We start from the raw sequence: 144179 nt of genomic DNA on the forward strand, positions 1-144179 counted from the left end.
GTCGAGACCGGTGAGACCGGCTGGTGATCTACAAAGCACATGTGTCCCTCTTTATAGACAGCATGATTTTTTTTTGTAACATCGCGGTTCACTTGACTTACAGTTTGACCACCACCACCGACCAAGGTTTACAATTTTTCTAACGTCGTGGTTTACTTTTTAATGCCGCAGTTCATTTTTTCGGCGTTTTGGAAATAATTCTGAAAAGATTCTGACTATTCCTGATGAATCTTAGGTCAGGCCAACATCGTCCCCAGTGCTTACTTTATTTCCAACGTTGTTTCCAATAGTAATGAGAGAGCGCGGCAATCTTCGTGAGACCGGGGGCGAATTGGTCAATATGCAAAGTCTACCGTGTGAATGGTGTATGGATATCCGCTATCCAGTCTTTATATAGAGATCAGTGTATCGAATCAGGGTACAGCACCCGATTTCATCAAACTCTTCGTAACTTACGATGCATCGCAGCGATGCGACGCGTCGTATCTCTACGATGCGTCGCAGCTGCGATGCGTCCTGCGATCCATTTCACAAAACACGTCGTAAGTGCGACGCGTCGTAGGTGTATTTATAGCACAACTCGGTGACTGTTTTATGTATAATTTATAGTCAGCGTACAGTAAATAGTCGTCTGATATTCAACAAAGAGTCGTCGGATCTCAGCTCGAAATTTGTTAAAACGTAAAACAAAATGGCGGCCGTGCGATGCAATTTTGAAGGAAAACAAACTCTCATTGGACTGTATAGCTACTTTGAAATTTCAATTCTAATATTCCGGTCTAATTCATAATTATTCAATGAATTTTCTATTTATCACTTTACACACATTGCCTCGGTATAATAATCTCGTTAATGTAATGTTTATGGCATAAAACTGGCTTAGAAATGACTCTTCTTATTTTGCGACGACCGCTAGACACGTCTTAACTTGCGACGTGTTTTAAGCCGTTGTCAAGGAGCTTACGACGCGTTCAACACGTCGCAACTTTCGTGAAATGGAAGATACGACGCGTCGCGAGTTGCGACGTGTTACACGTCGTAACTCGAGTTGCGACGCGTCGCAGCGCTTCGTGAAATCGGGTGCAGGAAGGAAGTCTCCCAACCTCGTCCCCAGGGTGTCGAACAGTACGCGCCCATCACTACCTGCTCTCTCACCCTGGTATTGGATCATTTGCATGTGCAAGATTTTTGAACACGTATGCAAATGAGCAATAGTCTGGATATGCGTTACATTAGCGTTTGTTTTTGTATGCGGTGTCTGGGGTAAAAACAGAGTCAATTCGTCGCAGTGCGAGCACGGCGTGAGTTACAAAAACACGATTTTTAAAAATTAAACTGTTACGATTTTATCGAGACAACATGCAGTATCATATTTCATATTAATATGACCATATTGGAAAGGAAATTAGTATTTTCGAGAAGGCATGGACAAATGATCGCGAAAACACGTACTGCACGTTGTGAATAATAACACCAAGTACACGATAAAAATCCATTACTATCCAATTGCGGTATCGAATCAGGATACAGGAAGAAAGTTTCCTATCCAGGGTTTACTATTGGAAACCAGGTTGGAAATAAAGTAAGCACTGGGGACGAGGTTGGAAGTCTCCTATCCAGGGCTTACTATTGGAAACGAGGTTGGAAATAAAGTAAGCACTGGGGACGAGGTTGAGGTCAGGTAAAATTTCCGGAAATTTCCGAAGTTTGCCGAATCCTTTTCGTCGACAATCGGATAGCGCCCGAGTATTTCTGAGTCAATATAGGTTTTATTAACTACTAATTTCTTTTTAAAAACTTTAGAAAAATTAGTTGATAATTAATATTCATTGCTTTCATTTAGAAAACTTGAAATTCAACGACGATTTTGTACATCAAATGTACTCGGATCCTATATGAGGGGCGATTTTTTTTGGCTGCGTCATGAACTATTTTGAGTTTTACGACCGTTACCAGGATTATCCAAAACTCGGCGTGGTCTCCATTGACCCATTGATCTCCGTATATGGAGATCAATGGCCTGACCTCAATCTCGTCCCCAGGGTGTCAAGCAGTACGCGCCCACCACTATCTAAGCACTGGGGACGAGGTTGTTAGCGTCGGGAATAATTAACAGGTCTGGGAACCAGACTAAGTAAGGTCTTTAAGAGTCATTTCGTGTAAATACTTCATACTTAATACTTTGTGGGATGAAAGGACTTTGGGAGCAAGTAACCAAAATTTTGGCCATTTTGGGGAAATTTTGAGGCTGCAAAAATTCATTTTTTGCGTTATTTTCAAAGGTCATCCAGCCAAACTGCAAAGTAATGTCACAAAAGTAACTATATCACGACAAAGTATCGTCCTTACCCTTACAAGAAAAAAATAAAAACACTTCTGAAAAATCTCCTTTATATTATTGTTAGGCCCTATAATACAGCATGTTTTTACAACTAGCAAAATTGCATTTTTTACCCATTTTTATCCCTCAAAAATGGCACTTGCCAGGGCACTCAGAATAATTTCCCTTCAGCTATGGTTAGTTCAGACATTGGTCTTTTCATATCTGGTGAGAAAAGTTTGGGTTATTGTATATCCTTTGTGCAGTAGCGCTCCAAAAATGGTAAATTTCACAAAAACCTTAAAAAGCGTATTTTCAGTGTTTTTCTTTGTTTTGGGTAATAAACTTGTATAATTGGTATTGTTCATGAACCTAGCACATTTTCACAAACAGAACCAGACTGTTTATTATTTTTAGACCATTGGATGAATAGTAGGTAGTGTACTTCCCCCACACCTGGCTAGGCCCCGCCCACTCCCTTGTGCCACCGAATTTAGAACGTGTATGTTGCATAACGAAACAAATGTAAACTAATAATATGCAAGTGAACACTTTAGAAATAACAGAGTTCCTTTTCACAGCCTCCCCTTCCCCCACCCCCGGGGCATTGCTTGGGGTTGGGGGTGGGAAGGGTGATCTGGACACACGCATGTACGCTGTACACATTTGTTTATATTGCAAGCCACTTTGGAATTACAGTAAAAGGTGTGGTGAACAAAATGACGTTTATTTTATTATTTTCAAAACGGAAAAGAGCTGTCGATTTAGAGAGCAACTAACTCTTATTTGTTTATATTGAAATACATGTACTTTAAAACAACGATCACTCCAGTGACAGCTAGCTCCGAGAGAACACAGCATCAATTTGATTGCATGAATTTCACTCTGACTTGACTTGGCTATATACATGTAGTTAGGGTCTGAAGTATTTTTTTAGTGGAAGTGTCCTCCAAATTTGTATTTGCCTGATCAACATGAAGTGTTGTGGCACCGAATACACTTCGGTAGTGTGCTTATTATTACCATGGCAACCGTTGTAAAGACATCGGTGCTCATAAACTTATAAAGTCAAAAATGCTTCCATTTTCAAAGCCTATCACGGAAGTATTATCCTATGACTGAAATTCATGGCTATATAATTAACAACAATACATGCTCAGTACGTAACGTGGCCGCCATTGGTGCGAGAAGCGCATGTAATTTTCACCTCTCAATCTGTACCATTTTGTTTGTTTTGATTTATACGTTTCTTATAGTTATTACATGAATCAATTGCAGAGCATTAAATAACATCACCACAATTGTGTATATTTACTTTAGTTTTGCCAATTCGGGTTGAAAACCCACACATTTTTGGAATAAAATCAGTAATTATAAGTCCCTATGGCAGTGACAATGGATGCATTGCTTGACTGGTATGAATGTTTACACATAAATACAGAAATTATGCCCAAAATGTTATCTAGACAAGAGTTTGGAAAAATATATAGAAAACACCTCTAGTGGTAACAGCAAAAGAACCAAGAATGTCATATTATAGAGTAATTAATGGTCAACCAATATTTTCCTGCCAAATCGGTTGTAGGAAAATCGGTCAAAGTATATGCAAATCAACATGGGATCACAGTGTGCTGTACCCCTCCCTTTCAGAACAAACCCAAATACCCGCCAGAAAGGGATAACATATGTAAGCACTTGTGGTTCGGTGGGGAAGTTGGTTTGTTTTTTTAATTAACACATTAACAAAACATTCCCTGCTTGTATGCAAAAAACCCTGTAATTTATAAGCACCAATACATTTAGATTGCTTGCCATGTAACAATGGATGCACCACAGAAGTGTGGCCATGTTGAATGCTGATGACAGTTTGAAAGAGACTCAAAATGTCATGCTGATTACGAAATTACAATTTTGGAGGGCATAGCAGCACCCATAACGGTACTATATTCGACTTTATATGTGCTTGATCTGACCATATTTACACATTCAATTCAATCAATCAATCAATATAGAGGCCATTTTGAGTTTTCACTAGAGTGATAGTTGTTTTAAAGTACATGTATTTCAATATAACAATATGAGTTATTTGCTCTCGTAATCGCCATATCACTTCTCTGTATTGAAAATAATAAAGTAAATGCAATTATGTTAAAAAAAATTCAGCATTATGTACATGTACCATATACATGTACCATGTACATGTATCCATATTACACCCCCCCTGCGCTTTCCAGATATTCCAAACCACTCCCACTGTAGAAGATACCGACGGCGGCGGCTGTGCTACAAATAATTTGGTCACCGACATCACACGACTGGTGATAACTTCGTTTAATCTTAGCCCAGGTTGGACGTCGTCTACATTGCATTGCGACTGTACACAACGGAGGAGTCCACTGGGCTAGTTTAATCTGTAACAATAAACATGCAAAAAACAATACAAACATTACGATAAGTTATATGTAAAACAATACGAACATTACGATAGGCTCCAATAAGCTATAATATACATCATATCTTGGTCATGAACATCCATGCAGCCCGAAAATGAATGAATCAATAAAGAGTATTTTAATTTACTTACGAATTTGTTGGCATTTGTAGCACACTTATAGTTATATGAACGATGTTTATTTTACAAACATGTAAAAATCAATGAAGAAGCTAATATACAAATATTGAGTGGCTCAGCGTGGAATGGGAGGAATATTATCGCAAGGTAAAATCTGGACTTTTCCATTTCACGAGGCGAAGCCGAGTGAAATGGAAAAGTCCAGATTTTACCGAGCGATAATATTCCTCCCATTTCACAATTTAAAGCCACTCAATATTTGTTTTATTTAACTGACATATAGATCCTTGTCATTTGATATATTTGAACTTTTATTTCAATACAAACCTGGAGGAAAGTGTATTTGTCTCTTCCAAACCACCCCTTCACGAAAATGTTTGAACCCAACGCTGTAGCGCTGGCTCTTTGGAACAATACGCGCTACGCGCAACGCTGAACGCGCACACCAGCATGCATTTGCACACAAATACCGCGTCATGATCCTAACTGTTGAATAGTATTTCCCATTCCCCATGGGCGGATAGTACTTTTTGAGCCGTGGCATGAATGGGAGCAATAACGAATGCCACGTGATGTGAGTTCCACCAATCAAATGACTAGGATCTGTATGTCAGTTATATAATATGAAATGGAACAATTATTTTTGTAAGCGCAGCGCACACGCGCAAAGGCGCGCGTGCGACAGGCGCGCGCGCTACAACGCCCGCTGACAAACATTTTTGACATTAACACCCACGTTGACAAAAAAATAGCGAAACCTACATAGTGTATGTAAATATGTGGACTTTCCGCAAGGCAATATGTAACCTTGACAAAAATACATATTCTGTACAATTCTTTGGGAGGGGAGGGGTAGTTGCTCATAATGAGCACTGGAGTAGGAAGAGGGATGGCAGGGGGTGGGCTGTGAGACGGGTACGCCTGTTGGTGAAGATTATGAAAGCTTCACTTGCAAATTGACATCTATTTACAATATTAATTTAGGCAAATACAAGCAGAAATCAAAATCTGAATTTGGTGGCAAGGGAAGGGGGGGGGGGGGCCTAGCTAGGAGGGGGAGGACTGGACATCATTGGAATGATGGTGCAGTTCAATCAGAGAACAATTGATATGGCCATTATTCATTGCGGCTTGCAAACACATGAGTTTTGCCCATGTGACAATGATTGTACTGACAATGCCAAGTTATTGGTGGGTGGTCACACCCCACCCTCAACCCCAAGCAATGCCCCAGGGGTGGGGGAAGGGGATGCTGTGAAAAGGAACTCTATGTTATTTCTAAAGTGTTCACTTGCATATTTAGGTTTCGTTATGCAACATACAAGTTCAAAATTCGGTGGCACAGGGGGAGTGGGCGGGGCATAGCCAGGTGTGGGGGGGGGGGAAGTACACGACCTACTATTCATCCAATGGTCTAGAAATGATACACAGTCTAATTCTGTTTGTAAAAATGTGCTAGATTCATGAACAATACCAATTATACAAGTTATTACTCAAAACAAAGGAAAACACTGAAAATACACATTTTAAGGTTTTTGTGAAATTTACCATTTTTGAAGCGCTACTGCACAAAGGCTATACAATAACCCAAAATTTTCTCACCAGATTTATGAAAAGACCAATGTCTGAACTAACCATAGGCGAAGGGAAATTATTCTGAGTGCCCTGGCAAGTGCCATTTTGGAGGGATAAAAATGGGGTAAAACATGCTGTATTATAGGGTCTAAAAATAGTATAAAGGAGATTTTTCAGAAGTGTTTCTATTTTTTTTCTTGTAAGGGTAAGGATGATACTTTGTCGTGATATAGTTACTTTTGTGACATTACTTTGCAGTTTGGCTGGATGACCTTTGAAAATAACGCGAAAAAGAATTTTTGCAGCCTCAAAATTGCCGAAAAATGGCCAAAACACATAATGGCCCGTAACCATGGCAGTCTATTTTGGTTACTTGCTCCCTAAGTCCTTTCATACCACAAAGTTTAAAAAAATTCGAGATCTTGCTGCGCCATGTTGTTTCCCATCATGCCTTGCGCGAGTGAAGGAACGCGCACGCGCCCATGGAGTCGAGGCTGGGTCTTCAACTAGACTAGCACTATGAGCACTATCCAAGGGAACCACCAGTGAACCAGTCTAAAAAGGTGCGTCGCAAAATGTAGATCCATGGAAATTCAACTCGGAAAATGTATGCGCCATAAAGGATAACGACTAATAAGATTGATTATTTGTAAATTAAAGAATTTACGTAACATTGATATTAGAAGATGTGATTACGTTTTACTTAGGTTCCAGGACTAGGTTTTACTTTTTACTATTAGGGCATTTTTCTTAAAGATGTTTTGTACACATGCGCAGTCTTGTGTACCACGCGTAAACATTATACTGTCCAAAATACAAAGAAAACAAAATTGTTACACCCTTGTATATGTACGTACTCGTATTCTCACTCTGAATCGGGGGAGTTGTGTAGGACTTTATTAATTTATGTATAGTGTCAAACTTGAAGAAAATTTGTTTTCCACTTCCAGTGACACTTTGTGTAGCAGCTAACGTTAGTGGGTACGGAAAGGGGAAGAGCTCAGCCGCAGGAACCAGTGTGAGTATAACATTAGGCCTAGTCCCACTTAGCTCTACTGAGTGGAGCGTTGAATTACCGGTACCCCTCCATACCAACGCTCCACCGATTCGCCATACTTTGGTGGCACCGTCACAGTAGCATAGTCACAAACCCACGCGAGGACATTGAACTGTAAGTTTTCAGACTATTTTGCTGTTTTTTTCCAAAATGTTCCCTGTTTGGGAACAATATAAGGGGTCTCATGGAATGTCAAGAATGTATAGATCAATCCAGGATGTCACTCTCATTTGTAATCTCTTTACCGGTTTTTTGGGGTCTTTTTGTCCTCGCGTGGGTTTGTGACTATGCTACTGTGATGGTGCTACCAAAGTATGGCGAATCGGTGGAGCGTTGGTATGGAGGGTAGCCCCACTAGTGTGGCCGTCGGTATGCTGCGCTGAACCTCTGGCCACACACCGTGGTACCGCGCGCTACTGAGGACGAAGTTTCATAAAATCTGCGGTCCGTTTCTTACATTCTCAGTTTCTGACTTTCTTATGGTTGTATTCTATGATGTTTCACCTATCACTTCTGGGATGCTTAGGTCTAATGATGTTCCATTTTCCGAGATATTCTTCAATCTTTCTGGAGCCCATATGCACTCGTGAAACGTCTGGTGATGGCAGCCATTTTGAATGGGACAAGAGATGACCTCAAACTGTGACGTTGCGTTTATGCAAATTGCTTGTCGAGCGCGCGAGGGCGCGAGTTGCAAATGCGACGGCTGTTTCCTGTACCATGCATTTATCGTCAGGGGGCCACGTGCACCGATCTCTATTCAGGATCTACGGCACAGGAAACAGCCGTCGCATTTGCAACTCGCGCCCTCGCGCGCTCGACAAGCAATTTGCATAAACGCGACGTCACAGCTTGTGGTCATCTCTTGTCCCATTCAAAATGGCTGCCATCACCAGACGTTTCACGAGTGCATATGGGCTCCAGAAAGATTGAAGAATATCTCGGAAAATGGAACATCATTAGACCTAAGCATCCCAGAAGTGATAGGTGAAACATCATAGAATACAACCATAAGAAAGTCAGAAACTGAGAATGTAAGAAACGGACCGCAGATTTTATGAAACTTCGTCCTCAGTAGCGCGCGGTACCACGGTGTGTGGCCAAGAGGTTCAGCCCAGCATACCGACGGCCACACTAGTGGGGCTAGTATGGAGGGGTACCCGTAATGCAACGCTCCACTCAGTAGAGCTAACGTCCAGGGCAAGAATTCTCTACATGAAACCACCCAACATTTTTACCAGAGTTTTGGGAGCAACTATAGAATGCAGGGCCACGCCGAAGCAAGGTTTTTTATTTTGCCTGGAGGCGTGGATGGAATAGGAGTAATGCAAACCTGCAAAAAGTGCTAAGTACAGCGAAGGAATGCACTGCACTTGTCTTCTAAGCTTCTCATGAAGGATCGGAAGGGAGGGCGTGCTTGTAAATGTGTTGGGGGCACTGTCTGGAGTGGCGGAGGCGCGGAGTCTTGGAGTCGCAGAATCGCGGAGACGCGGGGCACTGGAGTGGCCGCAGTGGCGGAGGCACGGAGTCGCGGAGTCGCAGAGACTCGCGCCGATAGAGGGCGCAATTCTCGGCGGAATTTTTTTGAGAACGAAGCATCCATATCCATTTTAAATGGGCGCGCAAATTAGGAAGGGAGGAGGGCGACAGGGCCCACTGTCTGGAGTGGCGGAGGCGCGGAGTCTTGGAGTCGCAGAATCGCTTTAAATGGGCGCGCAAATTAGGGAGGGAGGAGGGCGACGGGGCACTGTCTGGAGTGGCGGAGGCGCGGAGTCTTGGAGTCGCAGAATCGCGGAGACGCGGGGCACTATATACTGGAGTGGCGGAGGCGCGGAGTCGCAAAGTCGCATAGACGCGCACCGATAGAGGGCGCAATTCTCTGCGTGACGCGGGGCACTATACACTGGATCGGAGTGGCGGAGGCGCGGAGTTGCGGAGTCGCAGAGACGCGCACCGATAGAGGGCGCAATTCTCTGCGGCTCCACGACTCCACGATCGATTTTCGGAGGTAGGTCGACTGCGGTTCCACGCCTCCACGCAGCCGTACGGAGGCGCGGATGTAGAGTAAAGTGGCCCTGCATTCTATAGTTGTACCTTATGTTTTACCTCGTTATAGAAGCTTATTTCACGCCTACATACTCTATGTATCCTTATCTATTAGTATTAGGCCGCTGGGTTCAGGAATTCCATTAGCCCTAGCTCTACTGAGTGGAGCGTTGAATTACGGGTGCCCCTCCATACAAACGCTCCACCGATTTGCCTAGCCCCATAAATGTGGCCTATTTACTGGACTGCCTCCGTAAACATAGGCCACACATCCACATGTACAAAAATCGTGTTGACTTTGCCAAATTTTGATTTTCACATTTGGGCTTAGTTTGTAGGTTTTTTTTGCTTTAGAAGCATACTCACCCTCTTTATAGGCTAATCAGAAAGTACTGCCTTTTTCAGATGTATATTTTTCGTGAAATTTCCAGATTCATTTTTACACGTTTGCGTATCAAAATTTCAACATGAAATTTCACAAAAATTAGACATCTGAAAAAGGCAGCACTTTCTGACTAGCCTATAAAGAGGGTGAGTATGCTTCTAAAGCAAAAAAATCCTACAAACTAAGCCTAAATGTGAAAATCAAAATTTGGCAAAGTCGACACGATTTTTGTACATGTGGATGTGTGGCCTATGTTTACGGAGGCAGTCCAGTAAATAGGCCACATTTATGGGGCTACGATTTGCCATACTTTGGTGACACTGTCACAGTAGCATAGTCACAAACCCACGCGAGGACAAAAAGACCCCCAAAAAAACGGTAAAGAGAATACAAATGAGAGAAACAGTTATCCTGGATTGATCTATACATTCTTGACATTCCATGAGACCCCTTATATTGTTCCCAAACAGCAAAAATGTTGACAAAAAACAGCAAAATAGTCTGAAAACTTACAAAAAGAAGAAAAACAAGTCGCGCTTTATCAACGACTGTTTTGTGTATTGATACGTGCTCCGAGGGTGTGTTCAAAGCCCATACTGTTGTACGGCGCGGCGCGGATCGGAGCACGTATCATTACACAAAACAGTCGTTGATAAAGCGCAACTTGTTTTTCTTCGCGATCGAGCAACGACGGTGACGTCACGTCAGACGCCCTCATTCGACAAGTCGATTCAAGAACTGAGCCTCCCTGCAAACACATTGAGCTGTAAGTTTTCAGACTATTTTGCTGTTTTTTGTCAAAATTTTCGCTGTTTGGGAACAATATAAGGGGTCTCATGGAATGTCAAGAATGTATAGATCAATCCAGGATAACTGTCTCTCTCATTTGTATTCTCTTTACCGTTTTTGGGGGGTCTTTTTGTCCTCGCGTGGGTTTGTGACTATGCTACTGTGACGGTGTCACCAAAATATGGCAAATCGGTGGAGCGTTTGTATGTAGGGGCACCCGTAATTCAACGCTCCACTCAGTAGAGCTACATTAGCCCCATAAATGTGGCCTATTTACTGGACTGCCTCCGTAAACATAAGCCACACATCCACAATGTACAAAAACGTGTCGCACTTTGCCAAATTTTGATTTTCACATTTAGGCTTAGTTGGTAGGGGTTTTTTGCTTTAGAAGCATACTCACCCTCTTTATATGCTAATCAGAAAGTGCTGCCTTTTTCAGATGTCTAATTTTATGAAATTTCATGTTGAAATTTTGATACGCAAACGTGTGAAAATGAATCTGGAAATTTCACGAAAAATATACATCTGAAAAAGGCAGCACTTTCTGATTTGCCTATAAAGAGGGTGAGTATGCTTCTAAAGCAAAAAAAACCCTACAAACTAAGCCTAAATGCGAAAATCAAAATTTGGCAAAGTGCGACACGTTTTTGTACATGTGGATGTGTGGCCTATGTTTACGGAGGCAGTCCAGTAAATAGGCCACATTTATGGGGCTAGAATTCCATATGCGATGCTGACTGACGTTAATCAGGAAAATAAACTCCAAAGCAACGTTAAACTTGTCATGTGTGTAGTCTCTTTTCATCAGTTTATTCCCAGAGTCGTATGTCATGTACAATGTACATAATATGTACAACTGTACGTGCGTACGATCCGAAATCGCGCACGCACGCTAGTGCCCTCATTTGTTTAGTTTTGGTTGGAACCATGACGTCACTCCAGCCAACCGATGTCACGAAAATGCTCAACCAATGACCAAAGCCGAAACATTTTTCTGGTAACTGGCGCGAAAACACACTCGGTCATTGGATTATCGACCGCGCCTTCAAGTAAGTGCGCGTGCGTATGAGGGTGGTTACTAAGCAAATCGCGCGTGCGCACTGCATATTCATGCGGCATAGTCTGTCCCCCGGACCAGATGTGATATGAGCGTCGAGAATAATTGTCCGGTCTAGGGAACCAGACTACACGCTGCACAGACGTACATGATGTACGACTAGAATAGACTCGGCGGTGAGAAACTGATGAAAAGAGACTAAAAACACGTACAAGTTTAACGTTGCTTTCGAGTTTATTTTCCTGATTGACGTCAGTCAGCATCGCATATGGAATTCCTGAACCCAGCGGCCCAACAGATAAGGACACATAGAATACTACGACGTAAAAATTAGCTTCTCCAACAAGGTAAAAATATTGAAATTATTGGTCAGAAATGTTTTCGTTCAGTTTTGAGCACTTTTTACCCAGGACTCCCTCCGTTACGTAGGGAGGAAAGGGAGTCCACCTGGGCTAGGATGTTGGTCTGTCGTAGCGTCTCACTACCAGACTACGGAATTAAGTATATTACAATTTCAAAGTTCACCACAAAAATCACGCAAAATACTTGACAAAAATACCTTTGAGCACCTTCTGGCATTTCCACATGTCAAAGACGAAGTAGGAATGGGGCTTCAATGATACTCATAAATATTTTTTTGGTTGAAAATCCGTGAAATTCAACCACTATGGTAGCCCCACTAGTGTGGCTGCGGTATGCTGCGCTGAACCTCTGGCCACACACCGTGGTATCGCGCGCTACTGAGGACGAAGTTTTCAAAAAAATTATGCTCAGTTTCTTACATTCTCAGTTTCTTACTTTCTTATGGTTGTATTCAATGATGTCTCATCTATCACTTCTGGGATGCTAGGTGTAATGATGTTCAATTTTCCGAGATATTCTTGAATTTTTCTGGAGCCCATATGCACTCGTAAAACGTCTGGTGATGGCAGCCATTTTGAATGTGGCAAGAGATGACCTCAAGCTGTGGCGTCGCGTTTATGCAAATTGCTTGTCAAGCGAGTTGCAAATACGACGGCTGTTTCCTGTACCATGCATTTATCGTCTGGGGGCCACGTGCACTGATCTCTATTCAGATCCACGGCAAAGGAAACAGCCGTCGTATTTGCAACTCGCTCGACAAGCAATTTGCATAAACGCGACGTCACAGCTTGAGGTCATCTCTTGACACATTCAAATGGCTGCCATCACCAGACGTTTTACGAGTGCATATGGGCTCCAGAAAAATTCAAGAATATCTCGGAAAATTGAACATCATTACACCTAAGCATCCCAGAAGTGATAGATGAGACATCATTGAATACAACCATAAGAAAGTAAGAAACTGAGAATGTAAGAAACTGAGCGTAATTTTTTTGAAAACTTCGTCCTCAGTAGCGCGCGGTACCACTGTGTGTGGCCAGAGGTTCAGCGCAGCATACCGCGGCCACACTAGTGGGGCTACCACTATGGGTGACTATTGAACAGACATCATACAGCGATCATTCAAAAACAATATGGCTTTTATTAGCCCCAAATGTGGCCAGTTTACTGGACTGCCTCCGTAAACATAGGCCACACATCCGCCATCACTGAACCTACTCGGCGAAGTTTTCAAAGTGATTTCCACATTGCGACTTCAGACCCAGTTCATTTATGCTTTAAAAATAGGCAGTGGATATTTTGCCGGAGACGGCAAACCTTCAGTAAACGTTAGTTTGCCGGATATGCACTGAACATGCGCAGTTACTGTTTTTTTTTTACTTCAACATTTTCCGGTGACAAATTTTAGTCTGGCTCCATGCCAATATTATCGTTATATTTTTGTATTTACAAGATGGGAATCGGACCATTTTATAATTTCAGACTTTATTTCCCTTTAAAAAAAAATCCTCCAGAGCCACAAATCTGAAAAAGAAAAAGTAATACTCTGCAATAAAATGTTTGAGAGATATTAAAATAATAAAAGAAGAATATTCTTATTTATTTGGGGATGGGAAAAAAAACCCCTTAAAAACTGTGGCGGGGATCAGGATTCGAACTCGGGACATCCCACTCACTAGAGCCTTTGCTTAACCACTGCACCGACTGTGCTACACAACTTTGGTGGGAATTCAATACATGTTATAATTCAGCCCTATCTTAAGGAATACAGCGCCCTCTGTTGATATGGATTGCCGCCGGCAAACCTTTAGTAAACGTTAGTTTGCCGGTGTTACCTCTGGCAAAATATCCACTACCTTAAAAATACACTCACCCTCTTAATACCAAAGTTTGAACCTGCTTTCAGTGTCAGTTGCCCAGCTGCTGCGTAATTTACAATATTTTCTGGAGCCTTCTTGGCAACTTTTCAGTCCAACTGAACAATGACCTCGCGCAATACCTGACGGGATACGAACCAATATGCAGGGATCGTTCACCTGTCAATCACGCGTGTACGAGGCACACCGCAGGCCCGGTGGTAGTCTGGTTCCCAGGCCTGACAATTATTCCCGACGCTCATGTAGGCTGCATCCGAATCAACTGTCTAGAGCTAGGTCTAGGTCCACGCCCATTGAAAATACGTGAGAACGCGCTGACAATAGACCTAGCCGTAGCTCTGAAGCCCGTTTCGGACACGGCCTCATCAGGAATAGTCAGAATCTTTTGTTCACGGGTCAAGTGAACCAGCAGAGTTGGCAGGTCCCCAAAAAAATTTGAATATTGGATTTGTGCTCAGCGCGTTTACCAGTTCGTTCTTGCCGGCTGCGCTGGCTGATGGCGCATGACGTCACGCAGAGGTGTAAGGACACAATACTGGCTAATTTTAGGGTGGAACTCAGTGTTGTCACTCCTGATAACTAAACAGTTTGGTAAAGTCTGTTTTGGCGGTTTAACATGTTAGGTACAAGTATGAAGAGATAAATAAAATTTAAAAAAAATCCACAATTTTCATTTTTTAGTGGTAAAATTCTTGATTTTGGTGAAAATTTACCTCAAAATACCACTTAAAAACGGGACATAACAAGTAAGCCTTTTTGAATGAATTAAAAACACGCTTACAATTTATTTCCTCAGATGAATATTGTATTGAAGTTGTTAGTAATGGAATGAATTTTACAAATACAGGTAACCTGTATTCAAAATATTTCTGGTTTGTGCACAGGGATGCCAGATAAACTATTTAACGTAAGTTACGTTTGGTGTCCACCTATTTAGCATATTTACTGGGGTCTTTATCAACCCTCCTTAGTTTATCCTACAGTAATTTCAGATGATAGAGTCTTCAGAAGCATAATATCAGTTCCTTTATACACAATGACATGTTTTTAAACTTGACCTTTCCTTAATTTAGATTTAAGGGTGGGTCACCACTTTGGTGTCCATTTTTATTCAACATAATGAATGCCTAATTCATTATGTGTTAGGAGGGAAGGCCAAATACTCTAACAGTGATGTTGTACTCTACATGTGTACCAATATATCTAATCACAATTAGGACATTTGATCTACATAAAAAAAAATCAGTCATTCTACACTACATGTATGTAACTAACGATAAATGGTGTCAACTAAATGGTGTAACTAACGTAAGTATAAAGCTACAGGGGTAGAAAAGTAAATAAAAGCTAAATGGTTTTGAAGAGCATATTACTTTCTAAGGAGTATCTAGCAGTTTAAAATATTTACTGTGATATCCAGAGCAATAGGAGTACAAATGCCATGCATGTGATTTAACGTTAGTTACAGCTGGACACCAAAGTTGCATTAGTTACAATGTGCACTTTGTACGATAGTTAATATCTCCAAGCAACAACTTTCCAGTGGAATGTTGCTGTTTATTAGTTTAAATGGGTCCCTGTGGTAGTATGGAGAACAACAATTTAATATCAGTTTTGGGCTTAATAATAATATAAAGTTATGTAAATTATGAAGGCCTATGTGGTGTCCACATGTAACTTACGTAACATTTTGATACAGAGATTGTCAAAAGAGGTCCATATAAGATCGTGAAAGGAGCATAATGTTTAATGGATGAATTTCCCTCTGAGGTCCTTACTGTGAGACACTGTGGTCATAAAATTTTCAATTGATCTGCTATTAAAATGGTTTAACAGCTAAATCTCTCATTTAACTAACGTTAGTTACGGTGTCCACTTATTAAATTTGCGACAAAATATTACCGTAATTTTCGGAATATAAGCCGCGGCTTATACGTTGATTTTGCCCATGAAAATGTTTACTGCGGCTTATACACAGGGCGGCTTATTCGCCGAGCCTAACCCACCTCACTCCTCCAAAATCCTCCTGGCGGTTTTGGAGGACTCTAGAGGATTGAGGATGAATGGTGATTGAATCAAATGAGGATTCTGGAGGATTGAGGATGAATGGTGATTGAAGCACATGAGGATTTTGGAGGATTGAGGATGAATGGTGATTGAAGCACAAGAGGATTTTGGAGGATTGAGGATGAATGCATTTTGAGGCAGGACTGTCTGATGATTTTGAAGGATTTGGCGTTGGTTTATCCTTCATTTAAACACGAGTGCAAAGTTTTGGGATGAGGAGGATTTTGGAGGATTGAGGATGAATGCATTTTGAGGCAGGACTGTCTGACAATTTTGAAAAATTTAGGCGGAGTTGAAAATTTTTGGAGGATTTTGGAGGATTGAGGATGGTTGTAAGCAACAAGGGCCTAGGGGGTTAGGGTTAAAGAATAAAAATGAAATTCACATGTGTATTTAATGTACTGGTATAAGAAGAGATATGTTGCTGAAATGAATTATCAATTAAGAAAGTCATTAACGAACCGAAACCACGTGCCACGTAAAGGTGCCAAGCGGTAAAAAGTACGGTGAAAGCTGTCTTCGATCGACGCTTGCAACAAGCCGTACGTGATTCTAGTGCTGCTAGCTAGCTGGCATGCTTTCCCCAGCGGACCACACCATTTGAGGTAATATAGGGGTGTACTATCTTGGAAACAACTTTTCCGCTGTTTAAAAAAAAGAAAAAAAGACGACTAATACTTTTTATGGTGTTCGAAACATTTCTTTATTCGATAATCAGTTGTTCAACGTCACAATATAATTTTTGAACTTGAAATTTATTCAGGAAACGATGTAAGCCTCAAAACAGGGACTACATCACCCCTTACAAAATTAATGGATTCGTCCATGAAAATGGCCGCATCGTTTTGACTATTTTCGAAGAAAGTTACGATCGAAACTTGAATACTGCTCGTTAGTAATCACAAAAATTTGATAAGTTTTGAGATAAAAACGGACCTGTATATTTTTAGGACAAAACAAATCAGCATCTGTTGCCACAAAGCAAGATTTGTACGTAGCGCTCCGGTCAGACAACACACGCAATGGGGGAAATCAAGGTGGGTTGCATACTCTCTCACGTGCTGCAGGAAAATATTGTCCTAGGCCGGCGCGGCGCAGGCTGCCGCGCCGGGCGATGTATTAACTTTTACGGCCGGGGACCGGACGGGGCAGCCGGCAGCAATTCCCGGTGATTATTTCTCATCATCAATTTCCACATTTGTTTGTGAGAGTATCGATTGTAAATGATTTGATACAACTTTTGTGGCCCTTTTTTTTTAGCTTCTGTAGTGTAAATGGAACTGGTTCAAAGCATTTTGGCTAGAATTTGGAGGCCTTACAAAATACGCCGGTGCGGCTTATATGCCGACTTCAAATCTTAATTTGTAGATTTTTGCGTGCTGCGGCTTATACGCCGCGCGGCTTATACTCCGAAAATTACGGTATATAAAAAAAAAATCGTCTAAATTTTTGATTTTCAGCAATGAATAGCTTATATTGCAATAAAGAAACTATAATAATCTCCATTTCTGACAATTTTGGTCTGGTAACAAGCAAGAAGTGGACACCATGTAACTAACGTTAACTTTCTCTTTATCACCAACATAAAGCTGCTAATAAAGGAAAGATGCTTTAAAACTTATCTTCTCATTATTATTTTCTAAAGAGGGAAGGCCGGTCGAGCATTACAAAAGGGAAACAAAATTAATACAACCAATTTTATTTTTGATCCCCATGTCCCTATTTTGTTCTCCAGTATTGTGTTCTTACACAGAAGCGGATTACCCGATGACTGTTTCATGCACGATAACCGGCAAACTTTGGTTGCCGTCCAGTATCGCAGCTATGATGCGAGTGGTAAACCTCAACAGTCGTCGGGTATTCCGCTTCCGCATTAGTGACGTCATGCGCCATCAGCCAGCGCAGCCGGCAAGAATGAACTGGTAAACGCGCTGTGCACAAATCCAATTGCGGGCCTCGCCATGACCGCACGGTTGTCGGTTTATGCCTCGTTTTTTCATTGCAATTGTAGGCTGAATCTTCATCGTGGATCGTTTTTTACTTCAAGGACCTGTGTAATGGTTATCCCAGGCAAGGTTTGGGTCGAATTTTTTTGGGACCTGCCAACTCTGCTGGTTCACGTGAAAAATGTCCTCCAGCCCTAAATGACAACCCAATGATAAAATTTAGGGCTGGGTAACTCCAGCTAGGGCCGGGACACGACCGCGACCAGTGCCGAAAAACAAACTCCGCATGTAGATCGGGGGATGCGCCTACGACTGTTTCATGACAAGGCGCGGTACAAGAATACAGTCGTAGGCGCATTCCCCGATCTACATGCGGAGTTTGTTTTTCGGCACTGGTCGCGGTCGTGTCCCGGCCCCTGCTTCACGGACGTGTTTGTATACATGTGCACATGATGTACGTCCATACTACTATAGACAATGCATTCTAAAGTAGATAAAAGCCATAACATTTTTGAATGATCGCTGTATGATGTCTGTTCAATAGTGGTTGAATTTCACGGATTTTCAACCCAAAAAATATTTGTGAGTATCATTGAAGCCCCATTACTTCGTCTTTGACATGTGGAATGCCAGTAGGTGCTTTCAAAGGTATTATTGTCAAGTATTTTGCGTGATTTTTGTGGTGAACTTTGAAATTGTAACATTGACAATACTTCTGTAGTGGGACGCTAGTACGACAGACCAACATCCCAAATGTCAAAAAAGGAGTTCTAGCGCCCCAGTTAGTGGGACTACATTAGGCCTAACAATAACCCGAACATGTTCGTAGACATACAGGCTGGCTACAGTCACGACAGTCGTTTTTCTTTTGGATTTTTCCTAGTTCCGGATACCGTCAAATAAAAACCTTCCTCTTTTGGATTAGTCTCCAATATTTTTTTTTTCTGACTATATTTTGAAAGAAAAATGTAAGCTCCTTGATACACAAAGATTTTTCCGATAAAATATCTAGAAGAGGAATTTTGGCCAGATTTCAGACTCGCACTTCGACATGTTTGGACGGTTTGTAGAAAATCGCGGAAGCTGCGAATCTACAATAAATTTTCTCTGCGGTGTATCACTTGTAGTTGTACCGTGTGATTTCGAATATTTTGTTCATACACTAGGCCTAGTCCGAGTAACTGGGACCCAACTTATCGCCTTTTTAACATTCAGACATGGTCTGGCGATAGTAGGGTCCAAGCTAATCCTTATATGCCGAGCAACACAATTCTGTCATTGACCCAAAAACCCAACAAAACATCAGATTTCACCCTCAAAACGGCTTCCAAATTACTAGATACATGTACGCCACCTGAGGTACAAGTAGACATCGATAATTAAGATGGTTGCACTGAAGTTTACTTACGATACGGATGAAAAGAGAAATTTCCCGTTCAATTTCGAGAGCTCCCCTCTAGATCGTGAACACGTTCAATTTCAGACCCGTGTTTGAATTGCGATGTGGTCTTCATGCCCAGCATTCATTCGATGGCCCCCATATCCCGAGTGTGATTCCGTTACTGAGCGCGCGCGATGCAACCGAGCATGCGCGATGCATCGATTATGATAATGAGTAGACTAGATGACATTTGTGAACACAAGTGCATTTCGAACGAAAAAAGGGAGTCGGGAACTAGCTTGAACTGGTTTCCGTCCATAAAATCTGCCCTAGTTCCCGACTCCCTATTATCGTTCGAAATGCACTTGTGTTTACAAACGTAATCGGGATACGGGGGCCATCGAATGAATGCTGGGCATGAAGACCACATCGCAATTTAAGTGTTCACGATCGCGAGGGGAGCTCTCGGAATTGAACGGGAAATTTCACTTTTCATCCGGATCGTAAGTAAACTTCAGTACAACCATCTTAATTACCGATGTCTACTTGTACCTCAGGTGGCATATCTAGTCATTTGGAGGCCGTTTTGAGGGTGAAATCTGATGTTTTGTTGGGCAATGTTGGGTTTTTGGGTTAATGACAGAATTGTGTAGCTCGGCATATAAGGATTAGCTTGGACCCTACTATCGCCAGACCATGTCCGTATGTTAAAAAGGCGATAAGTTGGGTTCAAGTTACTCGGACTACACTAGGCCTACAGTCGTATATTAACTCTTCCATCGAATGCTTGTTGAATCAAAATAAGTTGTAAAGTCTCTAATTTTTGAAAATGCGCCAACAAATTACCGTATGCTTTTGCCTAGTTCCGGATAGCGCGTGCACTTACGACCCAACTGCACACTTGTTAATCTATTTTGTGTGAGGTATTCTTTGCTGGGTCAAAGATTTCTAGTCCGTGCGGGAGTTTGAGCCGTTGCGCTGCAGACAAAAGTTTCAAAATCATTCATGTTTTTTCTCTTTTTAAAATTTGCTGGAATTCTCTTGAATGAACTATTTTTGGAAAATGAAATAATACTTTATCAGAAAATAGGCCTACATTGTATGCTTGATTCGGTTGGTTCTGGCTGAAAAAGAAGAAGAATTTTTCCTGTGATTTTTTTTTTTTTCGCGTGAAGCAGTTTTGATCTATTTGGAACTGATTGAATCGACCCGGAACTAGGAAAAGTGACATCGGTACTTTTGACGTCGTAAAATCAAAATAAAAAGAGCTTAAATTTTGAAAATGATTTCATGGTCTCTCCATCACTCAAGGTAAACTTTTTAATCAATGTCACTTGAATTCGTGTAGTAGTTGAGCCGAAAGCAGCCTGAATGATGTTTGCTATCCGGAACTAGGAAAACGACTGTATCGTCTAGCCTAGCCCTACCTCTAGAATTAGAAGGCTTCTCTCCGTCAGTCTTCTAGCATGGTGGTTTTTCAGGAGTCAGCACTTTATGGCTTTTGGAAATGCCCTTTGATAGACGAAATACCTTTGTCTGAAATTCCACCTTCTGAAACACAAATCCACCAGAAAAGTTGAGCTGGTTGATCTATAAAGTTCTCTGAAATGTTTTAGAACGATTGACATTTGGATCATGGGACAATTTTTTGGGTGGAAAAACTGATTTTTTTCCTCACTAACCTCGCATTGCCGATCCGACGAATACAGCGGTCATGTTCATGTGTGTTTACGTATGTTTACTGATGGATCTTTTCATCCTTTAAAATTTAAAAACAGTCCACCAAAACTGACAACTTGTCACGACACAACACAGCGTATTCAGCGCGCCAAAATGATGTACATCATGATGTACATGTACATGTACATGTACTATTTCGCGATGCAAAGCATACAATCTCCCCTATTCCAAATGGTCGAGCCGACCTGCTGAGGTCACGCAAAGATCAGCGCACGCGCAACGTACGTAAACACACATGAACATGACCGCTGTATTCGTCGGATCGGCAACGCGAGGTTTGGTGAATAAAAACTCAGATTTTCAACCCAAAAAATTGTCCCATGGTTCAAATGTCAATCGTTCTAAAACATTTCAGAGTTATAGATCAACCAGCTCAACTTTTTGGTGGATTTGTGTTTCAGGAAGTAGAATTTCAGACAAAGGTATTTCGTCTATCAAAGGGCATTTCCAAAAGCCATAGAGTGCTGACTCCCGAAAAATCGCCATGCTAGAAGGCTGACGGAGAGAGGCCTTCTAATTGTAGAAGTAGCCTAGCCCTAGTCTATGGCCCGCACTGAGTAGACTCTACATCCTGGGCCATACGTGCATTGATTGCCAAAAGTGAGGATTTGAAAACAAAAAAACCCAACAATTTTATTTCAATCATTCCAACTCAAACTCGGAAGGTGGGTTCACTTACCCGTACCTCTCAATATTCCCCCAAAATTACGACTTCCCCGTGCTTCCTTCTGGTGAAATTGGTCTCTTAAAAAAAAATAATTTGTCTACCGAATTGAAAGTTCATGACAAGTACTGCAGCGAGTTTAAGTAGTCTGGTTCTCTGACCAAAATATTTCCCTTTCTTTTACATATACACGTGAAGGGTACCGCGTGTGGTATATCATATCCAAAAAAACATCGCATACGTGATCAGAACAGCCAGCCAATCACAGTGCCGCGCGCCTCGATTTAGCATATTATAATTAAGTTGCGTGCACTGTGATCGGCTGGCTGTTCTGATCCTGCATGCTATGTTTTTTTTTTTCGGATATGATACGGCAATAACCAGGCGCATTCCCCTTCACATGTGTACATTAAAGAAAGGGAAATATTTTGGTCGGAGTGGTACCAGACTACTTATACTTGCAGTGCGCAGCGCGATGCCAACCCGGAAATTGTCCCCATCATTTTCTCTCAGCGCTACATTAAAATGTCATTTTGATACGGAGAACCCAATCGTGAATTGACCAATTAGGTAACAACTTACAAAGGAGACGTCATCTTTCCAGTGAAGTATGCGCGGTTGTCATTTTTTTGATGGGGGGAGATTTTATAACCTACCAAAAATGTCCTTTCCCAAAACAAGCAGAAATTTCACATAATTCTAGAACGCGCGTACGGATTATGCAAAATGGGGATATAAAGTCACTAAATATGGTTTAATCTTGCCAATAACATGAATAAGTGCCAATTTTCCATGTAATAATCGTCTCCAAAGTTGCCCCTCCCGAGGAAGAAAAGGCCACGCGTACCCGTGTCGCAAGTGCAGACAGACCGGGTCAGCCAAAACACGAGGTCGGCCTGTAAAACATGTGGTTGGCCAATTGACCACACGCGGTTTGTTGGCATAGAGTGATTGTGTGTACGTGTACACGTACTGTATGGCACTATGCAGTATGGACGTGCAAACATCGCATAGTGTCGACACTGTTTACATCATTATGGACTTGAGTTGCGTTGCTTCATGTAGTTTTTTGTAAGTTTCGTTTCCTTTCTGGACCAAATTCATGCATTTTCATGGTCAGGGGCAACTAAATGACAAGAATACAGCAGTATAAATGCTCAAATATCATGTTTATTATCGTAGTGAAAGTCAAGCTCCCCGCGCTGCTGTCCATGGATCGTTTAGCACCGCGCCGTGCTGTATGTTTTTTTCAAAATGGTGCAAGACTGTGATGTTTCATCTTTTGGTTTAAAATTCTATAGTGCTGGATAGGGACGGCATGAAACTTCATAGTCGAGCAAAAACAAAATCTTTGAAGTATAAGAATTGGGACAGAGGGGAACTAACATTTCCATCAAAAAATAGAGGAAAATGCTACTTCTGTTTCTCGAAACTTCAAGCCTTGATAAAGATAAATCCAAGTGCAGTAGTAGAAAGCAAAAACTGTTTCTGAAAGCTTGGTTTGTCTACTTTATAAGAAAAAATGACTTGCAGAAAATGTACTTTGAAAATTCATGAGTTGGCAACTCTTATCCCGAATTAACCTAATACCAGGCGAACACTACTTTGCATTACTCCGGAGTGCTTCCCAATTGCACAGGTACGTTTATTGTGCGCGCTGATGTTGGATAGCAGACTACGCATTTCTGTGTGTACACAAGTTGCTTGGGAATGGATAATTGAGGAATACTGTTTGGATGATAAAACATGGAGGGATAGGACGGGGGAGGTTTTTTTAGGGATGGGAATTAAAAGGAAAACACATTTTTGGTCTAAACAACATGTACACACAGAAGGTAAACTATATACACTGGGATTTACTTAAAAGACAGAATGGATGATTGAAAAATAATTTTAAAAACAATTTGAATAGTTTGGTGAACAACTAAAAACAAGTGACTTGTGACTGTGACTCGAGACTAATGATGTGCATCGGGTCAGGTTGACCAGGCCAAACCGACCGGAAACATTACACATACAATGTAAACCGAATCCCAACCGAAACTGATCTTAATTCCCCCAAACCGACCCGACCCGACAAAAAATAAGGTAAAACCCACCCGAACCAATCCGAAAACCCCCCCGAATATCTGGCCAGGATAAAGTGCCACTTTTTTGTGCCTGCCCTTAACCACGTGGCATGAATTCTTTTGCAAAACCATCGTCTCTCTCTCTCTCTGTCATATGGTTGATCAAGAGTTACTCCACTGATTGAACAAACGCATGGTATTACCACGCGGTATCATGAAAACTGTTTCAATCTATCTACATGTATTTCACTGTCAGTCCCGATCCAACTGGAGAAATTAATACCGTGGGATCTTGATAGTACGCACGTTGGCCACACCATGCCACAAGGGCTGCAGTCACAGTGTCTGTCAATAATATTGCATCACCTGAATTTCTGTTTCGGTTTATTTTGTTTTTTCAAAAGATGGCTAAACCATCTTGAATTCATGAACGGTCACAACACAAATCATGAATTCATGAACGGTCACAACTTGAATTCATGAACAGTCACAACACAAATCGCAAAGCACGCATGGTAAACAACAGAAATCTGTTTTTTTTTTCCTATGAAAACTTTACGTTTCAATGCATAAACAAACAACACCATTGGGTAGCCAGTCTATGAAGCTAAAAAAAGGTATCAAACATGAGTCAAAAGAGGGCGGCAAACACAAAATTACAATATTCTGAAAATTTTGATTGCCGATGATCGCTTTTACACAGGGCTTAGTTGAAAGGGTTAAGCAAGTTTGGATTGGCAGTAAAGGGCATGTCATGTTTCAAGACAAAGTACATCGTATCGAAGACATGTTGTGGGACTGTCATGTTCACCATGTTCAGTTCCTGAATGTGTCTGTCCATTGGAACCTCTATATCTCCCCCTCCTTGGTGCGCGACTATTGCTGTCTTTTTTTATCCGCGGCCGTGTATGCCATGTTTTCATTCACGAGCACAAGAACTTTCAACTTATCAAAATCAACTAAATGTACATGTAATAGTATACTGGTGTACTTTGCTTCAACAAAATGGATCTTAAATTAAGGTAAAAAAAAAAATATTAAAAAAGGAAAAACGTTCTGTCAGTGGTTCTGCAAACAATGATACAGAACGCAAGCTTTGAAGACAGCAGGACTTTTCTGTATGTACCAAGATTTTTGACAGAAAAGTACTGCTTGCTCCTCCTCGCACAAAATACCTACATTTTGTACAAGTACCGGAATGATATCATTGGCAAAATGACTTATGAACCTGCCTGCTCTGAGATCTGATGTTTATGTACAAAGTCGGTGTTTGTGTCTGCAGGAGTGGGAAATTTTAACATGATGCATATACTAATTGTATTTAAGCTTAACACTGAACTAATTTCTGGCGATCTTTACTTTTTTTTTAATATACCAGTGCGCACAATGGCAAACACAAAATATGGAATCTATGGAGATTTGGACAAATACAAGGATGTGGATGAAGATGAAATCTTGAAGTCTTTGACTGCGGAGGAACTTGAACAGTTAGCTGATTCATTGGATCCTGATGTAAGCTATGCGTTATTGATTGTCTGAAGTGAACATGTAGTTTATTTGTTTTTTTTTGAAGTTCTGTTGTGCAGGAATTTTCTTAAATAAAAAAAGAAAACTATTTTATGTAAAAGCAAATTACTTCATCATGATAACGAGCCTCTAACATGGACATCGCAAAAGAAAAGAAAAGAGAAACAAGAAAAGAAAAAGAGGCGCAAAGTAATAGTGGTGTAAATTGAATGGGTGGGGAGGGGGGCAAAATGTCCCTGCCCCCCTCTAAAACTGATAAATCGAGATAATGTTGAGAAATACAGGATTATTTTAGGAAAAATATGTTTTGCCCCCCTCTAGAAAAAATCCTGGCGACGCCCATGGCCTCTAATAGCTGAAACTTTCTTTTGAAATTTTATACAAAGAAAATATTGTGTTCGTAAACTAATTGCATATGTCAGACATACAATTTGGTTCAAAATGTCATGTGTTTAAGTACCACTTTTGACTATTGAAGCACAATGTATTTTGGAATAACGGAAGGTCCTTTCTCTTTCATTGTGAAGTTGGGAAAACTGTTCAATACAATTCTTTGTGATTTTCATTTTTTTGACCGAGAGAATAGAATACCTGTAGCCAATTTCACGAAACCGTATGCAATAGCGCAATTCTGCTTGCGCCAAAATTTGTTGCATAAGTTGCACAACATTTCACGCTGCGCAACATTTCACTTATGACATGCTTCACGAAAATTGGATAGTTCATAAGTCCTTGACTTGCGCAATAAATTATGGCGTATCTTGCGCAATCATTTTAGGTGGCGTAAGTTGTGGCGTAGCGACTGAAAATGACATATTTTACCAGCAAAACGGGACTGTCGTGGAACCCGTTATTGCACAACTTATCAAGGTTGATACAAGACACTCACAACTTTATGTTTGAAGTAAATTAATTTCTATTTCACTCGTAACATAATTTTTTGAATTGCCGAATGATTCCGAAGAAAGTCGGACAAAATAATTTTCAAAATGGGGAGCTGAGGTGATCCAACGACTGTTTCGAGAACGAACAAATTCACACACCAAACAGCCGTTGTAAATGCTGTTTTTAGCCTTCTTTAGTTGACGAACTAACTGACTGACTTTCTTGTATGGGGCAATTCCATGGGTAACAGACTGACATTTTGGGAGGGGTTTTCACAGTGTATCCCTTCTGTAAGGTTGTTGTAGTAAGTTAGGACCAAAACTCAAGTACATTTTTGTTCATTGCAAGTGCCCCTATAACCTGCAGTTTTTCTTTCCAAATTTATTCTTTTTTGGGGTCTGGTAAACTTATGTGTTGCCATGGTAACAGACTGACACTTGCGCATTTAGCCTTGACCAAGGCTATCAGCTTGTTCCAATACGAGCTTGTTCCTGCTACCGCACACACAGTGTGCCGCTACACTACTATACCGTTAGCCTCAACGACCCTTGCATGTGCTTTGTGTGCATATTTGTACACCCCACACACACTTCCGCAAACAGTCGTACAGTAAGTCGAGGCGGAGGATAGCCTTGACGCAACCGTGGCGAATTCTTTATGTGATTCTTTATATTTTCGGCCAAACTCGGCCAAGAATTTCTGATTCGCATATATTACACGATATCCAATCAAAGCCCGTAAACTTTGACCCGCGACATACATATTCATGAGCCCGCAAATTACCGTAAACACCACGTATGTTCACTCAAGAAAAATGTCCAGGTATTTCAATCCGATTTTAAACCATTTCTCCAGTTTTATTCCAAACAAATGAAATATGCCGCTATATGAATGAACACCTTTTTTTCAAAATGATACTATTTCCAATGTATTGCGAATTGGACAGTTCAAGACAGTTATATCCGCCGACGTTTATTGTCGGTGCAACAGCGTACATTATCACGCCACTACCCGTACCTACCCGTGACATTCTGACAGCGAATGTAGGAAACAGGTCAACTCGGACCCAGGTCAAATCGTACACATTTTATCGAATGCAGGTTAACTCGTATCTATAAGACATGTCGCAACTGTATGAATTGACTGCCATGAAATGAGCTATTGACTTTGGGATGGAAATATACGAATAAAATCTCTCTCCCTGAGTTCGTACCATGTGCAATATATCTCATACATACATGTACGACACATGTATTTTAATGCGTACGTACAAATTGTATGTCATACCTACGACATACGTACGACATGTCAGTCGTAGGTATAACATATAAATCGTATGACATACAAGTCATGCATACGAGTTACAATACATAAGTCGTACGTACGAGATACAAGTCGTACTCACAAGATATGTCGTATGTACGACATAATCGACAAACAAGTCGAACGTACGACTAGTAAACATTCATACATGTATGTTGTACACACGAGATATTAAGTCGTACTTATGTACGACAAAGTCGTATGCGACATATATCGTACCCTGTCGACCCGAAATATAAGATCGTACGCACGACATATATGTGGTACGTACCGTCACCTGTCGACATTATGTCATATGTTTGATATGTCATACCCTGTCGACATATTATGTCGAACCCTGTCGGTATATTAGTCGTACTCTGTCAACATACATGTCGTACCCTGTCGATATATTAGTCGTACAGTTCTTATTCCTCCATGATCGACATATACATAGCTGCCAACTATAACGATTTTTTCGTAATTATTACGAATTGTTTGTTAAATTACGAAAATACGATTTGCCACTAAAACATTACGAATTTCCCATTTTCTACCTAACGAAAAAAAATAATACTTGTAAAGTATCGTTTTTGACCGAAAACTTCTGGCGAAATGTTGCGATAATGGATGGACTGGTGACAAGTAATAAGCAATGCGGTCAAGCACCTGATAGACATAAATGCAGTGTGCGCAGTGGAGTATTTGAGGACCAGACTAAAAATATTTTTCAATGGTGTGCCATTTGTGTGCATCTCGTGGATATGTGGTTGGGTGTGTGTACTGTATGTGTGAGAACTTTTCAGTGGCGATCGTGAGCACATTTGGTCGCTTATTGCCGGGATGAGACCCATCAGTGCGAGATTTTAATCATGGAATTTAATAAGAGTATGGTTGGAATAATTGGTAATAGAGTTTGAGTTTATCACAACGTCCAGAAAAGATAAATCAGCATGCGTTTGCAAGGTATGTTGGCAGGATATTTCTAACATACGGTGGCCCTAAATCATTGTGTGTAAAAACACGATACGAACTCGAAACTCAACATCGATAGCATGCATCTCAAAAAAAAAAAAATGCGCACATGTTATTATTGTTGTTATTTATTTGACTTCAACAAACAAATACAGACAGTAAAACAAAATGAATTTAAAAAAAATTATTATTATTATTATTGTTATTATTGTTATTATTATTTCTTTTAATTATCTTTTGGCCTACAGTACATTATTATTCACAACAAGAATGGTATGCACATGAAACCATGTACATGTACTCGATGTTGGTAAAGCTGGTACATACACTTCTGATTTTTGATCCTTTTCATTTCATTTTCGACCCAAACTATATATAACTATATAAATATTATTGAACTATTATTTAAGATGTCAAGGGGGTGTTTTACAGTAATTATTGTTACTCCAGGGCCGTCTGGTTTATAAACCTTTGGTCGCATTATGCAATTAATAAATATTCATTATTTTGGCAGCCATTATCCAATCTAGTGTTGCCGTAGGATGGCGAAGGTTGTTTGAATACTTCTATATTGACTCAAACAATATTTGTACCAAATTTAAAAGCATTTGAATGCACAATGTACAAATTTTGCCAAAATACTGTTTTTTGACAAAAAAATGCAAAAACATAAAAAAAGTAAAGCGCCCTCTTGTGGTGGCAGTAGCACAACCAAATGAGTTCAACTTTAAGTATCTACATGTACCAACCACCATTCTTGCCAAATTTCAGGAAAATAGGCCGAAGTACATGGCTGAAGTAGTGGTAAGAATACCTTCACCTGGGCCTTTGATTTAACTATGCACTTTACCCACAATGCCTTGCATCTAGAGCCATAGACTTGTACATTTGTCAGTCTGTTACCGTCAGTCTGTTACCACATGCGTCAGTCTGTTACCATGGTTTATTTCAATAATAACAAAATGGTACATGAATTTTCTTTGTCAATTCTGTTTATAGCTTGATGACTACAGAGAATCCAAAAAAGAAAGTTATTCGAACTAATATACATGTAAAAGACTAAAAAAAAATTTTTTTTATATTTCGGTAACAGACTGACAGTGACACATAGTTTTGGTAAAATTTAAAAGCGGCAGGATTTTGGGTAAAATGCAAAACAAATTCAATTTTGTAATTCTAGGCAATAAAACGTGTTTTTTTGCTTAAATTACAAAATTCAAGAAAAATATACTTAATTAATTGGCAAAATATACCTAAAATTGCAATTTATTAAAATTTTGCTTTTTGACCAATAACTGCTTTTTTTCACCCATTGTCATGTCAATTTTGCATTTGATGTAAAATTGAGTGAATTTTTTGTAATTTGTACCTTATCAGCTTCAAAATGGTAGCCAACATGACCATTTATTATGAAAAACAATTTATGACCCTCAGGATGACATTTTCAATCCCATGAAAGCAATACATATAACAGTATTTTAAAGGCTTAGACAGTTAGAGCTGCTCCTTGATTTTGGATCAAGTAATAACTGAGAGTCATCATGGGGACACTGTTATTGTACAGTTAAGAGACTTAATCCTTTTTTGCCCTATAGATGTGACTCAGAAATGACTTAAGAATATCAAAAACAGGCACTGCGAAAGCTCTGCTGTATCTATGGGGAATCAAACAACACTAATAACTATGGGAATCCAGAAAACCATTCAGCTGATTGTACTGATTACAGGAAAAAATTGAACACTGTTTTCACACTATAGTTGAACGAGCCCTGTGGTTATCCTACTAAATTGTGTCGGTGATGTGTTGGGATTCTGAAACATGTCGAGTACCAGATGAGAGAAATTAACAGTTGTGCAACCAGCTTAAAAACCACACTTTTTCCTGAATGACACAGGCATTCCCAAAGAGGAAAGTGCAATATTTGTGAACTGTTTAAAAAACATGGCACATCCTTGCACACTCATGGATTATGACAAAGTGGTACATGTACATCCATTTAATTTAGAACCTTGTATGACCCCATTCACCCCTTCACATAAACTGGAGATACATGTACTAGTCAAGGATCCCCAGGAAGAGACCATCTTCATCTGTACAATTTGCCAATGAATTTACTCAGTCCTCCTTCTGTACAAACCCCCTGCGAACAATGAAGCGTCATCATCCTGCCATGACTCCAGATGTGCAGGGAAAAGTCCTCACTGGAAGTTGAAAGAAGAAAAATAATGTCAGTTCAAATTTGTAGAATTTGAAAGAAATGTGGATTTGTTATGCACGCACCTTTTACTGGTACAGTCTTCAGGTTTCCTACCGGTACTTCATTTCCCATTTTGACAGTGATTTTTTTGTACATATACATGTACATGTACACATATGTAGTGTAATAATTAATCTCGCCAATTTTGGCACAGTGGAAAGAAAGCTATGTGCTTACTCTGTAAAACTTTAATACGTGCATGGATACAAAATTGTGCCATGTTGAAATGGAGCATGGTTATACATGGAACATGTACCGGTACATGTACATGATGTGCATTAAAATTGTACATTTATCCTAACTGGTACTTGTACACGCACTGTAACAAAGTGTACATGTACAGGTACAATGTACATTGTACATACCTGTACTTGTACATAAAAGTACATGCACATAAATGTCAGTAAGAAATCGTACAAATTGTAACCAATTACCAAAATAGAAAAATGTCTCAATATGTATCTTAATTTGAATAAAAATCACTAACCTGCCATATATCTTCCGATTTCAAAGAAAGCCATCCCACCGCATATGCTGGATCTGCAGTTCTTCAAGATCTGTCAGGCGTATCTGTACGTGAAATTGAGAAACAAAATTTTGTAAACTGATTTTACTTTTTAGAGGGATTTTTTTCCCTCATCATTTGCATGTCCATTACCACCCTATCTGTACACTGATAAAATTTGTCTGCATGGTTGGTCCACGTCCCGACATCCATAATCAGATAACCATCTCATCTTGAATATGTTGTAGATTCCTGAGATAAAATAACTGCAACTGTAAGGAAATGTGCAACGATGCAAACTAACATTTAACATTTTTTGTCAGATGCATTTGTTTACAGGCTACCGGTAGGCGTCAACAAACACAATCAATGTCACTTTTATTAGCTACAAAAGAAATATCATCATGATCAATGAGTTCTCATAGGTTGTATTATATGGGCGGCCAATAGGGCAAAAAAAAAAAATATAAAACAAAACCACAAAATTAAACGAAAATACACAGAAATAAACGAATAACTCAGAAATAAATGAACAACTCAGAAATAAACGAATATAACTCAGAAATAAACGAACAACTCAAAAATAAACGAACAATTAACTCAGAAATAAATGAACAACTCAAAAATAAACGAACAACTCAGAAATAAACAAACAACTCAAAAATAAACGATCAAATCAGAAATAAACGAACAACTCAGAAATAAACAATCAACTCGGAAATAAACAACCAACTCTGACATAAGCGAACAACTCAGAGTTAAACGACCAACTCAGAAATATATACAAACTCAGAAATAAACGAACAACTCGGAAATAAACGAACAACATCCCCAGGGTGTCCAGCAGCAGTACGCGCCACCATGTACCATACAGTACAGTAGCAGTACATACAGACGACATGTTGTTTACCGCGGCATCCAAGATGGCGGACACCTTGCATGGAGGGTAAAAATGTAGTGATTTTCGTCGACGACCCCCGAAGCCAGGAAGAAGTCTATTGAGAAAGGTTAGCCTGGGTTGCAGTTTAATTTTTATGATGAAAAACGTTGACTTTGTAAACGTTTACCATGGCATTCCGTCATGTCTAGTCTGTACGTCACGTGTACGAACGGTATGCCAATGCCGGCCGGGTTTGGCCACTGTACTGGGCTGGGTTTAGCCACTGTACTGGGCTGGGATGGCGCGGCTTGGCACTGCGCCATGAGCACGGTGGTCAGACTGGAAAGAATTCCATATACGTATGCCACTAGTTTTTCCCTTTAATGACTCATTAGCCATCAGAAAGAGGTAAAATGTCCTATAAAGTGAAATTTAGCAGGGGAAATATTGAAGTACATGTATCTAGTGAGAAAACACAAAATTTCCAGACCAGTCTCATACTCATAGTCATACTCCATGTACTCATACTTCATAGGGTTTGTACACAGGGTGTCAAGTGACGTCCATCTATGGAATTCTTTCCCCGGACGGGCATGGTCCATACATGTATGTCTTGTTTATTTTTTAAGCATTTTGCTGCTTTAAAGATCAAACGACTTCCGTGACTCTAAATTTTTTTTCATAATTCTAATAACAGAGACGTTTTACCCATTATTTTTCAGTTCGAGTTGAATTTTTTTTTAGTATTTTTACGCTTCAATGTTTACAAACGGAAAAGGCCCTTAGTACCATAATGTTGAGCACGATTGGTTGATCGTGATGCTATCTGTCGATTGCGCTGCCACCAGTCGAACTGCTTCTCAAATGCTTAAAGCCATTGACATGGTTAGTTATTCTGTTAAACTGTTTCTATACAGTTAGTGTTTGTCACAGGGTGTGTGTGATGCGTCTAGTGCAGTAGTGTAGTTGTAGATAGTATTGCACACCCCACTTTCTACCTTCAGCTGCTGCCGCTGGCTATACCCGTTCGGGGCGAAAAGGGGAGCCGAGTGCGTAAGTCTCCCTCTGCCAGTACATAGCCTCTCCACCATCAAGACTCCTGCCGTGCCTCCTCGTGGCAGCACACGGTAACTGGGCATCTTGCGGCCCCAGGCTGAACTGCAGGGGATCTCGGAGCAGCAGTGGGCCCCCAGAGACATGACGTGCAGGCCCACCGGCTTGTGGACACGCCCTAGCGCCATGTCAGTCACTGCCCCAGCTATGGGTTAAATAGTCCTTCCATCCCAGCTATTGGGTAAATAGTCAGGGCAGTCACCAGCCCTGCGGCGGAGGTTAAGTTCAACTTGACGAACGGCGAAGAGGGCGCAGAGAGGAGACCTTAGGTAGCAGCCAGTGACACCTGCAGCAAGACGTTTCCTGCGGCTGTCACAGCTATGCTGTGCCGTCGATACACAGAGCATCCTGCGAAGGGACACCACATTGCGCCAAGTGGTGTCGACATCTCAGGTGCAGCCTAACATGGATTACAACGAAAGGAATGAAGCTAATGCTATCGCATTGGGGAAACCGATGCTCCACAACGTATGGCAGTGGTGACAAATGTGCGAAGACCATATCAAGCTACCGCGTCCGGGGAAGCCGACAATCAAGATTGTGTCCCTAATAGTACAAGCATTATGTGAAAAAATAAGGGGTAACCTCAAACAAATTGCAACAGAAACCATTTAAAAAGGTTATTACTCAGAAAAATCTCCTCTATAACATATTAATAGTCTTAAGAAATCCGAGTGGTGGAAAGTGGTTTTCTAATGTGTTTCTTAACCACACCCAGTACCACTTTTTTTGCTACTTTATAATGGAATATTTAGTGATGCTGCAACAATATATTTAATACTAAACACAGAGAGTTGATCTTTATTTATTATTGAGATGCCCATTGACTTCAGAAAAGATCTGTAGATGATTTATATTCATTTATTATGCTGTAATACTATTTGCAATGTGATATATATATGAATCTATATATAACATATAGGTTCAGTCTATTCTGCTACCATTGGTTTCACGCACACGCACACTGCGTGGCGATCATCAGGCGAATTTACTCATTATTCTAGACCTTGGTAAGTTTCAATATCCCTATGTTTCCCAAATTTGCGATATGCCGATAATAATTTGCATAAATGCCATTTATTAATTTGCATAGATTAAAGTTAAAATTATGGCTGTCATGTGTGGACATGTCACAATAAAATTTTCCCTCAAAATCCAAGTCCAGTCATGTACATAAATTAATTTCACACCATGGTGCATTGCTATAAGGTTCCTTAAAAAAGGAAAGAAATCCATGGGTGGAAATATGCCTAATTTGCATGAATTCAAAATGGCCACTAATTACATGATTTTTGATTTGGCCATAACTCTTGTCCTGCATTGCTTTTTGGAGTACTTTGAACAACAATTTGTCCTTTGACATTGATTTCATCATCATTCCAGTCCGAGGTACCTTATGAGATCCTATGTATCCTATGGGGTATAATATTTTTTGTTAAGGTTTCTAGCTCTTGTCAAAGTTGGTATAAGTGTTGGAAAATGTGATATCCCTGTGTCGCAGAGCGAACCCTTGCGCCGCTCTACTCGGACCAAAAATCAAGGAATAACTCAAGAGAACAGAGGATTCAACACAGGAGTTACAAATCACAAAAATCAATATTACGGGAAAGAAATAAACCAAAAAACCGCAAACCTCAATTCGAAAATACGTGGGCGAGAGTTTTATACCCCTCCCGCATGGATGCAAGCCCGGAATTGGTATGCAACAAAGGAAAAAGGAATTACGATTTGCATAATTCACCTAGCACCCACCTCCGAAGTTACATAACACTTTACGGCCGTAAAAAATTAGTGATTGATGAATTAACTCAGAAAATAAAAGGAATAATTTTAACAGTCTTGTGACACCCTGTACATAAACACATTTCAGGGACAAAAAAATCCCTACTTTAAATCCACTAGTACACTGCATAGGGATATCACATTATGCAACGCGTATGCCAACTTTGAGATGAGCCAAAAACCGAACAAAAAATATCTTTCCCAATTTTTTGATATTTTGTAGCGAACATCTTGGGGTTTAATTTTCATCCAAGTTTGTCTCAATGTCGGGTGATCCCTAGGTCAAATTCAAGGTCAAATTAAAGGTCAAAATGTCATTATACTTAAAATAACCCCGACATGAAAAAAACAATGGTAAATTTGGATTTCTCATGATGTAACCTTTCAAAAGAAATTAAGATTAACACATTTGGCTCACAGATTATAGAAATATGGTCATTTAAAAATGGCAGCAATGTCCATTTTGACCAAAATTGCCTGGGCGGTAGCGCGAAAACTGTTTGTCCGATGGTGCTAAAACTGAAAATTTCGGCTTTTCAGCCGAAATTACCCCATAAACTAAATATGATCCAATTTGAAGAGGTTGGGGTTTCAAATTTAAAAGTTTTGGGGGGTGATTTGACACTGAATGGCCCCAATGTCAAATGACAAAATGTTGTTTTAAGTACCCCGAAAAGCAACTTAGGACGAGAGTTATTACTAGATAGCATATTATGTCATATTTTTGGCCACTGCATTTTTCTTTGCTAAAGAAGGAATTTTTCTCATAATTATTTGGATAGACTTTACCTTCCTAAGCTGGAAATCCATTGGTAACATTTTTTTTCTATCTACCATGTGGCGGTCATCTTGGAATTCAAAATGGCCGCCATTTCGGGCCTAATTTGTATCTAACTTCTGACCTGATTGTCATATGAAGTTCAGTTTGGTGGCAAACCCCATGTTTTTGATACCAAGGAACCCACGAAAATCATTGTTGATGGGGTATACTCCCAGTGGAGTACCCCATCAACAATGATAAACTTGGGTTCCTTGGTATCAAGAACATATGCAGTTTGCCACCAAAATGGACTTCATACGACATTTAGGTGCCACCTTATTATTTAAATGAAATCAAAGATGGCCGCTATTTTTGAATATCCAATATGGCTGTCATCCATTTGGGATGCCTAAATGTGCTAATTGGATTCCTTGGTATCAAATTTATGGGCTTTGCCACCAATAGTGACTTCATACGACATTCAAGTCCAAAATTAATATGCAAATAGTTCAGAATGGCGGCAATTATGAAATATCAAAGATGGCTGCCATCAACTGTAAGTACCCCGTCCACAGTGATTTACTTGAGTTCATTCAAATACATGGACTTCATAGGACATTCAGGTGCAATGTTATTATAAATAAGATCCAAGATGGCGACTATTTTGAAAAAAAATCCAAGATGGCTGCCATCCATCTGGGATAGATCATCAGCAATGGGTCATTAAGATTACTTGGTATCAAATGTATGGGGTTTGCTACTGAAATTGACTTCGTACGCCATTCGAGCCCAAATTTATCATGCAAATAAGCCGAAAATGGCGGCCATATATTTGAAATATCCAAGATGGCTGCCATCCATTTGGAGTACACCATAAACAATAATGTACTCAGGTTCCTTGGTATCAAAAACATGGGGTTTGCCATCAAAATAAACTTCATGTGACAATCAAGTCCGAAGATATGATACAAATTAGGCTCGAAATGGCGGCCATTTTGAAATCCAAAATGGCCGCCACACGGTAGCTGGGAAAAATGTCTCCAATGCATTTCCGGCTTAGGGAGGTAAACTCTTTCCAAATATGGCAAAAATTACTTCTTAAACAAAAAAAAGCAAAAGTACATAACGGCCTATATACTATTATGGCCGCGCCAAATCATATGAAAATCATGTAATTAGCGGCCTTTTGAATTTATGCAAATTAGGCATATTTCCACCACTTGGATTTTTAACAACTTTTTTAGGGACCTTATAGCAATGCACTGTGGTGTGAAATTTGACTTGGATTATCAGGGAACACTCAATTGGTACATGTCCACACATGGCTTCCATTATTTTAACTTTAATTAGGCAAAAATATACGGCATTTATGCAAATTATACGGCATTTGGAAAATTTCGGAAACATAGGGATCTTGGAATTTACCTAGGACTTGAATAATGAGTAAATCAATGTAAAAGGACTAAATCTGTTGTTTAAAGTACCTCTAAAATCCACCTAGTATGAGAAATATGACCAAATCAAATCCGAAAGTCCTAACATATGCGGCCATTTTGGATTTATGCAAATTAGGCATATTTCCACCACCTCGATTTCTTAAGACTTTTAGTATGTCATTTTAGGGACCTTATAGAAATGCACTGTGGTGAAAAAAATTCTGTTGCAATTTGTTTGAGGTCAAACCTTATATTGCCTGTACTATAAGATCAAAGCCTCCAGAGGACAGCCTCTAACACTGGGAGCTTGGAATGTTCGTACTACCAATGATTCCAGCACCTCAATTAGACCAGAGCTTGCAACAGCAATCATCTGTAGGGAGCTAGAAAAAGCCGGCATTGACATCTGTGCCCTCAGCGAAGTACGACGTCCTGGCGCTGGCAACATTGTTGAGAGGAGCCACACGATCTTCTGGAGTGGTGGAGAAGACAAGACAGCTGGTGTTGGTTTTGCCATAACCAACAAACTAGCTGCCCAAGGTATTAATCCCATACCTATAAATGATTGAGCTTAAGAATGGAAGCTACCTAACACTTATTAGTGTGTATGGGCCAACCATGCAGAGAACACCACAGGAGAAAGAGGCGTTCTACGAGAAGTTAGGCGAATGTATAACCAAAGCAAAGAATGACTCCATCATTGTTCTTGGAGACTTCAACGCTCACGTTGGAAAAGACTGGCAAGCATGGCCATCTGTCATCAGTAAGCATGGTGTTGGCAAAATGAACTCAAATGGCCTCATGCTGCTCTGTACCCGCCTCCAGCTATCCATAATGGGTTCCATGTTTCAAATGAAGAACACCCTTAAGAACACATGGCAGCACCTTAGGTCCAAGCACTGGCATCAACTTGACCATGTTCTTGCTAATCAAGATGCTAGGCAATGGATCACAGTCACTAAAGTCAATCCAACAGCTGTCTGTTTCACTGACCACAGGCTTTTGGTTTGCAAATGTCTGTTCTCGATAAAACCAAAGAAAAGAGGTACTAAGCCACCAAGAAAACCTGACACCAACCTTACAATAGAGAAGAAAGATTTGCTGGACCAATTCATAACAGAGAAGCTGAACGAATGTACAGACGAAAATTGGGAAGAATGTAAAAGTGTGCTCCAGAACGCAGGCAAACAAGTTTTTGGAAAGAAAAAGAAGCAACAGAATGATTGGTTTGACGACCAGGATGAGGAAATACAAAGGCTGCTGAAAGACAAAAAGATGTACAGGAATGCTCTTCGTGAGCGTATAAGAAAACTCAAGAATGATTGGTTCCAGAAAAAGGCGGAAGAGGCAGAACGCTATTCAAAGGATAGGAACTCCAGAGAATGCTACGCCACGCTCAACACCGTCTACGGTCCTAGATCTAAGAGCACACACCCTATTAAAACCAAGGATGGTGAGCTGTTAACATCTCCAGAAAAATGCAAGGACAGATGGGTTGAGCACTTCTCAATCTACCAACTGATGTTGACGTGGATATTGTTAATGATATACATGTAGAAGATCATCCAATCACGGAAAGTCTTGATGACCCTCCCACTGAAGAGGATTTAGATACTGCCCTGAAAAACACCAAACTTGGAAAAAGTCCAGGTCCCGATGGCATTATTCCAGAAATCCTGGTTCATGGTGGACAGCGTCTGAGAGCATTTCGTCTAACCCTGTTTACAATGTTCTGGACTACTTCAGATAACATTCCTGCAGACCTGATAGATTGCAACATCACTATCCTCTTCAAGAAGGGTGACCGCAGTCACTGTGGCAACTATAGAGGCATAGCACTACTTAGTGTAGTTGGCAAAGCATTTGCTGATATTATTCTACAGAGACTGCAGCGCCTAGCAGAGAATGTGTATCCAGAGTCTCAGTCAGGATATCGCAGTGGTAGAAGCACCATCGATGGCATCTTTACCCTTAGACAACTAATGGAGAAGAGCAGAGAGCATCGCACAAATCTCTATATTGCTTTTGTTGATTTTACAAAAGCTTTTGATTCAGTCAACAGAGAACTTCTCTTCAAGATACTTGGCAAACTTGGCTGCCCTGCTAAGTTTGTACAGATCATTGGGAAGTTTTACACTGATGTTCATGCTCGTCTCATCGTTGATGGTGAGCTCACTCAAGCTTTTGAATATAACAGTGGCGTTAAACAAGGATGCAAGCTTGCACCAACCTTATTTGGCATTTATGCTGCTGTTCTTCTCTACCTTGCCTTTAAGAACATTAAGCACTCATGTAGCATCAAAGTGCGCTTTCGTTATGATGGCAACATCTTTGACTTAAAAAGACTAAAGGCCAAGTCCAAAGTTCTCAACAGCTACACACGTGAAGCACAGTATGCCGATGACATTGCCATCTTCAGTGATACCTCAGTTGGTTTGCAGCTTCTTCTAACTGCATATGACACTGTAGCAAAGAAAATGGGTCTCAAAATTAACACAGCTAAAACTGAGTGTATGTGCATTGGAAATCCAGCAGATTTTTATGTTGATGGAGTAAAGTTGATAAATGTCGACGACTTCAAGTACTTAGGCAGTCAGGTCAGCAAAGATTGCTCAATGAAAAAGGAAATCAATGCTCGAATCGAAGCCACATCCTGTTCTTTTGGCAGACTCAGAAAGAGGGTGTTTGATTCTAGAGATCTAACAGTAGAAACCAAGATAATGGTCTACAGCCAATGTCTCATGCCCTTACTTTCATATGGAAGTGAGACTTGGACCCTGTACTACCATCAAGTTGTACGTACTACACAGCAGAGACATCTGAGGCTAATTTTAAAGATTAAATGGGACGACTTTATCACTAATGATGAAGTCCTAGGGTTAGCTGGTGTTGAGGACATTGAGTTGAAACTGGTCAGGAACAGGCTACGCTTGTTCGGCGAAAGACCAGTAAAGAGCATAATGTACTGTAAACTTGCCAATGGCTCAAGATCAGTTGGACGTCCCAAACTCAGGTTTAAAGACACTTGCAAAAGTGCACTCAAATGTGGGAAGGTACTTGACGAGTGGAGTAGTACTGTAGATAATCGTCCAAAATGGAGAAAACTTGTAAATAATACATGTCAAAGTATAAATGACAAATGACTTCAGCAAAACAAGAAGAAAAGAGCCAGAAGGCACATGAAGAAAGAATCTATGTTGAAACCCGTTTCGGGCAGATAGGCGATATATATGTTTCTATACCTTATGTTTAGCCTGAAATACTCAGTGAACCCCAAATAAACTGTGAACTGCTGTGTGCACATTGCATTATTTTGGTGAGTCACAGAAAATATCATGCATTGTGTGTTTCGAAGCAGAGAAAATGAAGGAAAAAAAATGAATTGGATTTACTTAAACAAAATCTGCAGTTCATATCAGTTCTCTTTGGTTCCACTGGTTGTACAGGGTTCAAGGGTAATGGTAGTATTCAGAACAGGATGTCAGCATGATGATTAATTTGTAACTCTCAAATGTTGGTTTCAGGACGATTCTAGTAACATGGAAGGGAAGCCTTTGATGAAACAAGATCCTGCCGAGAAGCAACCATGAAGCGGAAACTACAACTTTAATATGCGTCATTTTCTCATGGGAGCAGGCCAAATGCAGCCCCATCAGCTGGTTGAGTCTGTTGCAGTAGCAAGTGTGACAGTTCAACGGTAAATGGGAAAACAGTGACATTTTCTTGGAAAGAAGATACCCCTAACCTATGGGAAGCGATTAAACCAAATGTTCAAAGTGCGCTGTATGCTATACTACAATATTTAGCCCTCACTAAATGCAGTAGGCCAATTTTTTTTGGGTCTGTGTAGCCCACATGTACTTTAGTCTTCGTTTTCACTCATCTAAATGCATGTCACATTTTCAGTTCTACATGTAAATTGTAACTGTACGACTTCTGCACACAGAAACTAGAAGAGGTGCTACATTTTGTTCTGCAAATATTTGTGAAAATTATTTAATTTTGACTAGATACATGTAATGTAGCGGCCAAACTCAGATTTCGTCTATTTGCCTAGTGAGGGCGCTGTACCAGAAAGACGATAACCAAGCATTCAAAGCAACATGGCTTTAGCGTTTTAGAGTTTGCAACTTGTGTGTTAAATTCTTCGTCCAAAGCAATAATCCTGCTGAGGTTTATTAAATGGTTGGTACAGCAGTTTACTCTTAAACAATTTATATCAATGATTTAGTGATTGGTGTGATATTAAGTACTGTTTTATAAGACTAAAAGTTGTATTTTCAACGCATTTGAAGGTTGCATAGTCACATGTTATTTTGGATCATGTTATTGTTTGAAAGCACATGTATTATACTGCGGGTCGAGATTTATACAGGGTGTACATAAACCCTTCTTGCATGTTGACCTCAGTATTCTTTAAATGTGGAGTAGCTGGTGTAAATGCAATTGTTGGACTGACACTGGATTTAGGTCAAAGTCGATACACTCTCCATGTACATTGTAGGGGCCTACATGTGTATTTACACTGTACATAAACATTGCTTTGGACATGTGCATGTGTGCATGTGTTTAGAACATGAAAGTGATATGTAATGAGCTAATTCTGTTAGAATAAGGTTACACAAACACTGGGTAATTTCTTGTAACACATACATTTTATTTTCTATTTTATTGTAGTCAATCTGTGCCTGTGCCTGTGCCTGACATCATGTACCACTACAAAACTGTAACAGAAGTTGTGCTATACAATAAAGCTTCTGGATCTGCAGCACAGCATTCATGGCATTGTCATATTTAATCTTTGGCAGATTCATGTAAATTTTAAAGAGAGTTGTGTTAGGGGCCAATCACAAGTTTAAACTTCACACTCCCCCCTCATCCCCCACCCAATTCACCAAATGTCCCATCCTCCAGTGCCTCCTTGATGAAAAGCTACATTATTAAGCTACCTTTATTTTATAACTTTGGTTCTCTGGAGTATCCGAGGTAGTCAGGATCACACAAAAAGAATGTCTATTCTGAGTGCCCAGGTCACGAAAATAACACCGCTCTGAAAGCACGTGCGCGGCGGTTTCGTGCCCTGCTCCACACGTACACGGGATTACTATAAGTAAATGCGGAGTAAAGGTGCCTGACTATAATAAACTGGTTGCGTGTCTTTCGAAACAGGGAAGTAAAACGATGTTTCATGTAAACGCATTATAAACAGACTTCGTCAGGGTCTCTTTTTTGGGGGGGGGGGGTGGGGGGGGGGGTCCTAAGTGTTTATACTAAGTGTTTATACTGGCAATGCAATAATTATTTCTTAACCATTGTGGGGATTTATTGGGAGGGATGGGTGAGTACAAATTCGCAAAATAAATCACTATATTTTTGGCTATATTTTTAGCTATATTTTTGGCTTTATCTTAAGTAGGAAAGTGGACATGAACCTGAAAACAAATACAATGTATAAAGAACCAAGTCGTCTCTTTTCTTGACTGAAATTCTGGGAAACACTTTATTCATCAAATCACAATTACATACTTTCAGCTGCATTTAGCAAAACATTAAACATTGAGGTATACTGAAACACTTCAATATTTGAACCACTTTCAGTTTCCAAGAAAAAAACTTTACAAATGAAAGTTTCTCACAACATGGAATGACTTAAAAATATAGAACTGAAAAAAAGTGAACACGAAAATTAAGGCACAGTTTCTTTTTTGTGTGTGAGGTTATTAATGCTCTGGAAAACACTGATGTACAATGTACATGTACATATATAGTAACTATACTCTTGCTACATGTATAGACCATGAGCTTATAAAATTCCACAACTTGTCAGCAATTCGTTTTAAGACAATAACAAGATCATTCAACCGCTCCAGCCCTTGGCAACAACAATAATTATATTTCTTAATAATTACAAGGGTAAGAATGCAGGCATATAAGAACAAATAATAAATATTTAAGATTGCAATGGTTAAAAACTATCAAGCAATCAATTCTGTTCAGGCTAGTTTCCATATCAACGTAAGAAACGCAAAGTGAAACGAAAAAAAAAGGGACCAAAACTGCAGAACAGATAATATGGAAACATTTCATCTGGAAGTGTCGCCGACAACTCAGACAGACGCAAACTGTCTCGCAGACGATCAGCAAAGTTGCCAGTGGTTCATAATGTTACGCAGTCTGCGTATTTTCTGAACGTTGATATGGACTTCGAGTGCAGTGTACAGCCGTTCGCAGAGGTTTGTATTGTATTATCGATTTTCAATATACATGTACAGCATAAAGGCTACTGACAAATTGATTAATTTTTTTAAATAAAACTGGAAGTTGTTATTTAGAGAACTTTGATTGAACTGATTATTTTTTTTTTCACTGTAATGTGTCATCTTGCGTACCAGGCAAATTTACATGCGTTGCAGTCTACATGTACACGTCATCAAACAAAACCTTTTGTGCTTCCAAGTCATCATGCGTTCGTTCCAAAATGTGTCCATTTCAAAATGTGTCCGCATCTAGCAATGCTTGTTCTTTTTGCCATGTGAACAAGATGGCGCATATTACATGTACCATGAAAGTGCTTATTCCTCAGGGTTTTTTTATCATCGAACAATACATGCAATATTCCATGCGACATGGCGTAAGAATCCCCAGCGCCTGATTCGTCAGTTTGTGAGTTGTTGATCACACGTCATTGTATTAAACATGCCAAATCATTATCCGGTCGCACCACAAAAGTGGTATAGTTCAATCCATGGTAAAATACTAGAGTTCCATTGAAATTGGTCATGTTCATCTTCCAGTGCGGATGTTGTGTCCAATTATCTTGACAGGGAAAATGGGTAAATCACTCTGCGTACTTGACCTAGGGTATATTAAAGAATAGAGAAAGGAGAGAAAAAATTATAATCAATCAATATACATGTACATTTACTGGGAGAGAAATATTAGGTTAGTCGTTGACATTGCAAAAATTTGAAAAACTAAAAAGACATGAATCTGGGACTGAGATTAATGTGAGAATCATTTCCAATTTTGTTAGGAAATACTTAAAAAATTAATTTTCTTGACTCTTCATACTCATAGACTTTGAACACAACCGCTGAATTAAGTGGCGTCTGGATACTACATTCTTTCCTAATGCATAGCCTACATGCACATGGGATGTGTATTTGTTTTGTTCGTACTTGATGCGACATGCAAAAGTAACGGGTAGGAACCTATTGTCGACATCAGTCGCGATGCCCCCTGGACGTACATGTACACATGTACATATAGTAGTGGTAATACACATCCATACACTGCATACACGAGTGACGTCATCTGAATCAGACGTTGCCAACCGAAATCATGCAATTTTCGCGTATATTTCACATCAAAATATAAATTGCCCACAAAACCTGCAGAGATGGGAATAGTACGGTTTTAAAGCATACATGTAACTCTTCAAGAGTCCAGGAATTTTATCCCGAGGTGATCCCGAGGTAGTCGGGATCACTGAAAACGTGCAGGTAGTGCTAACAAAAAAGGATTTTCATACCTCATTTTGCAAGCCTAATTTATCACCTTTACAACAATATAATCACTAAAAAATGGTATCATTCGACGCCAAAAAATATTTTTTCACTTACCCCTCCATGTTGGCCCAACACTGCCGCGAAAACGGGTTTCTCGTTGGTCTTCCAGGGGCACTGCCGAACGCTCGCGAAACCTCGTGAATTCTCGAAGGTCCGAGACCATACAACTCCCTGAAAATAAAACTTCGTTGTGTGCCTCATTATCTAGCACGCTGCGCACTGACTGGACGTCAATAATTTTTCCTTGAAATGACCTACCAGTCATCAGAAAGCAATAACATGTTGCACTAAGTCAAATTTAGCAGGGAAAACATTGAAGAATTAAAAACAGAAATGTTCAGACCACTCTCAAAGTTGTATACATGGTCTCAAGTGACGTCCGTATATGGAATTATTTCCAAAATGTGGACTGCCGTATAATTAACAGTTTACATTCAGTCTCTGAAGTTAGTTTTCAAAACCAAACTTGATGAAATACATTCAATCCTTGTACATATACATGTTAAGTTGCTCCTATTCTTAATGTCACATTTAGCTCTGTAGAAAAACAAATTGCTTTGTAGAAAAATGTATTTGAACTGTCCTACATGTAGGTGCATATATTTCACTTAAAATTGCACTAACTATTCATTGCAAAGTATAGATTTTTAAAGATGACTAAAAAGTCTGCAATTGGTTGACAAAAAATGTTAATGTCTAAAATATAATTTTAATTACATGTACATGCACTTTTACTCTTTGAACTATAGAGCAATCACATTTATGGCAAGACCAATTAACTAGTTTTGCCAAATAAAATTTGTGCAAGGTGTCTCGATAAAAATTGCAACCTTAACTTTTTATCCCCAAACCCTGGTTTATATGGTAAAACATTGACCTTTTTGAAATTGGAGGATTTTGTCCTCAATGGTTTTCAAAAATCCTCATTGAATGAAACATGTACCTGTACTATGAGCACATCGCTGCATGTGGGCATAGGTGAAAATTCGAAGGTCACAACAAGAAGGCACACTTACAACTGCCATCTGCCTCTGCACTTGATGAAACTATGCATGATTCTCCTTAAGCATGGGTTTTGATTCCTTCAGTTGCAAAGGAAAGTTGCAGTCCTGTTTGGCTAGAATCACTTCCTTTAGTGTCACCTCTCTCAACATTGACAGACTCTTCACCTCAAAAAGTCCTCAGACAGAATCCTCAATGACAACCTGGACAGGGGTTGCCGAGCAAGTTCCAAACTAATTGAATCATCTGCATAGATGCTCATCAGTGGTTGCGAGTGAACTTTCTCTCATAAATGTATTTGTGGATTTTGGGGGGTCTTGTAATAAAAAAACTCTATAACTTTAAAAGTGCATTTGCCATTTTACAAGGTACATGTATTCAGGGAGCCGCAGCTACTAGCAGTGTTGTAGGTCTCGAGACCGGTCTCGGTCTCGGTCTCGGTCTCGAGACCACTTTTTGCTGGTCTCGGTCTCGGTCTCGGTCTCGGGAGCTGTGGTCTCGGTCTTGGTCTCGGTCTTGGTCCCCTTTGGTCTCGATATTTTGGCCGGTCTCGAGTTGAGACCAGCCAAAAAGTGAGGGGGCGGATTCCGCCTCGGCCCCAGTTTAGGATTAAACAAAGAATCAGTTGAGGGCAAATGTGACTGCAGTGTGATGCTAATAGACATGTCTCTCTTCACTTTGTGAGTGAGGCATAGTCCAACAATCATTGCTCCTTTTCTTATTTCTCGTTTTTATTGTGGGATGGTTTGTTGAAACAAGCACTTTATAGCCATCCTCATTGATTCCAAATACAACTGGGATTAAAATCTTATGAATCAAGATTGAAACATTATTCTTACCGTCAGATTTTTTGTTTTTAATATGGGAAACAATTCAACTCTTATTCCCCAGAAATATTGGTGATTTTTTTTCTATTTTCCTTTTCAATTTTTCCTTTATTCGTGGAGGTGGGAAATATTTTTTTTTCATTATATTTATTAATGGATATTCATCAATTCGTAGACCGTTAAATTGCTAATAGTGGTGGACAGCTGAATTTTGTGAGCTCTTTATTAAAATAGACACGACTTGGGAATAGAGAATGCAAATTACGTGAAATTTTCAGAGTTACTACTCAATAACATGTTCTTTATCCCAATCATATTTTTTTATGAAGTGGAGGGTGCCATTTTTTTTTTTTTTATCATACTCGCTAAATGCTGTTTACGGCCATCACAATAAACAAATGAAATATTGGCAATTTGTTGTACATGTACTTGTAAATTACTAAAATATTTAAGTAAATCGCCCGGCAAAGTAGCCGATGCGGGCGATACGCTGGTACAAAACACAAAATAGGTGTGCGCACGCAGCCATGAATCCTAAAAGTACATGTACATCTCGCCCACCACATTCAGTTTGTGACAGCGCCCTTCTATTGTGTCGGCCATATTCTCCAATAGGCTAATGGCGATGATGACGGCGGGCAGATTAACAGAAGATAGATCAGGCAAATATGGTCCATCGATCTTCTATAGTACATTGTATATGTAATGGTATTGACATTATACACAAATAAAGTGGCATTACATTTCAGCCTAAGCCAGGCCTCTCTGGCTACCACCTCTCATTTTTTGGGTCTACATGAACAAGTCTATATTCCATGACTGAAATTTAAAAAAATAAATCAATATTTTCTTGCTCCAAATTTTTTTCGAATCAGGTTTACAAGGAGGTCCAATGTAAAATTAAAGTTGCATTTAAATATCCGTTAGTGGTCATTGCTGAAACCAAGGGCTGGCTCTGGAGTTTAGGGTCCGAGTTCCTATAACAGATGAAACATCCACCTTTAACTTTTTACTTTTGTCAAGTTTCAACATGTTCAAGTTTTGCAAAAACTAGTACAAATTGTCGTACTCCTAAGTTAGAGTTTCTTCATCAGATTTACACTTTATAGTAGTTAAACAATATTTTTTTAATTGATTGTGACAATAACAAATTCTGTTGCCATGTTGTAATTCATGGCATGAAGCAAACACGAAGAGCACTCGCATGACACAATTAAGTACAAGTGATTCCTAACTTTCAATCACTTCCTTCACATCCCCATGAACATCAACATCTCAAGGACAGACTGTTCAGCTGTAATTAGTGTCTTGTTGTTTATTTAGATTATTATTATTTATTATCCGCGGTCTCGGTCTCGGTCTCGGTCTCGGACCATTTCGGTCTCGGTCTCGGTCCGTCTTGAAGGGGCTGGTCTCGGTCTCGGTCTCGGTCTCGCAGCTTCAGGTCTCGGTCTTGGTCTCGGTCTTGGACTATCCGGTCTCGACTACAACACTGGCTACTAGTAGCCAGCTGCTGTCTACATACTTGTATGTAAGATCTGGTAGTTCAGCTAGAATTTCAGTCCATATTTGGCATGGGCTGTGGAATGCAGCACTTATCAGACAAGACTAAAGTTGCTTTCTTTCAGTTGAGTTTCTGTTGCTTTTCCATCTGGATCATTGATGTAGCCAGCTTGACCACCGTTCATAATATCCTGCACTCTGTTGGGACAAATGACAAAATAAGTGAAACGGTTTAGCATGAAAAGTTGCCAAAATCTCATCACAAACTCTTTAAGTCCAGGCCTACAGAGATGTTAATCAAGTTGTAATCAGGGGCCTGATGGTGGCAATGTAGAGTAAAACACAGTGCAATCATACGTATATCATAAAGCTATCCAGAAATAGTGTGATCCCTGGACATCTCCATGACAGTGACCATATGGTGACCCTGTGCACAAACATGGGCGTCGCTCGTATTTTTTCTAATGGGGGGGCAAAAGATATTTTTCCCAAAAAATTCCTGTATTTCTCAACATATTCTCGATTTATCAGTTTTAGAGGGGGGCAGGGACATTTTAACCCCCCCCACACATTAAATGTACACAAATATGACTTCACTCCTCTTGTCCTTCAATTTCTTTTTTTTCCCTCTTTTTTTGGGCTCCGGGCGGGAGGGGGGGGGGAGACAGCGCCCTGCCCCCCCCCCTTGCGATGTCCATGTGAACAAACCCTATGAAAATGGTCTGAAAAAAATCATAGTGTTTTCTCGGTAATTGCTTCAATATGTTCCCCAGCTGATGGCTGTTAGGTCACTGCAGGGAACAATTAGTGATGGGAAGATTCCCATACCTGGCCATCCCTGTGCACAAACCTTACGAGACTCAGTGGTCTGAACATTTCTATTTTAAGTGTTTCCTAAGTACTTCAATATTTTTCTCCAGCTTAATTTTGCTTTTTAGTACATATATTATCACTTTCTGATGGATGATAGGTCACTGATGAAGGGAAAAAATAGTGATGGCCAGATATGGGAATCTTTCCACATCGGATAATCATGATAATCCACCGTCTGACCATTTATGGTCCGTGGTCTGACCACCGCACCGCCGCGCCAGTACACAGTGGCCAAACCCGGCCGTACAGACATGATGGGATACCATTGTAAACATTTACAAAGTCGACATTTTCCATCATGAAAATCAAACTGCAACCAGGCTAACCTTTCGCATAGACTTCTTCCTGGCTTCGGAGGTCATCGACGTAAAACCACTACATTTTATCCTCCGTTTTTTTCTACATGTTCATCGCGCAAAGCGATGCAAGGTGTCCGCCATCTTGGATGCCGCGGTAAACATTCATCTGCACTTCTGTACTGTATGGTACATGGTGGGCGCGTACTGCTGCTCGACACCCTGGGCACGTTGTTTGTTTGTTTCTGAGTTGTTTGTTTATTTCTGAGTTCGTATATATTTCTGAGTTGATCGTTTATTTCTGAGTTTGTCGTTTATTTCTGAGTTGTTCGGTTATGTCTGAGTTGTTCATTTATTTCTGAGTTGATTGTTTATTTCTGCATTGATGATTTATTTCTGAGTTGTTTGTTTATTTCTGAGTTGATCGTTTATTTCTGAGTTGTTCGTTTATTTCTAAGCTGTTTGTTTATTTCTGAGTTATTCGTTTATTTTTTTGTATTTTCGTTTAATTTTGTGGTTTTGTTTTACACATGTTGTATTTGTTTTGGTCTTTTTTGCCCTATTGGCCACCCATAGTATTATGCAAGAAGTTTGGTGAATTCACATCCACAATCCCACACGAAAAACAAATTTTTCTCGGCAACAACAATCAACATACATTTGACATACGGCGAGTGGGGGCCGCCATTTTTCTTTCTAATCATCCCCATAAAAAATACACGTGAAAATAGCCAAACAAATTCGCAAATATAAAAAATCTTCCCGCTGTACCTTGTGTTTTTTCTACTCCAACAGAGTAGCCAACATCTCTTCTCCAGGTTGCAATCTTGATTTCTTGAGGGAAAACTCATATTTGTCTTTAAACAAGTAATTTTTGGCCTCTCCCACAAGCCACGTTTCACGCGTAACTGTATGCAAACATAGACTCGCTACACGTCGCGTACGCGCTACAGCGTGAATCGCACTATCAATCTTTCACCACAGAGGGCGCACTCTTTTATTTTTGTGAAACAGCCGTGATCTACAACACTTTTGGACACAGCACAAGCTAATCATAACGAAGCCAAAATAACCCTTTTTTAATTGTTTAATAGTGTTTTTAGAAAACTGAAAACATTGTTCAAAGTTTTGTGTGCCTGGCAATTTCCGTCTGTTTCTACTAAAAGTTGCATGCTTGAAGCTTGAAAAAGCCATTGAAAACTCCTTAGCTGGGAGAGCATTTTCCTAAAATATCTGCTTCATGAAGCATTACTTTGTTCGTAGGATATATTGAATAGTCATTCACCATTTAAAATCAACATTTGGGGTAGGTAGGTTGGTAAAAACAGTTTCGAAAAAAGATCGAAATTTTTTAACATTGCATTTCTATTGCAGTGCACTGTAAAACTATAAAATATCTTTTTAAAAATGACCATGTTGTTCTTCATGCTTGTAGAATGAGTCCTTACCTGCTTCTGAAAGGCAAAAAGACCAGACAAGGAAAAGCCCTACAGGCACTTTTGATAGACAACATCTCATTGAGTTCCTAGAGAAGAAAGCTAAAGAAGAAAAAGACTGGGAAGACAAGGTTCCGTATAAAGCTGGAGAAAAAAGAGGTAAGATCCGAGTTGTTCTTCAAGATACATGTACTCCTAAGTTTGTCCTTGTATGGTCATTAAAGGATAACAATTGTTGTAATGTGCATAGTGATCGGAACTGAATACTGGTCCACTGGGTATTGGCAGTGTTGTAGTCTTTTTTCTGAGTACCAAGTACTGCTGAATACTTATGTAACCAAGTACGAGTACTTTTACCTCTGGAGTACAAGTACAGGTCTACAAGTACTTGTATTTCCGAGTACGAGTACTTGTAGTTCCGCGTATGAGTACGAGTACTTGTATTCCGAGTACAAGTACTTCTATGTCCGAAAACGGCCATACGGCAAATGGTTCATTGTGCGTAATTGGCCCAGGCCCAGTCAGACCGATATACAGACCCACTCACGGCTAGCTGTGAAACGTGGTTGTACGGATGTGCAGACGTTAGTATACATTGTAGGCTTGGCCGTGTTTTCTGGAAAGCTGTTTTTGCGAATTTTTTTTTTTTAAAGCAGCAATCCAGCAGTTTATCATATATACCTGCCAACCATTCCAAATTTGGCGGAATCATTACGAAAATACGAGCTGTATTCCAAAACTGTAATGCCGAAAAATTGGTGAAAACGACTTGGAACAGCGTGTTTGTCACACACTCGCTTTTCGGTTTGTATACAGTATGGATATTATAGCAATATTATTAACGGAATTTGCACTTTTCTGAAACGGAAAATCATTGGCCCTAACATTGCCATGTGAGTATGTGTTTTCATCATGTTCGTAGTTTTTACGAAACGTTTTTCGAACTTCTTGTGACATCATCATGACTTCCAAGGCAACGAAAAAGGGACAGTTTATAGTGACAAGTATTGAAAGCAGTTTGAGTTTATCATAACATCCAGAAAATAAAACAACATGCGTTTTGCAAGGTATGTTGGCAGGATATTATTAGTTATCCTGCGAGCGCGAGTGGAACACGGAATACTGTAGTGCGTCTGTGTCCCACATACCACAAGGCCGAATGTGGGACACAGACGCACTACATTTTCAGTGTTCCACGAGTGCGAGCGTGATAACGAATTTATCTTTAAGCAAACTTGACGCGCAGTACAGTTGGAACTAGCAGACTTTACACGGACATTCAGCAGTTTAGCGTATGCAGCTGGAATGTTGCCCGCATCTTGGAACAGCGGAATACGCAGAGTGCGGTATGGACCGTGGCAGTGCGGTATGGTTATATGTAGCACGGCTTGTTGCCATGGATCGACCAATCAGGATCGAAGATTCAAGTTTGCTTGAAGATAATATATATTGTTATTATTAATTTCACCTCAACAAACAAAATACAGACAGTAAAAAAAAATTAATAAAGAAAACCCCTAAGCACGAATGCACAATAAGCTCTGGCCTGGTTCCGAAATGTCTCACTTCATATGCAAAATAGACAAACACGCGCATCTATCGAGACAAAGGGGCGTGTTCCAAAAAGTTTTGCCAAGAGTGTATTTACTGACGACTGCATTGCATTTGGTCAATTTTTGGTCAGTTGGTAGTTATATTTTAATGGGAAACTTAAGCGTATTCTCATAAAGCTCAAACCGCGTTTTGACCAGATCCATCGCGGTTTGACCGATCATTAGTTACGAGCAAAACATCAAGCACTTCTGCCTCCTTTGCAAGTCAATGCAGCTGACTTACAATCTTATTGAAATATGTTCATAACGCGGTGACCGTGGTCGTGTGTGCGGTGAACGCAATTGGCTCCACAGAGGCATAACTGCTGATTGGCCACTGCGTTTACATTCCTTTGATGTCTGGAGACGTCTGCATTTTGACTTTACATACAAGTATGTAATTTATCCACTGGATTGTTGAATATACATGTGTAGAGTGCAACATTTTTTTCCTCGATAGCAATGCTGGTGTTGTCATGGAGGAAGGACTCTTTTCGGGTGAATGTTTGGGATTTTGAAATTACAAGGAAACCAACATTTAAATACTGCAGATTTTTGAGAGAATCATCATATTCTTGTTGAAATAATACTTGTAATATTTTGGATGTACATGTAACCTATGATTAAGTGTCTTCTCTAGGGCACGTTATCTAATGTTATAATATAATTTTTTGTCATATTTATCAGGGATGTATTTTGACTATCACTGACGTGGTTTAGGTGGGAATGGCGCCCTGCCAACATTTTATGCATTTTTATTTAGTGAGGGCTAAATATTGTAGTATAGCATACAGCGCACTTTGAACATTTGGTTTAATCGCTTCCCATAGGTTAGGGGTATCTTCTTTCCAAGAAAATGTCACTGTTTTCCCATTTACCGTTGAACTGTCACACTTGCTACTGCAACAGACTCAACCAGCTGATGGGGCTGCATTTGGCCTGCTCCCATGAGAAAATGACGCATATTAAAGTTGTAGTTTCCGCTTCATGGTTGCTTCTCGGCAGGATCTTGTTTCATCAAAGGCTTCCCTTCCATGTTACTAGAATCGTCCTGAAACCAACATTTGAGAGTTACAAATTAATCATCATGCTGACATCCTGTTCTGAATACTACCATTACCCTTGTACCCTGTACAACCAGTGGAACCAAAGAGAACTGATATGAACTGCAGATTTTGTTTAAGTAAATCCAATTCATTTTTTTTCCTTCATTTTCTCTGCTTCGAAACACACAATGCATGATATTTTCTGTGACTCACCAAAATAATGCAATGTGCACACAGCAGTTCACAGTTTATTTGGGGTTCACTGAGTATTTCAGGCTAAACATAAGGTATAGAAACATATATATCGCCTATCTGCCCGAAACGGGTTTCAACATAGATTCTTTCTTCATGTGCCTTCTGGCTCTTTTCTTCTTGTTTTGCTGAAGTCATTTGTCATTTATACTTTGACATGTATTATTTACAAGTTTTCTCCATTTTGGACGATTATCTACAGTACTACTCCACTCGTCAAGTACCTTCCCACATTTGAGTGCACTTTTGCAAGTGTCTTTAAACCTGAGTTTGGGACGTCCAACTGATCTTGAGCCATTGGCAAGTTCACAGTACATTATGCTCTTTACTGGTCTTTCGCCGAACAAGCGTAGCCTGTTCCTGACCAGTTTCAACTCAATGTCCTCAACACCAGCTAACCCTAGGACTTCATCATTAGTGATAAAGTCGTCCCATTTAAACTTTAAAATTAGCCTCAGATGTCTCTGCTGTGTAGTACGTACAACTTGATGGTAGTACAGGGTCCAAGTCTCACTTCCATATGAAAGTAAGGGCATGAGACATTGGCTGTAGACCATTATCTTGGTTTCTACTGTTAGATCTCTAGAATCAAATACCCTCTTTCTGAGTCTGCCAAAAGAACAGGATGTGGCTTCGATTCGAGCATTGATTTCCTTTTTCATTGAGCAATCTTTGCTGACCTGACTGCCTAAGTACTTGAAGTCGTCGACATTTATCAACTTTACTCCATCAACATAAAAATCTGCTGGATTTCCAATGCACATACACTCAGTTTTAGCTGTGTTAATTTTGAGACCCATTTACTTTGCTACAGTGTCATATGCAGTTAGAAGAAGCTGCAAACCAACTGAGGTATCACTGAAGATGGCAATGTCATCGGCATACTGTGCTTCACGTGTGTAGCTGTTGAGAACTTTGGACTTGGCCTTTAGTCTTTTTTAAGTCAAAGATGTTGCCATCATAACGAAAGCGCACTTTGATGCTACATGAGTGCTTAATGTTCTTAAAGGCAAGGTAGAGAAGAACAGCAGCATAAATGCCAAATAAGGTTGGTGCAAGCTTGCATCCTTGTTTAACACCACTGTTATATTCAAAAGCTTGAGTGAGCTCACTATCAACGATGAGACGAGCATGAACATCAGTGTAAAACTTCCCAATGATCCGTACAAACTTAGCAGGGCAGCCAAGTTTGCCAAGTATCTTGAAGAGAAGTTCTCTGTTGACTGAATCAAAAGCTTTTGTAAAATCAACAAAAGCAATATAGAGATTTGTGCGATGCTCTCTGCTCTTCTCCATTAGTTGTCTAAGGGTAAAGATGCCATCGATGGTGCTTCTACCACTGCGATATCCTGACTGAGACTCTGGATACACATTCTCTGCTAGGCGTTGCAGTCTCTGTAGAATAATATCAGCAAATGCTTTGCCAACTACACTAAGTAGTGCTATGCCTCTATAGTTGCCACAGTGACTGCGGTCACCCTTCTTGAAGAGGATAGTGATGTTGCAATCTATCAGGTCTGCAGGAATGTTATCTGAAGTAGTCCAGAACATTGTAAACAGGGTTTAATAGAAGAAATGCTCTCAGACGCTGTCCACCATGAACCAGGATTTCTGGAATAATGCCATCGGGACCTGGACTTTTTCCAAGTTTGGTGTTTTTCAGGGCAGTATCTAAATCCTCTTCAGTGGGAGGGTCATCAAGACTTTCCGTGATTGGATGATCTTCTACATGTATATCATTAACAATATCCACGTCAACATCAGTTGGTAGATTGAGAAGTGCTCAACCCATCTGTCCTTGCATTTTTCTGGAGATGTTAACAGCTCACCATCCTTGGTTTTAATAGGGTGTGTGCTCTTACATCTAGGACCGTAGACGGTGTTGAGCGTGGCGTAGAATTCTCTGGAGTTCCTATCCTTTGAATAGCGGAATGATGCATTATTACAGAAATTAGGTCAAAGGTCACAGTAACATTAAAGGTCATGGTGACCTACTTTTCACAGAATTCAATTTTTACAAAAGAATTGACATGGTTATGGCAATTCTCATTATTTTAATACCAAATTCGCATATAGGCCTATTTGATGAAAATTGACATGGTAATGGCATATTTTTACCATAAGGGTGGTGTTTTAGGCACATTGATTTGGGGCCAATGTTTCAAAGATTCTGCAATTATATTGGCTCATCGTGTGTCTCTCTTGTGCAGTGGCCGTCTATCCAACTCACACTGGAGGGAGCTGGGCTTCATAATCAACATTGAGAAATCTTCCCTGATCCCCTCTCAGAACTCGATGTTCCTCGGGGCCTCCCTTGACATGACATTGGGCAGAGCCACCCCTTCCATCGAACTTTGTATGGCCTTGGAGGAGTGTGTCCATCTTGTTCTGTCATCAGTGACACTTCCAGCTTGAGGCTGGCTTTGTCTCATGGGCTTCATGGCAAGCATGGTAGACATTGTGCCTTCGTGCAGAATGCACATGCTCCCATTTCAACTTCAAATACTTTAACATTATCATCCACGGAACCAAACCTGCCATCACCAAACCTTTTCCGATAAATCTGATGATTCGGTCCCATCTGAAATGGTGGCTCTCACATCAGAATATTCGTTGGGGTTCGCCATTTCCACGACCCTTCCCATCACTGACTCCGACCACAGATGCATATTATTATTCATGGTTTATTTATGTCATTTAAAAGACACATGGCAGCCCGAAGGCTGAATTATGGTCATTTTACTATAGTTAAAAACATTAAAGTTAAAACAAAATCGACAATGAACAATGATCCTAAAAGCTAAAATCAGACTGGTGTATAGATGCACATAAAAACACTAGAAAATGTACTTAAAAATATGTTAAGGAAGTGTTTGGGGGGAAGAGGTATGGAAAGCTGACCAGGGAATGGGTTTGGCTGGGTGAATGTTATTGTTATTGGAGAATTTTATGCAGATTCTGGATTTCCAACGTTTTCTGTTTCCGTAATATTGCCCAAAAACTTCTGGCGAAGTATAGGCCCTAATTTACAATAATGTTATTGTTATTGGAGAATTTTATGCAGATTCTGGATTTCCAACGTTTTCTGTTTCCGTAATATTGCCCAAAAACTTCTGGTGAAGTATAGGCCCTAATTTACAATAATGGATGGACTGGTGACAAGTTTCATAAGCAATGCAGTCAAGAACCTGATAGACATCAATGCAGTGTGCGCAGTGGAGTACTTGAGGACCAGACTAAAAATAATTTTCAATGGGTTTGCACCTCGTGTTTGTATATATCGCGTGTGGATGTGTGTGTATTGTGCATGTACTGTGCAGTGACGATCGTGAGCTACATGTAGCAATTCGTAAACACATTGGTGTCAAAATTGTTGCGATGAGACCCATCAGCAGTGCGAGATTTTGATCAAGGAATTTAAGAGAATGGTTGGAAGAACTGGTAATAAAGTGTCATTGTGGATGGAAATCAGTTTGAGCTGCAGTAGTGCTTTATAAAAAACAGCCACCACCAACACAAACATGTTTTGGAAGCCTTTGAGTTTATGAGTAAGATTAGTAACTTAACACCGTTAATATTTTTTGTGTGAATCATTTCTTTCTCTTTGCAAACATGCAAAAGTAATAACATCACACACAGAAAAAGACATTATTGAATCAATCACGTATGGATTATATTATTTAATATCCAGTTATGTTTTTCCTCATTTTCCCCCCATTTTTTTTCTTTACTGAAGCGACAAAATTTCCAAACATTACAGAAATTATGGTACATAAAATGTACATGTCATATACGGACATACGTGCATGTACATGTAATACATGTACATATAATACATGTACATGTACATGTATACATGTCAACCGAAGTTCGTGGATTTTTCATTTTTGTCTAATCTCACCCCTGATTTACACAAAAAAGTAATTTCTCTTTCAATCAAATTTTACTTTGCGACAGTAAGTGTATCATCACAATGACATTCTGATGTCATAAACATGTACTCTGCATTTGGAAAAAATTCCCATACATGTATGTATATTTTTATTCTGATCACAAAACGTGAAAAACTATTGTGTTGTACCTGTAGTTTGTTTTTTGTAATTGTTTTGAGATCTGTGTTTTTCTCACTGTGTGAAAACAAATCTTGGGTTTAAAAGTAGAACTGGTTTGAAGGTTTGAGATTGTGTTTTTCCTCAGGTAAAATATATGAAACCAAGAAAGCAGAGCTGATGAAGAAAACAGAAGAAAATGTGAAGCTAGATCCTGAATGGGAACATGCTCTAGAAGAGGCTACAGAAGAAGACTTGGTGAATCTTGCAGGTAATGCAAAATATGAAGGTCAGGTCAAAGATTGTATCCGTATTTACAGCTGCAACAGTTAAGATTTTGTAGTTGACATCTATACTATAATTCCGGGAATCTCTGTGTGTCTGTCTGTCTGTCTGTCTGTATTTTGATTATCTCCCGAACCGGGTGCCGTATGAGTTTGAAAATCAGCGGGTGTATTGCTTGGGACACCAGGATGTGCAGTGCCAAGTTTGAAGTGGTTTGGATGAGCGGTTCTCGAAAATTAAAAAGCTGCAAAAAAGCAGCATTTTTTTAGCCTCAACTTTGCAGATTATAGCCTAAAACACACACAGTCCTTTTCAATTGTTTACGTCATGTTTGAGCTAAAACGCGCGCGCTCAATATGACGCAACAATGGAAAAAGGATGGGCACACGCATTGTAGGGCGATCATTGCCCAGGGTATTGGTGAATAGCATGCACTGCGTACCATGTTTCCGTAACTCACTTACGTGAGTAGCTGCACGGGCACATGCATTTTGCAGGCGACTGAGCAACCATCACTGTTGGCTCATCCTTTCTATAATTCCAGGAATCCTTCTGTGTGTGTGTCTGTCTGTCTGTCTGTCTGTCTGTCTGTAATTCGATTATCTCCAGAACCGGGCACTGTATGAACTATGAAGTTGAAAATCGGTGGGTGTATTGCTTAGGACACCAGAATGTGCAGTGCCAAGTTTGAAGTTGTTTGGACGAGCGGTTCTTGAAAAAGCTGCAAAAAAGTTATATTTTCTGAGGCAAACGTGCCAGCATATAGCCTAGACCACCACGTACTGATGTTCTTTTCAATTGTTTACGTCATGTTTTAGCTAAAGCGCGCGTGCTCAATATGACGCAAACAATGCAAAAAGGAAGGGCACGCGCACGTGCATTGTAGGGCGATACCATTGTCCAGTATGGGTGAATAGCACTGCATACCATGTTTCCGTATGTACACGTACGTGGTGGCTGCACGGGCACATTATTTTTGCAGTCGACTGAGCGACCATTGTTGGCGGTTGACTGAGCAACCTTATGCAGGGCGATACCAATGTCCAGTAGGGGTGAATACCTATCTTTTTGCAGCGTTTTCGAGAACCACTCGCCCAAACAACTTCAAACTTGGCACACACTTTGACTTGAGTGTGCTTCAATCTGTGAAAACAGCACCATTGAATCGCGTGCGTTGTTTGCACAAGCAGTTCTCAAAAAATTTGCAAGCATGCAACCACTACCAGTGGCCAAGCAATTTGTGCTTCCTGAACATGCACATTTAAGACGGGCACTCGCATTTAAAATCTTTGATGGAGATGCTCAAGTTATTCATTTTTTAACTTACGTGTACATTGGGGCAAATTTTATGGGTTCAATAACTATTTCTTGCATTATGAGCAGTTTTTTGGAAGGCCGTTCTCAGCGATTTGTTTTTTAGAACGTGCTCATCCTTACTATAATTCCAGGAATCTCTGTGTGTGTGCGTGTGTGTGTGTCTCTCTGTTTGTCGATTATCTTCAGAACCGGGCACCGTATGAAGTTGAAAATTGGCGGGTTTATGCTCGGGACCTCAGAATGTGCAGTTTCAAGTTTGAAGTTGTTTGGATGAGCGGTTCTCGAAAAAGCGGCACAAAAGCAGCATTTTCTGAAGCCTTAATGTTGTGTGATGTCACAATTAACTACACGTGTGTACGTACGTGTGCAAAGAGCTAGCTGACCTGGGGGCTATTCCATTATCAACAATGGGGAGTTCACTGGGGGGGGGGGGGAAGGGGGGCTATTCCATCACCAACAATAGGATAAACAATAGCACAGTTTTTTCTATGTTTTCTTACTATAATTCCGTCCATATTAAAAAATGTGCGTTCAACCTGTGAGTGTACGTGTGCGTTCAACCTGTGAAAACAACACCATTGAATCGCGTGCGTTGTTTGCGCGAGAAGTTCTCCAAAACGCCGCAAGCAACCAGTGGCCAAGCGATTTGCCCTTCCCGAACATGCACATTTTAGACGGGCACTGCACTAGTCATCAACAAAGAACAAAAACATTGCAAACAGAAATTTAATGGATATTGGCTAACTGATCACAAGGTCGAGTACACTCAAAGATATTTGCTACAAACTAGAAAGATTGGAAGTGGAGGAAGTCATTGACAGTAGGTTTCTGTTCACATTTTAATTTGAATGTGGAAAATTGTAGGTAGAAGGGAAGCGAGATTCAGGTAAGGAGTTCTAAAGAGAAGGTAGTATTAAGGGGAAAAATATATCCCAAATTTGCTAGTTTTATGAATAGTGAATGGACGTGATGATGCAGGAAAGCCAGTAGATTACTTGAAAGAGCAATCGGGGGAATTGATGAAGAAACTTATGGAAGCCACAGATTGTCGGACATGGATAGTTTCCAGGGAAGATGCCAGGTTATGCATGACTACAAGATTGGAGATCATCTCTAAATTTTGTAAAGTGATGTTTACAAATGTATGTGATATTTGTGATTATTTTGTAGTGTGCTTCACATTTTGTACTATGTAGACCTGTACCCACTGTTCATGTATCTTTTTACTTATTATTCCTTTTACATGAATAGCAAAACAAAATTCATTTTTAATTAAAGGGCCACTGGTTAAAATAATTATAAACAAAACAATGGTGATATAAATGAATGTTCCAAGGAAACCTGATGTTATAAGGGTGGTGTTATGTCATGGGAACAGACATGGTTGCAGGGAATTTGTGTAACTTGCATAACTCATTTTGGGTCCCCCTCCTCTTTTAAAAATTTTAATGGGAATTAACATGACGTTTGGGACTTTTTGTGATGAACCCAAACAGGAATTCTCGGTCTTCATGGTATGCTGAATCAAGAACAGTTTGAAGCCTCACAAAGAAATGAGAGACTTGTGGATAACCAGGGCAGATTTCAAGGTAATTCAGTCAACTTTTTTACAGTGTTCAGCTGGTGTCACAACGTTTCCAAAGTTTCCTCTAACGTTTCAGATTGTTTTTCAATTCTATTAGTGAAAATACCTTACGTTCGATACCTACAAAAGAATTTCCAATGGACATGCAGAAACACTTCCACTGACAATAATGGAAGAACATTCCGTCACCACGCATGCACACAGTGTATGCCCAAGAACTACTTGGTAACTCGCACCTTTTTCCCAGCGTGCGCGCTGCTGAGTGTACACGATGCAAATTAGTTGGCTGTCAAGCATTACACAATACAGGCCTATTAGACCTTATTTCTGACAGTTCCGTGTTACTAAAACAAAGAAATGGACATTTAGGGAGACCACAAAAAGGTCTTGTGAAATGTGCAGGATCTCCATCCCCTGTGGAGTTTGACATTCACACAACATACTTCAGATGCCATCTGTGCTCACAGGAAAACTCTTGTGGAATTTGTTTCAACTGGACTTCTGAAGAATTGAAATCATTCACATCAGTGCAGGCCAGTACTATGTCATGCGTATGCTGAACTTTTTCTTACTTCACATGTCAGGCTTGAGTAGACTCGGCCATACATCTACTTGAACTGTCCACTTTACAACAGGGACTCACCACTTTACAACAGGGACTCACCACTTTACAACAGGGACAGTGTGGACCACACTTCAGCTGGGATTTACCACTAGTGCTGCAGCTGTACCGCCGAACCGAAATAAAAATAGCCGAACTTGGCCTTCCGAACCGAGCCCGGACCAAACCGAAACCAAATGTCGGTTTGGAAGAGTTCGGCAAGCATTTGTTTATTGCCCTAGGCATGCTAAAGCTTGCAATGAAAGGGCAAACCTAAAGCGCACGGATGATTGAATTTACCGTGTTGACAAGTCACCGCATTCATCTTCATTGTATACGATGTTCTAGCCAGGCATACAATAGGATATATCGGGCCGATATGCTTTGAAAAAATCGTACGCACCTGCAATTCTCTCCATGAAAAGCGTGCTCTTTGACAGCGCAGCCAATATAATTCCAGTGTGACGTATTCGTTTGGACCAAACCATTTGCAGTGAAGGGTGTGCTTTCCTCGGCACAATTTACCAGCATTTTCAGTTTTGTTCACCGTGTCCAAATAACAAATAATACGTTTTATGGAGTCAGAAGCCTTTCCCTTGTTCAGAATCGTCACAGTATATTTTTTTTGAAAAACGATGTAATCTTCCAAAAGAGGGTGGAGCACCCTTTTACAAAATTAATGGATCTGTCCACAGAAAGAGAATTTGATGAAAGCTGCGAATCAAAATGTTGATTGTTTTTTAGGGTATAGCTACCGGTATTTTTCAACTTGTTGCAAAAATAATAATGATTTCTTAGGTTTAGTACAGTAAAAGGACCCGTTTGTTGTTAGAACAAAACTAATCATCAATAATTGCCATGAAGCAAGTTTTTAGTGCTCAGGGCATGCTCAGACCATGCTCGGATCAAGTCATTACGTGTGGGAAAATTTTGGGCATTGATAAGGTAACATGTAGCAATTTACGATGTTCATTTCTCAACATCATAAACTCAAATTATTACAGTATTTTTGTTACACAACAAAAACGAGATTCCTCCTTCAACTTGTGTTGTATAGCATGTTGAAATTGCGGTGCCTATTTCTGTCAGACGTGCGCGGCACACACGTGTTTGTTCGAACAGGGAAACAGCCTATAACTGAAAGTGTCTCATTATTTGAAATTTGAAGAAGATGCAAACTTGCTTTCAAGGATGTAAGTGTCTGCCTAGGCAGTACTGTACAAAAACATTACAGGTGACGTCATCAAATGTTAAAGTGCCCTCTGGCGGCATTTAAAAAAGTCAAACATGGATTTAAACATGCATTTTGAGTTGATGTGTGTGGCAAAGTTTGCGGTTGTTCCAACAACCTCTAGATTGATTGATTGATTGATTGATTGATTGATTGATTGATTGATTGATTGATTGATTGATTGATTGATTGATTGATTGATTGATTGATTGATTGGATCGATTCGGATCGATTCGGATCGATTCGGATCGATTCGGATCGATTCGGATCGATTCGGATCGATTCGGATCGATTCGGATCGATTCGGATCGATTCGGATCGATTCGGATCGATTCGGATCGATTCGGATCGATTCGGATCGATTCGGATCGATTCGGATCGATTCGGATCGATTCGGATCGATTCGGATCGATTCGGATCGATTCGGATCGATTCGGATCGATTCGGATCGATTCGGATCGATTCGGATCGGATTGGATCGGATTGGATCGGATTGGATCGGATTGGATCGGATTGGATTGGATTGGATTGGATTGGATTTTTTTATTGATTTTTTTATTGATTTTTTTATTGATTTTTTTATTGATTTTTTTATTGATTTTTTTATTGATTTTTTTATTGATTTTTTTATTGATTTTATTATTTTTTTTTTTATTTTTTTTTTATTTTTTTATTTTTATTTTTTACCAAACCAGTATACATGTGCAAATTTAATCACTCACTAGAGTATTAGGGGGCCTATACACTGTTTATACATGCTTTTTTTTAATAAAAAATGTGGCTTCTCCACCCTTATTTTTAATTGAAATGTTGTAATACCACATCCAATTTGGCCTTTGGGCCACGATTTGTGGCTTAATAAACAAAACATTCATTCCTAGTTTTCCCACCATAACACAAACAAAACTTTTCATACATGTATCAACATAAAACTTGGTGTTTCGGTTAGTCTGGGGATCTTCCAGAAACCTGTCATATTTTTTTTAACCCTTAGGCCAAAGGTCAAGTTTATTATGATTAAAACAACAGAAAAAGTTTTCTCAACATACGTACACATGTACATGTATTACTAAATCAATTTGAGACTTACACCGTGGTACCGGTACATGTATGTGCAGCTCCGTGGGTTGTTCTTAGGATTTCGAGTTACTTTCGGACCCCATAGGCCAACTGTTGTCATTATTAAAAACAAAAGAAATGATGTCATGATGATAACTTAAGCTTATTCAAATAACCATATTTTCTTTTGAATATGTAAACATTCTGATTTCCTTGTCATATAGGCCTTATGCTCAAATCATTATGCTCAAAGGATTCGCCTTTGAGAAATGTCTTGCTTTATAAGACTGAAAATATCCAGTCAGTTTGCTTAAATCACTTACGATGACTTCCCAACAGAAAAGTAAAAAAAAAAATATTCTGGGATCATAGGCATCAATACATTACATATAAACCGGTAACCTACAGCGAACAAAAACCATGCCAATGAACGTTCCATGTGACCCAGGTAAGTTGATGTTAATAGAGTGGTGTTATGTCATGGGAACAGTCATGGTTGCGAGGCATTTCTGTGTTTTTTAACACTACTTTGGTATTTTGATGTGGAGTCCTGATGTCTTTTTTACCACATTTGTGTTGTTCTTTTCAGGTATCGCCAAGTTTAGTATTCCTAAACCAGTACATGGAAATGAGAAAAATAACACAGATGTTGAAGAATCCCTTAAACTTCTGAAGAGTAATGACGCCTCTCTGAAGACGCTCAATCTCAACAACATCATTGTAAGTGTTTTATTTTGACGCACATTTTGTTCAACAATGACACAGGCACATTATTTATTAGTATACATAAATTTACATGTGCATTTGTGGGTGAAAGTCTGATTGTTGGATCTCAACCCAGTATCTTGTGAAATAAGTTGTGGTTGCTCCCTTGGAATGAAACCTGATAAGGGCCAAATGAAGCCAAATACTGACCGTGTCCCTACCCGGTTTTAAACCAGATGTACCATTTTTGTAAAAGTTCCAAAAATTAGAAAAAAAACCCCAAAATTCCATCAGTGTTCTGTTGAAAAATTTTACATGAAATGCTCTTCATGTTCAGAAGCTATTTCTGTGAACGGAGCATGTAAATAGGAGCATTACTGTTTACACCTCCTCCCCAATCCCAAAATAACATCCTCAAAGACCAATTTTGAGGATGTTTTAAACATTGAAGTCCTTTTTTTTCCTCTTACATTTATTTTTATTTTAAGGTTGAACAAAGAAAGTGACTGGAGCAGGGTTTGAACCTACAACCTGATTACCATTTCGGTGTTCAACCTTAAAATAATTATAATGCACCTGGTTAGTTTCCCTGTATGGTTTCTTTGTAATAAAAAAGTGTATCCTCTCTGAGTGATCCCCGGTTTATGGCTTCTGATTAGCGTCTCTTGAACAAAGACATTGACTAAATGGGGAGCCAATGGTAGGCTGGATAGCTCAGTTGATAGAGCACCAGAACGGTAATCCGGAGCTTGCAGGTTCAAACCTCGCTCCAGTCAATTTCTTTGTTCGACCTTAAAATGATCATAACCTAGTCAGTTTCCCTGTGTGGTTTCTTTGAAAACATTTATTTTTAGGCATGCTTAGGTGGGCGGGTGGCAATTTTCTGTTCAGTAGCAGACATTGTCAATCCTGACAAATTTATAATCAATCACATCACGCTCTCTCCTTGACATGAGAAGTTATCACACTGTGTGGAAAACACATAGTTACTCGAGGTCTTGTTTTCCATTAAAATTATCCCAAAGATGAACTTGGAGAACAAATATAATTGATAAACTAGATTTATGTTTGTGGACAAACACAGGGCTGTTTCAGTAACTTTTTGTGACATATATATGTTTCAAGTATAAGTCCCATCCAGGAAGGATGTGTGGTTATGTATATATTAAATGGTGGCATAAAAATATGCGATTTCATTCTCATAGGGCTTTGAATTATGACGTCCCATGTCACGTGATGACGTCATGATGACGTCACATCAAAAAAGAAAATAATTTGTTATTGTATTTTTATGTCATGTAAGGTTGATAGGACAACATGTGCGGTAGAGTGATCAGGACCAATACAGTTCTGAAAATATTGGCCTTCAAAATATGCATGTCACGTGTCGTCTTTAAAATGACATCACATGTCACGTCATCGTGTCTTCACTTCAATTTTCATCTATAACAGATCCCAGTCTAGGTACGTACCAAGTTTCAACCCAATCGGACTAGCAGTTCTGGAGATATAGGCCTTCAAAATATGTTAGACGTCATATGTCACGTGATGACGTCATCATGACGTCAAGTAAATTTCTGGTCTAGGTACATACCAACTTTCAACCCAATCGGACAGGTAGTTCTGGAGATAACGCCCAATCTGTCAGATCTAGCCGAATTCTGCTAGAAAATGGTCACAATAGAAAAATCGCATATAATGTGACGCCATTTGACTCGTGATGACGTCATGATGACGTCAATGTTCGGCGCACATCTTCAGATGCTGGTCTAAGTGTGTGCCGAGTATAAAGTCAATCCGAGTGATTTTAATGCCCTAAGTGCCTTCCACTGTAAAAACGTGTACAAATGCTATGGGGAATGGCTGAAAAGGAGGGAGAAAAACAAACAAAAAACCAAAAACGGGCACATAGTTCAGCTCACTATACACTAGGCTATTGTGGCACCTCACAAGAGCTGTTCTTTAAATACTTTAATGCACATGTAACTACTCTGCTCCTCGAAACGGAAAACGGAATTTGAATCTGAAGAAAATAACTTCTGCAATTTTGTTGATAAAAAAACATAATTTCGTTAAATTTATTGAGTGCAAAACGAATTGTTGATGATTTATTGAACAGACGAGCCATATAACAAATGAGCGGTGTATATATCACGATTTTGGCAGGACAAAAATGTTCCAGATCAGAGCAATAAATGTTATGAGATTTTTACGCGTAGTCATGGGAGTGACAGTCCCGATGCATGCCGTAGCTGTCGGTCAGCGCACGGGTGAAAATCATCACACTCACGGCACGCTCTTGCGGGTCTCTTTTGCTCCATCGGCAGGTTTATTTTTCTCCGTTCAATCAATCATCTATTTGTATAACATCTAACTTTGGCTCTTTTGAAATGCATGTTGTGCTTAGGTCCAAAAATCTACCGTAAACTATCCTATTTTGTCGTTAACGTTAGTGCGAAAACAAAATGGCGGACATGAATTTCGCTTCGGCCAGCTGATGTGAAGTGTGACGTCATGGGATTGGCCTGTACGGCTATTGCATGTTTCTTCCAAGTGTGGCAGTGGCGGTGCATTATACGACTTGACTGTGAGGAAGTTAAATACTACGTCTGTACATTGATCGGCCGTTGATAAAAAAAGCAATCTTTTGGGGGCAATTTTCCCGCGTTTCAACCAAACGACTATTTTATTATCGTCTTGGAATTATTTTCTGTGTACATGGTATCTGTTTTAATGCCTTTTAATATTGAATAAATGTGAAACGGAATTTTTCAGCCTGAAATGGAATTTAGGATTTTTGAAAACGGAATTTCCACTTTTCTGAAACAGAAAAACATTGGCCCTAAACTAGTTGACGGTGTGACGTTATTGTTCTTTTCTCATGGATAAACATAACTTTCCCATCAAAACTACTGAATTCCATTACAGAAAACACCTCACCTCTGTTTACCTTCATTTGCATATCAGCGCAAGCGCACAAACCTCGATGAATAAAAAGGCGCCCAAGCCACACCTTCCGCGCCCACTGCATGTGCCTCATAAGGCCCTGTGACACAAAGGCTCAATGTAGCGTCCACATAGTGTGAACTTAACTAAAAAAAAGCCATATCCCGTTGTGCTTACAAGAATGGCGAACGTCGCCAAAATGAAAAAGAAAAGCTCAAGCTCAAGCCGTACGATTCATCGAGTAAATCTTCTTCCAGTACTTCAAGCGTTATATTTCCACCACAGCAAACCGGGTCTATTCCCTCGGGTTTGATGGTTGGAAATGCCTTGGGGAAGAGCCTTAGAGTCAGTGCTACTCCCTAGGAAATCCTGCACATCTTTGATAGTCTATGAGAGCACATACAGGCAGCTGAGTCGGAGGTTGCTTCACTGTCAAATGTGTTTGCTGGCGGCGGGGGCTGGGGGTTTGACACCATGGGTCACTCGGTTATTCGACCAGCCCCGCCTGGTCACAGAGAGGGCTGGGGCACCACACCACCACCACCAAGCTCACCACAGTCATCACGTTTAATCGAGTTTCCTAGGTGAGACACAGAGTTTTCTTCACATATTTTCCGAAACACCCACTTGTTGGGATTTGTTGCTTCCTGCTATGACGTTCACTTTGTAAGTGACGGGCCCGGACGCATACACAAGTGTTTGTTGACTGGAAGTCAAGTCTATGTTTATCGCCCGACCGTCAGTTGTTGTTGTACTCGAGCGGTTGTTAGGCACGTAGAACGTGCGCGTATATTCCAGCCAATTTTGTTACATTGCACGCTACCGCCATGTGTAGGCGACACTTTGTAAAGATTTAGGTGAAATATTGGCTTGTTATTGTCCCTTGAAGTATTAATGGGTAAAAAAAATGTTCCTTTATTTGTTGTACTATGTAACAGAGATATTGCTTGTTTAATCACCTGCATAATCTGGTAAAATGTGTGCTCAATTAACGGTATATTGTGTAACTTTCCGAGACCACATTTGGTATCTTTCAGTCAGCATGGTCAGTGCACATAACATGTGTTTTGCGTTATGTTTAACATGTTTTATGTAAGGTAACTCTAGGTTTGTTCTATTATATGTTTAACTTTAGGCTAGAAGTAGATAGAGTTGCAGTAGCCATGCATGTCAGTGACCAGAGTTGAGTGTAGGACGTTATAAGCTGGTCTAAGGCGTGAACGGTAGGATTTGCATCTGCAGTAATAATTACAAATGTATTCTGTAAAGCCTAATGTCATTTATTTTAGAAATGTACCTGCTTTGTTTTGGATGCTGTACAATACTTTTAGGATTCCAGGAGAATTGTGATAGATTCTGATGATATTTGGAAACGTCTGCCTTAATGTTCATGATTATTGCAGACCCTTATTTTCTGATCGAAGTGACAAGTTTTAGGGATTTTGTGCTCACATTACAGCCAGTTGTACTGAATGATTTTGCATTCATGGCATTTGGTTTCATTGATTCTCTAGGGGATTTCGGCTCTAAAATTGCTCTATGTAATTCCATCTCATTTTGAGGACAGAAACATACATGGCTGTCATTTAAATTGGATTGTAAGTAAGATTTGAGGCTTTGCATGGTGGAGATACTAAATAATGAAAGGTTTGCGGAAACACCATGTGCGAATAATTTCTCAACCAAGAGAATGGTTCTGAAAAGAACCAGAGGTATAAACTTGACGTTCCGGTCAGTATGCTCTGACCGTCTTCAGGAGAGTGTTTTGGATTGTAATTTGTTTTCTGTAAATTTATGTCTCCAGTTTTCACGGTGATTTTGGGTGATTTGGATCAACAATAAACAGCTCAAAACATCAGTCAGAAATCGTCTTGTCATCCATTTAATCAAGTTCTACATAAACCAGCCCCCTCGAGCGCTTAAGTGCGCTATACACTTGTCCTGGACAATTTGTTCCTCCTATCAGTCGACTCCAAGGACCGCCTGCTAGATTTTCCCCTGAGAGGGGGCGATTGGTTTAATGACAGGTTCGGCAAGAGTATGAAGCAGGAAGCCACAATGCCTCGAGACAAGTTGGATCTTCATCAGTGCTCAGCCAAATGCCTTTCTACCTCTGTTCCCAGCCAGGCCATTAAGAAGAAGCAAGGCATGTTTCAACTGACCAGGGCTCTTCTTTTCAGCCCAGGAGTGACGTAGATCGGTCTTCCACAGCCTACCTTTGAAGACGCCCCCCCCCCCCCAGATCTGCATGGCCCTTCCAGTCTTGAAGGTCACAAACTAACAAGGGCTTCTGACTGCAGCAGAGTTTAAATCCCTCTGCCTCATGTCCAGTAGGTGGTCGTCCTGCAGGGTCCAGTCAGGGGTGGTTTCATGTATAAACCTCAGACATCTAGATTTTTTAGACAGTTTCTTTGGAATTCACCAGCAACACCCTGCTATGTTTCTTTCTGACCACAAACTCCTGTTCCAACAGAATTTACAGGCCGGGCTGCTTTAGAGAAGGAAATCTTTTCCCTGGGGGAAGAACTACGTCAATCTACTTCCAACTGGAACTGGCCTCGGCTTTACTTCAGCATTTTTCGTCACTCTGTAAACGTCCGACAAATGGCGGCCCATTATAAAACAACCTGCAACTGCTCAACTATTATAAAAACTGCCTTCAGTTGATTTACCAGGGAATCTTGCACCTGAGTTTCGTTGCCTACCCATTGGGCTTTCCACAGTTCCTCTGGTCTTTTACAAGAATCGCCACTGTTGTGGTAACATTCTCTCATCAAAGACAGATTCATTTGTTCTTGTAACTAGATGATTGACTTTATATAATGGGCCCTACTTTCCAGATTATGTAAATAGCCTTCTTTAAGACCGCCCAACTGACCTTCGATCTTGTTTTCATCTTCAACATTGAAAAATCTTCTGTGATTCCTTCACAAAAATCAACCTACCTTGCAGTAGTTCTCAACTTGGCTACAGGTGGGGCTACTCTGACTGGGGAACAACGTCAGACACTACGTGATTGGGTCAGAGTTTTCAGGTCTTCTTTAATCCTCCCAGCCTAGGCATGGCTTTGGCTTTTGGGCCTCGTGGTGAGTCTGATAGATCTAGTCCCCTGGTGCAGGATGCACACGCACTCCATGCAGCATCTCCTGTGTCATTTCCATCTACACAAAGATCCATCTTCAAATGGATTCTAGTAACCCAGCTTATCCATGATCAGCTGCACTGGTGGCTATTTCAGGACAGCCCACTAAGGGGGTGGTCTTTTCTCAACCTCCTGCATCATCTACCCTCACAATGGATGCCTCGGGCAGGGTTGGAGAGTCCATCTGTATGGCCTATCAGTGCCTGGCACTTGGTCACCTAAGAGAGTCAATTACATATCTGTCACCTGGAGCTTGTGGTAGTGCTCAAAGCCCTGCAGTTACTTGAATCCAGAGTCCTAATTAAGATAGACGGACAACTCCACAGTACAAAATGTAGTGTTGTACATCAACCATCAAGGGAGAACTCACTCTCTGTTTCACTGCCTTGCCACTTGGGAGCTACTCAGTTGATGCAATCCACAACAAATCTCCCTTTCAGTGGCCCATCTGTCGGAAAGAATGTCCGTGCCGGCGCTCTTTCCAGGGGTCGAATCACTGCAGCAGAATGGTGTCTTCACCCATCAGTTCTCAAATATGTCCTCAACATTCTCAGAATGCTTCTGGACCTGTTTGCATCCCATTTGAACAACCAGCTTCCAGCTCTTTGCTCACGTCATACTCCATATCCTATGGTCCTATGGTCTGAAAAGCTTTGCCTGGACGGGAATTCATGAACATACATTGCTAACGATATACTCTCATACAAGTATGTATACGTTGATGATATCGATATCGTTGAACACCAGCGCATCACTACGATCTATAGAAAGGAAGCTATCAACAGACCTCACATCACTTAGCACCTACTTCCATAATTGGAGATTTAAACTCAACACCACCAAAACAGTCTGTAGCCTGTTCCACCTGGCCAATCGTCATGCCAACGCCTAACTTTCGAGGTGCCGAAATGAAAGATTCCCTTTGAGAAGTCTCTAAAGTACCTGGGAGTCATTTTAGACAGAACGCTCTCATGCAAGGAACACCTGAAGCAAGTCTCTGCCAAGGTGCAAGCAAGGAACAACCTGGTCCGTCGCCTTGCTGGAACAAACTGGGGCGCGAGTTTCTCCGTTCTCCGCACCTCATCCCTCGCATTTGCCTACTCTACTGCTGAATGTTGCGCGCCAGTATGGTGCAGGAATAGCCATTGCCAACTATTGGACAAGGCCCTGAACAACACAATGCGCCTTGTATCTGGGTGCATTCGATGTTCACCTGTTGACCATCTGCCTATCACTAGTGGCATAAGCCCACCAGCCATCAGATGAGAACAACGACACCATCAACTTGTGCTAAGAACACTTTCAAATGGGAACCACTTACTCCACGATCTACCCACTGACCAAATCCAGAATCCAAGACTGAAGTCTAGAAAACCACTTGGGAATCACCTGCAAAACCTCCTAATAGCCGCTGACGGTCACACCCCGGAAACCTGGGCGATTTGCAATGGGAGGAACAATGGTCCATGTCCACATCAAGGCTTCATGGCTACATCGACAAACCCAACAACAAGCCGCTTGGATGCCACCTACGCAGAGTAGCTTGGTGCAGATTGAACAGTTGCCGTACTGTTTATGGTCGATTCCGGGCAAACATGTGCCGGATGGGCCTGATTGCTAGTCCAGCTTGTGAGTGCGGAGCTGCCTTCCAAACGGCTGCTCACATCACCAGCAACTGCCTGCTCCACAACTGCTCGGGCGAGGAGACCTTAAAGGAACTAGACAATCTAGCCATACAATGGCTTACTAACACCAATTGTATTATTTAATTGTAGATTTATTTGAGACATACGCATATATATAACGGGTTCTGGCAAAGATTAAGGCAGTCATATCCAAGATAATCTTCATAGCTCCATTTTGGCCACGACAGCCATGGTTCCTTCACTTCTGGGCCTCCTTGTTCGCAATCAATCATGCTTCCCAACCACCCAGACCACATTCTCACATCCTACACCCAGACCCAGCCACTCTTCATCTTTGTGCCTGGATGCCGAGCTGAAACTACAGCCTTGACAGCCAGGAGCATATAGGATTCCACCAGGAGAACGTATGATAGTAGGCTTCTCCACTTCACCAAATGGTGCAAGAAAAGAGCTGTCAGTCTCCATTCTGCATCTGTAGCTTCAATTGGGGATTTTCTTCTGCAATCTTTCAGCACCGGTCTTCAGATCTCCACCATCATGGGTTACAGATCAGCCATTGTAGTTCCCAATCAGGGTTCCCATGGTGAACAATCTCCTCAAAAACATCCCAATCACACCTTCTACTTGGATTTTGATACCATATATCTTGGGATCTGGGTACCATCCTTTTTTTCAGCCAGTAGGTAGCTCTCCTCTCTATCAGCTTACAGGAAAAACCATATTTTTACTGGCCGCTGCAACAGCTCACCGTATGAAGCGAACGTCACGCTCTGTCAATAGAACCAGGTCATATCCATTGGGAACCTGGTCCTGGCGGCATTTATTTTAATTCCGCAGGTATAAGTTTGACATCCTCTTCATCAGTGTCAGAGGATATATGGTGGTGCCCTGTGCGAGCCTCTGTGACCATGATCGCTCAATGAATATCGGAATCCAATAAGTCCTTCCGATAATCGATGATCGAAATCTCAAGCCCAGGAAACACTCATCGTGTCAACGTATTGGGCCCAGCTGCTTGGAGTTTCTCTTTCAGATATCAGGAAATTAAAGTTTCTTTTTCAGAAATCAGGAAAGCGGCCTGCTGGAAGAACCCTTGCACCATCACATCTTGTTACAATATTTGGAAGATGTTGTGCAAACAGGGGGTCACATGGGCCAAAATTCCTCCAGGAAACTGCACGATCAGCAGCCTGCAAAGCTCGCAAAGCTCCTTTGGAATAGATAGGCAGCTCCTGGGTATGTCTAAACAACCCCTCCATGCTATTTAGAGTTGCATGTGGGTGTGTAGTTGCATGTAGTGCCTTGGAGCATGATTTTCTTCATGGACGGGCGCTATATAAATGTTAACTTATTATTATTATTATTATGTAGTTAAGACTTTTCCATTGCCGCTGCATGTCCCGCCCCTCCCTAGAACTTTTTGGTGCTACTCTGCAAATGTAGGTAAACAGAGGCGAGGTGTTTTCTGTAATGGAATTCCTTAAGTCCAAAGGGATTTCCCATTCTAGTAAGAAAACACTCATCACTGTTTACCATCCCTCCCATTTTTTAAGATTATTTATAAAAAAAATTAAACAAATTTAAAAATACTACTTGTAGTACGAGCCTTTGTGTTATAGGGCCTTATGAGGGACATGCAGTGGTCGAGGGTGTGGCTGGGGCGCCTTTTTATTCAGTGAGGTTTGTGTGCTTGCGCGTGCTTATATGCAAATGTAGGTAAACAGAGGTGAGTGTTTTCTTACAAGCATGGAAAATCCGTTTGGATTTGAGGAATACTAAATCACGATTCCATTGACAATGTGCGCTGCAGAAAAAGGAAAACAAATGCAAGCGAGCATGAGCTGACAAAAATTTACAGCAACTTTACTCTTTTTTAATGCAGCCATGTATTCTCCACTAAGACAAATTTAAGTAAAACACGATGTAAAATTATTTGCTTTATGAAGTTAAAAAAAAATTGCGCTTCAAAACTACAAACTTGTGAAGAATATATTTTCGAATGTAACAATTTTGTTTGTACTGGTTAAGGGGCCACGTTTGTTGCAGGAATTCATTAGTTAAAATCAGCCGTAATTTTATTTTCAATGCATGTACAGTGCACTGCACATGTACATTAACAGAACGTACATGTAGGTGTTTGTCTGATTTGTCTCTTTGAAGAAAATCCTACTGTAGTTCTGAGACTTTTCTTGTTTTGGTGTAGTCTGAGAATCACCCGTTGTCCGACGGAGCCCTTCTCCGGACCAACGTCTGATATATCTAACCATGCAAATTTATACGACCCAGTATAAATTTTTGTTATACGACCCAATATAAATTTCGGTACTAAGCAGAGCTTTCTCCGTGGTTTGCCATACCCACCCATCAATCAGCTACCGTAACACTGATTCAACAGTCTACAGCTAAAGACTTAATATATTTTCACAGTGTTGCAGTAGCTTTCAAACGAAATATCGATCAAACGATTCCAACAAAACGAGTGTTGTCATCACGTACGTATGTATTATTATCACATACATTGTACGTACGTATGATTGTCATGGACGTAATAACAAAAGCTAGTCTTGTTCCCTGACCTGACAATTCCCTGACGCCCTGACGTCTATATTGTAGGTCAGGTAGTAGTAAGCCCTCCGTAAACACAAGCCAGCAAAGCCTAACATCTCCAGTCAAGACTGGTCAGCCATCGCATCACTTTGCCAAGACAAGTCCGTCCACATCCTTTGAGCGGACAAGGGGAACGCCACTGTCCTCATGGACAAGGCTGAGTATGACCGCAAGGTTGAGGCCATACTCTACTCACCTTGCTACCGTGAACTGCAGAAGTACCCCACGCCATCCATCGAGAGGAGACTGCCTCTGTACAGACAGCTACGACCATCTAGTTCCAAGTGCCCCAGGTTCTTCGGACAGCCCAAGATCCACAAGAAGGATATTCCCCTGCGTCCCATTGTAGCTTACAGAAGGGGGACCTACATACAACACAGCCAGGCATCTTGCAAAGATCCTCCACCCCGTGGTAGGAAACACCGAACACCACATCAAGAACTCCGACTAGTTTGCAGCATTCATCCAAGACCTCACCCTCCAGCCGGACGACAACATGGTCAGCTTTGATGTCGTCTCCCTCTTCACCAGCATTCCCACCTCAGACGCCTGCACCATCGCCAAGGACAGACTTCAAGCAGACACCACTCTCCAAGACCGCACCGACCTCACCCCTGACCAGCTTCAAGATCTGCTCCTCACATGTGTCAACTCATCTAGCTTCAGATGGCAGGACAAATTCGTACAAGAGCGTACAACGTCTGCGAACGATGAACACCTACCTGAAGAACTCCATCACATCACCACAGCACTGCAACGCAACGGATACCAGCCCAGCCAAGTCAAGACACAAGACCCAAGAACCATTCCCGGCCGTAGGGTCTCCTATACCCAAAGCCAACTAGTTAGGGCCCCTAGTTCCATCACCCTCCCCTACTTAGCCACCACTTCTCATCTCATTCATTGCATCCTCCAAAAGCATGGAATTCGAGTCTTCCACACAGCCTCTCTGAAGATGCAGAACCTGCTGACTTTACGCAAGGATTGGTGTGACCCAGAATGCAGACCAGAGGTGACAAGATTCCATGTCAATGTGGGAAAATGTATATCGGCGAGACTGGCAGGGACCTCCCCACCAGACTCAATGAGCACAAAGCCCGTGGCAGGAAGGGAGACTTTTGAGAAATCTTCCATCGTCAAACACTCCCACACCGAGGACCACCAGATCAAATGGAGCCAAGCAGAACTACTCACTAGCATCGACCGCTGGTACCCACGACGCATCAGAGAAGCCATCGAGATCATCTAGCACAACACTGTTCCCCAAGACATCGGTTTCTACATCAGCAACATCTGGCGCCCCATCCTCAAGTCCAAGTCGGATGGGTCTCCTACACCCTAGGACAACTTAGCTTCAGTTCTCGCCTATAGGTCACCTATACCCTGAGCTCCTTCCCCTTTGCCCCCTCACTGTGTACTGACACGCTCCAGTGATCATCCAGCATCCCTCAGTCAACTTGCATCCTTCTCTGCTTCACCGGTTTCGAGCTTCAACAGTTTGCATCCTTCTCACGCCTCACCGCACCATCCTTATAACATCGCATCATCGTTTGAATCCCTCATTCTCCTGACGACGGGCAGAGCATACTGTTTGAAACTTTGAGTCCCTCCGGTTCTTTTCAGAACCACACATACTCCCAAAAGAGATTTATTCACATGGTGCTACCGCAAACTTATCTCGTCTTAAAAACTATTTTATACCCAGAAGTACTTGGGCGCTATCCGAGATAGTCGACGAAATGCATTAGGCAAAGTTTGGACATTTTCAAAAACCACCTGACCTAAGATTAGAGAAATAGTCTGAATCTTTTGGTCTGGGAACCAGACTAACAAAACAAAATTCTTCAATGTTCCCGATACTATGTCCTCTGGGTTTTCGTACAGTGGGATACTAATTCCACGTGGTGAGATACCAGTTCAAAAATTTAAGGTTGTTCTACACTTCCGCATTGTCCCAATCCGCCAAGGAAAACAACAAACATATAATCTTGTTTGGGATATATCGGTGTAAATATAAACAAAATTGTCATGAACGTTACATCAACCCCTAAAATCATTCATTAATTGCCGAAACAGCCTTTGTTTTCGTAAAGATTTTTTTGCTTTTTGTTCTGATTTTATTTCGTTTTTCTTTTTTTCTCTTTTTATTCCACCCTCAAATCCCATAGACTTTTTACACGTTATCTTAAATGTGCAAACTTAAACACCCTATATCTAAAAAACTGTAAGTCCGATTGGGTTGAAACTTGGTATGTAGGTAGACTGGGATGTGTTATAGGTAAAAATTGAGGTGACATCATCATGACCTAATCGTGTGTTTTATATCGATTTTTGAAGTTTTGAAGATTATCACCATATCTCTCGAACCCAACATGCTAAATGCAAAATTCTTTTTGTATTTGGTTTGTTAGGTAACAGGTAAATTGACAACCTCAAGCCCCCCCCCCCCCCCCCCCCCGGGTGTGCCACTGACGACGCTTGAGGCTCATGGGAAGACGCTGTGGCTAATATCTTTGGCACATTCAGAAAGTCATGCGTACTTCGAGTGCGAACACACACACACTGGAATTTGAATCCTTGTGGAGTCTTTTCTTTGTCATCGTGTACTAAAACTGTAGAGTTTGAAAGAGTAGTTTCAAAATGCTCCTATTTTATCCAGAATTAATTTCCTGGCAGAAATTCAGACTTAAAGGGAAAATACAGCATTTGCAAACATCACAAAATAAAACTACCAAATTATTTTGAAATACCTTGCTAAACTGTTAGTGAATGACAGTCTTAAGCATCCTGTAAAATCATGGCACCTGATATACTGTCATTTTCAAGAAAAGTTGTATTTTTGTATCAATTTCCAACGCTGGTTGGCCGACCAGCGTTGGAAAAATCTGGCTTTTTTTCAAATACTGGCCCCAGTTGACCATATTTAGTTAGTTCGCATTTGTTTGCAATCGCATTTGTTTGCAATCGATTACACACCTATGAATGGGTACAAGCCAGCTAGACTGGTTCCCTGACCTTACAATTCCCAATGTCTACAAATTACTCCGTTTCATCTTAAATGGAGTCGGGGAACCAGACTACAGGAAATGATTTGTTTTTGGATGATTACGGTTGTTTGGGATTGTAACTTCAGTAGGGGGTTGCTCTTAGGAGTAGGCAAGTTGGGATTGGTTTTGAGGTCAAAAGGTCAAAAGGTCAAGGTCACCGTGGTGAGTTAAAGTTATATGGTTTCCGGATGATAACTTGAGTTGGAAGTGAGATTTTGGTGTGTAACTTCGGTAGGGGGTTGCCCTTGGGTACAGGCAAGTTGGGATTGGTTTTGGAGTCAAACGGTCAAAGCTCAAGGTCACTGTGGTGAGTTAAAGGTACATGGTTTCCCGATGATAACTTGAGGTACAAATGAAATTTTGGTGTCTAAATTCGGTAGGGGGTTGCCCATTGGTACAGACATGTTGGGATTGGTTCTGTGGTCAAAGGTCAAGGTCCCCATGTTGCAGGGTTGGCGATTTTTTTTAATTTAAAAAAAACAAAAAAAATGGATTTATTTGATTTAAATCAGATTTTTAAAATTTAAATCAAATTTTTTTGATTTTTTTTACTTTCAAAATATTGATATGTCTAAACATGTGTCTAAATCTCCCCATGCACCCTCACACCTATCACAAAGGAGTTTACATGTTCCTATAATACTCATCATCCACAAAAGTCAATAAATTGATAAATGCTTTTGAAAAAAATTGTATTGAATCAGTGATTTAAAAAATCACTTGATTTCTTCTACATGTAGTCTACATCATTGGTTCAATGGTACATGTACATTATTACTGAAGACACTTTTTCATTGCTTGATTGATACAGCTGAGATACGTTGTGTGTGGATATGAATGAAAACTTGATTTATGGTACCTGTATACATGGTATACAAACAAAAATACGACAGTTCTCCATGGGCATGTTGATTTCATAAAAATGCTTCTAATTTCAAAACTGGCAGCACTGATCCTTGTGAAACTTATAGTGTTTGATTAATGGCCCAAGGAGGAGAACAGAAATCAGACCTCGCACCTTTAAAAGGTTTTATATAAATCTCAATCTAAATCTGTAGGGAGAAACGTTAGGACTAAGACTATCAATTGGGACTTTCGATATACTTTTTGATGGTTCATGTAAGCCTACACCAGTGCAGTTGATTCACAATATTACTGAAAATAGATCAAGGAATGATTAAAGCAAATGTGAGTGTGCTCTCTTTAAAATTAACAACTTTGAAGAAAAACTTTTAAACTCAGATCTTGACTTAATCAAAACAATGATTTTGTGTAATTATGCAAAACCTAAATTGAGTCGAATGGTGATGAAGTAGGGGTGTTTGAATGTGTTAACATCATCTTACACTTGTAATTAAGTGGAATCAGTTGATTTAAATGATTAAAGAGACCTCAATCAATTGATTTTGCCAAAAATATGATTTTTACAAAAAAGTGATTTAAATCAGTGATTTTTATTAAAAATATAATTTGATTTAAATCGCAATTTAAATCAGTGATTTAAATCAACGTGATTTAAATCAACCAACCCTGCCATGTTGAGTTAAAGGTTAATGGTTTCCAGATGATACCGGTAACTTGACTCTAGCTGAGGGGTTTCAACAGCAATGCTGTTATTTTTCCTCTGTGTTCTTTCATCACAGCTGCTGGTCACCCAGAAACATGTTTTGTTGCAGTTTTCCAATGGTGTCCTTTGGGACCAATACTTGTCTTAAAGTTGTAAGTGACCAAAATGGGCTGGCTATATCACCTGTCGTCAGATGAGGTCACACATGTTCTGGGTGCACACATGTTCTGGGTGTATTTTTACGGTCGGATACTTAGCGCAGGGAGAATTCACTCCATTCATTTCACACTATATCTTTCACCCCAAGATGAGTATTGGCTTAGTATTGAGAATTTCAACCCTGGTCCCCAGCAGGGTTGAGAATGTTAAGTATGAAATGTCCCCTGGCTCACCCTGGGCCCCTTTCAAGGTTTTGTTAAGTGTGAAAAGTCCTCAAGTGTACCCAGTAATTTGTTTGAAGGCAAAACAAAAACCATTGCATCACTTAGCTTGTTTAAGTTTATTGCTAAAAGGTTTAAACTGACTCGACCTGCTGCAGCTTACTGTAAACAAGTGGAATGGACTGGCTAACGGGTATTTGAAATTAATAACATTTATATATTTTATTTTATTTTTATGATTTCAATAGAACATGTCTATTGAACAAATGAAGAACATCTGTTCAGCTCTTGGATCCAACACACAGCTTAAGGAGTTATTCATGGCAAACACACGTCTTACTGACCCAGTTGCAAAGGTAAGTATGTGTATTAGGATCACTTATGATATTCATGTTAATATTGGCTTTTACCCTCCAGCACTGTAATTTTATAAGTGCAGCACTGTCTTCTGTAATTGTTTTCTGAGATTTTGTAAAAAAGAAGATGTTGTAAGCTTTCAAGGTAGTCGAAATGATAACATAGTAGGTTTACATACCACCCAAATAAGCTGAGGAATTTTTGTCTCCGTTGCTGTCAGAAAGCATTGTACTGTACATACAGGGCTTGAAAACATGTCAGTAAATGGCGAAATATTATTGCACATGTATTTGTACAGCTTGTACAACATGTACATTATTAGTTATCCCACAAGTGCAAGTAAACACGGAATAATGTGTCTGTGTCCCACATGCCACAAGGCCAAAGGCCGAAGGCTGAGTGATATGTGGGATGCAGATCCATCACATTTTCCGTGCTCCATTAGTGCGAGTGGGATAATGAATTTATCTTCAAGCAAACTTGATGTACAGTAAAGATGAAACACACATGCTGTACATGTTCAGCGGTTATCCTATTACACGTCTATGCAGCAGGAATGACGCGTGTATCTTGGAATAGCCTGTATGCAGAGTGCGATATGGGACTATGGTATTAGGGTATAATACCAAACTATTGTTGCCATTGATCGACCAATCAGGATCAATAATTCCAGGTTGCTTGAAGACAAGTACATGTACAGTGAGATTGTATATTCTAAACCTGCCTTGCATGCATGAAATGGAGAAAAGTCATTCAACAATAATAAGCGAAAGACCTGTAAGCTGAGCCTATAAAACTACTTGTACCTCTTGGGTTAATAAAATCTGCAGAGATTAGACGTTCTTAACGTTAAGGCCAACTGTCGAGCATTTCTATAAAAATGCACAAAACAATTAGATCATAAATTTACATTAAAATGGATATTAGAACCCACCATAACCTTGTGGTCCAAAATCACGCCCTTATCCAACCCGGCTATCGTACTGCTTGACCAATCATGGAAATTCATGGCATTAAACAAGTACGTGCGTAGGTATCATAAAAGTATTGTCTACAGATGGCGCTCATGTTTAATAGATGTACATGTAGTTTGGGAAAACAACATTCGCTACCCCACTGACAGAGGGGTTGGGAATCAGTGGGTAGGAAACAAACACAATACTGTATTTAGTTCAAAACATATAACGCAAACTATTTTGTCTAAATTTGCCCTTAAATCACTTGTCATTTGATACCTGATGATGTCATGATGACGTAACAAAATGTATAACATCTTCGTAACATGGTACAAGTTCACACAAGGTTTTGTGACCATACCGTAAACCGTTTGGAAGAAAATGTGCTTTGTTTTGATTTCAGGCTAATGTCTTCATTTTGAATTCACCTAACTTTGACCTTCCAGTAGAACCGGAAGTAAAGGTCAAGTGAGCATTATTTGTAATGAAGTTCTATGGAAAAAAAAATTTGACAGCTGGGGGTTTTGACCCCCCCCCCCCCATCCATGCCTGGACATGAAAATCCCAGCTGCTGAAAGATCTGGCTTGTTTGAAAGGCACTTAACCACCTTTGCACCAGAGTTGTCCGATACGTGGGGATACGCTACAGGTCCAACGACAGTGACTGTGGAACAGAATCTCAGACAATTACGGAACGCCAAAGAGGCATTTAATGTGATCATCGAATCGATGATGCACTTTTGCAATCGGTGATGCATATTCACGATCGGTGAAGGACTTTTGCGACCGGTTATCAACTTTAACTGGTGATGCATATTCACGAGCGGAGATGGACTTTCGCGATCGGTGATGGACTTTTGCAATCGGTGATGGACTTGCACGACCGGTGATCAACTTTGCAATCGGTGATGGACTTTCTTGATTGGTGATCAACTTTGCAATTGGTGATGGACTTTCGCGATCGGTGATGGACTTTCTTGATTGGTGATCAACTTTGCGATCGGTGATGGACATTTGCGATCGGTCATGTCGGTCATGATGGACTTTCGCGACCGTGTGATCAGGTTTGCAAATGCAATCAGTTGTGTGTTGCGTTATAATCATTTGCATTTATCACACTGATTTTTCAGTTCCTAGCTCCATGATATCACCATGGCTTTATGATATTACCAACTTTAGAACTGGAGTAATTTTTACAAATTTACATCATTTGTAGATTTTATTAAACTAGTTAATGCATTAATGTGGCCATTGCGAATGTGCAGAGACTTTTTTTGTCGGGTTGACTACATAGGTTACTGTTGTGGTTGTAGTCCTATTCAGAAATTTTATTTTGCTTTTTTTTAAAAACATTATTCAATGTTTTTCTTTGAAAACTCCGATGTGTAAGTACCCCCCCCCCCAAAAAGACTATGCACACCGGTGAATCATTATTTATTAGTGAAAGAATATGTAACCATTTGGGTTGAATAGCGAATGTTTTTTCTGTTTGTTTGCACTCCACAATTAAACAAGCTCGGCCAAAATACTGATGACTCTGGGTACATGTTTAATATTTCTGGGCTACTGAAAAAAAATCCAACAACAGCTGTCATACAAGCAAGGGAATACATTACTTTACCATAAGATCTTGGAATGTGAGTTGAGTTCAAATTTCCACAAGTTGTTAAGTGCAATAATTGAGCTCAGTCCTTTGTTTTGTTTACAAGGAAATAATGATAAGCCAATAACACAAAGCAACAGGTGATTTATCCGCATATTAGGAGGCCAAGCCCAAGTAAAAAAAACAACGTCATGTGACAAAAATGTGTGGGGGGGGGGGGTGTTTTAAACTTAACAACTTCCAGTCAACTTTATCGTGGAATATGAGTGAAAAACGATTTTGATCCACGACAACAGAGCGCAGCCAGTGCTGTAAAAACCCTTCCCTTTTAAGAAACTTTACACAGTGTGTTCTGTTGTTGGTGGCTAGAAAACCCAAACGGATATTACTCGAGCTTGACCCGTCCATAGATCCACTTGATGTTTGCTTGGCCTCGCATTCCTGGGCAAACCACAAAAGGATAATGCAGAGGCCGGGGTGATAAAACAAAGTCAGTCAGCTGGAAGAAAACCTTATATGAATAATAATGAAGTAGTGAAAGTTGATATGGAAGTATTCTGCAGAGAATTGCAATGTTGGTAGTCTCGTCAGAGGGGCAAAATAACAGATTTTCCCACTGTGGTCTTAGACATACAATGAATACTCATAATAGTTCGATAAACCAAGTGGTTTATCGAACTATTATGAGTATTCATTGTATGTCTAAGACCACAGTGGGAAAATCTGTTATTTTGCCCCTCTGACGAGACTACCAACATTGCAATTGTTGGGCAACGGTAATTTACACAGCATGAAATTACCTTATATTGGGTTGAATTAGGTAAAAACTGTCAAACTATTGGCGAGGAACAATTTGAGCAAGACTAGAGTGTATATTGTAGGCAGTTGATAAATCGACCATCATTGGTCGAATTATCAACCCATTTGCCCAACTTTTTTTTACAGTGTACACAACCGGAAAAAATGAATAATAATTTCAAATTTTAAAAATGAAAATAATCTAAACTCTTGTAGAAAAACATACCATTGACTATTGATTCATTAAACATATAAGCAATTAAAAACTCTGCATCCAGGTAATTATATAAATTAACGATAATAGCTAGTAGCGGACGTTGTGAATTATTTTCCTTTTCTTATGTTTTGTCTTTAATTTGTACCATAATCATCTCTAGGTTTAGAAAATATGTTTTCCCTTATTATTTAGCTTAGACCATGTCTGTACAATCATAGAGCTAGGACCCAAGGAGTTCGAACTCCAAGACATCAAAAGTACAAGGATGATCGCCGACACTGCCCTGCGGCACAATCGCTCTGTTTTACGACCCTTATCTAAACACCAATTAGCGCGCTTGGCCGGGCGCTGCTGCGCCTCGGGCGCGACGTCCTCGGTACTACGCATGCGCGTTCATGACCGGCAGTGCTTATCCAACATGGCGGCGATAACTCCTGAAACTTACGCTGAAATTTGCGAAGACAATTTCGACGTTCCGGACGATTTTTCGGACTGGTCTGATGAGGATTTTGATCCAACGGTCGGCGAAGATGTTTCGTCAGTATTTGTGAATGACCAAAACGAAGACAAATACTGTATTTGTGATCAAAAGCCGACAGTATCGATGGCGATGGTAGCATGTGCAGATGCCGAATGTGCAGTGAAATGGTACCATCCCGAGTGTGCAGGCCTACCGATGGACGCGGACGGCAGATGCGTTGTCCCGGAGGGTTGGATCTGTGAAAATTGTAGGCCTTCAGCATCAGGTGAAAAAGTGTGATTTTTTGCAATAAAGAGCATCTGTTTTGGACTACTTATACTTTTCGAAAGATTCCCATATCTGGCCAGCACTTTTCACCCTGTGCATGCTGTGCACAAACCGTATGAAAATGAGCGATGAGACTGGTCTGAAAATTTCTAATTTTTCTCAGTAGGAAATACTTCGAAGGGAAAAAATGTCTACTTTTTTTCTTCATATATATCATCTCAATAAAGGTCAGTCATTGCAAAAATGATAATAAGACATAAATCTGGGACTGAGTTTTATTTCCTAATTTTCTTGACTCTTCTTAGACTTTGTACACAACTGCCGAAGTGGCCTCAAGTTGCAACATTTCTCCACTTCAATATTTTCCCTGCTAACTTTGACTTTTAAACTTGAGACATTTTATCACTTTTTGATGGCTGATACGTCACTGAAAGGAAAAATTAATGATGGCCAGATATGGGAATCTTTCCCTACATTTACGCCTGTATTACGATAGCATATGTGGGAAAATTTCAGATTGTTTCGGCCTACTAATTTTATTTTAAACTTTTACAGGCATGGCAGCCAGGTCATCTTGTCAGCAAGGAGTTGTGGAGGATACGTGTACGTCCGTGGATATGCCGTCAAAGAAAGCAGAAGGGGAAAAGAGCAAAAATAAAAGAGGTAAGTTGCTTCCCATGTTTATTGTAGATTTGTATTGAAAAATCACTAAAGGTGTATGGGTTCATGATGAACAAAAATCTCCAAGTCCTTGCTGAAAAGCAAATTTTCTCGTGTCGGCATAAAACCCTGAAACTGTTTGCAGGTTTTTGAAATGAAACTTCCTTTATCCCCAACAGTGGCAATTCCAAGAAGATTCTTTGTGATTTAATCTAAGCCTCGAGGGTTAGGGCTGGCCATAAATACAAAATTGTGTTTTTTTTTTAATTTAATCTGTATTTTTCTCTTTTTTGCAGCTAAAGTGTTGTCAAGACCAGAGGCGAAGTACACACAAGAAGATGCTGTGAGAAATGCCCCATCTTTCTTCCAAGACTCTCTTCTTGCAATGAAAGAGCACCTGATTTTCAATGTCGACAGCCTAGCAGCATTGCAATCATTGGCCATTGTGACCCACCTCCTGACATCATGCCTTGACAACACTGCGTTCGCGGAGTTCTGCTGTGCCTGTATGGTTTTAATATGGGACTCAGCGATAACTCCTGAAACTTACGCTGAAATTTGCGAAGACAATTTCGACGTTCCGGACGATTTTTCGGACTGGTCTGATGAGGATTTTGATCCAACGGTCGGCGAAGATGTTTCGTCAGTATTTGTGAATGACCAAAACGAAGACAAATACTGTATTTGTGATCAAAAGCCGACAGTATCGATGGCGATGGTAGCATGTGCAGATGCCGAAGAGCACCTGATTTTCAATGTCGACAGCCTAGCAGCATTGCAATCATTGGCCATTGTGACCCACCTCCTGACATCATGCCTTGACAACACTGCGTTCGCGGAGTTCTGCTGTGCCTGTATGGTTTTAATATGGGACTCAGCGATAACTCCTGAAACTTACGCAAAAGTTGACAGTACAACTAAGTTAAAGCCAGAGGTATATGAAGCAATGTGGGTTGGCTTCAAAAGAGCAAGTCATTCTCTCCTCAAACAATGGCAAGATCTATTGAGGAATTTAAGTATCTATACTCCTGGAGAGCACAATCTTATAACGTTAAATTTTTTATTTCACTCTGTATACGCTCGCTTGATTAAAGCAAGGAATAGTACTGATTGTCCAGAACAAGCATGTAATAAAACACAGGAACCTTTAGATACAGTTGAAGAGAAAGTTCTACGATATGTTGCTGGATACATTCCATTTGCACTTCTAAAAAAATATCAAAAACAAATAAATCCTACGGCAAAACTGTATTGCAAATTCCTTTCATCATGGCAAGTTCCTAGTGTAAAATGTGCTGAAACCTTGCTTGAATACACCAGAGAATGGATCAATGTGCAAAATAGAGGTGGACTTTTTAATGTTTCAGATAAAGTGTATCTTTTCATTCGGTCAATGGAATTTATAGCACGTTCATTTCTAACAAAGGAACATTTAGACGGCCTTCAAGGAGTTGACATTAAGGAGTCACTTTTTACAAAAATAGCCTCTGATTTCAAGGTTCAAACTTACTGGTGTGGTTTAATTGCAGATAAAATAAGTGGTGATCCATCAAAGAAATTGATGGAAATTATTGCCAAGTGTTATATTAAAACTCGAACAAATGCATTTATAAATGTTTACCTACAAATCAAGAAGGCAGAAAAAAATATCTCCAAGAAAGCTGAAAAAGGTCTCAGAAAAGAATTAAATCAAAAGTAAGTCCTACTTCACGCTGATGTGATCCGTTATATAGAATCAAGTACATGTACATGTACATATCCACCGATATGCATTTAGGCACGTCTACCCATAGAGCTAGGAGCTACATGTAGCTTATATGGCATACCCACCCAAATATGGGTTAACTGTTTTGATCATGAACAGCCATGATATTATTCTGAATTTAATAGGATTTCAAATTTCCCCCTTTCATTTCATGTTCTTCTTTCTATTTTCCACATTCTGTACTGTAGTTATACTTTTGGGGGTCTGCAAAGAACTTTTTCTAATATTTCCTTCAGGGTCAAATCATGTCTGTATGAATGAAAAGGGCTCTGACATCAATTGCATCCAACTTGAGATTTAGAGGACAAGTGTACGTGTACATGTATAAAGGAAAAATCTTAAGGCAACTGAAGGCTATGTGCACATGTATAAGGTAGAGAGTAATGGCACTTCATAGCAAAAACAACTATTTTACTACTGTACATATGGCTCGGAAATTAAAAAATATAATATGTACATACATGTATGTATTTACACAAAATAATATGTCTGTGATTATTTTCTTTCATGTGTGTCATGCATAATAATTGAAGTCAATGGACTTCAGCCAATAGCATAGGGGACGCACAGTTGCAGATTACCAATAGATGGATATTTGAAAGCAAAACCGGGAAAACGAAATTGGGTTGAACAACGGAAATTGTATTTTGCAATGGGAAAACCAAATCCTGGCTACGCTACATGCCTGACTTCAGGGCCCCCCCCCCCCACCCCCCAAAATGACAAGTTTTTGGGAAATTTTTGACAATTTAAGAAAAATACAATGTACCGTGAATAACATTAACAAGGACTTCAGCCTCTTCCCTTCGGCAACTACATGTATTAGGGAAATCTAATCTCTTACTGCAGAGAAAAAAACCCAGATACATGTACAAATGTGCATTAACATGATTCAAGCTTAACACACACAAACAAAGGACTTGAGCATTCCACCCCCTCCCATCAGACAGCAGCTTTTCAGGGATTTCTAGGGATATGCCTCATCCCTAATTACAAAAAAAAGGATATCTCAAGAGTCGACTTGATGATGAATGACATACCCTGACCCTATATTAAATTACATTTATCAAGCATAAAAAAATAAAAAAGCAAAACGAAAAAGGACTTGGGCCTTCCCCCACCCAACAATCTCCCTGTCCCCCAAAAAGCAGATTTAATGTATTTAAGGACTTATACCTTACCCCAAATTAAAAAAAATACAAGGATAAAAATTAGCAAACCCAATCGCTAACAAGTATTAGATGTACCGGCTGCTTACATCTGGGGCACTTTTGCATTATCCGGTTTTTTTTTCGATGTGGGTAGAATTATACCTTGTTTCCATCAGAATCAATATTTACTCTTTGGTCTCTTAGGAAGAGGGGTGCTGTCCAGGTCTACGGAGCTTTGTCCTTGCTGGGCCTTACGAACATTGCCCCTCTTCGATGTCTTGACGGCAGCAGATGCAACATGGAGTGCGAACATATTATGCCCAAACTGCTCCATAGTTGGGTTGTTTGAGCTCCCCCCACTGCCTCGTTGCTTGGAAAAGTATTCCTCAAGAGGTTCTTGACTAAACTTCTCGGTCAATAAGTACTCCGCCTGGTTCGGTCAGCAGAGTTTTTCCGAGATCCACGAAGGAGCGAACTGAAAATGAAATAATTTATAAAAAGGAGGCAGAAAATAAAAAAAAAATCTTGGCTCTGATCAGTGTTTAATTATGTTCAGTAGCTGTAAGTAGAAAAGCCAAAAAAATGGTGAGGTCAGAAATAGCTTACTTTAAGTTCACTTCACATTTGTTTTTGTGTGAATAAAAGTATCATGTAACTGATGTGGTAGATCAAGTTTTCATACATAATGGCTAAAGATTTCAATGAACTAGAGAGAAGTTTAAGAACATCCTTTTAGATTTTTTTTTAAAAGGAGGAAGAGGAAGTTTAAGACACACTACTTACTTGTGATCCTGATGCCTTGGAGCGTCTCTTTGCTGAGACACATCTTCTGCCGGACATTCTTGTCGACATCTTGGTGGCTCTCTGCCTCTTTCTTCCATTCATCCAAGAATCCGAGGAAATCTTCTTGAAGCAACTGAAGACCAGAAAGCAAGACAAAGAACATCAAAAAATGGATGACAGTTGTTGTCTAAACACACTAAGAAGCTAGACTGAAACAAAATACATGTACATGTAAAACATACTTAACAGGCAAACCCCTCACTGGTCTCCAATTCTTTAGTTCATGAAAATGGCCATATTTCATTCATTGTATGGGCATTCGATGATTAATAATGGAGTTTTTAAAAACAGATTTTACCTTGAACCGCCAGTCGTTCGGTGATGTGTAGGGCTCTAGGGCTGGTTTCCGCTTGCGTTTTCCATCATGGGGGTTTGCCACGTTCAGGCAATCAAAGAACTGATCAAATTGTTTTATGAACAGTTCTGTTGATTTTGTGTCATGTCTCCCTTGGGTCTGGAAGGCATTCGCCACAGTGGAACTGAGAACCTGTTTAAAGAGGAAATTGAACATTAAATGAAAAGGCAAATTATGATTCAAAGCTTGAAAATAAAGTTCAAGATCATTTAAGGGGGAGGATATTTAGACTTTCAATGTCTTCTATTTCTTTTGGAATTTTTTGTTCTTTCTTTCCTTTTTTGGAGTCCAAAATTGCTGAAACATGACAACAGCCCTTCCTTAATTTTCAACAACAAAAATTGAAATACCTGTGCAGCCATGTAAACCCGCATCCGTAATGAGGGTGTCAGGTGGAGGTGCTCGTGCGTGATTTTGTGAAGCTTGCGAAGACCAGGAGATGCTCTTGTCAGGCCAACGTCCGTGCTGTACAAGTCAACCAGGTGGGACCACTTGATGTCTTGCTTGCGGAACTAATTTATTACAAATAGAAACAAAAGGAAATGCAGTTCATACAAATTTACTTGAAAAATTATCAGATACTAAATAACACACTGTAATTCGAATAAAGTTTTCAAACCAGGAGAAAAGCTAGATATTTCTAAAAACTAAAATAAATAAAGGGAAAATTCCAAACCAAACTCGACAATAACAAATCCTGTTAGTTGTAAACTTTCTATCAGAAGATATCACAATCCTACCAAGAGAGACAAATCTTACTCACATGCAAGTTCCTCGTCTTGTTGTTCCATCCTGAATTTTCCCAGTTATTCCTTGTAGTTTTAGCAGGTGTGGAACATCACAAAACATGTAAACCTTCCTTGCTGAGTGGCCTGGATTGACACCAAAATATGTTGTCCCATCGGCTTGACTCTCACCAAACAGTCGATAAAACTTTCTGTTTGGTGATGCTCCATCAGAAACCATGGCCTTAACTTTAAAACCTGCTGTCTCCAGCAATATGATGGCTTCATCCATTAGTGCCAGCAGCTGATAGCTTGAAACCCCACATGTGGCATAGAAGGCAATGGGAGCATGTAGCGAGTGGAAGATACCACGTATCATTAATACAAGGACGTGCGATGCAAGAGGGGGATCAACATCTCCTTGACATTTCCTCTCAAAGGAACTGATTGCGTTCGCAATATCTCCCACATCCAGGAACCCAACAATTCTACCAGAACGTGTGTTGTATACTAGGTTTGTCTTCACCTTCATTTCGTCAAATGCCAAAGAGACATTGAGTTGGTACTCAGGAAGAGATTTGATGTCGATGTCCCTCATTACTCTTGTCAACATGTCTGTATTGACACCAGTGCGGGGGTTCCCAAAATGAGAGTATGGATGGAGAGTGCTCGGATGAGGAAGTTTCAGGAAACCGCTGTCTCTGATGAGGTTGTACGCAGATGTGGATTTGTGACGCAGTGCAATGCACCAGCGAATTAAAGCAGGGTGCCACCTCATACCTTTTCCTGTGCTGGCACTTTTCTTTTGCTGCTCCCAGAGAAGAAATCCAGGAGAATTGTCGCCCAAAAGCTTCTTCAGAGCACTGTCACTTTTTTGGATGCAGAGCTGTAACTCATCCTCTTGGTCTGGAGGTAGAACTGTACCCTCTTTCATCACCATTCTCTCTATCTTCGACGTCATCATAGATACTCTCCTCCTGAGTTGATTTCTTTCTGTGCTGAGCAGGTTTGCTTTCTGGATCAGATCCTTCTGACTCAACAAATCATTCCTAGTTGAGGAGCTAGTGCTGACATCTGTGCTGGAACTTTTTGCAGTAAGCCTTCTGTGATCCAAAGATGCAAGGTCACTCTTATGAAGTTTACAAACTTGGCATCTGGTGGCTGATTTTGGCACCAAGAGGGCACATTGTTTGTGGCGAACTGTCATGAACGGATGAAACTGAACAATGTCACCACCAGTTATTGTAACTGGGAGTTCCCCATTCATCCCGTGCCTTGACTTTACAGTAGCTGGAAACTCATCTACTCCTTCACAGACATCGTTGTAAGAGATAACGTGGACAGCTGCCACAATATCTGAGATTTGATGCAGGTGAGTGGGAAGGCCCTCAAGAGTGGTGTTTCCGTTTTCGACTGTAATACTGCAAACAGATACATTCCATGACTTGTCCGGGAACATCTTGATAAGTGCACATGGCTGGCCGTTGTGGAACATCTTCATTGCTTGGACAAAGTGAGACCCCTGCCATACTAACAATTCATGCTGACTGGCGATATCTCGAAAAGAAACCAACGATAGATCACAATGGGGACAGGCAGTATCTTCAAATGCACACACCCGTATGTTGCAAGTGTTATCCTTCTTGTGCCGCTTCTCCTTATCCCACCATAACTTCAGTTTTTGATAGCAACTGAGGCATATGAAAGGCGGATGTATGCTGGGAATGTCATATGCAACGTCAACTTTCAAAGCTCGTCTGATAAGCTCAGCATTGGCTTCTTTGGCATATGGTGTCCTTCCTGGCTTAACTGCTCCATCGTTGCCACATAGTCTACAGATACATTTCAGGGCTGTTACATTTTTTGCCATGCTTCGATGCTCTGAGGCCCCATAAAAACTGTTTGCCAAAATGTAGATACACGTACATGTACACCATTCAAAAATCTCCGCTTAATGACAAACTAAAAACCTTCACCACAACTTACTTCACTTCCTCTTTCATATGAAGGAGTACATCCATGTTCAAACTAGAACTACTTTATATAAAGTAATTCTCAGACCATGCTAGGATGTAGGCAACACTGGAAAATGCAATCAACTTGAAGGCAACAATTAAGCCACTCTCATGAAAAATGTTCCCATGAACAAGTAACTGGCCTTGGAAACCTTAGATTAATACGCTGTATTCATATTGCTGATGTAACCTGTGCAAAGAAAGAGAGAAAAGAGAGAAAACACTTAAACACATCATACATGTAACTTGTTTAGAATGACTGTGCACGACTGTACATGTACATAATGCATCTAAGTACATGTTCAAGGAAGACATATTTATAATTTTAGCAAATTTTGCTTTTTACGTTGTGGTTTAGCTTGTGATTAGTTTCTAATTTTGAAACTTCAAGGCAAAGAGGTATTTCACTATTCGATATTTTTTGAACAGATAAGCATATACATGATTAATATTTTGAGTCTGTCATGTGATATGGTTGACAAACAATGACATGCTAGTCGCCAAAAAACCCTTGAAAAACATCACTTAAAAAGTCTTTAAAAAGATGGGATCAAAAAGGCAGTTGATATTTAGCCGGCGCCAGCTAAATTATTCTGTAAACGCTATTTTGCCGTCTGGGTACTGAACATGCACGGTGACAAATGTCAGTCTGGATCCGCACCCAACATTGTTGTTGTGACTTCATAATACTCGTTTCCAAGTTTGGACTTTATTTCCCAAATCCTCCAGAGTTAAGAATCAGAATAAGAAAAATATAAATATCTGCAATTAATTGAATTTGAAGATGTAATTTTATACAGTGAAAAAAAGCATTTTTTTTTTTTGGAGAGAAAAACTAAAACAAACGAAAACCTGTCACGAACTGCAGTCAAACCTGCACTACTGCCATGTATGCACAAGGAGCCTGTGGTGGCTTGACAGCAGATGGCTTAATAACATTCACTAAAAAAAAACAGCGATGTCTAAATAAATATCCGGAAAGAATGTTGCAACCTGACGCCACTTTTTTCTTCATACATCATATCAATGAATGTCATTTGTTGCAAAAATGATGATAAGACATGAATCTGGGACTGAGAAATATTGCCAAGTTTGTTAGGAAATACTTTAGGAAAAAAAAAATTCTTGACTCTCCATGGACTTTGTAAATTGTACACAAGCGCGGAAGTGGCATCAGGTTGCAAACATTTTTCCAAATTTCCAATTCCAAAAAAAATTTCAAATTAAAGCAAATCAAAAATTTGAAAAATTCCTGTTGCAATGTACATGACTGGGCCACACAATAAATATTTTTATAATTTTGTTTGGACAATGACTTGTCAATGTCAGTTATCCTGTCAGAAAATCAGAAAACAAACCAAAATATCTAGGTACAGTACTAGGCCTAACACTAAAACAGCAACATAAAAAAACATGCAATAGTAAATACTGTCGACCCTTCCCCAAAAAAGTCCAGTCTGTTATAAATAATTAATTTCGAGAATGTATATTCGTATTTACAATGTGACTAGTAATAAAAACTAAAAGGAAAAGCAAATCCTCCCCACTTAATTTAAGAACATTCAGTGTTGTATCTTTGGAAAAAAAAAACTTGATCATATCCTTCAGTGTATCCCTCAATCACTGCACACGTATGCTGCTTCAATGGTAGTTCAGAAAAAGATATTCATATTTTTTTCGGACATCGGTCTCGAGTTGGATAGGGTTGTATACGTAAGTGAATGGTACCGATGGAAAGCCCAGCATACGTGCGTCAAAATGAATCATTTTTCGGCCGAGAAAATTCGTGAATTTACTCAAAATATCAGGTTTAATAACACGTGTATTTTGGGCAATAAATTATACAAAACGAAACGTAACTCACCGAGAAATAAACCAATTTCGACAAACCAAACATCGTTCGAAAGCTCTTACAATTTTCAACAACAATCCACCATTGCCATCAACTACATGTCGATCATTCGCCCAATCTGCACATGCTTAGAGTTTTGTTTGTTGAAGAATATCCACTCCAGTGTGAAATTTGCATGCAGCGAAGTGACGTAGGAATATTAAGTACAGCATGCTTCAACACGATGTCGATTCAATGGCTGTGGGTTACCAGCGAAAAGCGGCGACCATCGTACTGCTCAAAGGACCTTGCGGTCGTAAAATTTTACGAGATCTCAGCGGGCGGTCGCTGCGCTGTGGCTATGCACCAGAGATAACGCTAATTGGTTGGAATTTCAGCCCGGGAAGTTCGAACTCCTTGGGTCTAGTCCTAGCTCTATGGTACAATTTAGTGTAAGATCCCTTGACTTCAGTCCCGGATCCCTCGACGACCTTCAACACTCTTCCAGGCCAGGCCTGGTTGGCGGTCCCCATAGCAACCTCTCACAACTCCAGACCAAAACGTGTCCCTAGTGTACTATAATTCATCTTGCTAGGGCACTGTGCATTTGTGTGACAGTGTCCAAGTTAACACACATCCATGCTTTTATTTTATACACCTAGACACCCAATTTTGGCAACACCCCCAATTACGTACACAACCTTCCTTTCATCAAATCTTCCATCAAACCTTCATTTCTTCAAACATTGCTCCAACCCATGAGTCTTCAACCCATAAACAGTTTTCAATACTGAACTGTGTTCAACTGTAATAAAGGAAGCGTATATGCTGTTCCATGGGACCAAATCTAATTTCTTCATAAATTTAACTGCAAGTCAATAACTGTAGTCGGCTATACAGCTAAAATCACTAATTGATGCCAAGAAATGTTTCAAAAATTCCATCGGTTACGTACTATTCATGAAGTGACTTATCCTAGGCTAGCGAAAGGCATGAAATACTGGAAAAGCAAACTATAAGTCTCTGCACATTTGCAATGGCCACATTAATTAATGCATTATCTAGTTTAATACAATCTACAAATGATATAAATTTGTAAATATTGCTCCAGTTCTTACAACAAGTCAGTGATATCATGGAGCAAGGAACTGATAAATCAGTGTGAAACGGGTCAATGATTGGACGCAATACACAACAACCGATTGCAAAACTGATAACGCGGTCGCGAAAGTCCATCACCGATCGCAAATGTCCATCACCGATCGCAAAGTCCATCACGGATTAAATGCCTCTTTGGCATTCTTGTGTCGCCAAAGAGGCATTCAATTGGTGATGGTCTTTTGCGATAGGTGATATTTTGCAATCGGTGATAGACTTTGCAATCGGTGATAGACTTTGCAATCGGTGACGGTTCACCGGTCGTTGATCACCGGTCGCAAAAATCCATCACCGATTGCAAAAGTCCTTCACTGATCACGAAAGTCCATCACCGCTCGTGAATATGCATCACCAGTAAAAGTTGATCGCCATCACAGAAGTCCATCACCGATCGTGAATATGCATCACCGATTGCAAAAGTGCATCACCGATTCGATGATCACATTAAATGCCTCTTTGGCGTTCCATAGACAATGGACCATCTTCTGAGATGTCTGCTGTTAGAAAAAGTGAACTACACCATCACAGCACAGTTTTGTGCTCAACATTGGTCAACAGCAAATTGAGTACGACATGATAGATAGATCTCAAAGAATACATGTACATTAAATTTTGTGGATTGCATTAATTACAGATACTAGCAGAATCCATCAGGCAGAACAACGTGTTGACTTCCCTAAATGTGGAATCCAACTTCATCACCCAAGTTGGTGTCAATTCAATAATGCAAGCAATGAGGAAGAATTCTTCTATTACTGAACTCAGGATCGCAAACCAGGTATGAAGAGGTTGCATTCAACTTTTCTTAAATGAAATAAATTCATTTGTCTAAAGTTAAGTAAATGGTTTCTTTAAAGTTGGTATATACGTGCTTTTTCAAATTTTCAATTTTCTTTTCTGAATGAAATTTAAAGGAATATAATGTCCTGTAACGAATAGATTTGCTTGTTTGCTTTGCAGGCCTTTGTACAGTTTTAAAAAGTGGTTTTAAATGGCACGCTCCAGTTCAGAAAAAAATTGAGCGAAATGCTATAAATATATTCATATCTAGTGACGTTTCAGCTCCTGGAACGCCGAGCATAGCTACGTGTAGCCTTTCGCCAAGGCCATCGTGGCTTAACTTGCCGGCATTAGACAAAACGCCGCTATAACGAACACCGCGGGATCCACATAAATTGTTCGTAATAGCGATCGTTCGGTATAGCGATTTTAAGGTGGCAATGCTCACTTTTAAATAAAAAGCACTCTTCAGAACTTCGCCCTGCATGCCCTGCATGCATGCCCTGGTATACATGTAGTTACTGAAAGATGACTTTGAACTCATGCCGACAATTTAATTATGTAATTACACAATTTTTTAGCTTATTACCTATGGCAATAGGTGGCTTTCCCCTTGTATTCCTTGGGGAAATGATAGCCACTTGTCACTTTCTGTTTATATTCTTCAACAACAATGTTCAGTACATTTTGTACACAAAAATCGGGGGCCGAAGACGATATTCAGTGTAGCCAAATGTTTGGTATAGCAGTGTAAAGCGACGTGCCACTGTAATTGATTACTTGTCATGGTTCGATTTTTTTTTTTTCGTTCAATGTTGCATTGGAAAGTTCATAACTTATGTAATACTAGAATATTATCAATTCAATTTGAAAATCTATTTTTCAAGGTGCCACACCCAAAAAGCATATATATACCAACTTTAACAAATCTGAGTGGTAAAATGAAGTTCATCGAAATTTGACCCCCCCCCCCCCAATTTTCATTTTGACATATGCAGAATTGCCAGATGGGCCAGAAGCTGGAATGTGAAATTGCCAATATCCTGGAATCTAATTCTACTCTTCTCAAGCTTGGATTTGCTTTTGAGCATGCTGGACCACGGGTACAAGCACATGATGCCATTCTGAGGAATATTGAAACAGGTGAACAGAGATTAAATGGCTTTCAATCCAACAATAATAAAGCCGTCTTTTAATGTAACCTCTGCAAAACGTCCTTGTGTTTCACCCTACATATAACTGTAAACGTCCTTGTGTTTCACCCTACATATAACTGTAAACTATTATTGCTCTTGCAAAATATGCCCAGTTTGAAATTGCTTACCAACTTGACAATACAGGGTGAGTAAAAAAAAGTCCCTTTGGATTGTTTCTTGTCTCCCACAAAAATGGGAAAGGTGACCAGGGTTATTGTTTGGCCAACAATCGGTCATCACGTTCAGTGAAATTTTCACAGATATTCAGCCATGCATGGATAGGATACAGACCTTTCTTTGTGACTACCCGAAAACACTGCCAACACATGTTCAGGATAGGCCTTTTGCTATCAACACAAGAGCAACAATTTATGGGCCGCTGGACAATGAAGGAAACAAAAGGAACAACAGAACAGGATATGCATGAAATGGAATTACATTTATTTAACTTGAAACCAAATTACAGATAAGGTTCACATTTTCACTGTCCTGCTGCTCGACCTTCCATGTGTCTGTCATTCAGAGCAATGCATAGTTGAGGCAAAGAACACGGATGGTCCGCAGAGCGTTGCAGACATGAGGACATGGGCACAGTCCATATTTCACCAGTCCGGACATATTTGTGCCCATTCTTATGAGGAAAAAAATGCTTAATACGAGCTTCGATTCCATGAGATTTCGGTTAAGACGAGCACTTTTCGATCCCCTTGTGTCAATCAGTGGGACAATTAAAATTGGAGAATTGTTGATCATCACGATGATAATGCTCGCTTATACTGCACTGCGGTTTCCACACTACAAAAACGCACTGGCGTTGTTTGCATCTCGATCGTACTGGAACTTACAAAAGACAGACAATGCACTTGTGATTCTCTTCAAGTTGCCGCTAACTGGGTCCGGGGCGGTAGCTCTCGTGTTGCCAGAGAGAGAACCTTACAATGCTTTTAATAAAAAAGGGAATTGTTAGTGATGGCAAAAAAAATAACACCCAAACCCAGCATTGTTTTTGAGCGATAAAAATAAAATACCCCATTTAAAAAAAAAAAATTGTCCTGCCCCCACCCAAACATACTTGACAAAAAATCAAGAGCGGGGATATCAGGTAGGGCCTACACTCCAGTTGTTTGTTCACGTACGTTACATAAAATCCGCCCAAGTCCGCTCCACCAGGGAAAGAAACGATGTTAAAAAAATACGCCTAACGCCATCCATACCCTTGCCTAAAAAAGAATTTTCCTGACAGAAATAAAATGAAGCCCACCCCGATCATCGTTCATTAAAATAAAATATCCGCCATAGAGTGTAACAATCAGTGTTGTAGAGTGTAACAATCAGTGTTGTAGGTCTCGAGACTGGTCTCGGTCTCGAGACCACTTTTTGCCGGTCTCGGTCTCGGTCTTAGGAGCTGTGGTCTCGGTCTTGGTCTCGGTCTCGGTCCCCTTGGGTCTCGATATTTTGCTGGTCTCGAGTCGAGAACAGCCAAAATGTCGCCATTTGAGTCTGGCACATAAAGCAAAGTAAGTACCAATTTATGCAATAAGGGCCAACCATTTTCGGGCATTGTGTAGTTTAGCCCACCTCTGTGGGCGTTAACTTAAGTACATGTATTTTATATGTTGAAAATGAACGAGGTGCTCCAAATTGTGGCATTTTCGACCCCAATCTTCTCTTTAGTTTGGGATAGTATTTTGGAGGAAGAGTACACTTTCCTACCTGATTTTCCAGCAATGAATTCACACACTCGTACCAGTAACCACTCACTGTTGCCATGAGAGTGTATGATGAGACACCATTTTCTGGCTGCTCATTTGAAGTACCCCATTATTATTATAAGATGGAATTTTTGCACCTGGGTGATATAAATCAAATTAGGTTTTGCCTTTCACCGACGTGACGTTTTGAAAATAAACGAGGTGCTCCAATTAGTGGAATTTTTGACCCCAATCTTCTCTTTAGTTTATGCGGTACCCCTTGCTATGTACATCAGATTCGAACCAGCCAACCGATCCTGTTAGCTCGGTGGTCGAGTGGTAAGACATCTGCACTAGAAAGCAGGTGGTCGTGGGTTCGAGTCCAACCCGAGTGATTTTTCCAACTTTCATTCCGGAGGTAACACACTGAGTATACAGTGTTTAAACATCGGTGAAGGGCAAAACCTAATTTGATTTACCCCATTATTCCTCAAAAAGCAAAATCCCAGGCAGAAAAAAATAAAAATCCATTCCTGGCTACCACCTCGCAACTAATGGATAATGGATCAGCGTTCTTGTCGCACCCCCCCGTGAGTACCCAGGTCTGCCTGGGGAAACTGATGATCCAAACAGCTGGCCAAATCCTGTACTGGATCCTGGCCCCGATCTCGAACATCAAGTCGCAGACAATGTCTTTCTAGACATTGGCCCTGCTGTCCGAATCCTCCAGCTCAACATTGAAGGCATCTCTGCTGCAAAGTGTGAAATCCTAGCTACAATCTGCTCCACAGAAAAAGTTGACGTCATCTGCCTCCAGGAAGTACACGTTGGTGCTGAGGACCCCAGAAGCAGACTCAAGATCGCAAACTACGACCTTGTGGCCTTCGCAGGTCATCAGCAGTACGGAAGAGCCACCTTCGATCTGACATAGCTGACACTGAACTCCTTGAATCAGCAGAACTTTTTGATACAATCCGTGTGGGCAGCTATAAAATCATCAATGTCTACAAGCCACCTTTCACCGACTGGATCGACGCTGCTCTGCCAGCTCATCAACACCCAGCCATCTATGTGGGAGACTTCAACAGCCACCATGCAACCTGGGGGTATGAAAAGGCAAATAGCTGGAATCGTGACTGACCTGTGCTGGGTCACCTCACATCATGGCCAACCTCTACGAACAACCGTAAAAGTACTGGATGACTTCCCAAGGAGTCAACACAGACCTATTGTGACACATGTTGGGTTACGCATCCCAATAACCAGATCACTACAAAAACCATGCTGGAATTTTCGTAAGGCAAACTGGACGAAATTCTCTGAACAGCTTGAGAAGAGTGTCGTTTGCATCCCCATCAAAGGGCCCTCAGTGACTGAAGCATACACTAGATTTTCGAAAGCAATCTTCAAAGCAGCCAAGGCCAACATTCCGTGAGGCTTCCGACCTATTTATATCCCGTGCCTAGACTCCTAATGTCGGCAACTTCTAGAAGAGTACACAAGTTCAGGCGACCCAGGCATTGCTGATCACCTCATCGAATGTCTTGACAATGCCCACCAACTAAGATGGGAGGAAACCACCAGCAACCTGAACTTCACACACTCAAGTCAGAAAAAGATGGAACCTTATTCGCAACCTCGGCTCCAATCAACAACCCCCCAATTCAACCAGACCATCAGTCAAACCAAATGCAGTAGCTAGCCATCTTATCAACGTGGGCAAAGCTCCGATTGACAAAAAGATCAAACATGAGATCACACAAGAATGGCGTTCACTCAGGAAGTCAAGACCAGTAGACCAAACTACAACGGTAACCCCAATCACCATCAAAGAAGTGAACACAGCCTTGAAAGATCTGAAGTGTGGAACAGCCCCAGGATACGACAACATCCTCCCTGAATTCCTGCAACATCTGGGACATGCAGCAAGAAACTGGCTTGCACTCTTCCTTTCACAGGTTACTTTGGAGAAAAGTCTTCCCAAAACCTGGAGAACTGCTAAAACCATCGCCATCCCCAAATCTGGGAAAGACCCAAAATTGGCTTCCAGCTACCCTCTGATCTCCTCTCAATGTGCTACAAACTGTTAGAGCGGATCATCCTCCACCGGATCGAGCCAACTGTTGAGGATGTACTGCACATCGAGCAAGCGAGATTCTGTTCTGGCAGAAGTACACAAGATCAGGTTCTTGCCCTCACCGCCTACATCGAAAACGGATACCAGCAACGCTTCAAGACTGGCGCTGTCTTCCTCGATGTAACTGCTGCATACGATACTGTATGGCACAAAGGTCTGCTAGTTAAAATCTCCAAAGTCCTACCACGCTGGGCTGTCGACACAGTTGAGCTGCTGTTGCAACAACGACAGTTCCGTGTTCACATGGGAGACACTAGCAGTTCCTGGAGAAGGCAGAAGAACGGCTTGCCACAAGGATCGGTACTGGCACCCATTCTGTTCAACCTGTATATCGATGACCACCCAGCCACAATCTGCTGGAAGTTCATCTATGCCGACGACATCTGCCTTGCCCATCAAGCTGAAAAGTTTGAAAACCTTGGCTCTACCATCAACAGTGACTTAGCCAAGATCAGCGGATACTGCAAACACTGGCGACGTCAGCCCAGCATAGCCAAAACAGTATCTAGTGTTTTCCACCTGCACAATGCTAGAAGTGACCAAGAGCTGGACATTTTCCTCAACGGCAATCGTCTAAGCCACGTCTCTAGACCCACTTATCTTGGCGTCACCTTGGACCGAACACTCACCTTCAAATCTCACCTTACAGAAAGTGGCTGCCAATGTTCGGACCAGAAACAACCTAATCCACATGCTTGCCGGTACGACCTGGGGAGCAAATGCAAAGACACTCCGCTCATCAGCACTAGCTCTCTGCTGCTCAGTGGCTGAGTACTGTGCTCCAGTCTGGAAGAACTCTCTATTATCCACTCCAAACGTGTGGTTTCTTACTTTCCTCCTCCTTGTACATTGCATGCATTCATTGCAGATGATTACCAGCTTATGTTAATGTACTCACGTGTGCTGTGCACGATGTTGACATTATTGCTTTGACATCGCATGACGGGTTCGTTGACTTTTTGGCACGTTGTCAGTCAGTTTTATTCTTTTCTCCTTTTCTTCTTTATTACATTAAACATTTTTTGCTTCATATTATGCACTATAACTTTGCATTTCACTTTAATATGTTATACATTAGAACAGTTTTGAAAGCAAAAAGAAAAGAGTTTTGAAAGCAAAAAGAAAAGAGTTTTGAAAGCAAAAAGAAAACACCTGTGATGCATCCACTCGTAGTTTGTGCACATGATCATGGGGAAACACGGCTTTCCGCTTAAGACAAGCTTCCGGATAATACGAGGAAATTAACCAAGTCCGGAAAACCTCATAATAACGAAAGTCGAATGTACTGTTGCCACATATGGGCTGGAGCTTCTGCCTGCCATTTATCTCTATTATATCGGGTGCAGAAGACGGATCGTTATTTGGTTAGTGAAGAGTTGGGCTCATCATTACTCCTTTCCCATTGTAGATGACACCCTCAGTCTGTTCAACAGATATTTCCATGGAAATTGTTCCACCAGTTTATTCAACTTGGTTCCTCCTGTCAGTGTTTAAGTGTGCAATATCAATTCCTACATCCAGCTTACCAGATTTTTTTTGTCATATTATTCTTCTTTCTAGTCCTTTGCCAAGAGTGACTTTTATACTCCACTATATATAATCTCTTTTATTAAATGATTATAATTTAACGGTTATAGTTTTATATGATCTTATTCCCTATCTGTTTTGATAATTTTATACACTTTTAATCCTTTAAATTGTTAGTTTTTGTTTTTATTAATTTTTAAATTATATGCGTATTTTCAATGGGCGTAGACGTGCTCTAGACAGTTAATTGATTCGGATGTAGCCTGGGAAAAATGTTGCAACCTGACGCCACTTCCGCGATTGTGTACAAAGTCTATGGAGAATCAAGAAAATTTCCTAACAAAATTGGAAATATTTCTCAGTCCCAGATTCATGTCTTATCATCATTTTTGCAAAGAGTGACCTTCATTGAAATGATATATGAAGAAAAAAGTGGCGTCAGGTTGCAACATTTTTTCTGTCTGCGTCATGTCAAAATTTAACTTTCCAGCCATGGGCGTCGGGAAGGGGGGCAAAGGTCATCTGAGGTGAAGTTGTAAAATAGGCTAATAATGTAAAACGGGCCCCTTTTAAAAGTTGAAGTCCAATTGGAACCACACTTGGGTCATAGATGCAACATGGCAACCTTCATATGATAATGAAGTCCAAGGTCACATACCAAGGTTAAAGGTCATCTGAGGTCAAGTTGTAAAATAGGCTGAACATGTAAAATTGGTCTCATTTCAAAAGTTAAAGTCCAATTGGAATCACACTTGGGTCATAGATGCAACATGCCAACCTTCATAATGATGTCAAGGTCACATACCAAGATTACATCATCATGTGATTTTGTATTGATTTTGCAATTTTTAATCTCATCTGCATATCTTAGGAACAAAACAAGCTATATTCAAAATTCTTTTTGTATAAGATTTGGCAGGTCCAAGATAAATACACGAAATTTTGAAGAATGTGTTACATCATCATGATGTCATCAAAAATGTTATTTTGTGAACCGCATATAAACGCATGTGAGCGTTATGAAACTTGGTTGGTAGGTGGATATTGATACTAGTATTCAAAATCTTAAGTGATGTCACGGTGACATCATCACCTGATTTTAAAAATGTTCATATTTTTGTTAATCGTAAATTTGACATCAAATACAATCAGATTGACTTCAAACAGACTAGGACCCTAAGCTAAAATTGGTCGAAACAAGTGATAATAATAATAACCCATTCTTGTAAAGCGCATTCCGTCAATAAGACCCCAATGCGCTGTACAGGCATAATAACATACAGGTGTACAATTAGAGTAAATCTTTAAAATTACAAATTATACGCAAAAACACGGCATATGTAAATAAAACCAACACAAATTGACGAGAATGATTGGCTGGAGAAATGTTCAAAGTCAAAGGATAAACAGATGGGTTTTGAGTAGAGTCTTGAACAGTTCCAGTGTTTTGGCATTTCTGATATGAGTTGGAAGCCGGTTCCAGAGTTCGGAAGCTGTATATGAGAATGATCGCTGGCCGTATGTTACAGTGTTCACAGTTCGTCGTTGTAGAATGGTAGCAGCGTTTGATCGAAGAGTGCGAGAAGGTTCCTTGATGCAGATAAGTTCGCGTAGGTAGTTTGGTGCTTGACCGTTGATGGCTTTGAAAGTTAAAAGCATGAGTTTGTGTATGATGCGCTTCTTCACAGTCAGCCAATGCAGGTGTTGTAGAATGGGTGTTATGTGATCACGCTTCTTGCTCAAGGAAACCAGCTGGGCTGCAGCATTTTGTTGGCGCTGGAGTTTGTTTATTTTGAAGTCTGAAAGGCCATGCAAAAGACTATTGCACGTATCAAGCTTTGATGAAACAAAAGCATGTACCAGCTTCTCGGTGCAGTTTCTGTCCAGGTATTTGCGGATGCGACCAATATTTCTGATGGCAAGCGAAGCTGAACGACAAATGTTATTGACATGAGGTATCATCTAGAGGTTTTGATCAATGATGACACCAAGATTTTTTGCTTCAACAACAGTGTCCACGACAGAATCACCTACGATGATAGATTTAATAGAAGTAGTGTCTGCGTAACGGGATGATAGATGGATAACCTCCGTCTTGGTGTCGTTCAAGCAGAGCTTGTTCTCTGCATTCCATTTCTTGATTTCTGTGATACATTTCTCAAGCTCGCTGATCGATGGATCGATGTTGTTTCGGTCTACACTGATATAGAGTTGAGAGTCGTCAGCATAGAACATGCCGTCGACCTTGTGACGCTTAACAATGTCTTCAACTGGAGAAGTATATAGTGTAAAAATCTGAGGACTGGCAAAGGAGCCCTGAGGAACTCCGGACAGTAACACGTGAGGCTTGGATTTAAAATCACCGATCTTAACCATCTGCTCATGGTCACGTATGTAGGAATAAAACCACTGAAGTGCTGTTCCTGTGACACCAAACCTGTTCTTTAGGCGTTGGATGAGTATGTCATGATCTATCGTGTCGAATGTGGCACTTAGGTCAAGCAAGACAAGTACCGCGTCCTTTCTGTCATCAAGGGTCAGCAGAAGGTCGTTGACAACGCGAAGCAAAGCAGTTTCGCAGCTGTGGTGTCTGCGATATGCACTTTGAAGATCTGTTGTACAGCGGCCTTTTCTGTTACTTTCGATATGAATTTCAGATTGGAGACACTACGGTAGCTTTGGAGTAGTTCAGGATCAAGAGTGCACCTTTTGATCAAGGGAGTTACTTCAGCTGTCTTGAAAGCTGAAGGGAAAGAGCCGGAGCACAGTGAGCGGTTGATAATCTGTGTGATGGTGGAGAGCAGCTCTTCCAAGCACTATTTGATAAGCCATGTCGGCATCGGATCTAGAGGACACGATTTAGAAGGCAATGCTATTGATCAACGTGCTACCTCATCTTCAGTTACAGTGCGAAACACACTAAAGGAGCAGGATGGGGGCTTAGAAGAGAACTCGTTGGTCAGATCAGCATTGGATTTTACAGTCTGATCAAGGTTGCTCCTCACTTTCTTGACTTTTCCGTCAAAAAAATCTGCAAAGTCATCTGCCAAGATCTGGTGTGATTCGTGTGCAGGCAAAACTTTAGCAGATTTTCGAACACACATGTTGTCCACCACTTTAAAGAGCTGCTTCTGATCACAATCTAAAATCTGTGATTTGTGGTAAGTTGTTTTCGCCTGTTCCAGGATTCCTTTATACACCACACATTTTTTGCGGAACATTTGTGATATCATGATGAAGTCATCATGAGTCATGTGACATCATCTTAAAGTTGTATAATTAAAAGTGTTATATCTAGACAACTACAAGGACAATTAGCTTGAAACTTTGTACATACATATTCAGGTGCATGTGTTGTAAAAAATTTTTTAAATGGTAACAACATGATGATGTCATGTGATTTTTCATTGATTTTTCATTTTTCCCCCTTTTCCCCATCTTATCTGTTTGTCTTATGAGCAGAAGATGCTAAATCAAGACATGTCATTCAAGCATTGTTGCCCAAGGTTGAGCATGGCCAGCCACAGGGCAACATCTATACCAAAGTGAAAAGTCGGCCATTGTGCTTTATTCTGCTGGCACACTTGGTTGTACTGGGCCTGGTGTGGCTACAGGTTATCACCTTTTTGGCAAAGCTATTGAACTTGACCCCCAATATGCCATCTTTACATATGTCCACTCTAGCTCCTTTCCTTGCCCACCTTCACCCTTGGTCCCATGTGGTCTCCCGTATTGTGTCATGCTTGCAATGTGTCCACCCATTTCCTAAGTAGTGGTACTGTACGGACAATAAAGATTAGGGCCCCGACTGCACGCCCCTGCTCCCACAGTTATTGTAATTACAATCACCTCATTACTTGGCTGAGGCATGGTAATCAGGCAGAAAACAACTGCAACAAAATGATGGCAGTCTTCAATGCCCCATTATTTCCATAGCACAGAACAGGGCCAGACCATCCTGCTTTGTTAAAATAATGCTGCGGTGGTCTCCAACATCGACCGGCAGGGTAGGCCTCACACCCTGTGCCTCTACCTCCTACCATGGATTTTTGCAAAGGAGTAAAACTACATGTATTAGCTTCTGGTACTGTTCCAGTTTTCCAAAATCTGAGGCATGGGAAACAGACTCTCTTCCAGCTGCTTGCTTATGTTCCCCCCATAGACTTATATTTAAAAAAAATAGAGAGCACACTCCGTATACACAAACAATTATGTCCCGGGTTTCATTTATTAGTGAGTCCGAGTATAAACTTCGCGCACAAACGTCCATGTCGGCAGCCTGTCCATGTCGGCACGTCCGTGCTGCCGACATGGATGCGCTGCCGCCATACTTTAGGTGGAACAATGGATCGATGTGTATTGGTCATAAGCCCTGCTAATCTAAGCAACGGCTTGGAAACGTCATCGAGCTCGGTAAACTGTGCAAGTGCATACAAGTCTACGCGTGCAATGTGTACGTACGTCATAGGACGTACGTACGCACGCACACACGTGCGCACTTGCTATATTTAGAAAACAATTCAAAAGTGACGATCCATTGTTCCACCTTAGGTATGACGGCTGTGCGCCCATGTCGGCACGAGTGCGTACGGGGAGTGCGCTCTCTGGTTTTTTAAAATATAATTGAGGTATGGTGGGCATAATAGGAGGGCACTGTTTGATTTGGGTAAAGTCTTTTGTATTAACCCTAACCAAATAGCGCCCTCCTATTGTGTCGGCCATACCTCAAATAGGCTAAGGCCCCCCCCCCCCAAAGTTATGCTTCCGATGACATGGCATTCGAAAATAAGGTAGGTAGGTGGAGAATTTTTTTTGTGTACGATCATATGGAGGCATCTGCGTGTAGTCAAGGGTAAAAGGCAGAAGTTGATGGTTTTGGGTGTTTTTTCCTCCAAAAAATTGGGGTAGGGGTTGTCAAAATAGGGTAGGTAGGGAAACTGGAAGCAGAACTATTTTTTGGGGGGCCTAATGGTTCCTCCCAATCCCCCAACTCTTCTGGGTGTCCAGGAAGTTTGAGTGGGAGCATTATTAAACTTCTACAAGTCACCCCGTTTTGGCCTCACCAGCCGAGGCTCACAAGACTCTTCCGCCTTCTCCACTATGTCCCATTCCTTCCACCCTTGCAAGATCTCCTCCTTCAACCTCTCAGTTCTCATTTGACATGTGGCCATTGACCGTTGATGGTCATCCTGTGTCATTTACAATGGTCAATTATGACGCAGGTTCAACTTGTTGCAACTGTGAGTTGGGCATTTTCTTAATCCACCTTTATGGGCCTTGCTATTCATTCAGTTCAGAAGTTTCTCAGCAATCATGGCCATTTACATGTCCATTTACTACATGACCTGTCATGTCGTTGTGCATGTTCTGGTACTTTCTCGCCTAGATTATAATAACTCCCTTCTCACAGGAATCAAGAAACAAGATCTCACTCGTCTCCAAAAACTTCAAAACAAAGCCGCTGGCCTGATTCAACAAAAGCCAAAACACTCTCATGCCACACTTCTACTTGCTGAACTTCACTGGCTCCCAATCAGCCAACGGATTGTCTTCAAGACATCACTTAACATGTACAAAACCGTGTCCAACAAGTTTCCATCATACGTTTCTGATGTTGTCGACCTTAGCAAACCTAAACATCAAGGTCTCCGCACGGAAGCTAATTTGGCCATCCCTCGCACTATCAAGAACACAGGAGACCATGCCTTCTCCATTGACGGACCCCGAACTTGTAACTCTCTTCCCAACATCATCCAGAATGCATCATCTATTTAACAGTTTAAGGGACTCTTACAAACATATTTGTTTTGATTTCGTTTGATCCCAATTCTGTTGATTTGTTTACAGCACTTTGAATCCTTTGGCAAAGGTGCTTTATAAATGCATGTTATTAATATTATTATTATTATTATTATTACAGCAGCTTTTGAGATGTTCATGCTATTTGCAATCGCATTGTAACGGCCTTCCTCCTGACTGCAGCCATGGCTTGACACAGAGTTAGCTGCTTTGACCGTTACTCTAGATCACATTCCGTTTGAGCCAGGCACTGGGCATCTTACCCTCATGGCTCCTTTCTCAAGAAGAAACAGCTTGCGATGCTTTTTCCACCTGACCTTTTGATACCCAACCTCAAGTCTGTCTCATCCATTTTGGAAGAAAGACCTTGGATCCTTGCCCCTAAATAGTACTTACATTGGACGGTGACAATCTGTGCTTCACTGCAGTTCCGCCACACGAACCAGGATCTCTATCGTGGCGCCTGCTGGTTTGTGTCCGCCATATTTTGGCATCGACCACGCCCACTTAGACCGCAGTGTAGCCATCTTGTGAGCCCTTTACAAAGGTATACCGTTGTGGCATAATGCAAGCCACATGCTGAAGTCAATTAGCCTATTCACAGCCCGTTACCTGTGGGATGTGCTGCAGTGTAAAGGCAAAACGGGTCATGCATCCCTTGACTAATCACCAGCAGTATCAACCAGTAATGGCCTATCCCTTTTGATGATTTTTATTCTGTTTTTTGCAGCCTGTTGGGCATCTCCCATAACACTGCTATTTTGCATGTGTAGTAAGTTTCTTAATGATCCTCAAGTCCCGAGGCTTAAATTTTAACTAAATACAAAGAACAAGGAAAGATTGAAATTAACTCTCCAGGTGTAATAGAAAAGACAAAAATTTCAAATAAGCCACAAAGGGAAACTGACTAGGTGCATTAATAGGTGCGTCAGTTTATTAAAAAATTTGTTTAAAGGTGCCGCACTAGGTCCTGAAATCCCTGAAAATGTTATGTTTTGGATTGTTTACTTAGCCTTTTTCAAACATCTGGTTGAAAGGAAACCAACCTAATGTCTTACCGTTCCCGAGAAAAGACGAAAAAAAACCCCGCTTGTTTACATCGGACATAACGGAGTATGAATACGTTTTTCGTGTCGTTCTCAGTGTACGATATACACGTTGTGTGTCTCGCTAACAGCGGTGACCAATCACCAATGCAAAAAAAATGGTTTCTTCAACGTTCGCAAAAGGCAAACACTTTACGAATGAAATCACAACTAGCATCCAAACAGCTCAAATTTATGGGGTCGCAAAAGTGGACCCCGAAATTTGTTCTCGCACGCATAATACAGGAATAACACAAAAAATCCCAGTTTTGAAAGGATAGTTGTGTGGATGTTTATATCCTACTTTTAAATGTTATTTCCGATTAACATCATCTCATTCAAAGCGCGTTTTGTAGCCCAATTGGGCTGTTCCAGGACCTAGTGTCCCTTTAAACAATAGCCATATCCTCCGTTTGCTAATTTCCGGGTTTGCAGCAATGCTAATGTTGCTATATAGCATTACAACTTCGGGCGTGGTACATACGGGTTTATGGCTTCCAACTAGTGCCCTTGAACAGGGATATTGACAAATTGGGGAACTGCCAACATAGGGCTGGATAACTCAGTTGGTAGAGCACCAGAGCGGTAATCCAAAGGTCGCAGGTTCAAGCCCCACTCCTGTCAATTTCTTTGTTCAACTTTTAAAAAAAAATGATAATAATGATATGTATATCACTTGTTATTAGAGTCATGCCAATTTATACTCATTTCCACATTTATAATTATTTTAGACCTTATGGGATGTTTCAAAACACTGCCAAAGAAGTAAATTAACTTATCAAGAACCAGATTTTGGAATCCACTTTTTATTTGCTTACATTTGTAATTTAACACATTAGACTTGTACTACATTGTGTTTCTTCACTGAAAATCAATAAAGCCATAGAGAGCTGGGTCATTTTCAGGCACAACAGTGAGTAATAGGCAGAGCGGTTTCGGGCGCTACAAAACTGACTAAAGGGTTAAAACAAAAGGAATTTGTGATAAGAATGCATGATTTGGCAAAGGTACAAGTTGGCAAAGGTATGTGTAATTGAACTAACCGAAATATGCACTATTGGATGTACAATTAATCACAAACTAAACTAATGAAATTGTTCCATCTTTGAAATACCCTATGTTTAGCTGTGTATTCAAAAGCTGTTTTTGTTTTCAACAGACTTTCTAATTATTTCTGTCTGTGGTAGAAAATAGTTCCCGCTAACACCCAACAAGTTCAAATTCTCTAATTTCAACATTTATACCGGACAAATTATTCATTTTAATGATAATTTTTACCCTGTTCCAAAGAATTTGGAGATGTGTCCAAAATGTGCATAATGTGGATGAACCATTCATATCTTCAGGGTTGTTTCCAACTCAATAAAATTAATTTATTTTGCATCAGTTAAATGAATTCATGACAATACTGATATACTGACATTGAAATGTGTATGCATTTATTGAAAAACATATTTACTGTGCACTGTGTGTTGTTTTCATATGACCGAAACAACATCTCTAAGCAAATCTAAATTTAGTGAATTAAGATCAGTAGAGCTTTAGTATCTTTCCAAATGAAACTTTTTGAGCAGGGAAAAACACTAAATCGACCTGAATCTTGGAGTCCTTACTTCCAAGTCCCAAGTCTGAGTCCTAGTCTGCAACATCCAAACTCTGAATCCTACAACTCTGAAAATAAGGTTCATCCCCACTTGCTTGATGGACTAGTTTAACCTTTTTTGTTATTCTCGTGCAGTAAACCAAAAGAAAAATAAGCTGTGTTTCCCTATTTCCCCACATTTTTTTGCAACTTTTCAATGCATTGTCTCACTAATGAGCTTTTGTGTCTTGTTATAGTACGAAAAGGTCGTGTTGACAACAGCAAGTGAAACGACTACTGCATTCATCTCATTCACCATGAGGAAGAAGCACTGAGTGATGGTCAAGACAACTTGTCATGGTTTGTTGTAATTCACTGTAGAGCTAGATTAAACCGAAAGAAAATGTGCTTGTAACTTGCATTTGGTATTAAAGTATTCCTCAATTTGAAAGGACTGTTTCTCATATTACATTCGTCAGTGCTCTATCTTTAAGACCTGTTCTGAACACTGTGCTACTGCCTTTCTGAACTCAATTAATTCAACTTTTTAAAATTTGGTACGGCAACAGCACAGCATTTAGAACCTTGTGGCTGGGCAGATTGAGTTTGGCACAGTAAAAAAAAGAAGAGTTGATTGGAAGTATGGGTTGTTTAATAGATTGTTTTCATTAACTGGATGCAGTGACTATGAATTTACTAATTCTGTGTAGGTATTTTGGGTGTATTTCATGTGTACTGCATGTAAATGTACATGTACACAGAACTTTGGGTGATACTGCTTTTTTGTCTTAAAACATTCTGTTTATGTCTGTCAAATGGCATGTAGTTATCCTGTAAAAGCAGGGATTGCATTTTTTTCATAGTAAATTCCATAGAAATGAGATCATTTCAACAAAGCTCCATTGTCCACCACATAGAGCATTGACAATCCACATCAATTTGAAAATTCATTTGTCTGACTGTTTTGTGTTACTCGTTTGCGCGACTTTCACTGAGAAAAATTAAAGGTTTTCTTTTTGCAATAAGCAGCTCATCAACTGTTTGCTTTAAAGAGTATCACCAAACCATGTGATATCAATAAAAGTGATCATTTAGTAAGGGAATAAATATGTGTTTGGCCGGTTGTAAACAAGTACGTTTCAGCCTGGACACAAATATCATTATCGGCGACCCTAGCTGGTTTTAAACGTACTTTTTTAATATCGGCCAAGCTTATATTTATTCTCATTCATCAATAGCTTTCGGTCAAAAAGTCAAAACAAGACAAAAATGATAAATTTCCAACAATTTGCTTCATGTTTTGTGAAACACTCCTCTAGTTATGTTTAAGGCATGTGCCTCACACGAGTATTTATAAATAAATCTGATATGGAGATTGGAGTGCATGTAGCCGATACTGTGGTGTGTGGTGCAGAATGGTGGGCGGGCCGTCATTATGGGGAGGTTTTTTATTGTTGGGGAAATTAGGACCGAGTATGTGGGTTGTCTGCTGTCCTCATAGTGTCTTCGGTCCCCAGAATACCATGGGACAACACGTGTATAGTCCCCCAGTTACGAAACAAGAATGTATGTATATGTAGTGTGAATTTAGGACTCTATGAAATACAGACTTATTGGTGGTATTGTGCATGCCTAAGTGAAGATAATTAGGAAAGTAACTGGTCACATGCGAGGGTACAACCAATGTCATTGGAGTCCAAATTTCATGTGACACCAGAAAAAGTGTTTAAAACCAGTCATTGTTTTATCAACTGTTTAAAACAACCCACATGAAGACCTCTTGACCAATAAGAATGGGTAAACTGCCTTAGGTATTTATGAATATTTGATAATTCACGTATTGAATATAAATTTTCAAAAGAAATTTAAGGCACAATCTAAAATGGTACAAATAACGGGGGTGTGAAATCTCAGCTTTTTAGCTGATTTCAGCTTTTTTTGTTTTGGATTTCAGCTTTTTCCCCTCACTTGCTGTGTACAAAAGTAAAGGAGATTTCCAAAATTCAGCTTTTTTACACCTTGTTCAGCTGTTTTCAGTTATTTTTATCAGTGGTCACTCACACCCCTGAAATAAGTATTAGAATAAGAAACATGTTATATGTGTATATATACATCTTTTTCTTTTTTTAAATAATTTTGTTATAAGCCATCATTTGACATAGGAATTTTCAGAATTCAAAACACATGTGTATGTCTTGTAATTGAGAATGTTTCACATTAACGTATTTACAACCTAAAACTTGTATTCATATTTTCTGTGTTTTTGACTTTTCCACTATGATAAGCTCACTCTAATTTTGTTTTGAATCGGTTTCTAAAATTGTAATGTTATACTAAATAATAATTATCAAATGAGATAATTTTTTTTTAACCTAATGGTATAGAAATGGTTCCTGAGGTGAGTGGCGGAGGGAGTAGTTGGCCACGAACCATGCTAAACAGTTATATTGTTGGACCTATCAAATTTGGGGGAAACAACTTTCAAATTTACCTGCATCATATACCAACTCAATTTGAAAATGAATAGTTACCAGTCAGTAATTAAAGATTCATTTGCTCACAATATTTAAATATTTTATCATTTTGCAATTAATGACACAACATCAGACATGGCATTGGGCAACAATTATAGTTTTTGCCTTAGTTGAGAGAATTCTCATAACAACATAAAAAAAGAGGGACTATTTCAAGTCGGTTGCGGTCTACCTCAATAAATGCTGATGGATTTTCTCTGTAGGCCTATTGTGAGCCACACAGCAATGCATGCTAAATTTCTTGAAAAGTTGTTCCTCAAAGTTGAAATCTAGATTGTTTCTCCACTGGTTAAAAAGCAGTTGGTTGGGACAAACTTTCTCGATTTTTCACCCGAAAATTACTGACTTTTCTTTGTTCAGTTACAAAACCTCTTAAACACTGATCATAATATCACCATACAGTCACAAAATTAAGTTGCGCCTGTGTGGGTGTGGCATTCTCCCTGTGCTATAACGAAATATTTTTTTTTAAAGGGACGTTACATCCTGGAATTCGCCCAATTGGGCTGAAAATGCATTTTAGAAGACATTATGTTAATTGGAAATATCATTTAAAAGTAGAGTATTCGTGGGTCAAAATTTAGACTCTCAAAAATCGAGCTGTTGGGTGCTAGTTGTAAATCCAGCCACACAATGTATTGCATTCTAGGGACGCGCGAGAAACAACATTTGTGCCTTGGTGCTGCGTGCATTATGTGACACACACACAAAACGTGTACCGTAAATTGACTGGACACGGCTGGAAAATACAGGGCGAGTCAAAAAATGCGGAACCCAAACCAAAAAAATATATGTCGTATTTAAAAAAAATATTACGCATCAGAAATAATAATGACTGGAAAGCCAATTTCATAAACTACTTTTAGATGGAAAAATTACTGAAATTGCTCAATCCGTTCAAAGTATATCATCAGTTAAATGCAATGACCCTAAAACCTCTTTCATCCGATTTCAAGAATTGTCGTCACAACTGTCTTAAAACATACACCAGCGATAAAACCTCAGTCCAAAAGTAAAACATATTCAACAAAGTCCTTCCGAAGGCCCGTCTTTTAAAAAAGTTTATTTAATAAATCATACTGTTTGCTCAGGCAGGGTTGTTAATAGAGATATGTACTACAGTTGTTGACAGTTGTTGAAACAAGTATTCTGTGTCATTTTCTTTGTTGTTCCAAACAGTCAGAACACACAATAAATTGCTTTTTTTTTGGACTAAACAGGTTTTAGGGTCATTGCGTCTAAATGGTGATATTCTTTGAACGGATTGAGCGGATTGAGCAATTTCAGTATTTGTGCATCTAAAGTAGTTTATGAAATTGGCTTTCCAGTCATTATTATTTTTGGTGTTACATATTTTTTAAAATATGAAATATATTTTCCACTTTTTTGTACTCTCCCTCTGTGAGTTTGTCTTACATTCCCTACGTGGACTTGTGAACAAAAGATGTCCACATAATGCAGGTTTTGTTAACGTTATGTGGACTAAGCCGTGTCCACATAACGTTTTGCCCTTTCTGGAAAACAGGTTTAGAGGCATTTTTGGGTTAGGTTTATCCGTAGCAGAATGAAGAGAAACACTATAGGGAATCATAGAAAAAAAATTGGGTTAAAAGAGTTTTCACAGTTTAAGTAAAGTTATTTTTTGTACCGAGTTTTCTTAACTACACGAAAACAAAGGAATGTCCACACAAGGTATGTAACGTAAACCTGGGTGTGTGTGGGTGACTACAAATTCGTATCCTTGTGGAGACACACACAATAGGGAACAAAACATTGTAAAGGTCTCCACAGGGCAATTTCTATAGATGAATAGGTCTCCACAAGGTTTTCCACGAAATAGATATATGGGTTTTACTCAAAAACTAGGAATTTCCAAGGTGGGTTGATTCGTCGCAAATGGAAGAGTTTTAGAAAAGGGATATTAAGTCCAAATTTCAGCCAAGGAAACTAATTCTGGTTAAAATAAGAGCATTTTGAAACTTCACTTTCAAAATTGAACACTTTACTACACGAGAACAAAGAAATGTCTCCACAAGGATACAAATTTGAGAATGGGTGTGTGTGTGTGTGTGTGTGTGTGCCACAAAATGTCCTCCGCGACCGATATAAACAAGCGGTTTTAGGATAGTTTCCTTTCAACCAGACCTTTGAAATAGGATAAGTAAACAACCAAAAACATAAAATTTGTGGATTTCAGGACGTAGTGCCCCATTTAATTGCTTTTTATTTCTGACAATACATCATTTACTGGTCTATACTTTTGAATGAGACATCGAGCACAAAAGTCCACCGGTGTTTAGTCATGTAATAATTACTTTACAAAGTATTTGCAGCCCGACAATAGTTCAGTCTTTGTTGTGGGTTATGGGCTTTTGCAAGCCAAACGAATAGCATATGTGAGAGGGTTGAAAACATCCTAAATAGAAAACTGTATTTTTTTTTCCATTTAAGTAAATCATACAAATTAAAAAGTCTTCCTGGGGGAAAAAATTAATATGTTGAGGATCACGTAGTCAGTGACAGTCCTGTTGCCGCTACTTCGTGAGCTATTTCAAGGAAAATATGAGTCCAGATGTACCAATTGTCCTCTTGTTCCCTCCCATCTTTGGATTTAGCCTGATCGTGTTTCGACACACGTCAACATCACACGTCAACAGTACTTGAACAAAAGGGGATCAGACTACTTTGTATTTGTATTACCACATTCAAAACAGTTTTTTTTCTTTGTATTTTTCTTGTTCCAGTATTAAAACTAGCAACGGAATACATTATTACATTGTATTTTTCTTATTCCCATAAACAAGCAACTAACCCAGACCTCTGCAACAACCTTCAATTGTTGTAGTTTTAATTTTTGTGTGATTTTATGTGATTCTGAAGTATCAGTTTGAGTTGAGCATGATAAAATGAATAATAGACAGATTTTTTTCCCCTTCTTTTTTTTTTGGGGGGGGGGGCACAGTCTAATTATTGCCCGAAAAATTTGAAATGCTCTGTTCCTTTCTCTAGGGTAAAACCGAACAGAAATTAACCCTGTTTTGTACTAGTTGTGAACAACTTGTATGTCAAATTGATGTTCTTAAAGATATTGTATAGGTGACTGGAGGTGTGTGCATTTGGATTAAACCTTTTACTTGTGTTCTTTTATATACATTTTCCTCGGTAAAATAAGATTGAAGTAATGTGGTCAGAAAGAACATACATTTGTAATTTGAAAACGTAAAATTTCAAAGTGCGATGAAATATTAATTTTCTGTGTAATCATAAACACATCAAAACAACAGTACGTTCAACATTTTGTTGACGGCTGTCCCATTTTCAAGTCTCGTTACCTATATTTCAACACTGAAACATCTTATTCCACACTGTTTAAAAAAGAAAATGTACTGTGCATTTAACTAAAAGCAAAAGTTGTTTGTATAAACAAGCCACACTGCTCAAAAAGATATAACCTTATTTATTAAAATATTCTTGCTCTTGCTCATTTGCAATGTAATCATGTCCTCAGTATATGAGGTTAGTGTTTTCTTGTTTGGCCCAGTCTTTTATGAAAAAGGAAATTCAAGCTTATCTTTTGAACACCAGCCACATAAACGTGGCAGCCTTAAGTTTGGTGTTGTAAATACTATAATTTGAATGGCCCACATATTTTTGTTTTATGCATGTTAGTTTCTTGTTAAGTACTATTGATACTGAAGATAGTGACAGTAAAATTAGCATTGCATTGTTGATCAGTAAAATTTCAATGTGTATAGAATAGGACAGCTTATGGTTGGATTAGGACATAGTTTTATTAAAGTCAAAAAATAGACAGCGTGCCTCTGTGTCCCTTATTATTGAATGTGTTAATGCAGCAGGGCATTGTATCCAGAAACACGATGGGAGGATTTCTTGTTGCTTCCATATTAGTTTTTCTCTCCGACAGGCACTTATAGATTTACCACCCTTCCACACCTTTCAATTATACACAAAGACATATCAGATATTGTGGAAACTCTGGGATGGGCCTTATTAAACAACTTACTGTTAATTTCTTCATCTACAATAAACAGGCAGTGGAGGACGGCTTGGGTCACACTTCGGATGGTAAAAACTTTATCCCCTAAGCTGTACCTAAGCTGCCAACACCCAATAGGATTGTTTAATAAAGTTTTTCCCAACACTCCCCGCAAGGCCAGGCGAAATTAATTGGCCAAGCTTCCTCTCCATCCTCTCTCCCATTTTCACTAGCACCCATAACTCACAAAAGTTGGTGACACTGATAAGCTAATAAGTGCTGACCGACAGCTGATGCAATGAAATGTAGACAAAGTTGGTAAAATATAAATCCTGTATACAAATATTCTCAGCAACAACAACCATACTCCGATAATGCCACCTGTTGTCCCAAGCTAACGTCTAAACACAGCTGAAGTAGGTCAGAGTCTTTTACAGTCGAAACAACATGAAGCAGTCCCTGAAGCAGTGTTATATACTCGGTATTCAGTGTTCATGACAGGGATGTGATTTCTCCGGTTTTTTCCGGAAATCCGTTTTTTTGGGCCTCAAAAGTCCACCAATGTGAATCGTGTGAATCCGTTGAGAAAATAGGGGGGTAGAATGTGCTAATTAATTATTCATAATGAGTTTTGCTTGCCGAAATTTACTTACGGACATAAACTTCGTTGATCGATATGTATGCCGCACGCACATATTGAAACTGCGCAATAGTCGTAGCCTTGTTGCCATTTTGTGATTGGACGATGAACGACGTTCATTTGATGGTGTCTTCATATCTCCAGTGCAAGTAGCTGCAAGCGCGGTTGCATGTAGCGCTGCCTACGCACCCGGGATCCGCACTCAGTATACAATACTTTCAGAATCATTTTAGTGACGGTCTGTTTTAATGAACATCAATTTCTAAAGGAAATAGATTTCAAATTTTCCAAATGATCTATAATTACATCTTGAGATCGTTTAAACACCCAATGTGAGAACGAAGTTGAAGACCATGCGGTTGCCATTAGTGCGATTATGTTATTTTTCGCTCGGGGCCGAGGTTGTGGTTATGTAGGTCTAGTTCCTGTGTCGGTACTTGAGATGCACGTGTTGCGCTGGTCAGGTGTGCAGACGAGTGCAGCATGGTACACTGGTACCCTTCGCGTGCTAACAGAATCAATGCTATGATGAAGGATCGGAACCAGTGACTACTGCAAGTACTCACGTAGGTTCGTTTTCCGTGCGGAATCATTCGGCCGAAGTTGGATCGTAAAAATAGTAAAACAACCATCGATGGAAAAAGAGGATTTCTGAAAATTAATTCACAGAACGTGATCTTCATTTTCTGTGTATGTATTTTCCATTGAAATGACGAGATTGCAAAATTCGAACCTGTGGAGCAACATCGTAGCGTGTTTCTGCAGTCCGGCAGAATTTTCGGCCACACGGGATGGACCGCGCCGGATAGTACGGATAGTACCGCGCCGGGCCGGCCGTGTGTACGGCGCGATGTACGGCCAGACTGAATGTTTGCGGCGCTAGCGGCCATGATGTTCGTTAAGCATAATTGTGGAATGACCCACCTCAAATATATTTTTAAGTAGGTGAGGCAAGTTTTAATCACTTTTGATGGCTAGTCTTGATAATTTTTGTGGCGCAAATGAGAATAATCCAGGCACAAAATACATGAAATATAAACGATTCCTTGCTTAGAAATGGTGAAATAATTTTTTCCAACAATACTACCGACGCTATTTTGAAAGGCATGTTATCGGAAGCAGAAGTGATTTAAGTTTACAATTTTGATTTTTTTTTTTTTTTTAATTACAAGATCTCCTCTGAAATGCTCTAAAATGCATCAGAAAGCTTCTAAAGTTCAAAATTTTTCGGGGCCCTTACCGAACCCACGCCGTGGCTTCGCGGGTTGTTGTATCACAACAAAAATTCCCCCACAGGTTTGAAAAAATCCTGGGGAGAACAGCATGGTTCTCAACTTTGAGTACAGAAAAAACTTTATTAGAACAAGAGTACATTTTAACAAATAAGGGAAAATTCTTCATAAAATTAAAACAAATTCTGCTTCAGAATTTTAGAGGAAAGTGCCCAGTAATTGCCTCAGATTGCACCACAGAGCATCTAAAATCAAAAATTGTCCGGGGCCCTTATTAAAGCGGGCCCCGGACCCCACGCCGTAATGGCTTCGCGCTTCGCGCTCGCCGGGGTTTGCACTTCATGCATACAATTTTCAGGTTTTTTTGTTACAGACCAATCATATCCCTGTCATGAGTAGAAGGGAATCGACTACGTGCCAAACAAAATGTCCTACTTTTGATCCTAAGTAACTATGTTGTTTACAAATGGAATTAAACCAAAATTTTAGATCATGTAAACAAGGCATGACAGATTGTATGGAGCGAGTTTCATCAGCTTTTGTGCAAGCGGGTGAGATTTAAATGCCACTGGAAAAAAATACTCACTTTTGCTCATAACATGAATAGAATGCTTGTATGATCCCCTTCAATTTTTGAAGGTATAATAATAATTAATATTATTTTCAAAACGCTTTACATGTCACTGGGGCATTGTAAGTGCTTTAAGAAAAAATCACAAATTCTTAAGAAAGAAAAATGAAGTCATTAATAATTAATCAATTAAGTTAAATTAACTTTAAACATATATTCTTTACTTTAAACAAATTAATCCTGTTGAGAATAAGCCATAAAAATAATACAAATGAAGAAAAGTGGACAGATTTTGGGGGAAATTGTTCATATTACCACCCCATCTCTGAATTCTGTATATACATGTTCCTGTGCAGTAGCTCATTAGTATAATACGGTACACTGTCAAAACATTTTTGTAGGCACTTTTAGGCATGTGCTTCCTAAAAGTGCCTACAAAAAAAATTGGTGGTGCTATTCATCAGAAAATAAACTGCTTTCAAATGTACATATCTGCATGATTTTACCAAAGAAAAGAATACTTTAGCAGCTTTGCACAACTATAAGTTATCACGTTGAGTGCATGGAGCAAATCTGCTTTTTACCTACCCAACGCTAAGGGCACCCTTGGCCTTCCCCATCATAACCCCTGAGCAAGTAATTCCTGTTACACTTTTTTCAGCAGAGTCTCTGATCTTCCCCTATAATCGATCTTTGATGATAGTTACCAAAGACACTTTTGAATTTAGCACAAAACTCGGAACTCATCACCACACAAATTGCACATTATTGAAGCCTTTTTGCCATTTTGCAATAGGCTGGTTCCGCGCTTTTTATACATTATCGTAATTTTGCATTCAGGGGCGGGAATAGCAATTTAAACCTTCGCTGAGACACCCTATTTAAATATTATTTAGCGGCATGGGCGGGGCAAACGCGGCATCCTCACTAACATATTTTTTATTGACAGCCTAGGTCACCAGTCTCCATTCTTTGATTCTAGTTGTACATGCCCACCACGGACCACAAACTGACTCTTGATAATTGACAGTCCATAGTCAACTACAAACATGCTAAGCTAGCTTGCTATGATGGGAGGGGCGTGTGTCAAGGTCGACCTTCCCATTATTTTGGGTATACATGCTAGGGGTGGTTATCAGCACATTCCAAAAACAAACTAGAGGTTCGCGTTTGTTGAGTTACAAACGCAGAGTGGTCGGGCTGGCATATGTTCTTGTGTTTACAGTGACTTAATCATAATTGAACTGAACATTACCCCTCCCATTCCCCTGCATCCATTACCCTGCACCCATTACTCTTTGCTTTTCACAAAGAAAATCAAACAACCTGCAGTTGAACTTGTTGCTTTACCTCGACAAGACTTGAAGGTCCGTGGGAAGCGCACATGTGGTGCTGCATGGATGGCTACTCAAGCATACAACCAGTTGGGACTATTGGTAGACTTGCCAGATCCTCTAACGTCGTTGACGTTTATGAAACATATGCTAATCATATAATAAAATGGCTTTGATGGGTTTTTTTCTTTTGCATGGGGATAATAAAATTCTGCCCTGACTTTACGACAGAAAAGGTGTGGTTATACACGCTGTGGAAATATTAATTTTCAGCATTCAGATATGCGAGGATAACTAGCAGAATTTTAGGAAGCCCATGCATGCAAAAGACATAAGCCATTTTATTTTTGATATTGAGATAATCAAATGTTGCATTTATTAAGCTCCAAACACGTCATAGAGGCTCCCTCAAGTCTACCGATTCCAATTCTGACCATGAATTCAATTCTAATATTCTCGTCCATTTTCTGATATTTTTCGCGATAACCGATTGAAATCGCGCTTCGCCAGTTTTCCTCTCATATCTGAATGCTGAAAATTAATATTTCTACAGCGTGTAGCCACAAACTTTTCTGTCGTAAATTCAGTGCAGAATTTTATTATGCCCATTTAAAAGTAAAAAATAACATAAAAGCCATTTTATGATAAAATTAGCATATGTTGCATAAACTCCAACGACGTTAGAGGTTTCGTCAAGTCTACCGTTGTCATAAATTCAGTGCAGAATTTTATTATACCCATGCAAAAGACCAATGACAAAAAACAATATAAAAGCCATTTTATCTTAAAATTAGCATAATTATGTTTCATAAACTTTAACGACGTGAGACGCTCTGTCAATTCTACCAATGTCGTAACCTTAGTGCAGAATTTTATTATGCCCATGCAAAAGACAAAAACAAAATAAAACAAAAAAGCCATTTTATTTTAAGATTAGCATAATTCTGTTGCATAAACTCTAACGACGTTAGAGGCTTCGTTAACTCTACCAATAGTCCCAACTGGTTGTATGCTTGAGTAGCCATCCATGCAGCACCAGATGTTCGCTTCCTGATAGGCCTACAAGTCTTGTCGAGGTAAAGCAACAAGTTCAACTGCAGGTTGTGTGATTTTCTTTGTGAAAACACAGGGTAATGGTTGCAGAGTGATGGGAGGGGTATTGTGCAGTTCAATTATGATTAAGTCACTGTAAACACAAGAAAATATGCCAGCCCGACCACTCTGCGTTTGTAACTCAACAAACGCGAACCTCTAGTTTCTTGCTTGATGTCGTCATTATTCACAAACGGGAAGTGATACTGATTTGTGGATAAATATCCATTGTGAAGTTAATTAACGCATGAACATCTGGAAAATATAAGTGTAGTATTCATAACACCTTACTTCCGGTTTGATGACGTCACAGTATTTGGAAGCAAAAGGTGAACATTGTAAATTTGTAATGGATATCGTTATTTGGACTACGAAGATATACAACATGGATCAAATGATAGAATTTAATTGAAAATATGATCATTTTCAAATTCTCATAGAAGTAACCTGCGGTCTGATTACGTCATGAATTTGAAACCTTGCCAAGTTTTCTGTGGTTAATCAGAGAATATCAAGGGGCATTTTGGTAAAATTTGAACGGATGGTTTTCAAAATAAAGAAAGCAAACAATATTAAATGTGCCACTAGGGGGCGTCCTTTTGAATGAAGACGTCATCACACTTTTTTGTGACTGGCATTTCTCACTAAACACTTTCATAATTTATATGTGTGAAGTAAAATGCTTCCGCTTTCATGTATTCTTGTGTCCAATCATAACTGGAGCCATTTTAAATGGTAAGCTGTTTTCAGCATGAACTCCCAATAGTGGAGCTGCTAAGCGAAAAATCGTGCACTTTGGGGTAAAAGCATGAAATTTGGCATGTGGGGTCAAGATGGGCTAGAAATCATTTTCAGATCGGGACCCATCCTGGATTTTGCCCATTTTTGGGGCGGAGCTTGATTTTTTGAAAAAGGGGGTGCAAACAATAAAAACTCATAAAAACTGTATTTAACATCCATTTTGTAGTTTTTCTATGCTTTGAAAATAACCTTAAACATAAAATAAGACATTCTAGCATTTTAGCGCCTGTTACTTTCCACCCATTTTGTGGGCGTGGCCTAAATGTGTAAAAGAGGCGGTATATATTCGGAGTTTGGTTCAAATATGGAAAATACCATTCAGTTGGGTGGTAAAATCTTGAAAATTGGCATGTTTAGTCAAAATGGGCTGAAAATCATTTTAAGAGGGTGGATCCATCTTGGATCTTGCCCATTTTGGGGGCGGAGCTTGATCGGTTAAAAAGGGGAGTGCAACATTTAGAAAAACGGTATTTAACATCCATTTTCCTTTGTTCTTCATGCTTTTAAATAAACAGAGGCATGATAAAAAAAAATTCCAACTTTCAAACTTGTTATTTTTACCCTTTTGTGGGCGTGGCCTAAATATGAAAAGAAGGCCGCACATTGGAGCAGCTTGATTCAAACGAGGGAAAATCATCACTTTTGCTGGTAAAAACACAACATCTGCATTGGTTAACTATGTTTTACCATACACAGTAAATATAAATTTAAAAAGATTGCAAGGATTTTGCCTTTTTAGGGGTGGAGCTACAATTTAAAGTAGGGGGTTGAATAATCTAGAAGATTAAATATTTCTTATTTTAATTAGTGTGATTGGCTACAAGTAACATAGGTTACAGCAGCTGCGGCATTTCCTTGTTTGTAAACACTACCAGCATCACGGGGGGGGGGGGGGGGCAACGGTGGACTTCACCTTTTCTTGCAAGTGCTTTTTATGTGGGCATGTAAACATGAAAAAAAAAAAAAAATGTGCGCAGAGTATGCGTTAATTCCTTGCAGTGTGTTCTACTGAATTTATATTATATGAATGTTTGGGCTCCTGGCAATTGCTTCAATATTTACACATAGGGCCAAAAAAATTATTATTCTGCTTCCGGTACCCCACCTACCCTATTTTGACAGCCCCTACCCTAATATTGTTTTGGGAACAATGAAAAAAATTAAACAAAAACCATCAATTACCACCTTTTACCATGGAATACACGCAGACACCTACATATGATCAACACAAAAAGAATGCACCCCACAAGAATTCCCTACCTTCCTACCCTATTTTCAAATGCCATGTTATCGGAAACAGAACTATTTTTTGGCCTAGGCTGTATGTACCAGGTACATCTAAGGACATGAAACCCCTTTGAGTAAGTATACCCAGTAGAAATATTACCATTTTGCCTTTCTATGCGAATATTCAGCCCTCTACTTTAAAATGTGGCTCCACCCCTAAAAGGGCAAAGTCCTTGCAACCTTTTAAACTTATCTTTACAGTGTATGGCAAACATAGTTAACCAATGCAGAATTTGTGTTTTACCAGCAAAAGTGCTGATTTTCCCTCGTTTGAATGAAGCTGCTTTAATGTGAGGACTCCTTTTCATATTTAGGCCACGCCCACAAAAGGGGAAAAAATAACAAGTGTTACAATGTTGGATTTTTTTTATCATGTCTCTGTTTATTTAAAAGCATGAAGAACAAAGGAAAATGGATGTTAAATACAGTTTTTCTAAATTGTTATTTGTTTGCACTCCCCTTTTTAACCGATCAAGCTCCGCCCCCAAAATGGCAAGATCCAAGATGGGTCCACCTCTTAAAATGATTTTCAGCCCATTTCGACTAAACATGCCAATTTTCAAGATTTTACCACCCAACTGAATGATATTTTTATATATTTGAACCAAACTGCTAATATATACCGCCTCTTTTACACATTAAGGCCACGCCCACAAAATGGGTGGAAAATAACAGGTGTTTACAAGCTAGAATGTCTTATTTTATGTTTAAGCTTATTTTAACACATAGAAAAAACGAGAGAAATGGATGTTAAATACAGTTTTTATTGTTTGCACCCCCTTTTTCAAAAAAATTAGCTCCGCCCCCAAAATGGGCAAAATCCAGGATGGGTCCCGATCTTAAAAATGATTTCTAGCCCATTCCGACCCCGCATGCCAAATTTCATGCTTTTACCACAAAGTGCACGATTTTGGCCAAAAATGGACCTAAGCAGCTCCACTACAATACCATTTGCCTGAAAAAAAAAACCGAAATAATATTTACTATCCGAAGGTAAATTTATAAACAGAAACAAACATTTATATTTGCCAAATCGCCACTCAGAGTTCGTAAGAGGTGCCTTTTTAGGACGCTCCACGAACAGCCAGTGTACAAGCTTAACCCCGATTATGACACTTAACTGCGCATGCGCGCTTTTCTGTCTTGCCCTTTTTTCAAGACGAAGACGCGCGCAGCGATCTATTTTAGTCGTACACGCGTAACAACAGTACTTCTCCTCAAACTTTCTCAGAGTCTACGTACTAATAACGGGACATGTAAATGTTATGGTGTTCTATAGACGCCAAATCTGCGTCGCGTCGTGCCTTCACGTCGTGCCGTCGCGTCGTACCGTCGCGTCGTACCGTCGCGTCGTGCTGTCGTCCGTCGCGTCGTGCCGTCGCCCGTCGCGTCGTGGCGTCGCGTCGTGCCGTCGCCCGTCGCGTCGTGCCGTCGCCTCTTAAATTACCGTTTCTAAGCACGTACATTGCATGAGGAAGCGACGCACCTTCACACGTCGCGTCGTGCCGTCGTCCGTCGCGTCGTGCCGTCATCCGTTGCGTTGTGCCGTCGCCCATCGCGTCGTGCCGTCGCCAGTTACCTCGGCGCTTCTAAGTAGACTGCTTGAAGAGGCGACGCACACATTGCCCGTCGCGTCGTGCCGTTGCCCGTCTCGTCGTGCCGTCGCCCGTCGCGTCGTACCGTCGCGTCGTGCCGTCGCCCTTCGCGTCGTGCCGTCGCCCGTCGCGTGACTGTATCTTTCTTGGCAATAGGTGGCGCCTTCATTCTTCATGTACCTGTACTGTATTTATGACATGCGTGCCGTGCCGTGAAAGTGTTGCAAATTGCAATGTCGTACAGTTTGTACACGGTTTGTGGGGAGGCCTATTATTAGTGGTTGCGGAGGTCCGACTCAATCTATTTCAAAATACATAGATTATTTTTTGCTTCCGATTGTCAAACAACAAAGCACATATACACGCGATTCCGTGAACTCTAAAAAGCGTGCAAAATCCGAAAAGAATATCCCGCTGGTCTTTGTTTTACCCTACCACCCACAAATTAAACACCCAGCTCTTAAGCAGGCCCTTCTGAAACACTGGAATCTGAACAGCGATAATGATTTTCTAAGTGCACTCTTTGCGACCCAACCCATCCTGGCATACAAACGACAAAAAAACATAAAAGATGGCCTGGTCCGATCAAGGATGAACCCATCTCCACCATCCAACCAAGAAAAAAAACGTGGATGAGGAGAACGTACAAGTCCTATTGAAACTTCTTGAAGAACAGAACTAACATAATGGTCATTTAGGCATGGAATTCGAAATAAAAAATAAAAAATAAGGAATCCACTTAATCCGATCATTACAAGAAATGCTCACGCGTAAAATATTCTTAACCATCATTAGCAATAAAGTAAATACGTATAAAAGAATTAAACAAAGGGTGACTGATGAAGTGCGTAAAAAGGGCACAGAAAATATGCACTGTTTCCCCCGACACACACAAAAGAAAAAAACAGGTGGGACGGCATATTATCACCGGTATAAATCAAATCATTAAGTGAACTAGAAACAAAAACCACATGTACACAATAATAATAATAATAATAACTGTATTTATATAGCGCTTTTTGCCAGAGGATACAAAGCGCTGGGGGAGAATGCAACAAAAGCCAGGTAAATGAAGTATATGAACATTATGAGACCCATTATGTAGCACCTGCGTCGCCTAAACTCCGGATGAGTCTTTTGAAACTCCCGCTCTCCGGTTATCACCAATCTAAGGGCCCGCTGGCGAGGTATGTGTTGACAAGTTGTAACCCACCCATCACCGCAACCCAGCAGTGGAACTGATGTTACTCCCTTTATGCGTACTGAATTTCCAAAAAAGAAAAAAACCTAAACAAGGGCAGTTTAGTCATATACTTACACAGGTATCCATACCAGTGCCTCTAAGTCTTAAATAAACGGAAATCTTCCCTAGCTGGTTGCAAATACAATGTTTTCAAAAAGATTCATCAGCTCGCAGAGCCCCTCGTACTCCAATTTTATCATACATCCCATAAAAAGAAAAGAATGAGGAACGGCCCTGCTGATGCTGATAGCAAATCCCATCCTCCTCCCTTGTTTTAAACCCTTATTCACGGCGGCAACTTTCTTGGAATGACTTTGGAACTTTCCAACAAGTTATTTCCCAGATTGTTCCCTGAATTTTGCTCGCACAAAACCGGTTCTTCCTTGCTATTTTCCTAGCCAGACAACCACTCCTTTTTAAGAAAACACACGTCTGATAAAAACTTTAATGCATGGTGGCGGCCAAACTCCATTCCATTTAACTTAAAATGTAGTGGCGAAATGTATGATTACACCCCTTTCTATTAAACACATGTACATGAAGAATGAAGGCGCCACCTATTGCCAAGAAAGATACAGTCACGCGACGGGCGACGGCACGACGCGACGGGCGACGGCACGACGCGACGGGCGACGGCACGACGCGACGGGCGACGGCACGACGCGACGGGCGACGGCACGACGCGACGGGCGACGGCACGACGCGACGGGCGACGGCACGACGCGACGGGCGACGGCACGACGCGACGGCACGACGCGACGGGCGACGGCACGACGCGACGGGCGACGGCACGACGCGACGGGCGACGGCACGACGCGACGGGCGACGGCACGACGCGACGGGCGACGGCACGACGCGACGGGCGACGGCACGACGCGACGGGCGACGGCACGACGCGACGGGCGACGGCACGACGCGACGGGCGACGGCACGACGCGACGGGCGACGGCACGACGCGACGCCACGACGCGACGGGCGACGGCACGACGCGACGGACGACGGCACGACGCGACGTTACGACGCGACGGCACGACGTGAAAGCACGACGCGACGCAGATTTGGCGTCTATAGAACACCATAAAATGTACATGCACATGCACGCGCCGCCCGCAAAAAGCAAACGAAAAAACAGGCCACGTTCAGCGGGCGTGTGCGCCCGGCCTATGCCGAGGCCGAACGGCGAAGCGCTATGCTTTCATTGAATTTTTGAGCGACGGACTACTATAAGGGTATTTTTGTCGGCGGCGGGTCACGTGTGTGAACAATTAGACAAGTCACGAACCTGGAACAATTGACGCCAATGTTTAAGTATCATTCAATAGAAAATTAACGATTATATCTCTCAGGATTGATTTGAAGAATAGAAGGTCTTTTCGTTTTAACTTCCGGTCTGATGACCTCATCAACTTCAAACTTCACACGTGTTGTTTGCATGAAGGTCATTATATATACCAGTTATCAGGCGATTACAAAACACTTCGCCACAGACATTTATTCAAAATGCATTTTGGACATTCTTAAGCCTGCCGCTAGAGAGCGGTCGAGAATTTCATGACGTCACCGGTAAGTTTTGAAGAAAATTGTCTGGCCAGAGACTAACACCGTTGAAAGCAAGTTCATATCTATTTCCGCTTTTAAATAATAAGCCAATAATAAGCCACTTCCGGTTTCGACCGGAAGCAAGGGTCATGTGATTTAACGTACACGTTCAAAAATAAAGACCTTAATTTACTCTATCACTTGCCGTCAACAGCAAGACGACAGATCTCATTATTGATTTTATATAGATTTTTAAAGATAAAAAATATCAAAGTTTAATCATTGTTCTGGCACAATCTTAGCATTCCAAGAAGACCAAGCGTCTTGAGTACAAGACTACGCGCCACGTGTTTGGCTCCGTTCCAACAAGCATGACAATGATGAAATAATGGATCTGCACTGAATGCATGTACATGTACAATGTCCTGTACATGCAGTGTACTCACGCACACCCAGCTCTACGCTTTCATTGAATTTTTGAGCGACGGACTACCGTTAGGGTATTTTTTTCGGCGGCGGGTCACGTGTGTGAACAATTTGACAAGCCATGCGCCTGGCACAATTGACGCCAATGTTTAATCTATCATTTAATGGACAATTTAAGATTATATCTCTCACGATTTATTTTTTAGCGATTTTTGAAAAATAAAAAGTTTTTTCGTTGTAACTTCCGGTCTGATGACGTCATCGGCTTCAAACTTCACACATGTGTTGTTTGCATGAAGGTCAGCATATATACTAATTTTTATAAGATTACAGCAAACTTCGCCACATACATCTATTCAAAATGCATTTTGGACATTTTTCAACCTGCCGCTAGAGGGCGCTCTAATATTTCGTGACGTCATCGGTTACAGTTTCGAAAAGTACTTTCTTGCCGAAGACCAACATCGTTGAAAGCACGTTCATATCTTTTACCATTTTTAAATTACAAGGCACTTCCGGGTTCGACCGGTTTCGACCGGAAGTAAGGGTCGTATGATTTGACACCCACGAAGTAAATTGAAGACCCAGTATTATTCTATTGACTGCCGTTAAAATCAAGCTCCGGTCTCTCACGGTTGATTTTATATCGATTTGTAATGATTAAAAAAAAGAAACACTAAATTGCTTGTAATTTGATACCTGATGACGTCATCATGACGTCAGGACAATATGCACTACTCGGGATCAGGGTCGATATGTGTTCGAAGTTACAAGTTTATATCTTGAACGGTTTTGGAGTAAACCCGCTGAGAAGTATTGTCCGGAAAAAAAAAGAAAGAAAGAAAGAAAGAACTAGAGGTTCGCGTTTGTTGTTACAAACGCAGAGTGGTCGGGTAGACAACCATTTCATTAGATATTGTCCAATTAAGTTATGAATATGTTTATGTCAGAAAAAAAGGACCAAGAACTTCAACATTTCCAGTACCAATTATTTTTTACAAAAATAATGCGTCTTTTAAGGTGTGATAAATTTCAGTAAACAGTTTGAGTACAAGTTATTTCCGGTTTGATGGCGTCATCAGTCAAAACAGGGAAGGGAGGACACTTGTTAATCATTAAGTAAAAATAACGCATGGAAATATGGAAATTAAGTGTATGTAATAATAACAGCTAACTTCCAGTTTGATGACGTCACAGTATTTGGAAGCAAAAGGTCAATATAAAGTGTAACAGATGTCATTTTTTTTGGGGGGGGGGGCAAAAAACAAAGTCATGAGACAGGGATCAAATGATGGATTTAACTTAACACATAAAATGGTCATTGTTGAATTCTCCCTACAGTAACTTCCGGTCTGATGACGTCATGATTATGAAACCTTGCAAATTCATTTGTGGTTGCTCACGGGATATATAGGGGCAATTATATCATAAAAATTTGATTGAGGGTTTTAACATTTTAAAAGATTAAACTGTTTTCCATGTACCGTTGGAGGGCGCCCTTTCGTGGATGACGTCAAAATAATGTTTTTGTGATTGGCATTCCTCACTTAACACTTCCATAATGTATTTGTCTGTACGGAAATGCTTCCGTTTTAGAGTTAGATTCAGTTTCTATTGCACTTCCGGTAACACCGGAAGTAAAGGTCAAGCAGTTTTGTGCCCGGGAATAATAAATGTTGCTCAAGGCACCGTCTACAACCTCACGAAAAAACGAACACGATACCCTATTTAGTTCAAGAGATAAAGGTCAAAGTATTTTGTCAAATCGTGCAATCAAATCGCTTGTAATTTGATACCTGATGACGTCATGATGACGTAACAACAGTTATACTATCTTCGTAACATGGTACAAGTTCACAGTAGGTTTTATGATCATACCGTAAACCGTGTGGAAGAAATTGTGCTTTGTTTTGATTTCAGGCTAAAGTCTTCATTTTCAATTCACGTAACTTTGACCTTCCGGTGGACCCGGAAGTAAAGGTCAAGCGAGTTCACGTACACGACAAAAAGTGTTGATCACCTAATGGTCTATCTGATTACAAAGTTGGAACATATTTGATCATTTTGTTTAAGAGTTATAGATGAAAGTATTTGGCCCTTTTTTCCTCTAAAATCGCGTGTAATTTGACACCCGATGACGTAATCGTGACGTCAGAGTAATATGCACCACTTCGGATGAGGGTCGATATATATTGAAAGTTACAAGTTCATACCATATACCGTTTAAGAGAAAACCCGCGGAGAAGTATTGTCCGGAAAAAAAAAGAAAGAAAGAAAGAAAGATTAATCGTAACAGATCCAAAGAGTGGTCGGGTTGTGCCCGACCACTCAACTAGAGGTCTATGTCTGTTTGCAACAGAACATAGGGCTTTTCCGCATTATGATTTTTTTAAATCAATAATATGCCCTGAATATTCTTGACCATAAAATCTGTCAAAAGAATTTTGCATTTTGCATGTTGCGTTCGGGAGATATGGCTAAAAGGTCCAAACAAATAAATATTCATATAAAATCTCAGGATGACGTCATTATGACGTCACCTCATTTTTAATCTATAACACATCCTGGTATAGCCACATACCAAGTTTCAACCCAATCGGACTTACATTTCTGTAGATATAAGACTTCACAATATGTACGTAAATTTTCAACAATCAATAAAAAAATTGGGTGATGACGTCATCGTGACGTCATAGTCTAGGCAGAATTTTTGTATGAGGGTTTTCCTTGGCTGTAACTTTGATGACGATTCCAGATCGCCAAGTTATAAAAATGGTGGCTTGAAAACGTGTACAAATAAAAGTCAATGGGTTAAAAATCCAACAGCAGAAAAATTGCACCTTTAAATACGTGATTTGCCTTTAAACTGAAACATTTTTATCAAATATTACTTGATATTCTGACTCTTGGGAATATTTTCAATCAAATGACAGGCGTAAAAAAATACGATTTCTTTTTCCTTCTCATAGTAATTCTCAGCCGAAGTTCAGAACTACTCAGTAAGATATATCAGTGTTGTATAGGAAAAGACTTGTGGAGAAAGCTGTGTACAAAGTCTATGAGAAAAATTAATTATTCATGAATCCATAATAAATCATTTGATAATGACGTCATCATGATGTCATAGTCTTGGTATAATTTTTGTATGAGGGTCTTTCTTGGCTGTAACTTTGATGACGATTCCAGATCGCCAAGTTATGAAAATGGTGGCTTGAAAACGTGTACAAAGTCAATGGGTTAAAAATCCCACAGCAGAAAAACTGCACCTTTAAATTAGTGATTTTCCTTTAAACTGAAACATTTTTATAAAATATTACTTGCTATTCTAACTCTTGGGAATATTTTCAATCAAATGACAGGCGTAAAACAGTACGATTTCTTTTTCCTTCTCATAGTAATTCTCAGCCGAAGTTCAGAACTACTCAGTAAGATATATCAGTGTTGTATAGGGAAAGACTTGTGGAGAAAGCTGGGTACAAAGTCTATGAGAAAAAATAATTATTCATAAATCCATAATAAATCACTTGATGACGTCATCATGACGTCACTCTTCGGGACACATCTTGGCTATAGGGACTATGCTTATGCCAACTTTCAATGATGTCTGACAAAGATTGATGCCAAAAGTTCTATAATACGTCCCTGTCTATGCGCATGCATTAACATAAAATCTGTCAAAGTTAGCTGAAAATCGGCTAAAACGGTCACTGTGGACAGGATTTGACCTCAGCAACACGTGCGCTGCAGGCTGACTGACATACGATGTATGTGCTTATGTACAACGTACGTGCATGTACATGTACATACAGTGGACGTCCTGTCCTGTGCATGTTTTGAAGCAGAGGTTTTGTCAACGTGAAGTTTTAAGCGTGCGCAGGGTATGTTCGAGTTCGCTTATCGCCTCGAAACTTTGAAATGTTTTAGACCTACCCTTCAATCGACAATTAAAGTAAAAACAAATATAAAAACTGCCATGGTTGATTTTTCAGGAATTTTCAAATGAAAAAGGGTCTTTTTATTATAACTTCCGGTCTGATGACGTCATTTGCCTAAAACATCGCACACGTCTTAAGTGGGTCAAGGTCATTATATACACCAATATTTAGGCGATTCCGACAAACTTCGCCACAGACATCTATTCAAAATACATTTTTGCTAATTTTCAACCTGTCGCTAGAGGGCGCTCGAAGATTGCATGACGTCATCGGTAGATGATTTGAAGAATTCTATCGGCCAAGAGACTAACACTGTTAAAAGCAAGTTCATTTATATTACCATTTTTAAGTAATAAGCCACTTCCGGTTTGGGCCTTTTTCGACCGGAAGCAAGGGTCACGTGATTTCACGCACACTGAATGAAATAAAGACCTTAACCTAATCTACCACTTGCCGGCAACAGAATGCTGCGGACGCGTACGGTTGATTTCTTATGCATTTTTAAATATTAAAAGTGTCACAACTTAATTGCCTATAAATACACACCGGATGACGTCATCATGACGTCATCAACACATAATGTTGTTTGAATTAGGGTCTTTGCTTGGACAAAAATTGGTGCAAACGAATTACTGGCAAGGAGTCAAAAATGCCCTTTGAAAATCGACAATTTTTTTGTAAATTTCTGTGTACAAAGTCTATGGGAAAAATTAAATATTCAAAAATCTATTATAAATTAGTTGATGACGTCAGCATGACGTCAACCTTCGGGACACATCTTTGCTATAGGGACTATGCTTATGCTAACTTTGAATGATGTCTGACAAAGATTATTGCCAAAAGTGGCGTGTAGAATAAACGTGTACAAAGTCTATGGGGTTTTGGGAAAAAAAGAAGAAGAAGAAGAAGAAGAAGAAGAAGAAAGAAAAACTAGAGGTCTATGTCTGTTTGCAACAGAACATAGGGCTTTTCCGCATTATGAATTTTTTTAATCAATAATATCCCTGAATATGCATGAACATAAAATCTGTCAAAGTTAGCCGAAAATCGGCTAAAATGGTCACTGTGGACAGGATTTGACCTCGGCAATATGATGTATGTGCGTGTGTACAAGGTCTTTGCTTGGACAAAGAGTGGTGTAAATAAATTACTGGCAAAAGAGTCCAAAACGCACTTTGAAAATCCACAAATATTTTTTAAAGTTTTTGATGACGTCATCCTGACGTCACTTCGAACTTTGCATACTAGTATGATTAACTACCTACCCACCAAGTTTCATGACAATTGGACCTTTCCTTATATGAGTTTTGAAAAATCGCATTTTGATGACGTCATGATGACGTCACACATTTTTCCAGTTTTGTGCGAAAAGCTATTACATAACAGACCAAATGCAAAAAAGAATTTTGCATTTTGCATGTTGCGTTCGGGAGATATGGCTAAAAGGTCCAAACAAATAAATATTCATATAAAATCTCAGGATGACGTCATCATGACGTCACCTCATTTTTAATCTATAACACATCCTGGTATAACCACATACCAAGTTTCAACCCAATCAGACTTACATTTCTGTAGATATGACTTCACAATATGTACGTAAATTTTCAAAAATCAATAAAAACATTAGGTGATGACGTCATCGTGACGTCATAGTCTTGGCATAATTTTTGTATGAGGGTCTTCCTTGGCTGTAACTTTGATGACGATTTTAGATCGCCAAGTTATGAAAATGGTGGCTTGAAAACGTGTACAAAGTCAATAGGTTAAAAATCCCACAGCAGAAAAACTGCACCTTCAAATGCGTGATTTTCCTTTAAACTGAAACATTTTTATAAAATATTACTTGCTATTCTAACTCTTGGGAATATTTTCAATCAAATGACAGGCGTAAAGAAATACGATTTCTTTTTCCTTCTCATAGTAATACTCAGCCGAAGTTCAGAACTACTCAGTAAGATAAATTGTATAGGGAAAGACTTGTGGAGAAAGCTGTGTACAAAGTCTATGAGAAAAATTAATTATTCATAAATCCATAATAAATCACTTGATGACGTCACAATGACGTCACTCTTCGGGACATATCTTGGCTATAGGGACTATGCTTATGCCAACTTTCAATGATATCTGACAAAGATTAATGCCAAAAGTGCTATAATACGTCCCTGTCTATGCGCATGCATGAACATAAAATCTGTCAAAGTTAAAACGGTCAATGTGGACAGGATTTGACCTCAGCAACACGTGCGCTGTAGGCTGACTGACATACGATTATGTGCCTATGTACAACGTACGTGCAATGCATGTACATGTACATTGTGGACGTCCTGTCCTGTGCATGTTTTGAAGCAGAGGTATTGTCAACGTGAAGTTTTAAGCGTGCGCAGGGTATGTTCGAGTTCGCTTATCGCCTCGAAACTTTGAAATGTTTTAGACCTACCCTTCAATCGACAATTAAAGTAAAAACAAATATAAAAACTGCCATGGTTGATTTTTCAGGAATTTTCAAATGAAAAAGGGTCTTTTTATTATAACTTCCGGTCTGATGACGTCATTCGCCTAAAACTTCGCACACGTCTTAAGTGGGTCAAGGTCATCATATACACCAATATTTAGGTGATTCCGACAAACTTCGCCACAGACATCTATTCAAAATACATTTTTGCTAATTTTTAACCTGTCGCTAGAGGGCGCTCGAAGATTGCATGACGTCATCGGTAGATGATTTGAAGAATACTATCGACCAAGAGACTAACACCGTTAAAAGCAAGTTCATATCTATTACCATTTTTAAATAATAAGCCACTTCCGGTTTTGGCCTTTTTCGACCGGAAGCAAGGGTCACGTGATTTCACGCACACTGAATGAAATAAAGACCTCAACCTATTCTACCACTTGCCGGCAACAAAATGCTGCGGACGCGTACGGTTGATTTCTTATGCATTTTTTAATATTAAAAGTGTCACAATTTAATTGCCTATAAACACACACCTGATGACGTCATCATGACGTCATCATTACACAATGTTGTTTAAATTAGGGTCTTTGCTTAGACAAAGACTGGTGTAAATGAATTACTGGCAAAGAGTCAAAAATGCCCTTTGCAAATAGACAATTTTTTTTTAATTTCTGTGTACAAAGTCTATGGGAAAAATTAAATATTCAAAAATCTATAATAAATTAGTCGATGACGTCACCATGACGTCAATCTTCGGGACACATCTTTGCTATAGGGACTATGCTTATGCTAACTTTGAATGATGTATGACAAAGATTAATGCCAAAAGTGGCGATGAGAAAAAACGTGCACAAAGTCTATGGGATTTAGGCGACAAAAAGAAGAAGCCAAAAAAAAAAAAAAAAACTAGAGGTTTATGTCTGTTCAATCAACAGAACATAGGGCTTTTTCGCATTGTTGATTGTTGTTGTTGATTGTTGATGTTGATTGTTGATTGTTGATGTTGATTGTTGATTGTTGATGTTGATTGTTGACGTTGATTGTTGATGTTGATTATTGATGTCGATTGTTGGTGATGTTTCTGATGATGATTGTTTATGTTGGTAATTGATGTTGATTGTTGATGATTGTTGATGTTAATTGTAAATTGTTGATTTTGATTGTTGATTGTTAATGTTGATGTTGATTGATGATTAGTTGATGCTGATTGTTGATGTTGATTGTTGATGTTGATGATGTTGTTGTTGAATGCTGATGTTAATTTTTGATATTGATCTTTGATGTTGATGTTGTTGATGATTGTTGACGTTGATTGTTGATGTTGATTATTTATGGCGATTGTTGATGATGTTTCTTGATGTTGATTTTTGATGTTGGTTATTGATGTTGATTGTTGATGATTGTTGATGTTAATTGTTAATTGTTGATTTTGATTGTTGATTGTTGATTGTTGATTGTTGATGTCGGTTGATGATTATTGATAGTTGATTGTTGATAGCCGATGATTTTGGTGTTGATTGTTGATTTTGACTGTTGATTTTGATTTTTGATTTGTTATTGTTGATTAGTTGATGGTGATTGTTCAATGATGTTTATATGTGTTTTCAACTATCGCATTTTTGATGACGTCATGATGACGTCACATTCTTTTCAAAATTTTGTGTATATACTTATTTCCTGTCAAACCAAATACAAAAAGAATTTTGAATTTTGCATGTTGCATTCGTGTGATATGGCTTAAAGGGTCCAACAACTCATAAAATCATATAAAATCGTATGATGACGTCATTATGATGTCATTTCAATTTGTACCTATAACACATCCTGGTCTACCTACATACCGAGTTTCAATACAATCAGACTTACCGTGCTGTAGATATTGGGCTTTGAAATATGAACTTTTAAGATGACGTCACGTGACCCATGATGACGTCATTATAACAATACTTGGCGGTGCTCATTATTCTTTTGTGGACTTAGCCTGTACCAAGTTTGAAGCGACTTGGATGAATAAAAGTGTTAAATTTCGTAATCAGAATAAAATTGTAAATATTAAAAAAATCGTTAAAAATCTGTCGATGACGTCATCGTGACGTCATTTCATATTTTGTGCACTGGTACAATTATCTACCCACCCACCAAGTTTCAGTACGATCGGACATTCCCTTATATGTGTTTTACAAAATCGCATTTTTGATGACGTCATCATGACGTCACACATTTTTCAAAATTTTGTGCATATACCTATTGCTTAACAAACCTAATACAAAAAGAATTTTGAATTTAGCATATTGCATTCGTGAGATATGGCTTCAAGGTCCAAAACGTCAAAAATCGATATAAAATCACACGATGACGTCATGATGACGTCACCTCAATTTTTATCTATAACACATCCCGGTCTACCAATATACCGAGTTTCAACCCAATCCGACTTATAGTTCTTTAGATATAGGGTCCTAAAGTTTACACATTTCAGATGACGTCACGTGGCCCATGATGACATCATGATGACGTCACTTTTCCATGCACGAGTTCACTTTGGGTCTTGACTCTGTGCCAAGTTTCATTAAGATTGAAGTATGTTCAGGGTCAAAAGTGGGGTCCAGAATGAAACATGTGCAAAGTCAATGGGATTTGGGATAGAAGAACAAGAAGAAGAAGTAAGAAAAAAAAAATCAGAACAGAAACAAAGGCTTTTTCGCTGATGGCGAAAAAGCCAAAAAAAAAAAAATGAGAACAAAAACAAAGGCTTTTCCGCAACTTTGCGGAAAAGCCAAAAATCAGAACAAAAAGAAAGGCTTTTCCGCAACAATGCGGAAAAGCCAACTAAAGTTTCGCGTTTGTTGAGTTACAAACGCAGAGTGGTCGGGCGGACAGCCTTTTCATTTATACACTGCCCAGTTAAAAAAGGATCACGAAAGAAGGATCACGAAATTAAATCCCTTCAAGTACAATCGATGTTTCAAAAAGATATCTTTAACGGTGTGATAAATTCAGTAAACATTCTATGTGCACAAAAAAAAGTTATTTCTGGTTTGATTACGTTATCAGTCAAAAACCGTTAGTGAATACTGATAAAGTTCGGAGAGGATCATTTTTCATTGTAAAGTTAAAATAACGTATGAAAATATGGGAAATATAATTGTTTGTATTAATAACACCTAACTTCCGGTTTGATGACGTCGCAGCATTAGAGATCCAAAGGTGAACATTGTAATGGATATCATTATTTGGACTTCGGGATCAAATGATAGAATTAAATTAAAACTATGATCCTTTTCAAATTCTCCTTAAAGTAACTTCCGGTTTGATGATGTCATGAATTTGAAACCTTGCCAAGTTATCTGTGGTTAATCAGAGAATATCAAGGGGTGATTTGGTAAAATTTGGACGGATGGTTTTAAAATTAAAGAAGGGAAACTCTATTATATGTGCCGATAGGGGGCGCCCTTTCGGATGTTGACGTCATCACACTGTTTTTTGCGTCTTGCATTCCTCACTAAACACTTACATAATATATGTGTCTGTAGTAAAATGCTTCCACTTTTGAGTTATATTCAGTTTTTATTGCACTTCCGGTAACACCGGAAGTAAAGGTCAAGCGGTTTTGCATCCAGTAACATGAAATGTTTCTCACGGCATAGTCTACAGCCTCACGGAAAAACGAACACGATACTCTATTTAGTTCAAAAGATATAACGCAAACTATTTTGTCCAAATTTGCCCTTAAATCACTTGTAATTTGATACCCGATGACGTCATGATGACGTAACAATATTTATAGCATCTTCGTAACATGGTACAAGTTCACACAAGGTTTTGTGATCATACCGTGAACCGTTCGGAAAAAATGTTGCTTTGTTTTGATGTCAGGCTGACGTCTTCATTTTGAAATCACCTAACTTTGACCTTCCGGTAGACCCGGAAGTAAAGGTCAAGCGAGTTCACGTACACGACATAAACTTTTAAGCGTTTAATGGTCTATCTGATTACAGAATACAAACATCATTGAATGTTTAGTTCAAGAGTTATAGGTGAAAGTAATTGGTCACTTTTTCAGATAAAATCACTTGTGATTTGACACCTGATGACGTAATCATGACGTCAGAGTAATATGCACCACTTCGGATGAGGGTCGATATATATTGAAAGTTACAAGTTCATACCATATACCGTTTAAGAGAAAACCCGCGGAGAAGTATTGTCCGGAAAAAAAAAGAAAGAAAGAAAGAAAGAAAGAAAGACTTTTTTGACTTTTCAAATGAAAACTTTATTTCAATTGAAAACATATCCAAAACAACTATATACAAAGCAACTAAAACAATTACAAATAAAAGATTTGTATACTAAAGTTAATAATAAACAGTAACAAAATTATCCAAAACACAATTATTTTAAAGACGAACAATTATCTGTGTAAAGTAAACACGAAAAAGAAATTGAAAACTTAAAGAAATTATCACTAGAGTTTCGCGTTTGTTGAGTTACAAACGCAGAGTGGTCGGGCGGACAGCCTTTTCATTATACACTGCCCAGTTAAGTTAGGAATATATGTTTATGTAGAAAAAAGATCACGAAATTAAATTCCTTTAAGTACAGTCAATGTTTCAAAAAGGTATCTTTAACGGTGTGATTAATTTCAGTAAACATTCTATGCACACAAAAAGTTATTTCTGGTTTGATGACGTCATCAGTCAAAAATGGTTAGTGAATACTGATAAAGTTCGGAGAGGATAATTTTTCATTGTAAAGTTAAAATAACGTATGAAAATATGGGAAATATAATTGTTTGTATTAATAACACCTAACTTCCGGTTTGATGGCGAATTGATAACACCTAACTTCCGGTTTGATGACGTCACAGCATTAGAGATCCAAAGGTGAACATTGTAATGGATATCATTATTTGGACTTCGAAGATATGACAGGGATCAAATGATAGAATTAAATTAAAACTATGATCTTTTTCAAATTCTCCTTAGTAACTTCTGGTCTGATGACGTCATGAATTTGAAACCTTGCCAAGTTATCTGAGGTTAATTAGAAAATGTCAAGGGGCGATTTGGTAAAATTTGGACGGATGGTTTTACAATTAAAGAAGGGAAACTCTATTTTATGTGCCGATAGGGGGCGCACTTTCGGATGATGCCGTCATCACACTGTTTTATTGCATCTTGCATCCTCACTTAACACTTTCATTATATATATGTCTGTAGTAAAATGCTTCCGCTTTTGAGTTATATTCAGTTTTTATTGCACTTCCGGTAACACCGGAAGTAAAGGTCAAGCGGTTTTGCGTCCGGGAATACGAAATGTTCCTCACTGCATAGTCTACAACCTCACGAAAAAACGAACACGATACTCTATTTAGTTCAAAAGATATAACGCAAACTATTTTGTCAAAATTTGCCCTTAAATCGCTTGTAATTTGATACCTGATGACGTCATGATGACGTAACAAAATTTATAACATCTTCGTAACATGGTACAAGTTCACACAAGGTTTAGTGATCATACCGTGAACCATCTGGAAGAAATGCTGCTTTGTTTTGATGTCAGGCTAACGTCTTCATTTTGAATTCACCTAACTTTGACCTTCCGGTAGACCCGGAAGTAAAGGTCAAGTAAGTTCACGTACACGACAAAAACTGTTAAGTTAATAATGGTCTATCTGATTACAGAATACAAAGATCATTGATTGTTTAGTTCAAGAGTTATAGGTGAAAGTAATTGGTCACTTTTTCAGATAAAATCACTTGTAATTTGACACCTGATGACGTAATCATGACGTCAGAGTAATATGCACCACTTCGGATGAGGGTCGATATATATTGAAAGTTACAAGTTCATACCATATACCGTTTAAGAGAAAAGCCGCGGAGAAGTATTGTCCGGAAAAAAAAAGAAAGAAAGAAAGAAAGAAAGAAAGAAAGATTAATCGTAACAGATCCAAAGAGTGGTCGGGTTGTGCCCGACCACTCAATTATTATTATTAAGGAAACAGGCAAGAAAATCGGGAAAATTCAAGCAACCAGCGAGCAGAGCAAACAACAGGTCGAAACACAAGCCCAAGCGAAGCGCCGGCACCACGCGACGCCGCCGCGGCACACCTATTGGCTGTGTACTACTGCCAAACCGGCAAACCGCGGCGACGAAACACAAGCACCAGCACCCCGCCCGAGCCCGCACACCAACCCCGCCACTCCGCCCGCCGGCTACTCAACCTCTCCCGTCTTCTTGAAAACGAAATCTATTAAAGACAACCAAAAAAACAAAACAGAAAATTCTTTAGAAGTAATTTAGTTGGAAGGTGGGATCAACAAAAACAAATTGTACAAAAACTATACGAACAATCAAGACAGATATTAACGCACAGAAAAAGATCATTATATCCAAACAAGATAACAACAAGATCAATGACAAGAATGTAAAAAGAAAATACACAGACATCAAATGCAAACAACAAATGTAAACGAGAACAAAACAAGAAAATACATGATCAATAAACTGAAGAAATTTTCACCCAAAAGTAAATTATAAACAAACAAGTGCAAATAAGAATCTTGCAAAAATGACAGAACTATATAGAGGAATAAGACAATCTCAATTATACAATAGAAAACAAATGAACAGAAAAAAAGTACGCAACAAAATGCATAGAAGCATCTGTGAAACTTAAAACAGTATTCAAGGGGGAGGGTAAGGAGAGGGAGAGGAGAAAGGAGTGGGGTCACCGGCATCTCTGGTGTGGGCATGTTACACGCCCACTACCGGTAAGCCCCGGTTGGGAAAAAAAAAGGTCGTCGAGTGGTCTGTGCAAAAAGCACAACGTCCCGCTTTTGGGTCGGCGGGACAACCCACGCAACGGCGACCCTGGGAAGGGGAGGGGATGTATTTACAAAGGAAGGGGAAGCAAAGAAAATAGTGATCAGATCAACCACGTTATCTTATTGTCGGCTACAGTGAAGAGAGAATCGTTAATGTACCATTTTCTGAGAAAAAGATCAAGGGATGAGTTTAACCGGTGGTAGTGATATTCGATGAGGATTTTAGATTTTAGACGATGAGACCAGACGAGAAGAGGATCGGAAAAGGTAGAAGAGCGATAGGACCAGTAGATAACATTTTTTAGGCTGACGATGAGGAAATTAGCGAGTTTGACCGCGTCCCGGTCCCGACTCCTGGCGTTTGGGATCAGGATCCAGTAGAGGTCAAAGTTGAGACGGAGATCCGGAAGAAGACGGGACAGCAAGGCGTGTAGAAGGTTGAGGGCGGGTTGGATGGCAGAGCACAGGATGAAGAGGTGGACGACAGTTCCGTCCTCTCCACACCATCCGCAGGACGGGGAGATATCCGGGTTGAGGTGATGAAGAACAGGGAGAGAAGGCAGGAAGTTATGAAGAAGTCGAAACTGGACGTCGCCTTCTTTCTTGGAAGTGGGAAGCTTGTAGATTTGAGTCCAGGGGATGGAGAAGTCAGAGTTATTGAAGAAACCGATGCGATGCCAGTGAGTGATTGTAGTGGGAGGGTGGCAGTTGACGGAAACGTTGAAGATATCGTAAAGGGTCTTGGAGGATAGCGAGAGTCCGTTGAGGTCGGGAGCAATGAAAAAGGGGATCGGATTATCCGGAAAGCAGGGGACGGTGCGGAGAGGAGTCGGAGGAGCTAGCAGACCACATGAGCCGATGAGAGACGGAAAAGACGAGCGGAGGGCGAGACGCAGGCGGCGAAGCAATCTGTCGATGAGGCGGAGGGAGGGACGACGGAAACTGGACGGGGCGAAGGGTAGATCTTCGGCTTCCAGCCAGCGACCGGTGGAGGGATGAAGAAGATGACGGACGATCCTGATCCCGCACGAGAGGAGTCGAGAACAGGTGTTCCCATCGTCAGCCGCGTGTTCGAGGAGAGTGCTATTGATAGGGATGTTGATAACATGACTGATCTGATCCGATGGTATTTCGATTCGAGCTCCGGATTCCTTCCAAGCACGCAGAAGCTCGCCGTAGAGTGGAGGAATGCTGATATAGAATTTGGGATCGAGATCAAGTTGAAAGAGTTGGAAATCAAAGTCGAGTTTTTTGTAACGACGGAGAAAGTAGCTAACCATGGTGTAGGCCGGATGAGGACACAGACCGAGAAAGCGTTGGATAGTGGACATTCTGTAAGCGAGCGTGCGTGCTTGGAGGCATGCAAGACCGAGTCCGCCTCTGTCGGGTCTCTGATAGAGAATTTGTTTTTTGAGATAATGTCTCTTCCCGGACCAGACGAAGTCGACCAGCAGTTCCTGGAGTTCGCTCAGGACATTTTCGGGTGGGGAAAGAACGGCCAAGATATGAAAGAGTTTAGAAGCAGCGAGTTGATTGGCCACGAGAATTTTACCTTTAAAGGATAGGGTCGAAGAGAGACGTTTCCACTGGGACAGAGTTTTGTAAAGTTTTTCTTTGCAGATGGCCCAGTTTTGTTTAAGGAAATCGTGGGTGTTTCCAAAGCGAACTCCAAGAAAGGTAAGACCTTGACTGTTCCACTGAAAATTCAGGGGCCGGTCGACTCGTCCGGTCCACGAACCGACCCACAGCCCCTGGGATTTTTGAGTATTTAAACTTGCAGCAGAGGCTCT

At 40.0% G+C, this 144179-nt stretch overlaps 1 protein-coding gene across 2 annotated transcripts; it reads left to right on the forward strand.

The window, feature by feature from the left end:
• The first annotated feature begins 7278 nt into the window (after positions 1-7278).
• Positions 7279-113629, forward strand: LOC119745900 (tropomodulin-2-like). Of its 2 annotated transcripts, XM_038222578.1 has the most exons (10): positions 7279-7485; positions 25290-25423; positions 50839-50998; positions 57927-58049; positions 60877-60969; positions 64446-64576; positions 80145-80252; positions 95713-95856; positions 96857-97001; positions 111133-113629. In XM_038222578.1, exons 2-10 carry the CDS (start codon positions 25298-25300, stop codon positions 111162-111164), a joined length of 1062 nt encoding a protein of 353 aa, XP_038078506.1. In that variant the 5' UTR covers positions 7279-7485; positions 25290-25297; the 3' UTR covers positions 111165-113629. The 2 variants fall into 2 exon arrangements, with proteins under 2 accessions (XP_038078506.1, XP_038078507.1); XM_038222579.1 differs by lacking the exons at positions 95713-95856; positions 96857-97001; positions 111133-113629 and adding exons at positions 85131-85238; positions 85532-85623.
• The last annotated feature ends 30550 nt before the right edge of the window (positions 113630-144179 follow it).

This window comes from Patiria miniata, unplaced genomic scaffold, assembly GCF_015706575.1.
Source record: "Patiria miniata isolate m_02_andy unplaced genomic scaffold, ASM1570657v1 HiC_scaffold_7, whole genome shotgun sequence".
In the NCBI taxonomy this organism is placed as follows: Eukaryota; Metazoa; Echinodermata; class Asteroidea; order Valvatida; family Asterinidae; genus Patiria; species Patiria miniata.

Coding starts and splice junctions, on each gene's coding strand:
- LOC119745900 (XM_038222578.1), top strand. CDS start 25,298: ATGGCAAACACAAAATATGGAATCTATGGAGATTTGGACAAATACAAG. Junction 25,424..50,838: donor CTGATTCATTGGATCCTGAT/GTAAGCTATGCG, acceptor TCATGCTTGTAG/AATGAGTCCTTACCTGCTTC. Junction 60,970..64,445: donor TAACCAGGGCAGATTTCAAG/GTAATTCAGTCA, acceptor TGTTCTTTTCAG/GTATCGCCAAGTTTAGTATT.